We start from the raw sequence: 144,179 nt of genomic DNA on the forward strand, positions 1-144,179 counted from the left end.
TTTGTTTACGCCAGGAAAATCAATGCCTCACCACATAATGCTTCCCTGAACCGAGCAATGTGTTACGAATGCACACTAAGGGCATAGCTAAATAGTTCGACATACCCGTAATTAAAAATGCATAAAATGCCTGTCTGAAGCTTAAATATAGTTGGTACATATCTTTATATATACTGAGTATATATATATATATGTGCAGCTCAATGAAACGAAGACAAGAGAAGACTCATAAACGACATAGCCACTCTATGTCATTTATGTGTCTTCTCCTGTCTTCGTCTCATTGTGCTGCACATACTCAGTATATATCAACAAATACTCATGCGTCTCGGACTGTCCCTCGAGACAATTGTTCGTTCTAAAGCTGCTGTGAAGCCGTTAAAGTTTTCCCATTACTTATTTTTCATCAACCTGGTCGTGTGAAACGTGTACGTATCGGACCAGACAACACTTTGCGCCACTGAAGCAATCTGGCGATACTCTTTCCGGCAACTAATTGCAGCCACAGGTAGCAAGCTTCACAGCGTGGCATTTAGTTTTCGTCGCATTACACCCCTGTGTAGCGGTAAAACTTACAAAGCAATTCCTTCATTGTGGAGCGCAAAGAAATCTGTACTGCGCACGCCGCCCATATTTTGACTCGTACCCTGCTTGTTCACGCCATGCTTGCACTGTTCCTTGGATTCAATGCACTATATATTTACGTTATACATACGTGCTACAAGATGACAGGTTCACTATAGTCAGCTTTATGGCATTGCAGCTGTGTTATGCCACAAAGCATGTACTGTGCATCGACGATTGTTGTGCAGCGAAGCCCACCAGCAGAGAAATCGTAACTGCCACATACGTTACCTGATGCTTTATCTCCTTTAATTACAAAAAAAGGCGCCCACGCAGTATCCAGTCACCGTACGAGCACCCAAACGTCTAATAAATGCGCAAGTGCATAGCAAAGGTTTCTTCAATCCTTCTACCTGCCACGCAAACGAATTAGCCGCAACCCTCTACATTAGAGAACAGACCAAGCCACTTCTTGGAATAGCTTATAGTGTCATGGAGAAACTTAATTATGCCAACAGAGATTATTACAAGATACCAATGAATGAGGTGGCCGGAAGCGTAATCGCATAGTGAACTTGCTGCACAATTGCGACGAGACGCCGCTACGGACGTCTACTTCAAACGGCAGCTGCTATATTTCAGGTCAAATAATAAATGCGCAGATGATGGATTTCTTAGCTCTGCTGATAGTCTTAACAATCTGTATAAATTCAAGCGAACACTCGCGAGGTAACATAAAGCAGGGCATACACAAACATTTTAACGCAACGCACGCTCTCGAGTGCCTCAAGTTTCACCTCACTCGACGATCGTCGGACACATCGAATTCGAAGGGGATCGCGAAATTATTCGATATATCCATTATTACAAATGGAAAATACGCCTGCAAGCTTTAATATTCACACGTCTCGGACAGTCTCGTGAGATGACTGATTCCTTTAAGTTGCTTCGAAGCCGTAAATGTTTTATCAACCACTCTGCGGCAGCGAACCCTCCTCGGCGACGAAGAGCTTCACAGCGTGACGTTTAGTTTTCTTGGCATAACGCCACTGTGCAGCGGTGAAGCTTAACAAGGCAAATCCCTCATTCTGGAGCGCACTGAGTTATACCAGGCGCTTACATCGGAACACCACTGATACATCGAAGAGTGAACTTGTTGGCTAGTTGGTTCAACATAACTTAAGGGAGCAGCGCGAAAAACTGGGACAGAAAAGGCACACATACACCCTCACGTAGCGCAGTATGTGTGGTTGTATGTGTGCCTTTTCTGTCCCTGCCTTTCGCGCTTCATCCAAACTGACTGGTAGTCTTAGCAATCTCAGTCACTTCTAAGCGAACACTCGCGAGGTAACACAACAAAGCATGACACAGATACACAAAACCTTTAAAGAAGACACGCCATCAAGTGCCTCTTAACTTCAAGTTTCAACTCGGCCTCTCGTTGCTCTCATCAACTTGACTAGGGAATTTCTGGGTACACCACGGCGCTAGTTTTGCTCGGCAGCACAAGGTAGCCAACATGAAACATGCTTACACCGCTAACATTGGGCGATGTTTAGGTGGCTTTTTAGTCTCGTGCGTGTTAGACCGTGTTTTAGCTCACTTTAACCGTGTCCCTTACAGTATGGCGTCATTGAGTTACGTGTTAAAGCGCGCTCTTGACGAACAGATTATCAGTTATTTGCCAAGTATATGTGCGCCTCGCTGCGGTTAAACAGCGAGTAAACGCGTGGGAAAACAAGCAAGATTCCTATCTGCGTGGATGTGTACGGGGCAGAGTTGACGCCGCCGACAGCGCCAGAGTCTCTGCCGTCGGGCGCAGCAGCTGAGCAGCAGAACACGCAGCAGCTCAGCAGCAGCAGTCGTCGCGTGACGGAGAGTGATGGGGCTGTGGACGCGGCTCGTCAGCGCGCCCGGAAGCCTCGGCTCCGCCTGCAGGGTGAGCAGCATGTGATCGTTCGACATGTGAGCGCGGTTGTTGTCAAGAGCGCTGTGCCGTGTCGATCTCGGCTTCACCGGAGCCACCCGTTTGATTAGTGAGCTGCCTCGTGACGCCGGCTCTCGTTTCTGTCTACGTTGTCGGCTGGGTGTGAAATGCACGGTGTCATATCGACGAGGAAACTAGAAGGCAGCTGCGTTAACGCGTAACTACCAATCGCTGTCTGTGGACTTCCTTGTAGGAAAGTCGAGCAGGCAAAAATGTCGACGCATAAAAAAGATTGCGTGCCTGTAGCGTGACTACGAGATGATCTGGCACTTCTTGAAACGGTTCGCCCATTCGCCGAACACTAATTACAGACAGGGTTGCATCGAATGTTTCGGTAAGGTATCGTTTTAGCAACTTCTCCGTGGTTGGAGAAACCTTTCACGCAGAAATAAGTAAATACCAGATATTTCGTGCAGGTGAAAGGTCCATGGAAGAGCACATCATAAGGCTCGCACCCAGAAATAATTACCGAGGATCCTTTCGTAAGTCAACTCTGATGTCACTATGGGAGACACTGCAACAGTTCGAAAATGTTGCCCAAGTACTACGAGCAAAGTACTCGCACAGCCTGCACTGTTATGGCAGGGTGCATGCGGGACCTTGAAAGGCCAACAATTTCATGATCAGAAGCTGCCATCCGACTGGAAGCTAGCAAATGTTGTGCCAATACCGAAGATAATGCCTTTAACTACAGGCCAATTCCATTCACTAGCATGTGCTGTAGAACCCTTGAGCACATAATATGTAGCAGTATTATATATAAAGCACTTCGAAACGAATAATTTTTTCTGCACACTTCAGCATGGTGTTAGGTCTAGATTGTCATGTATTACACAACTGTGTGAATTTTCTCATGATGTTCTAAGTTGATACGATCAGGGTTATCAAGTTGATTCGGTATGTTTAGATTTTCAGAAGGCGTTTGACACTGTTCCATACACTCTCTCACTGCATGAATTATCCTTTTTAGGTCTGCCTGGTTGGTTGAACGATTATCTTTCTTGTAGAAAACAGTCTATTCTCATAAATGGTTCTTCCTTCTTCATACGTTGACGCCACAGGGTTCGGTGTTTGGTCCTTGACTCTTTCTGGTCTGTATTAATGATTTGTCGTCACAGATGCTGACATCAAACATGAGGCTGTACGCAGATGATTGCATGATATGGATGATATTTGTGTTTCACAATGTGGTCTTGACACTGTGGCGACATGGTGCGAAAAATGGAAAATGCATTTAGATGTAAATAAGTGTGTTGTTTCCTCAGATTTAACAGAAAACGCAAACCCTTCTATTCTTCTTATAGCTTGTCAAGAGCACAACTAGGCTGCATTGAACATTTTAAATACCTTGGTGTCTACTTGTCTGCTGATTTATCTTGGAATAAGCACATAGGTTATGTAACTGGCAAAGCCAATGGTGTGTTAAATTTCATTCAAGTCTGCCCCAAAAAGTCCTAAAGAAGCTTTGTATGGCTGTCACGACTCGGGGCCGAAGCACAAGCTTCTCCCAAGATGTGGCATGGGGTTTGGGCCTCTGGTGTATGGCTTGCGCCAATCGCCGGTATGAAAGAGTCAAGGGCCTTCTCTAATCAAAGAACACCAAGATTTAATAATGCGTTTAAACAAAGATAAAGATACTTCCACAATAACCGAACATTTATCTTGAACACAAAGGTGAATTATAGTCGGGTACAACTTTAGCAAAAAGGAGAGGCCCCGCCCATATGACCGAAGCGCGGCAGCCGATTGCCTCCGCGGCAAAGAAATAGTCCCGCTTCTTCTCCTTGAGCGGAGGCACTGGCCGTCCGGCTCGTGACGTCAGTCTAGAGCGCGCGCCCATTGGTGGAAGCGCGTGTGCATCCGCCTTTGAGGTGCAAATGCCGCTTTTTTCTAAAGTTGTACCCGACTATAGTTATACAGTCTACAATTATTCCGAATAAGGGTAGCATGCATGAAAGTTGAAATATGTAGCGACAATGAGCAATATCGGATGGAAGACCAAACAGCAAGAGCTTAACCAACAATTAGAGTTCGCAGTCCCCTAAGTCAAGCGATTGACATACGTAACCGGGCGCAGCAGAGTCCTTCAACACCGGCGCCGTTCATGAGCGACCGTCGAAGCTAGCGAGATGGGTCGGCGGCGGCTCGACGATGACCGGGGGTGATGGGTGGCTGCGTTGTGTCCCGGGAGTTGCCCAGCATGGATCTCTTCTCCGGCGCAGAGCAGACTGATGAAGCATCGGATGGGGCCGTATTTTATACGTTTCTCCGGCCCCCGGTCCCAGCTTCTAGTGTAGTGTCGATACATCCTTGAAACAGTCACGTAGGCACTGGTTGCTACCGGGCATGGTTCACACTTCACTTTCGGTGTCCTTCACGGGCGAACCAGTAGCTCACAGACAAAACACCAGTCACGCAGTCGCGTAGGCACACGGTCTAAGACGTAGCACGGATACAACGTCCCGTGATTCAGATTCCGCCGCCGGTGACGTTTACGGCAAGCGGTTTAACAATAGACAAAACAAAAGCACATGATCTGCAACGTGGCTCGGACACAACGTCGGGTGGTTCAGACATAACACAAACAAAAGCACATGATCTGACACGTAATTCGGATGCACGTCTTAAGGCTCCGGCTCTGCTGGCGGTGACCTTCACGGCAAGCAGTTCCATACTAGACAAAACAAAATCACCCACGTAGCTCAGATGTTCGCCTTACGGCTCATGCTCTGCTGGCAGTGGCCTTCACGGCAAGCAGTCAAAACAAAAATAGACAAAATAAAAATAGACAAAACAAAGACAGATGATCAGGAGCAGCTCGGATGCTCGTCTTACGGCCCACGCTAACACACACTAAGCGGTGCGCGTACGCTTACGGCACACTATTCTTAGCGAAGAATTAGAGCCCTTTCGCCTTGGGCGTAAGTGACAAAAAAAAAAAGAAACCCTTTTAATGGCGTACGTTAGGACATTATGCGCAGGCAATGTTAATCATATGCGACTTTTGTGACAATGGCACTAATGTATGACGTATCCTTGATATGCCTGTACAGTATGGGATCCTCGTGGTAAAACTCTTAATCTATAAACTTGCGTGCATACAGAATTGTGCTGCGCACTTTGTGAGTGGCAATGACAACTTTAAGTGTTACTTAGGTTGCAAACTTGCAATTAAAGTTTTTCTACAACACTTTTTGTGATGAAGCTCGTATTAACAAAAGTTTATGCAAGATGAGCCCATACTATGTATCACGTAGAAATGATCATTAAAAAACAAATCCGTGAAATAAGGTGTTGCACCGGTGTTTTTGCTCAATCCTTTTTTCCTATTCGTGAGTGGAATAAGTTGGATGCGTATGTGCTTCCCGCAGATGCATTTTATTCTTCACTACAAGACGTGTGCTTTGCATAGGCACAGCGGCGCGAGTGTACTTCATTGTTTTGGACTCCCCCCTACAATAATACCCGCTTGGGCGATGTCGGCTACACTAATAAATAAATAAATATATATGGCAGAGTTTCGTGACCAGAAAAGCTCTGAAAGACTCTGGTCAAAGCTGATAAAGCAACCGAAATGGCATGTGTCTGAGGTCGAGCCAATCATTGCAACGGGGTGCCTAAGTTAAAGTGAAGAAAACCCCTGAAACAGGTGGCAGCCCTTGCGGAATGAAAGAGAAATTCCTTAACATAAGGCTTTGTTAACCTGCAATGAAGCATCCGCAGTGAACATCATGCGAGCCAATTGTCATTGCTGCTCCCGAATGAGGTAGCATGCTTGGAGGAATAAACTGTCATCACAATATAAAACACTAGTGTTTCCATTCAGTGACTGCTTTCATTGTCTTACACGACGATGTCGCTGTTTCCTGGATGCAGCTTTGATGACCGCATTAAATAACTGCACATAGTGTTGTACAGTGTGTAATTTTCCTGTACATTATTTGCTATACAACAATTTTGCCTTTTCATCTCTGGTTGGGGAAAGAAAATATTTCTTGCAGAAGTCAATACAGGTACTGTTTTTATTTGAAAATATTTGAAAAACATTCGATTTGATTTCCAGTTGTATTTAATTTTTTTAATTAGTTTCTGAGTTGAAAATTTGATATTTGCACACCCCTGCTGAATATTTCCTTGTGTAGATAATTTCAGTGAACATTCATTGATTTAAATGATGTAGTGTCAGATGTTGCAGAAAATGTTGAGAAATTACTCATAATGTCACTTAATGTACTTTCACTTTTGTGTGGAGATTTGTTTTAATGAAAAAGGGTAACCTCTAAGATATTAATAATTTTTTAAAATATGCCGGCACCTAAGAGACAGCATTACTGTCAACTTGAACGTTGCAGATGGCGCATGCTGGCAACAAGGAGCCGCAATTTTTTATTTTTTTTTGCTATGTGTCGGTGCCCACTTTCACTTATTGTCCTGAAGTGCGATTTTCAACAGTCTGGAAAGGTGGAGTTGCACTTGCAGTGTTTCAGAAAGCAAATTGCTTATTTTTTTTTGCCCTGGTGCGATCGGACAGTGTCTCTTTCTCTGGTGAAAGCACAGTTCTAATCATGTGAGGCCGCGTACCGGTTTTGCACATGCAGACACAATGTACTGCATGAAGAGCCAGGGTAAGTTGGTTGCACGGAGCGAAAATTTTTCAGTGCGCTACTAGGAAACGAAAGACGTAGGTGGATGTATGTCTACTTTTGTTTCCTAGTGGCGCGCTGAAAATGTTCACTAGTTCATAATATTTGCATATGACATCACATCGGTGGCATAATTTACTTATCACTACCGTGGGCATGCATGTCACATGCAGGGGCGGATCCAGCCACTCATTTTAGGGGGGGCGGTCGCTTGAAGAAAACTGGAGAGGAGGAGGGGGGGCTCACTTTTGTTTTTAGTGTTACGATTATTAAAAGAACCCCATCACAGCATAAATACTGTTACCTTGTACTTAAAATGGTTCCACTCATTTGTCCTAATCAGTTTTCTAATTTAATAAATTGGAAGAATTACTACAAATTACGGGCTACCACACGTCAGATATATGCCCATTTTGCTGCGCTAAGCCTTTGTTAGAAATCGGGTTGCGTGGCCGGTGCGAACACGGGTCCGTGTCTTGCCGGGCAGTCATCAGGATAAGTTGATGGAAGGAGGAAAACTATAGAAGTAATTTACATTATCCAGATCACAGGGAACAGGCACGGTGCTCCAGCACCGGATTAAATTAGCAGATTGAGGTCCACCCCATTTTCCCTCTCTCCACGCTGTCACCACACCAGGATTCCACCAATCCTGGAACCTTCGTAGGGTCATAATATGATGAGCACACACCTGCACTTCAAAATTCAATGTCCCGTTGACCGCGCAAGACTTCAGAGGTTGAGGACCGCCATCTCTCATGATCCTTCCGGGGATTAGGAGGCTCGTTGACCTTGCGTTGTCAGCACTTGTACTCGGATTATTCGTTTGGACAAAAGTCATCCGTATGGCGCTGAACAGACGGCAGAGACGACACGGCAGGTGCACGGTGCGCTATTAGAGACTTTATCAAGTTGCAGAAACACGGTACACAAATAGGGTACGGGATTACGGTAGCGCTCCTTCTCGCTCGTCCGCTCCCAGTTCCAGTAAAGCACTAGTGCGTCTCCCGAACGATAGGTGGATCGCTAAGAATGCATGGGCTGACAGGCAATAATGAGGCGTGACACCACACAGTAAATTTCGACAAAAGCTTTTGTGGTGTTGGGGTGCCTTTACCACAATTAGCAGCGGCGAAAGCACAACGAGCGAGAAAGGAAGAGCGGTACCGCAATACCGTTGTTGTTCTCCCTCAATCCACTCCAGGTCGTTTTCAGTCGCTGAGAAGCGAGGTCAAACCTTTCAAGGCACGAGTGGCGGCTCTTAGAAGCCTTCTTGATAAAGAAACAAGGAGAGAAATGCGTGCGTGAACCGTCACTGGCTTTAACCGATAAAGAAATAGCGTTTCTGACAGCCGGACCAGGGGAGGCACGCGAGTGTAGGGAGGTGGTTTCGGAGCTGCGCATGTGCCGTTTGCAAATGAAACTATTTATTGTAGAGAGTGCTTCAAAATAAATAAAGCACTGCTCCACTTGCTCATCTCCACGCGTACGTCGCATCGTTTTAACAAGTAAAACGAAGACAGCAACGACAAAGCAGAACGGCAGCAGCATCACAGACGACGAAAATTAGCAAGTGCCACAGTGCTTACGCATATTTACGTAAGCCTTGCAAGTGACTTTCTGCACAATACCTTAAAAAAATAGCTGCGCACATTGTAACCGAAAGAATAAATCGCAATGTGCGTATTAACATTATATCGGGCTGAGCATGAGCAAGAGATGCTGAATATATGAGCGTGCGACATATCGCTTGTACTTTAGAAAATTTATCTCAGTCAGTGTGTCATTGCTTCAGTACCTTTGAAACTTCCGAACACAAAATCGTGGGCAGCGTTTATTTCATGCAAAAGAAACAATTCATGTTCATATTCCTTCACATATCTTGGAAAACATACCTTCAAGTTTTTTAACACGTGGAAAAAATATACTGAAGAAAAAAGTACTTAATTCAATCATAGTGTTATAGCGGATTCTGTAGGATATTCGTACATTCCTCGTAACTGCATTAGAAAGGCTGCAGAAAGATACACTGTAGTCAGTTTGCGGATTTCCTGGCTGCTCTGAACAGGTTAATAACGACAAATTGCAGGATATACTTGGCTGAATACTGGCGTGACTGGTATCTCCAATACTGCAGCTAGCAATGATATGCACGTTTCAAGTCTTCTTGAACTCAGAAACAAAAGAATCAACGGGGGACGATATCAAACCGAAAGTTCTAAATGCAAGCTATATATTTGTGCGTGACCTACGCTTACCTTGTGTCGCCGGGACGGGTCAAGTGGCCACCACAGTACCAGTCTCCAGATTCATACGACTCGGGCAGCAACGCGCGCGTCTAGACACTCGCAGGACGGTGGGTCAGTCACCAGCCGCCTGTGCCTTGTCAATGCGCACCGCTGTTTCCCGCCAAATTTGAGAGTGGAAATTCTTGTCGTAAACAAAGGCGATGCAGCCACTTTCCTTTCACTCCTACGCTGTAAGAAGCGCAGTGCAACGTCAAACCTACAGCATTAAGAATGCCATCCGAAAAACCTGCAGCTGCCTTGGACAGGCACGTAGGCACGTAGGAAACTCGTGCAGCCTCCTATATTCGCGGGCAACTTTTTGTTTCTTTTTGCCATGGAAAGACTTTCTTTCGAACAATTACGCCTTGACACCCCCCTGCCTCCCCCCCGAAAAAAATCCTGGCTACCTGCCTGACCGTGGAAGCTTTCCCATGCTTTTCGCCGAAAGAACAAAGAGAGAAAGGAGTGAAAGGTGAGACCACGCGTGAGACTATAACGTTTTAGCAAGATGCGGCAGTTCTAGTAACTTCGGCAGCCTAATACCTGCAGGTGCATCGTTTCAAGAACCCCTTACCTTTGAGTTCTTAGAGGGACAACTTCGTGCCAAGCGACAAGCTGCACTGGGAATGCCGGAAAAAACGGTGACGGGAAGAACACTGTTTCATCCCGTCGACGGGAACAATCCAAAGGTTCCTACAGGCTTTGTTTCGTTGTGATAAGCATCTCTGGTTCAGATATGTCAGCGATGTGTGCAATCCAGCGTCTTGCCTTACGCCGCAAGGACACTTTGTTAGAGGAGTACTGACACAAAATTTTGAAGGCGAGACAACTTGTGGGATAGATTTGGGTAGACACACACGCATCACCTACGAAATATCGATGGATAATATCGCCTAGAACATATTTAAAATCGATTTTAAAGTGCGTGTAGCGCCACTGCACGCGAAGCTCGCCTTTGGTTTTCGTGTAACCAATCAACCACCACCTGCGCAACGAGTTTGTGCTGGCTGTCACGATTCTTGCGAGCTCTCTCTCCTAGCAGACTTTTTGAACGGGAAGGGGGGGGCACACTTGCACGGGAGTGCAAATGCTGATGTCCTTGCCTCGGCAGTGCATTTTTGGGGGGTCACGCATACTTACAAAAGCCTTCGTTGAAAAGAGTGGACGACACGGTGCGCATGTGCACGCGGTTTTGTGTACTCACGTAGTCAACTATGTTTTAGGAAGTTGAAATTGCTCCAGCCACAGTTTGAAGAGAGCCCAACGTTTCGGGATCGATTCGGTCCCTTTCTCAGGGGGTGACTGCGTTGGTCTTGGAAGCATGGTCGCGTCTTGTTCTCTCACCACGGCTCCGGCTTTCCCTTTCCCTCACGTTTCGGAGGCCGTGAACGTATACTGGGGGCATTGTTCCTAGCGAGCGGTTCACATTTGCTGGTGTGTGCTGAATGTGCGGAGACTCGAGCAAGAGCCTCCTTCGCAGATTCCTCTCTGTTTCTAGAACAGAAACGCCGTGAAAGTCGATTTTATGGTCGTGCTTCTCACAGTGCTCTGCAAGAGCGCTGCGCTGCGCTTCCATCTTCCTGACGTCGTTCTTGTGTTGGCGTATTCTCTCCGGGCAACACTTGATGTAGCTGGCTGGACACTCAGAACACGACACCTTGTAGAATACGCCTTGGTGATGGTCGGTCTTTCGGCCTCGGTAGCAAGCGGTAGAGCGTCGATTCCGGTTTGTGAATTACTGTGACCCCCGCTTTTCCGAATACCCTGGAGAGCTGTTCACTGATGCCCAGCACATATGGAATGACGACGCGCTGGGCCGGCTTCTTCGATTCCATTGTAGCCGGTGGGGTGGCCAGGGAGGGAGGGTGGTCGCATAGTGTGTCTCTCGCTGTCTCTTTGCGGTACGGCGGCTGCCCTCTCGATACAAAATAACTATTTACATGATAACTATTCTGTGTTCACTCCGCGCTCTCTGAAACCGAAACTGCGGCTGGGCGCTATAAAACCATCTACAAATAATTAACCGTCGCGCGCTCCAGGAAACGAGCATTCCATCCGTAATAAGTGAGTCGTATAAAAAACAAGATCCAAACTTTTTGTGTCAATGCTCCTTTAAGCTGCCACCCCCTTTTGCTGAGGAAGCAAGGGGGTTGAGGAGATGAAATTCTTGGATAAAGAAGGAGAGAAACAGGATACTAACCGTCTCTAGTCGAGAAGAACATCTCAACCCTCCTGTCCAGGGGAGGCGGATTAAAATAGCAGAACAGAGGCTCCTCCTCGTTGGAAAACATGAAAAGGGGGTGAAAGAAGTTCGAGTAAAGACGAGGGCACCATCTAGGGTGCCCAGAACACAAACTGCCAGGCTGGGGCAACTCTTTAGAAAAACCGGCGGGTGTCCGGCGGCACTGGGAATCGAACCCGGTAGCTTCCGCATTGGAAACGGACGCTCTAGCCATTCGGCTTCCTCTGCGGTTTGGGCAGTGGTAGCCGGGGCAACCCGACAAAGGAGGTGGACGCAGGCACTAGAGGGAAGGGGGGGGGGGGCGTGTCACACAGTCTTTGGGGGGGGCGATCGCCCCTACCGCCCCCCCTCTGGATCCGCCACTGGTCACATGATGGTTTTCATGTTTATATTTTTTTGTTTTGTCACGTGGAAAGACAACATAGTCCTAGATTGTTTAAGTTACTGTTATTATTTTTCACTATCCTCCGCAACCTTTGCATTGCCACTATATTCAATGAGTATGTTAGGAAGAGTAATTCAGTGTGGGTATCAGCACTACAGCAAAAAAAGCACAAAATGAGCACATAGAATTCATGTTGAGCTGTCGCTCCATTCTCGAAATTTTCCTGGGTCTACTGACTCAAGTGAACAACACCTTTGCTTGGTATAGCTGTATTTAACTTGTTTGAGCTGCTCCGAAACATGTCTGTGGCTCCAAAATGGAGAATTCCTGCACCAGACCTGCTCCAAAACTCCAAAGCATGTTTGAATGCTTTTATCACCCACTAGTAGTAAAGGTTAATACCACGACTACTTTGAATTGTTATTTTTGCAAATGCTGCATTTGATCCACACTTCAGATACAATATTTGGCATAACCTAAATTATGTTTTCTATTTAATTTGGTGAGAATGCACAAGTTGTGCACTTGTAAATAGTGCATAACAATAGTGACTCCCAAATGATGTGTTTGAACCAGCATTTTATTTCGAGTCATTTTTTTAATCGGAAAAGTGTGGCTTTCTGAGCAGGCTGCCACTCTGAATTAGATGCAGTTTATCTGCTTCACATCTGGTCGAATACACTCAAGAGTATAAAATATTTAGAAACTACTAAGAGATGTTGCTTTGATTGGGGGACTGATATAAATAATCATTTAGTCATTTATTCAAATCGTTTGAATATTTAAATGGCCCTATTTCTCGTATGCCCACAGAATAGAAAATGGGGTCAGATTCTGGGTGCTTTACTCACATTAACAGCTTCTGTGTCAAATGTGGCTTTAAGCACAGTAGATGGCATGAATGGAGGAAGCTACAGCCATAAAAACTTGCCAAAACGTGCAGATTCTAGACACGACACTAGGGGTGCAAAAAGATTTGGTTGCAGTGTGTTCGTGCCGCATGATGAGAGCCTGGCTTGTTGCCATAGATTCCTCTTTTGACATCTGCAGTCCTTATCTTTCTTGCCTTTCTCTGTCGAGGACCTTATCACTTTCGGAACACATTTTGAGGACGAATATGCGATAAGTTAGTGCCCATAGCGATGAGCACTCGATGCCCTTCGGGGTGAGCAAAATTACACTAGTGCCCTTTACCTCGAGGGACATTTGCTTTGAGTTTCAAAGAGAGCATTGATGGGTTCCACATTGCACAATGTCCATTGCATGCCAAACTCATAATCACACACATCTTGATAAGCGCCTTGCTGCAAATTTCATCACTTCCTTGTCACAGGAATTTCAGCTATGATGCAACAAAATGGCCACGTGTCTTCACAGGGTGAGGTCAGTTTCGATGTTTCCATTTAAATTCGATATCTGAAATTATGGGCAACCTCCGGGATTTCTAAAAAAATGGGCATGCCATAAATTTTCACAGACTGCAACTTCGTAATATAAACTGCGTTAAAGTCAATAATTAAAATGTTAATTAATTAGCTCTTGTTAATTAGTATCTTCAATGCCACTTTGGCTGCAGCAAAGTATGTCTGCCTCGATGTAGAGTTTGTGTGCGGAAATGACAGGAGCCTGAGTGTCATGGGATTTTTTATAAAATTACACCATCTCCCGCTAAAGGGAACCATGTGTGGATGCGAAGCAGCGGGGAGGTGGTTCGCTTGAGCGGGAGATGGTGTAATTTTTTTTCTTGCATTCTCGAGCCTGTGCCTTCCTCTGGCATAGAATCAGCACTGTCTTCCAGTCTCCATCCAGCTCCCGCTGCGTGGAACTGCCGGCGTCTGAGGTATTCGACTCCCGCAAAGTCGCAAGATCATGTGCGTCTGCCTCTCTGCAGTCCATGCCATTGGTGTCGTGGGATTCTTCAGCGAGGGAAGGAGAGCACGAACGCCCCGCGTCTAGAGCTGGCCATTGGCCGTTTGTGCAGAGGCGGCGATTGGCCGTTTGTGCCACATCAAGACGCCGGAGGCATCGCTGCTGCCTACGTGTCGCAGCAGAGAATGAGGTGCGTGCGAGGAGGGGAGCGTAGGAGAGGAGAGAGAGGGGAGGGGACGCGCATGCGCTGGCGCATCACGTGGGCGGAGATGCTGTGCCGCGGCTGCAGTGCGGGATAGGAGAGGCGACCGAACACCTGCGTAAAGGAGAAGAGTGGGAGAGAGGGTTTGCGCATGCGCAGTAAGGGTGGTCACGCCGCACACTGGATTGAACTCCGCCATAAGCTGCTTCGCGTCCAAAAGATCTTTCTTGTCTAAATAAAAGATACTTTTATCCCACTGGGCATCCCAATGACCCAATAACAGCTGGCAAGGCAGAGTGTGATAAGCTTGTGATGGGCCGTACATATCAATCATGACACTGGCAACACAGACTTTCGAGGTACGAGGGCAGGCAGGATGGGGACCGAGACTTATTCAGCGATTTGTTTTGGTAATTGTGGCAGCCACAGATCATTGCACCCAGTATGTGTGATCAGTGCTGACACGTGGATGAGAGAATGCTAGAATAAAGACTTGTTCATGATTTTGTTGACTCATTAAATGGCTTTCCCTTTCCCACATGGATGTCTAATGAATGGTAGGTGTACAAATATTGCTGGGTTGTGCCCACGCTGTGATGTCTATGTATTTGCAGCACCCACAGCTAAGGCGAGCACACAAGTGGTTCAGGAGAGTGTTCTTCTGAACCTTTGCAAGATGCTGAACCAAGCACTCACTATTTTGGACCTTCACAGGTTGTGCGTGCAACCATTTCCTTGCAAAAGGCTCCTGCAAAGCTTTTTGTTTGAAGATGTTAGCCCCCATATGAGGTCTGTTAGAAAAGTATCCGACCTTATTTTTTTTTGCGAGCACCTGATGGATTTGAAACAAGCGCGCTTGCATCAGCGGACCTTGAACCTTCGTGCGCATGCGTAAATTTTTTCCCGCCTGCCAATAGCGTCAGTCGCTGGAACGCAGCGTTTGAGCGAGGTCGTGCGCAGTGCTCACGTTGGTTTTTCATTGCAAGGAAAATGACGGAGCGACTGGAGCAGCACTACTGCATCAAATTTTGCCAGAAACTGGGCGACAGCCAAGTGGAAACCATTGGGAAGATCAAGATGGCTTTCGGTGATGACGCTATGAGCCGCACACAGATTAAGGAGTGGTACAACCGGTTTAAAGACTGCCGCACATCAATGGAGAGCGAGCCACGCTCCGGTTGGCCATCAACATGCCGAAATGACCAGGTCATTGCCAAAGTGAACGCTGTGGTGATGCGGGACCGTTGTGTGACTACCTGGGAAATTGCGGAAGAGGCGGGCATCAGCACTTTCTCTGCACATTCCATTATGACCGAAGATTTGGCCATGAAGAGAGTTGCCGCGAAATTCGTGCTGGAACTGCTCGCGGTAGAGGTGTGCACGGGCTCCGGGTAGCCCGAGCCCGACCCGGCCCGCGGGCCGGGCTCGGGCGGGCCGACATACTTTCACCTCGGGCCCGGGCCGGGCTCGGACTACTTGGAGCTTTATCGGGCCGGGCTCGGGCCCGGCGGGAAGCCCGACTCAAGCCCGAAATATAGAGAATGAGCTGGAATTGCTTTCCAGCACGCATACAGCGCCTTTTCCGCGACCGCCCTTTACCGCTTTTCCTTTCCATTTGCTACGTTAAACAAAAGGGGAGCAGGTAAAGCCCTGCCTCTGTTGCACTCCAACAAACAGAGAAGTAGCACCACCTGAGCTAGTGACGGCGCCATGCGACTGTTCCGCGTTAGATTTAAGGCCAAATCCCATATGAGTGAAAATGCACGCGACAGCGACGAGCGACCCGACGTAGATCGCCTTCGTGCAAGCTGACGCTTGCATTGGCATAGGGAACCCAAGCTCAAGTCTGCGGCGCGACGACAGCGCCGCGCCAGCCGCGCTGCGGCTCTGTCGGAAAGCTCTGAACCTTCGCGCGGCCGACTCAGCCCCTTTCACGGTAGTGGTAGCGCACGTGCGCACGCGTTCTTCTCTCGGTGCGGGTAACTGGGAGGCCGTCAGCTGGGTACGTTGAACCGAGAGGCTTGCTGTGCGAAGCTGCGCATTTCCACGATGGCAGAAGCGACCCCGCGGAAGCGCAAGCGTGGTCCGAAGTATTGCGGTTTAGTGGCCAGCCACAACAGTGCAGACAAGGCACACGATTCACGTGTTAAACTGTATCGGTTCCCGGGCATGTCGCACGAGAAATAAAGGCGGCAAGCGTGGATAGCTGACAGCGCTGTCTCGCCTTCTATTTTGGCTGTCTGAGTTTATCGCTTTCGTTCGTTCCGACTACCTGAATTGGTAAGTAACGGGGCGCATGCACGCAGCGACTACAGTAATGATTACTCGCTGTCTTCTCGCATTGTTAAAGTCCAGTTACGGTTGTAGGTGAAGCAACTTTGTGTTTTGATTCCCCGTGCTCGTGAGACCTACCCGTCGTTGTTGAACGTTCACATTCGCGTTATACCGTTAGCGTTGCGCGGTTGGTTGAATTCAACTGAACTCCGCACATTGTCAGAAGTTCGGCGCCTGCATTTCACGCGTCGGGAAGGCTGCTTTATCACTGCCGGAACGGACGTCTGTGCATTTTCAGCAAGCTTTGACATCGTTCTGCAGGTTTGCTTTGTTTTTGTCACTTTATTGGGGCGATATATATTTAAGCTGCTAAATATAACTGGCACTTAATACATGCTTTGCAATTGCAACCTTGAAGTAACCACCTTCGGACTTTGTGCGATTTTCTATCCGCGTTCACGCAACAGGTTTTATACGCCTGTCAAGTCGATATCATAAAAAGAGACTGCAAGCATGACGCGAGAGCCGAAAAAACGAGGCGAGCAGTTCATCTTGCTTCACAGTGGTTAAAGCTCAGCTAGCTGCCTTCGCGTCTTAATCGGCGCGTGATTCTCCAGCGGCACGGAGGACTTGACTAACCTTCTCAGGAAGCAGTGCCATTTCCGTATAATCTTTTTTTCGCACGCCCCAAATGTTTGTTCACGAAAGTACACGGCTGCTACTGTAAGCATGCCATATCAAAACAACAATCATATGACATGTAGTCCACGCCGCAGAACATCGATATCGTGTACGGCTTCATTTCGGAGTGCATGTGGACCATTATTCATCTTTAACATGACAGAATGAGACTTACCTCGAGGTATACGTCCTACACGGTGTAATCGCGACTTGGGAAATGCATTTCGCTTTGAGTCGGGCGTGGTTGTCGTCGATCGTCTGCTCTTCACCGTTAACGTGATTGACGAGCCTTTCTCATACTATCAAGTTCGCTTTTCGGAAGTGCCAGTCAAGCTTGAAAATCCTTTTGAAGCCGCACTGCAAGCGGTACATTGAGAGGCGCCGAAAGTGCACCGCGAGAGCTCTGCACGTGCACAGAAGCGAGCAGCAACGTGGTGGAGAGAAGGGAAAACGCGCGCTGCTAACACCCCAGTTTCCGTTTTTCTGCCAGAGATGGCGCTGCCTGTCAAGAGCAGCAGGGCGATATTCACCCAGGTATGCGTGTGGGCACGAGTCTACATGAAGCCTTGGGTTTTAGGGACAACAATGGAAAGCTGAACACGTCCGCGATAGAAATAAGTAAGAGACGATTAGAGTATTGGTGGCAGAAAAGTAGAGATAAAGAACAAAATAAATAATGGGGGAAAAATAAGGTCATTCTGCCTTAAGAGGCAGAGAGATAGACCGTGAATTTATATTTTTTTGGTATAATAACATAGATTTAATCAATGTAGATAAGGTATTAGGCCAACATGGAACAAGGAAGCTCTTTTTTTTTTCTTCTTCGAGCCTGGTGGCAGACATGTCACCGCCCCGTTATAAAGGGGACGCTCATAGCATCCATCCATCCAGGAGCGCCGCTAAGCGTTGCTTGGGAAGCCTATACCCCATACACGTGACGGCTTTGGCGAGCGAACTCCATTGTTGCTGGCATGAGGCCGTCTACTTGTATAGCAAAAGTGCCGCGAACAGTCTCTATTAGAGACTGTTCGTCGTGTGTCGTTTTATCGTATTCGATATGCTCAATAAAATGCCAAATTACCGGAAAACGATGTTTTGTTTTCGCAGCGAACCTTCAAAAAGCCGGGCCGGGCCGGGCCCGGGATTGTGTTTTCATACGTCGGGCCGGGCCGGGCGGGCTCGCAGCCCTTTGCCGTCGGGCTCAGGCGGGCCTTCGACAAAGTCAGCGGGCCCGGGCCGGGCTCGGGCTCGGAAATACGGCCCGTGCACAGCTCTAGCTCACGGTGGAGCAAAAGCTAACTTCATGTTCAAGTCTCACAGGACATGCTGGATTTCACAAGCAGTGACCCTAACTTCATGAACACCATTATCACTGGTGACGAGTCTTGGGTGTACGGGTACTGACCCAAAAACCAAATCCCAGTCACAGTGGAAGCATTCCACGTCACCAAGACCAAAGAAGGCCCGCCAAGTGCGCAGCAACGTCAAAGTGATGCTGAGTGCTTTCTTTGACTCCCGCGGTGTGGTACACCACGAGTACGCACCACAGGGTCAATCATCAGAGTACTACAGGGATGTCCTCCGTTGCCTACGTGATGCTGTGCAGCGCAAGAGACCTGAGTTGTGGTCAACAGGAAACTGGCGCATCCATCTCGACAATGCTCCTGCACATTCCTCACACTTGGTTCAGACTTTTTTGGCGAAAAGTCAGACTCCTGTAGTTCAACAGGCTCCTTACTCTCCTGATATGGCCCCCTGCGACTTCTGGCTGTTTCCCAAACTCAAGAGAACATTGAAAGGAGAGCGATTTCAGACAAGGGAGGACATTATGGCTGCAACAACAGCTGAGCTAAACTCCATTCCGAAAGAGGCCATCTCAGAATGCTTCCAACAATGGCAGCACCGCTGGGAGTGTGTGGAGTCCCAAGGGGATTAGGTTTTCAATGCTCCAATTATGCCAGTTTTTTTTCTTCCACGAAAGGTCGGATACTTTTCTAACAGCCTTGTATTATTGCACTGCATGGAGTTGGGGATTTCAAATTTTGCGTTGGAGCCGAAAATAGCTTGGGAAACTGTGGAACGGGCGGGAATGACCACACAATGTGCAGAACTGACAAGGGCCCATTTTATTACCGTCTGCAGTAAAGCTCCTCAAGGTTCAGCATATACCTCGGTCACACTGGCAAATTGAGTGTCATTTTGAGCGAGTGCACTCACTGCCCCCGCAATCACTTTGGCTGCTACACGAGAGGTACACAACTGCACTTGAGAGATCATGGTAATGACGATGGGTAATTAAATAGCATAATAGATGTTTGTTCTTTCAGGCAATCTTTATTAAGTCATAATGTGTTGTAGCTGTAAGCAGCCCTCACAATAAACTGGCCAATGCACGGCATGTGCTGGGCATCCTGGGCGCCTCTCCTGAGCCACCTTGTAAATAAAGATGCTCTCTCTCAATTTGTTTCGAGTTAAATAAATGAAAAACTCTATGCCTTTGAACACCAAAAAAGTAGCTTATCTCAATCCATGGTTGTCCACTTAAGGGAAGCCTAGTCCACAGTTCAAAAGTTTACTACATTAAGGCGGTACTGCCTGGCTTCTTGAAAGCACATCAGAAAAATTTTGGGGGTATTTAAGTGGAAATAAGGGACCAGTCAATGAAATAACGGTCGACAGAACTACTATAAAAGAGATTAATGAAATCGCTCAACATTTTAACAACAGCTTTCACAGCGTTTTTTTGCCAGTCAAACGTAGGTGATTTGTTTCATCGTACTGTTTTTGAGGCTCATGCAGTGGACTTGATTTCATACAATGGTATTGTGACAGTGCTCTTAAATTTGAAAACAACGAAATTGTGTGGCCCAGATGATATCCCAAATACATCTCTCGAGCATTATGCGGAAGTTATCGGCAGAATGCCGGTCCCACCAGCGCGGAGTATGAAAGCTGCGAAAGTGGCAAAGAGCAGATGCTCAGGGCACTATACTCAGGGGACCCCATCGCAACCATGTCTGTGACTCACCGCGTCACGTACGCAAGCCTGTCGGAAAATGACAGCTGTGATTCGGATGCACATCGAGGCCAACTGAAATCGCCATTCCTTTCCGATGGAGTAGGACACACCTGCGTAGTTATTTGCTTGCCTGGTTGCGCATTCTACCATCAGATGTTGCCACCTGATGGGCAGCTCAAGTTTGGGGGGCCGCGATCGGGTAAAATGCTATTGCTGAGAAGTTTGCGGACTAACTAAAGCTTCTTAATATTGCTATGGGAAGAGTGCATGGCAATAGCGGCGTTTAATGTCGCGTTGGCAGGGCCAAACGAATTTAATATAAGCCCAGTACAAGCCGCCTTTCGCACGACGCGCTAGGTCCGGTCACAGTGCATACTGTATACGTTATGGAAAGTGTTTCCGTACGGTAATGTGCACGCTTAGCACATTACCGTAGTGTTCACGCATGTGCACTCTTCAGCCGGTACGATAATACCACAGTTTCCGTGCAGTAAACCGGCACTGCTAGCTAAAACACTAAGATCGAGACGAAGGGTAATCGTTAGCTGCAAGTATTTCATGACTGTTCCGGTAATTATACGGGGAATCGAATGCAACCACAATGCGAAACCACTTGCCATCTATCGCACGCAGGCCCACAACGAACTGAAATTCGCGCGTCGAACCAACGAAGCGTTGGCCAAACAACACACATGATCGTTGCCTTGTGGACAGCAGACGATGTAGTGGCACCTCTGTTCCCTCACTTCCGTCTCTTTGCTGCAAATGACGTCGCACACACAATGTTGCCAATAGTTGTGGGAATCCAGTTGGGAGAGTCAGGGCAATCTATAAAATTCATTTGGAAGGAATCTGTGTATATCTACAACCTGTAATTTGGCATAAATGATGGAAACGTGCAAAGAAGCGTGCCCAGCGAATTTTATTGAGATCCATTGACCTCTAAAAGTCGCCGGAGTTGGCCTTGAAACCCCATATATTAAAAAAATTATTTGCGTCTGTGGAAGAGGACGTGAACGGCAAGTTTACGAGCCGTCTCTTGGTGCCTCCAGATAGTGCGTGCGCTGTCGACCGTCGAGTGACGCAGCCTCCCCCCTCCCCTTGCGTCCCTTCATGCTCCTACGAAAGACGGACGGGGCGTTTCCTCACCGTTTGATAAGCAATCGATGGCAGCCCTCGCACACGTCGTGTTGTTATCGCATGCGCCCTCCACGCGAAGGAGACGGCCGGCTCGTTTTATATTGGCTTAAGCCGCGTTCGTCGCCAGCGCTCGCGAGATTTTACTCGCGGGTAGAACATGCGATGCGCGGGGTGATGTTGTCAGTTTTGACTTTATACGGAAAGTGACGGCAACGGCGACAGCAAAAACCCATTAGGAGTGTCCATATAATTGCTATCGCAATAAAAAAGATAAAACATTAGGAGCGATTTCACTCAGTGAGGTAGATGGCTAGCGAAGCTGGTTTAGCACGCGGCACAGAGGTGACAAAGTGGAGGCCAGTCTGGCATGTAAAGCCAGGTTGTTGACAACCAGGCTGTTAGCGTACAGTAGTAATTGTTTTTGGCACTGCTTCCTAGCGGTCACTAGGGGGTTTTTGGCATACAAACGTCTTGTCCTAGCCACATACAGCTGTTCTGTAAAAGGAAAACCAAGTTTGTTGTACCATGTAGTCCCCCGTTGAGCGCACTCTCGGACACTTTCGCGGAAGCTCGACTTGAAGTGGATCTTCATTCTTCAGGCGACCTGGTGCATGCGCAAACGACAGTCTGGAAGAACTGCGAGAATGCTCTTGCTTCAGCACAGAGAGGCCTCAGATGGAGTCCTCAGAGAGAGGGAAGGAAGTGTCGGAGTAAGTTGCCTTTTTGAGTCAATTTAAATGACGTCATGTTGCGCCCAGCAATACAACCGACCGAGAAGAAAAAGTACCTGGCTTTCGCCTTGGAGTCGTCTCAGAGGAATGCATTTGGGACAGTGTGACCTTAAGCGTTGAGACACTGTTGTACGTCGCGGGGTTTGTCTACCACGTCTGCTGACAACCGCATAGATGTACTTGTGCTGCTTCATAAAGCAAAATTTTATTGATCCAGTATTCTGTTTATTTGCTAGTGTCGAAAATAATTTCTCAAGACGTTATTTTCGAACACTTAAATGCATGACGCCCTTTTTTGTGCATTATCGAGTAAAATAAGGAGTGCTCCTGAGATAATTTTCTCCATGAGATTTGCAATGAATGGAAATATTTCTTGGTCTTCATGAGAGCCCCATAATACTTAAGGTGCTTGAATGTAAATGCAACTTGCTTCTCCAGTGTACTCCAGGATGTGAAATTAGCTGCTCCAGAGTGCTCCGTGATGCAAAATTACCTGCTCCAAAGTGCTCCAGGATGGAAATTTTGACTGCTCCAAAATGCTCCAAAATGAAAATTTTGCTGCTCCAAAAATTGCTCCAAATGATAAGTCCTCGGTAGCATCACTGCGTATGTACCTGGTAAACATTTGACTGTTGCAGACGCACTGTCTCACACGCCTGATCCAGCAGAGACAATCAAGACGTTGGATCAAGAGTATCAGGTCCTAGCCTGCACATTGGTGCAAGCTTCAACTCCAAAGCTAGCAGAGATAAGAAACTGCACAGCTGCCGATAGCACACTCCAATGTGTAGCCTCGTACGTCCAGGAAGGCTGACCCGACAAGATCTCAAAAGTTCCCACACCAGTAAAGCCCTACTACTCAATCAGCAGTGAACTGTATGCAGCTGATGGCTTTCTGTGCTATGGTGAACGACTTGTTGTGCCCACTGCATGTCAAAAAGAAGTGCTCTCAAGGCTCCACCTGACCCACCGAGGCATTGTCTCATGTAAGAATACAGCTCGCCAGAGTGTCTACTGACCTGGAATAAGCCAGGACATTGAGCAGATGATAGCTAACTGTGAGGTCTGCCAGCGCCATCAGCAGGCTAACCAGCGAGAGCCACTCCTTGACAGAGAACTACCAACACGACCTTGGGAAAAAGTGGCAGTGGATTTTTTTCACCGGTGTCACATATCTGCTTTTAGTGGACTACTATTCTGAGTACGTGGAGGTTAAGAAAATGCCTTCAACATCAGCCTCATCAGTCATCACGGTGCTTAAGGCTATCTATGCACGCTTTGGCATACCCTCAGAAGTCGTGAGGGATCAAAGCCCTCCATTTGATTCAGTCGACTTCAGAAACTTCAACAAGGAATGGGACATCGTCCACAAGCCCACATCACCTCTTTTTCCTCGCTTCAAATGGACAAGTGGAACGAACTGTTCAAACCATCAGAGCAACAATGACAAAAGCGCTGTCTGAAGGCAAGGAACTCGCACTGGTGCTAATGAACCACAGAGCAACTCCAATGAATGGCCTTCTTTCTCCAGCAGAAATGCTTATGGGAAGAAGGATAAGAATGTTTATTCCAGCCCATCTCAGCACTTTGTTACCGCACTACCCACATACGGTGCTCCAAAGAAACCTTCAGTCATGGCAGCAAGCACAGCATAAACGCAGACCAGCATGCTCGACAGCTGCTTCCGTTGACAAAGAATGTGCCAGTCTGGTTTTGGCGTGGAAAGAAATGGGAGAAAGCAGTCGTAACACAGGTAGGCCCAGAGCCACAGAGATATACTGTCACAGCAGCTAATGGTCAAGTGTACCGGCGCAACCGACACCACCTACGAGTGCGGCACCACCCAAGTGACCGCCAGTCAACACCTGAAGACTACTACCCTCTTCAGACATCTAAAGAAAATGAGCCGCACCACTCCTCACACCCAAGATCTCTGCCTGACCGTCCTTCAGATGCAAGAACGGTGCTACCGCAAGCACTCCCGAAAAGACACGCTCGGGAAGGCCAGTGAGAATCCTTTCAAGATTCCTCATGTGATGAAACTTTGTTTCTTTTTTTTTTTTTTTTGTCCGTACTTGTGTGGCGGCGTGTTCTGTAATCACTAGCGCCCCCTACCCCTCTAGTCACATGTACTTAATAAACGCCACTCCCAGCACGGAGCAGGCCAGTATACATTACGCTCAACATGGCGTCTGTTGTCTCTCGTCCCAATCTCGCCCCATCTTTATAATCGCAAGCCATCCAGATATAACTGACTTAACCACGGTTGAGCAGCAAAAGCATTCGTTCGCTCGTGCTGTCTCTATTCACCGGTGAAAAGCGGATTATTGCAGCGAGCTCGGACTTGCCGCGGCTGCAGCTAGGCCTGCCCATGTGCATCGGCAAACCTTACGAAAATTCTGAACAGTAGCGCAAAAAAATCACACAGACGACGACAGAGCAAGACGGGACACAGCGCTAAAATAACAACTCAGTATTTATTGCAGGTGATTGCATATATATGCACATGACACCGCACGAAAGGAAAAAGAAGGGGGCGAAGGAACACACAAGGCAGTCAACCAAGCATATCACACAAGCGGCTGACGCGACAAAAATAGCATTTCCTTTTCTGATAGACGGATTGAAGGGAAACTTACCACGCCTCTATGTTTTATCTCTGTCGCTTCAATAATTTCCCACGATAGTTGGTCTGAATTTCTAGCTAATGAATGCGCACAGTTCAATAGTGGCTTGCAACCACAACGCGCACAATGCGCAGCGAGGTGGCCTGACAAGGCGAGATTTCCCACATTGTACCTATGTTCCCGCAGACGATTTGCCGCACGTGAGCGGAACAGAATATACTACTCCCTCTACGCAGGAGACAAACTGTTCGTGGTGCTTCTTGTTGCATCCGCGTTGCTTGCGCACACCCACGTTCACTCTAGCGCACAAGCTCGACAGCTTCAAAGGAGCAGATAGCGCAACATCAACACCTACACGCTTTGCAAATTTTCATCAGATTGTGACTAATATTGGGAAGGTAGGGCAAGACAACAACCTTCTTTCTTTCATGCGTCCCCTGCTCAACGGTATTACAGTCAACTTCCTTGGCTTTTTTCAGCATGCTACCTGCTACAAGTACTGCATAATGGGCAAGTTGGTGCATTATGACAACGTATTGGTATAGCGCAGCTCAGTTTGAGCATAAAGAAAAGAGGCTTCAGCGAAGAAGGAAACACAGGCAACAGGATGAGCGCTAAACTTCCAACTTTTTGTTTATTGCATGACCCTACAGCACATTATATGGCTCACCTCACAGCACACGTGACGCCGCTACCTGACCAAAAACCAAAACATGTGGCGCAGCACACGTGACCAGAAAACGCAGTTTACACAAATATCACATTAACTACACCTCACTGCACACGCTCAAGAAAATCGATCTCTTTTTCAGATAAGGCTATAGATGGCGTACTCACACACAGCTTCACACATTTCGCAATAGAATTCGCCTCGATGATCTCACGTGTCAACTGATTACGACTGCGGCCCAAAACGACACAACGGTCAAACAATAGAGTGCATGCACACGTCTTACAATGCATAGCCAGGAAACTGCCTGAGGAAACCTTGTTTTTTACATTGCAACAATGTTCGCGTAGGCGGTCATTGATACACCTACCCGTCTGTCCTATGTAAACCGCATCGCACGACAGAGGGAACATATACACGACAGCTCAAACTGAGCTGCGCTATACCAATACGTTGTTACCTGCTACAGCGGTCAACACATGCAACGGGTAACCCGCGTCTGACAACTTGGTCACAAAAACTTTTGTGAATGAAGTGCGGGCAGGACTTCAGAAGGGCATTATTGAAACACAGTTTGATAATACCCCGCTTGACCAGCTTCGAATGAGCAGATGAATGTGGAAGGATGGGTTTTTTGCCTCTCGGCTCGTAACACTAACATACCTGATTATTAGCAAAGCTGAGGGTGAGATTGCCTGCCGACGTGACATGTGCTGTTCACTCTGTTTTTAATGAATGCCTCAGGCCTCTTGTTTTAACATTTGAAGCACCAGTTAACTGCTCTATCAGGTTTTTAGATCTCACCTCGTTAGTTAATCTCTCTTAGTTGATGAAAACTTTGCATTCAGAAAGAAAGGTTGATACTTTTAAAGTGCAATGCCCATTGTAACCTTCCTTAACGAGGTTACAATGCTTTCTTAACACTTCTGTGACAATCAAAAATCTGTTGTTTTTGGGTAGTCCAGGAGATATGTTTTGCCTGCCACAGAAATTGATGCTAAAATGTAAGGTATGAAATGATTGCGGAAGAATTGGTTTTTTCGACAGTATTAATTTCAAACAACGGACTTATTTCAAGTATAATAAAAAAATTATCAGAACAGAAAAGTGTAACAAAAAGAAAATTCATATAAACTTCAGTGCTATTTGCACAGGGTAAGAATAAAAAAAATCGAAATATATGTGTTGGACAGAAAGCTCTTGTAGAATAATACTGTAAGTATAACCTCTGTAAGTACAAAAGTTCATCATCATCAATCTCAGCCTGTCCACTGCAGGATGAAGGCCTCTCCCAGTATACCGCAGCCTGCCATATATCCTGTGTCATGATCCATTTTATCCCTGCCAGCTGTGTTTCCCATCGCTTGGTGGTAACCATGCTGTTGCTCTTGCTGTGCACCGTTTCTCCGCTGTATGCATGGCGCGGCCAGCCCAGGTCCATTTCTTTCGACCAGCATATCTGCTGCTCCTGACCCATACGGCCTACTCCTATCAATTTACGCTCCATTGCACACTGCGTGGTCCTCGGCTTTTCCTCTAGTTGTTTTGTTGTTCTCCATGTTCGAGCCTCATACGTTAGAACTGGCAGTATGCTGTGGTTGGATACTCTTCGCTTTTATGACAGTGGTTGGGAGTGCTTGCCGAATGTGCTCCAGCCCATTCGTATTCTTGGGTGCATTTCTCTTTTGTGATTACGTTCTCGTGTGAGTAGTTGTCCTAAGTATGCATATTCTTGTATACACTGCAATGTATAGTTTTCGATCCTAAACTCTTTCAGTTTCCCCAGGTTGTTTAGCATTAGCTTTGTCTTCACCATATTCATTTTGAGGCCCACTTTAATATTTTCTCGGTTTAATTTTTCAGTCATTTTGTTTGCAATTTGTTGCTATCGTTTTCACATACATACAAAGATATAAGCACTAGTGCCTATCGTGCCACCGTGCAAAGCAGTTTCTCGATGCGGTGAAGCAGAGGTTGGCTGCACATGCTTCCCAGAAAACATGTTTTTAACACGAAAGTGTTTTGTGCCACGATCCACCAAGACTTGCGTGACATACTTCCATCACAGAAGTACGTCAGCAAAATGAACGCCATCAGATGACAAATAAAAAAAAACTATAAGAAAAAGTTCCGTTGACGGGAGTCAAACCCATGACCTCTCGGTCCGCGACGATGGCTGGCGGGCATTTAGCCGACTGAGCTACTGCCACGCACATTACGGAGCCTACATGAACGTACCTTTTATCTTTCACCCTTTCCTCTTACAGTGCTCTTGGATTGATGGATGGATGCTATGAGCGTCCCCTTTATAATGAGGTGGTGACATCTGGGCCACCAGGCTCGAAAAAAGAAAATCACGCCCTTGCTACGACCGTCCCATTCGGCGCGTTTCCAATACAAGTTTAATTTCGTCAACGCTTAAAGGGCCAGTAAACAACCCCGATGTCCAAAAATTGTAATGAAAAGAAATATGCGCACTTTTGCTATGTGAACATGCTGCCGCAAGAATTTTGCGAGTACGTGCTATAATAAGGAAGTTACAGGGGTTAGAACATCCGTTTCAGCTGGTTTCAAATTTTCGCGCGGCCTCGCCACCCTTCTCCGCCACATGGAGGAAAAGGCGTAGCCCGTCGTCGTGACTCCGCCCACTTCGACAACGTGACAGGACGTCAACAATTGACGTCATGGGCGAGCTCGATCAGTCGCAATGCACTTCCGCTTGCTGCGGCTCCTGGTTGTTTATTGTTTATATTGCCGCACGTGCTCCGTAACTTGACGGGCAGTTTTCGGCTCTTCACTATTTTAAAACCTTTGTGACAGTTCACAATGCAGCAGGAATGCGTGCTTGCTTTCTGAGACGTCGAAGGGGCGCGAGAGAAAAGCCTGGAGAACCCCGCTTGCCGCGCGAGCAAGCGCGACCCGTCCGAGCTGTCCGAGCTACAGGAGGTTCCCCTCTCCCCGCTCGATTTGCAGCCGGCAACTGGACAACGCTTCGCCTCATGTCGAAGATGGGCGCTGAGCCGTGCCCCCACGACGGGAGGCAGAAAATAGCGCCCCTTTTCATTTCTTTCACGAATCACTCTCTCTCTCTCGAAGGCGAAGTGCGTGCAGGTGCTATGGCCGAAACCAACGTTTATAGAACCAGGTCAGTTGCAAAACTGAGCGATGTTGCGCGGCGCCGCCGCCATCAGCGACAGATGTGGCGCTGCTGTCGCAACAGGGTTCACTCGCTCCGCTCTCTTCAGCCGGCGTTGCGGCGCGTCGCGTCAGTATCCGTGGAGGCTGCTTTCTGCGCGAACAGCTTGGCGTTTTCTGTTGTGCTTCGGATATGCTGCGTGTCTTCACCATGCCGACATGTTCTGTTCCGAGACACCCCGACATTTCTTTTGTGCCTAGGGTTACCAACTCTTCAATGAAGGGAGTCGGGGGGGGGGGGGGTCTATTGTTTCGGCCTCTTCAGCTGGCTACGTGCTGCTCGCAACACTTCCTCTTGCTGGAGAATCTATCGTAAAAGTTGTCGCGCTTCGCACAGAAGTTCAGACAAAGTAACTGAAGCCCTTCGCAGCCACCGCTAGCCACCGCAACATTGCTTCGTGCGTGCTATTCGTGAGAACTTTGTGTTCTGGAGCGTGACGCGTGTTGTCGGGCGTGCGTTGGATCACATAAAAAGTTCTAACTGGACGGTACGGAATAAATCCGGGACATATAGCTGTCCCGACAGGGACGGCTCTCAACGCTGTATAAAAAGTCGGGACAGTCCCGCGAAATACGAGACGGTTGGTAACCTATTTTTGCCCCGCGTTACCTTGACCAGGGAGTGACGTGGGATCGCGCCATTCCTCGTATGGACAAGAAACTGTCCGATATATCACTTGTATGTGATATGCACATTCATGAAGCGGGGGACAGACGGGTCCGATTTTCCATGCGATCCGACGGCCGACGCCGCGGTGGGGGAGAGGGAATGGTGGCTGTACGATGCTATGAAAGGTCACCATTCCGGTTTCCCCTCCGCCGTGTCGGACGCCGAATCGCATGAAAAATCGTACCGTCTGTCTCGCCCTTGAGGAAGACATCCTGAAGACTTTCACTCACACGGTCAACGATAAGAATTAAGGTTGAAATCGCCAGCGGAAAGGAGCCTCGTCGAAGATTGCGTCCCAAAGATATTCCCGAACTTGCCTTGATTTGAGTGATTCTAAAAATTGTGCTGTAAATAATTTTTTGCAGTTAATTAGAGCTGTCTTGATAAGGTTTAATGCCTGAGACTGTAAATAAGTTGTGCCGTTTGTGTGCATCACGCCATACATGCAAAAATTGGGGGACCCTTAAGCTTCGCCTTTAAGAGTTGAACGCGATAGCGAAATCCGGCCCCTAGTGCGCACTTCAACCACTAAGTGCATACTTATTAATGTGTATTGTTACACTCACACACGCACGCACACGCGCGCGGATTTTACAGGCTTTCGATCTAAAGCGAGTGTCGCATGGCCTCCAAGATATACGCCGCGTGCCGGCCCTCTCGGATGCCATGAAAAGTCGAGACATATTTCTCACAATGCCTCACAGATGGCAGCACATTATCTAGCGTTTGCTGCGTTTGCTTGATATGTTTTCCTCTAGATGGACATAGTTGTCCATTTTTAGAGCTGTTTGAAAGTTCGTGTGTGTATTTAGCGGCGATGGCTGCACTATCCCGGCGTTTTTCGACGTAGTTTGATGGCCTCGCGAATGCGCCTACCGTATGGGCTCGTTTTCGTCGTGACACCTGCCGAACAAAATGCGTTAAGGAGACTCCTTCTACTACATGGCATTTATGTAGTGTTTTTGTCCGAAGCAGCTGCAAGCAACATCGTGGCTTTGTGGTAAGACACCTGCTTGCCACGCGAACGGCCTGGGTTCGATCCTCATTGGGACCGAAGATTTTATCGTTTATTTTATTTGCTACTTTCTCGATTTTTCGCTCACGGATGATTTTTCGCTCACAACCAACGGTGCCGACGCCGACAGCGGAATTTCTGCGACACGAGCTCTCTAACGCTACCGCGTTAATATCTAAAAAATTGTTTCTTTGCATTGCGTCCGAAAAATAAATACAATTTTTCTTTCTGTAGCAGGACTGAAATTGTGGCGTGCAGTACACACACGGCCATTTTACCACTCAATAATTACAAGTAACGACAGCCGCGGTACAGAGTGAAAACTCCTCACTTCAAAACTATGAAAGTGAAGAATTATCGAAAAAAAATAGCGCGAAAAACTACGGAGCACCAGAAAGAGGATTACACAAACAACTGCAGCGCTGACTTACAACAAAGATTTATTCGTTACCACCACGCAATACTTGCACAGTCCAAAACGAAAAGATATAAGTACCAACACGCCCAAGCATCCGCTTTACGCTACGAGAATGCGCCATAAAGTTAATTTCTTATAGGGTAATGGACAGACTCGTATGCTATGCTATCAAGCGTCAGTTATCTTGGACAGTCTTGAAAGCCATAGCTTTTACTGACTTTGCCTTACCGCTGCTAAATATTACTCAGTTTTACATTGCAGCGGCAGCGCGAGTAAACAACCGAGCCCTTTCTGAACGGCTGCCCCGGCGTTTGCCACGCAGACTACACGTTTTCGTCTGCTAGCGGAAGCTTGTTGCGCCGCCAGCGCCACCAAACCGGAAGCTGTCCCGGCGCCGCGCGACGGATTGGCTGACGCGGGGAGTTTTGCTACAATATTCTAGTTCACTGTAGTTTTGCAACTTACCTGGTTCTATTAGCCTGGTGTGCGACCGATGGCGGCGCTGCGAACGGCGCCTGTATGACGTCAGAGCGGGGATTCGCGCGCTTTCGTCTGCTACGTAAGCCCAGCGCCGTGTTGAAACCACCGTTGTGGTAAATCTCAACAAAAAAGCAGTTCAATTGGTTATCTTGCGTATGGTGGCTACTGACGCTGTTCGAACAACCGTGGCACTGCTTTTAACGTTCATTTAGAACTACAACTCTTTGTTTTTTAGAACTGTGGCCGCTTGTCGCCGCGGCGAGTGTTGCGCAATGGTGAAGTACTGCTCTGTGCCTCAGTGTACTTCGTCCGCTCGTGAAAAAGGCGTTAGCTTTCACAACTACCCTAAGGAACCAAAGCTGAAGAAGTGCATCGCAAGCTCAGAATGGGAAAGCGCCCCACGCCTTCATCGACCGTGTGCAGCAAGCACTTCGCGGACAGTGACTTATGCTACCCACCGTACGCGCGACTCTTAGGTAAGCTTGTGACCGTGTTTAAGCGCCTCGCCAATACTTAAGGCGTTTATTGCACGCAGGCTGTAAGCATAGGCAACTTACACCAGGTGCGGTGCCGTCCCACAACCTGCCGCGAAGGCCCCTAGACAAGGAGCCGACGACGCGGCCTCCGAATCGCCTTGCTGGAAATGCGCGCCTCGTGAGCTCAGTTGAGCGGCGCAGGATATCCGAGACTACGGCTGCATTTGGATGGCGTACATACGTATTTTACTTACGAAGGCAAGCGCACGCCTAGCGGACTGCTTATGATAAAGTCATGAGCGAAACTTGTTGCCGCTGTTTAGTGCACATTCTCTAAAAGTTTTCACCTGAGGCAGTGCAGACGCTTTTATTGCGATAGCAATTATATGGACAGTCTCGGCTGGTTTTTGCCGTCGCCGCCGTCATGCTGCGTATAAGTATGTATATATACATCAATATCCCAAAGAAAAATAAATCAGAAAAATGCTTCCGAAGCGCGGAATCAAACCAGCGACCTCTCAATTCGCAGCGCGGTGCGCTAAGCACTACTCCACAAAGCGTAGATCTCTCACGTAGCTAACGACGAGCGTTATATACACACCCTTTACCGTTTGCAGTCCTCCGAGACGGAGGCGCTTATAAGCGTTTCTTCATGACCAGCGAGATGGCGCTAGGAGCGCGAAGACGGGCGCACTTAAAGGCGTCGGCCAGCTCTCTCGCTTCTTATATTTGCGCAGGGCGAACCTTGCCCTTCCGCTGTCTGCTCGCGCGGGCGCTCGAACAAGCTACCGCAGTGTTCATGATTCTCAGCAGGTGGAGCTACGTGGTAGATCTCACCGCGCGTCGCGTACGTGTAGCTAAAAGCGTTTCAGATGTTGTGCACGTAACGTACGTGTACTTTTCACGTTCGCGTACGAGAGGTCCCTACGTACGTGAAATTAAAACTGTCTAGTAGCTACCGGGTAGTGATGGACGCACGGTAGTTGCAGCGCGTCCATCACGGGCCGCTTTTCTTGCTATCGCATTCATTGCTTCGCCCTTGCGGCGAAACTGTGACTTTTTTTAAAAGCGGAGCTCTTTAAGCTTTTCGTTAGGCTGTATGGCGTGAAACTGGACCCAGCTTGCCTTTGCCACATTAATTTCTGTGGCCCTGTGCGTGGTATAATCAGCGATTAACTATTTGTTATATTCTAATACCCATGCGACGGCCCTGTGCGGTAATAATAGGAACTACGACGTAATATCGTTCTCAGTGAACCAACATTACGGGACAAACTGCGATCATGTGCATCGGCAGGGGGGTGTGCAACAAGGCGGCACTTGCGCACTTGTTTGCAGGACGAAAGCAGCGGCGGTGATGCGATCTCTGTTGACGGCCTCGACCGCGCATTCAACAACGTGGTCTGCGTCGTACACCGCCTCGCCCTCGCTGAGGCACCGCTACCTTTCACAAGCTTTATCTACATACTTGTAGATGCTGGTGAACGGCACGCTTACTGAAATATCGAAAGCACCACCCAAACTAATAAGTATCGTACGGCGGAAACAAGATAACGAGCGAGAACACTCACACATAGTTTCACTTTCTTACCAGCAATGCGGTCGGTGACATCGCTGCACTCGTCGGCCATCCGGGGGATTTCTTGGCCCTGCCGATTGGGCCGCAACTAAAACAAGTTCAAGATTACACTCGAAAACATTCGATGCAGGCGTTAGTTGACCGTCGCGAGGCTGTTCGTTCGACAAAGTTCCCGCCTGAAGCAGACGATCCGCATACAGGAGCAGCGGCTGCTGCAGCGCGGTTGAGAGCGGAGTCCCCGCTCTGACGTCGGGCACGCGAGAGGGCGCCACTCCAAGATCTCGAGGCCAATAAACGTTGGCCGAAACCGCATCACCGCAGGGCCAAAAAACAAGGCGCAGTTTCGTAGCGGTGGGTGGGAACAGGAACTGACGTTAACTTGACAATTGTTTGTTGAGACCTGGTTTAGACCAATCGACGAGCTCAGTGCTACGTCAACTCGGCGATCGCCGAGTTGACGTCACTGCGCGTACGAGGAGGATTGGTCAGGCGTAGGAAAGAAGCGCGGGAATTGTTTTTCGAAATGAAGGGTCTGCGCGGCGCGCAGCGCTGTAATATTCGGAAAACGTGATCGCCGCGGTCTACTGTACGGATTAGCGAGCTTGTTTGGCGGGTGTAAAAAAAAAGTCGCAGCCTGTTTACGGGCCCTTTAACACACCGTGAGGTGGCAGCTTTAGCCGAAGCCTCGCTCATAGCATCCATCCATATCGAAAAATAGCTCTCCGACGCTCGCCTGGCTGTCGCACCGCATGCCCCGCGTGCCAGGGGCGGATCCAGGGACCTTCTTTGGGAAGGGGGGGGGTGCCTTAATTTGGTTGGGGGGGGGGGGGGTTATTGTTAGTGATTCTTTATTCTTTTAGTATAGGGGTAAGAAAGAGTAAATGGGGGGAAAATGGGGGAAGAGTGCTCGACAACTGTCTCTATATAGGACACCTCAACCAAAATACTCGTGGGGGGGGGATGAAGGCGGTAGAAAGAGAGAAGAGGGTGAGGTAGTGATTGGAGCGGAGGCGGGAGAGAGGAGTCTGGTTAACCATGTCGAGCGGCTTAGGAAAGCTGCTCGATCAGGTTCGCGTGTTGAAGGAAGGAGATCAGGGCCACAAGAGCGCCACGGAGGCGATCCTCGCAGCCGGTGGGGAACAGGGAGTCCAGTAGGGTTGCACAGGGCAGGCCGTGGCGGCGGTACTCAGTTTTGAGCCGCTTCCGGGCGTCGACAAGGGCGGGACACTCACAGAGGAGATGTGCAACTGTTTCTACCGCGCCGCACTCGATGCAGTTCGGTGCAGGCGCACCGCGGAGACGATGTTTACGTTCCGCGGGCCAGGCCAAACCGGTCCTCAGGGTGAGGAGGGGCGTGCGATCGTGGCGGGAGAAGCCAGTTGCAGGAAGGGGAGGTGTGGCATGTCGAGCAACGATCTGCGCGTTGGGATGCTCTCACATCAACTCACGGCGAAAGTTGAAGGGAAGGGGGCGAGAAGGCGAAAACACATTTCTTCGCATTAGGTCTGCATTTTTAAAGTTATTGCAGCCTCCTTCTCTCATATTGCATGCGGCGCGATGAAGTGCTTGCGTGAAACTCGACAGAAAGGAATGAGTGTTCTTTAAAAAGGACTGCGGTCAAAAGTATTTGCACATGCAGTAAATGTTTGGAAATGGGAAAATAATACACTAAACATTTTGCTCTAGTTGCTCTTGCTGGTTTCAAGTACCCGACCCAATACGAGCGAGCTAGAAAGAGCGCGCTTTCGTTGTTATCAAAACCGTCCGAGAAAACGGAGTGGATGTCACGTTGATTTTTGTTTCGTTGAACTTAAACATCTGTATCAAGTAATATCAAGCCTCAGCTTAATCTAAAAGACTTCGGAAATCATGTGCACACGAAACCAATTCACTAATGACCGACTTAGGTTGCAAAGCCTCCCTCGGTGGCAAAGTTCTTCCTCCCGATACGATGCAGCCATCTCCCTCCGTTTGATGTTTTATTTTCCTCGTGGAACAACAAGGAAACTTCGACAGTTTATGTACATACGGTAGTACTGCTGCTGATTTGTAGTCTTCTTGTTCGAACTTCCTTTTATTCAAAAGATCCAGATATTTTACCAAGTTTATTGGCTTTTCTGTGCACGTAGCTAGCACGTGTGTAGGGTACCCAGAACTTTTGAGCCTCTTAATCTGTGCTGTGAAGCTGTGCTCAATTCCGTGCGCACAAGACTCGGTTACAGCTGATCTTAAGGCTAAGTAAGCAATTCCATCTTTTACTACCTTTGAATGATTCGAGGAAAAAGGTAGGACTGGTTTCTGAGACCTCGGAAGGTAGCGCCAACACGCAGGATTAGCCTGAAACGATAGGTTTAAATCCAAGAACTGTAAATTGTTTTCGTTCATAAGTTCAAGCGTGAACTTCAGGCCATTCCCATATTCTCTAAAAACTTTCAATATGCCACTTTCCCTCGTGTTATAGTTACTACATGGAAAAAACACAAGATAATTGTCGACATAACAAAACAGCTCCCTGCTAAATCCTTGAGATGGCATTGGAGTTTTCTATTAACGCGGCTTAAGCACATGTCACTCGGAGCAGGAGCTACTCGGGAACTTTACACACTCCACTTTTCTGTGTAAACACAGCATCCTTACACATCACAGAAGTATTGATCAGACTGAATGTTAACGATTCAAGGAAAGACTTCACTGACATACCACATCTTTGCATAAACTTGAAGTCATCATTGTGTTCAGTTGCCGTTTCTCTTGCACAGCGTAGCAATTCGGCTTGTTCAAGCAAATAGAACAGATCTTCTACGTCAATACTGATGGCTTTTTGAGTATCTGGGTTATCTAGACAAAAACTGGACTATCTGCTCGGAATTCTTTACCAGGAACGGATCATTGAGGTTAAGTGGGGCGAGCATATTCTGTAGAAAATAAGACACCTTGTACGGCCAAGTCCCTTTCTCAGAGATTATGGAGCAATGTCGGCCACATGTATGGGGTAAAATCAGTGTTCCCAGCTCCCGGGAAACTTTCTGGAATTTGCCCACTGGTTCGGAGGAAAATGGAGCGAAATGACAATGACAGAAGTGACTGTGGAATTGAGCATGTTTCTTCGAGCCCTGCAAGAGCGGTATTGTGTATCAGATCCCACTTACATGGGGGCGGTCATACGTGAGCCAGAGCGGCCAATGCATTAATGTGTGCTTAAGAGAGCACAAAAATTCGCTAAAAGATCCTAATGCTTTGCATCTGGCATCGCATTGCAGCACGTGTGGCTGCACACCTGTCTTTGCCAAAGCAAAGATATTGTCAAAACATAGTTCCCAGACCACTAGAGGAGTGATAGAGACATTCCATATTGACCGAATGGGTGACGCATGTGTAAGTGAGGCATCATTGTCTCTTACGGACAAGTAGTTCGCCTATCTTTTCAGCACGGGTGCCGCTAGGGAATACACTATGTTACTCTTTCCATTTTGTTTCTCACACTTCTGCACAATGTTGATATTATTTCTTTTTTTTTCTTTTTTTTGCTTTTACGTTTATGTGTTCTTAAAGTAAATCTTGTCAGTTGCGAGCGAGCGCTCGTCTGTGTTCTTTTCGTCTTCGTCAATCCTTGCGCCGTACACAAACATGCTTTCTTTGTAGCATAATTTGCAGTTCTGGTATTTTTCAAGCTCTTGCGGTTGGTGCGGGGCATTCTGAGGCGCACTCTGGTGTTTCGGGGCGGTTTGACGCACAATCGCCGTCCGTACTGAACTCTGACGAATCGAAGCCGTGTTCCGTGTCTGTGCTGCTGCCATCATCCAGAGATGGGCGCTCACACTCATCCTAATCTGTCGAAATTCGCTCTGTCTTTGGAGCACCCGCAAGTGACGTCAACGCCAGGTCTGAAGCCACAAGCTCTCACCTCCCCAACTGCAAAGGAACATTAAAAATCTCCCGCTGTGGAAAAAAGAAACTCAAAAGTGAAAATGATAAAAGGTACGGCCTCTTTTACCCTTTCAATAGTGCTAGCTGTCCAGAAGCGCCAAAATTTGACCTTGAAGTCATCGATAACGTACTATCGATGGGAATAGGCATGGTCACGGAAGTGTTGACCTGTCATTCATGCAGTGGCCTGTATCCCTGATGCACTGCTTACTGCAGCAAAGAGGTATCTGTTAAACAACAGCGGCAGGAAGAAGGCCTTTCCCAACGATATTCAGTTCACTCCATCTTGTGCAATCTGTTGCATGTTATCATCACAAGTTTCGTGATTTTGTTACTCCATCTCAGGAGACTAATGAGAGACGCTCTCATGTTGGTTTGATAAAGAAAGCGATGCCAAAACTGTCATCAAGAAAGACTAGACTGTTTGTATTGGAGCGAGAAGCGGTCAATATATTTGCAAAACATAAAGAGATGAGAAAGGAGCACCCATCGTGCAGAAAAACAGAAACAAACACAGGAGAAGGCTACAAAACGTTCCTAGTGCAAATGCGAGGGGTTTAGATGAAATGAGCCACCGTTTGCCATGTAAGGCAGGGACACAGCAGGGAATGGGCGTAGGCCACAATGGCTGGTGGGGCGCTAGAGTCACTCGGCCATCAGTGGTAGACACAAAGGGCAGGGCTTGTGGAGGTCAGGTGCCCTTTCGGTCCAGGCTTCAATCTGGTGCTGCGATTGCCAATGCCAGGCAGTGGCTTGACGAGTTGCGTCCAGCCTGCATCGACTTCAGCCGGATATTCCCACAACCTTCTCGTCATTCCTTTTTTCAAACCAGGATTGGTTGTCTGACCTCCATTTTTTCCTTCCATCGCTCTCACCGGTTCTTCTGCTGCCCCTTTCATCCTCATGACGAAGGCAGTCATGTGCAGGCCGGGCCGCTAGTGAATGGTCTGTGGGCCGCATGTTTGAGAGCTCCCTTGTTTGGATGTGCTAGCCTGATCGGTAATGCACTGGCAAGAAAGAAACACTTTGCATGTTTCGTGCTTCAGGGCACAAACTGTACTTTCCATGACAAGATAAATCCGATTCTTTCTTGCAAGACACGAGGTTCTTGTGAAAATACGGGCTGAAGAACACTCGGCTAGTCAAGGTGCCAATGATGGCGCGCTGTGTACACATTTCAGCTCTGCCAAGTTTTCTGTAGCAACATAGGTCGGTTCTTTTCAGTTTCTTTTTCTGCTGAAACTCGCGCTTTTTTACTTGTGCATAGCATCCGTCGGTGTTATTGTAGTGCATGAAAACCATAGCACTGTACGTGGGAAGTCGCATGAACTGGCGATGTCCTCTTTTATAAATGAACACTAACAGGAGCTTTGTAACAATTTGTGATACATTAAAATAAAACACTTCATCAGAAGAGTGCTTTTATGAATCGTGTGAGCGACCACTCAGTCATTCGGGGCTGCCTTCGCCCCACTGCACAATATTGTGAACTACGACCAAGTACAGGCAGCATCGTGTGGTCAATGCTGTTCTCAGCAGCCACATTGTGATGGAGATGATTGACAGATGGAATCCCTGCATATCCACGTTAACGGACCTCATCTGTCCAAATCTGATTGGTAGTGCTGCTCTGCTCGTTCATTATCTGTGCGTTGCATTCACATCCAGCAGCCAATCTCGAAATCACTTGGTTTTGCACTTTGTTGATAGGTGGCAGCACAAGCGGTTTTCTTGTTGTTTGGGCTTGTCACTAGGTGAAGATATTTGCCCAGTTTTGAGAGCGAAATGTTCTCCGAGCCCAGACATGTTTCTCTCGTTGCAAACATGGTGACGTAGAGAAGTCGAGGCTCTCAGTAGGGGAAATTGTTCAGAGTGCTTTTAACAGTGTAGTGAAAGCAACCATCTTGACAGCGAGGATCTTTCACGGGACATAGAAGGCTGTGAAAGCACCGACAGCGACGGTGATGCTGCAAACTCACAACGAGCGAGTTGCACTTCACGTCCCCTCGTGCTTTAAGGTTTTTCACATTGGTCGGTCAGTTTGAGTGTATTTTCGTACAATAATGTTGAGATCAAAATAAAAGCACAATCTTTCTGATGCGATGCATATAGTGTAACTTATTTTGTATTTTATGGAGTGCCGCATGCAGCCAACAGGCTCGACGAGCGGAAGCGAAAAAAATGACGAAATTTGCAGTCGCTGCCACGATCCACACCACAGTGTTGCCAAATGAGCATCACCTGTACCATCCAAACAGCGTTGCGGTTCGACGATGCAAAAAGCATGCGTGTGCATTCTTTTCGACATTATGTTTCGAGCTCCAGATTGAAGCTGCAAAATCCGAGTGAAGTGCACTGTGCATGTCTAGAGTCGGGGCGTGACTGCTTATTACATGAATGTGAGCCAAGCACTACTGAGGGCAATGCTGAATGCCACAAATATATGGTTGCATTCCGTTGAAGCAACTCCGCATTCCTGGCCGCGCAAGCAATGATCACGGCGTCAGCGTTTCTAGTTCCAAAAAGGTTTGACAGCGCAACACATTTAGAAGTCATCACTTTAAACATGCAGTCCCGTGCAGCGACGATGGCGCTACTCGCCAGCGATCTAATATTGCGGCTAATCGGTCAGGCAGGCTCGGTACGTACCTCGTAGTGCTGTTCATTTCATACGTCAATTCTAGTTCACGTGGTTTCCGTAGCACACACAGGATTTGGCAACACATCGCTGATGCATGGTGGTGGAGCTGAAATATAACCTTTCACACGGTGGCAAAAAATGAGGTGTATTTCGCATTTCCGATGATTTGGGGAAGTAGTTTTGTCTGATGTACGTTTCATTTCGTGCGCCCCGGTGAAAGTGGCACGGGTACAGTGCGCCCGTGCTGCTTTCACAGCTTGAGAGACGCACGGCGCTCCTTTTATAGTTTGCAGGCATTGCGAATAAGAACGTCTTAAATTTTGGATGCTGAAACTCCTTGAAGTCTCATTTTCTCAAGTTTTTGCAACTTTTGTTGCGTATCTGAAACTGCAATAACTGAAGCCACCACCACGTTGATCATCTCTAGAACTAGCGCTGTCGCAATTCCATACATTTGCAGCTGTAACAGATTTTAGAGATCAGCTTTGCCGCAGTGCCAAAACGCTATGCAAGGAATAAATCCGAAGGGGCATGGGTCAACACCCCCTTGGCAGGGAGCAGAGTATCCTATTCAAGTTTGAGAGATGGAAGGTGTGCATGGGCTGGTGAACAGGGCTGGGCAAGAATACTTCGAAATTGTATCGCGATACTATACAAGATACTCAGGCAAGAAATATTTTAGATATGAGATACAAGATACTTCCAGAATTATTGTATCTAATACGATACTTCCTTATTGTATCTTCAGATACTTCGTTAATTTACAAGTTTGCTATTATAGATCGATATAATGAAGCAGCAAAGACTTATGTACAAAAATGTTTACTCGAAAACTTCCTAATTGCGATCAAATTTGTTTAATTTCAACGAAACATCTGTTTGTATACCAAGATTTATTTCTTTCTCGCTCAAGGAATATTAGTTTCAGTTTGAAACAACTCATCGGGATATGTTTAGCTGCTTCATATGACAACTCTTTATACGCTGTGCTGTCGGTGGTTTTTACTTGACACTTTTGTCATTCATGTGTGTCGCTGCTCTACTTGCCGACCAGCTAACGGGTTGCCAACTACTTTCAAGAACGTCAATAAGAAGCCTCCGCAAAATGGCACAAATATCGACGTGTAGTCCTACCATGTCCGTATGCGTATCACCGTTCTCGCAATACCTGATCACCCAACATGTGTAGAGCAGCAACAATGCTGGTGGCGATATTTTTCGTGACGCACCGTGTTTACATTGAGGGCATAAAACTGCAATTATTTTTATATACTACTTATCTGCTGGTGTAAAGTGTCTGTTAGCAACATATTTACTAACATGCAATCTTTTAACAATTCTTTTTAGAATGGATACTTACCAACTAGCTCAGCTCTCTGTTATTTTAACAATTCTTCTCTGAGAAAACTAGTGTCGCCCAGAAACGACTCGGGCGTATTGTTATGGTGCAAAGCGTTGCAGGATACCACTGCCATTCGCACTGTTGCTACCTATCGCTCCGATTACCTGGTGACTTGTAACGTCAAAAAACTTTACAGCGACCTAAAAAAAGGAAGACGAATATATCCAAGTCAAATAGCAAGGCAATTCAGTATCAGACAATCACAGCGAATAAGTGTACAGGGTGTGTAACATAACTCGAACCAAATTTTTTTTTTAAATGTGGTTAACGGCGACGGAATGAAATAAATGGCATATGTTTTACTACCATGTGGTACTCGTTATAGTAATTTTTATATTGCGCCTAATTTCTTGATTAACTAAAGCCACTGATGCAACAGTTTTTCTGTTGGCTTTAGGGCCAAGTGCATGTCGTCACGAAGTGGAGGGCATTTGAAAATGACCGATCCAATTTTTTGTGGCAAAGCAACCTTTCAGCAAAGATACCCAGGCGCTAGAATTCATTGTTATAACCGATAATGCGGCCTGGGGCATTGTTGTAAGTGGGCTATCTCACCACAGAAGAAAACATGCAAAAGTTGACAGTGCAGCCCCACAGGGGTGTCTGCGCTAGCGGGCGTTTGGTGAGCAACGTCACCACGGACCCGAGCCGACGGGGACGCTTCTAGCCCCTCCCACACCTAGCCGTGCGTGGCTCAGTTGTGTCCGGGGAAGAGGTGATCCTGGAAGTTGAGCCGACACCGGGTGATTGGACGCTTCACGTAGACCTGGGCCGACCCACCCAGGGAGTCGCCTTCTCTTTGTCTCCCACTTTTGATCTTTCCTGTCTGCTGCTCTCTTCTATTTACTTGTTTCCTGGCGGCAAAGGTTAACCTGGTGTAGCTATCCAACCTTGGCGAGTTAGATGAGGGGATAGTGACAGGCGTCTGGCAGGCTTGTTGACAAGTCCAGCCTCTGTGGTCGGCACTGTTGCCGGACTCGTTTATCTTTTTATGCAAGCTTCTGTCCTCTTTCATCATTATCGAAAAAGAGGCCGAGGCAAGTTCTGATTTCACCATGCAGACCAAGGTAACATTTCCTAAGTACTGGGCCATCCGCAGTGAAATCACACCAGTAAGAAAGCTATCCCCTTTTTTTGGTGGCTCAGTGCGTTAAAGAAAAAATTGCACTCACATACAAAGCTTACAAAATGTCAAGTGGAGATCTCCTCCTGGAACTAGCGGAACAAGTCCAAGTACCTAGGCTATCCCAGCTAACCGGTATTGGTGAAACTGCAGTTGCACTTTCAGCCCACCAATCCCTAAACACCAGCAGGGGAGTAATATTTAAGTGATGAAGAGCTCTCCGCGAAGGGTTTCAAGATCGAGATGTCATAAACGTGTAAAGAATAGACCAAATACGCAATACTAACCTATGGAATGAGTGAAATGCCCACCTGTCTTGAGGCTGGGTGTGTGAAAATCAATGTGAGACCCTACATCCCCAACCCCAGATGTTGTTTCAAATGCCAAAGATTCGGTCACGCATCTCACTCACGAAGAGGCATGCAGTGCAAACGACCACACTTGTGAAAACTGCACTTCATCGTCACTTTGGGTCAACTGTCAGGGGGATCACCCAGCGTATTCCCGGTCATGCCCATTCTGGAAAAAAGAAGGGATAGCTCTGGCAATGAAAGAAAAAATGTCATTTCATGAGGCACGGAAGCGTTCGGCCTGCCTCTTCCGCAGAAGTTATGCCAGTGTGGTGCAGCTTCACAGAGGCCCACTGCAACCGCGCACAGTGGTCTCCACCTGCCCCCTTGACGGTGGCAGCCAGTGCGGCCCCATGGTCTTCTAAAGGCACGCAGACAGCAATCCCGCTGGGCCCCAAAATCAATCGCACCTCAAGGCCTGACAATTGTGTCTTAGGGCCTAGTTTTCAATCATCCGGGGCCTCTGAGAGGACGATGGAGGTCGACCCGAGAACCTTGGTGTCATCGACACCGAAGGACAAGCACTCCCTGGAGTTCACGAAGCGGGACAAGGCCCCAGTAACCATGCTAAGCAAACGATAACCATAATGGTTATTGCATTTGTCTGCAGTTGAAGTTGTAGATAATGTCACCTATCATCTTTTAAATTAACCAAACAATCCACAAACGTATATTTGTTCAATTTTAATCCATGATGGCTTTTATCATTCACTGGAACTGTACATACACTGGAACTGTACATTCACTGGAACTGTACTACATAATTTAGGTGACATAAAAGGCATTATAAACAAATTCTCACCAGTGGCATTCTGCTTTTAAAGAAACTAACCTAGGTGCAAAACATGAACAAGTCCTTAAAGGTGTACTGACACGAACATTTTCAGTCAAATGAAAGGTCAAGCCCTCAAGAGCCCGGAAAAGGTGGTGCTAAGCGCGAGTGCAGCCTGAAAAAGTAATTACAGTATGTTTTTAAAAACTAGTTTCGGTTCCTACTGTACCCTGACCTCACGACACGGTACGAGTTTCTCCACACGTGCTCGCACAATAGATAGCGACGTTTCCACGGCCGCTCCTCACCGCGAGTCCGTGACTCCATTGGTGATGCACAAGCGACCATTTTGAACGTTTTGGTGACGCACAAACAGCCATCTTGGAAGTTTTGGCACCTAACGTCATCACAACTAGCCAGACTGCTGCATGAAGTCACCAGAATTTGTACTGTGGCCTGACGTCAAGCTAGTGTCGATGTCGGTAGGTGTTCCATGGAAAAATTGACTTTAATATCAAAATAAAATATCAGCATTTTCTAAGCTTCACACTTGCTCAGAGCCATCTCAGCATACAGGAGATTTATATGGCAGAGTAAACTCGCCTTTGAAAAAAGGTGTCGGTACCCCTTTAAGGGCTTTACAGTTGCCCGAAAGGACCGCAAATGCTGTAGCAGTCTGTCGGGAGGAGTGGCCATAGTCATGCAGGGCAGCACTCCTACTCAAGATGTCAAACTGAACACTCCCTTCGAGGTTGCCACCGTTCTAGCCCAGTTATCCGTTCTCGTAAGCACTGAAACCTCTAGTACATTTGAAATCCGAGTGTGAACCCTTAATTGGCAACATTTTAAATATTATTGTTCTAAATAGCGAAGGAGTTTCCATTCGTTTCTGCTGGCTCCCAAACCATGTTGGGATACCTGGCAATGAAAAAGCAGATAAATATGCTTCCTTAGCAGCTCACAAAAGTCACTAAAATGAAAATTACTTTTAAAGACAGCCAGCAAACAATTCGTGCAGCTTTGTTTGATAAATGGCTGTAGCAATGGCACTCGTGCACAAGTAATAAGCTTCATGTAGTGAAACCCATACTTGGAGAATGGAAGTCACCAAGAACGGTTTGTTGGGGCCAATTTATGCCGACTCCGAATTGGGGTTACACGCCTGACACAACTTTTAGATGCGAAGCATCTTACGGCGGAGTTCATCCGGTGCTGGTGGGCGGCATGACCACCCTTACTGCGCATGCACAAACCCTCTCCACACACCTCTCCACTCCCACTCTCCCCCTCTTGTGCGCATCATTCTTTCCTGTGCAACGCTGCAATGAGTGCCAGCACATGCGTGTCCCCTCCCCCTCTCTCTCCTCTCCTACGCTCCCCCCTCTCGTGCGCCTGTCGACCACGTTGCCCGCTTGCCCTGTGAGAATTAACGGCCAGGCTAGAGGGAAGACACGATGCGTGTAGCGTTCATCTTCGCGTTCCACGACGCGAGGTCGGTAGCATGCCCGAGCTCGGTAGCATGGCCAACAAACGCCAACGGAACACGATCGCGCAACTGCTCCGGCTTCGCATCGCCTCATGGTCCCCTTTAGCGGGAAATGGTGTAATTTCTTTACTTACAAATGAGGAACAACCGATGTGTGAAAACTGTCAGCAACCCTTAACAGTCACACAGATCCTAACCGCATGTCCCCATACTGCTATGTAGAGACGAAAATATTTCGGCCAACTATGCAAACAGCACATGCCTATCCACGTCACTGCTCTACTTCTTGGAGATGATCCTCCTGTACGCTTGTCTGCTGTGCTTGACTTTTTAAGAGAATGTGACTTTTTAAAGAAGCTAAATGACATCATTTCACCATTCATTACCTATCACCTTGTACCTGGCACAGCATAGCTGCAAGTGCTTTTTGCGCCATTGAAATCTGAATTAACTGACAGTGCAGCAGCAGCTTCTCATTGTTATAACTAGAGGCCGGACTTTTAGGCATTAAAAAAAGCATTTTAGGCTCCAAAAACAGGCAGCCAAACAACGTCGTACATATAAGCACAATAAATTTTTGCATAAGTGCAAATAATGTCAAGCGAAGATGTGCGCGACCTGCATGTACGACAGGAAAACAAACAATGTTATTGTTTGTGATGGCACCCGACAGTTGAACAGGGCCGTGCAATTATCCCATAAGACTGCTGGACTAATGTGGATCAGTTGACTTTCAACAAGTACACTGCTCACATTCATGTTCAGTGGTCATTGTTGCTTGTTTCTTGGCCTTAGCTAGGTGATGCTAGCTTGTTTCTAGGTTGGTTCTCAGTGCAGAGAGGTTCGAATTTAACCACAGTCAGGACACGGATGTCCAGAGACAGAAACTCGCGCTGAAGCCAGCGTTCGCACCTCTAATATATCTACGGGCACGTCGTACTTGGTGTAGGCCTTCCATCGCTTCGGGGTCTTCTCGGTGCCACCGTTGCCTTTCCCGTTAGCTAGCATTCTCTCGTTGTACCTACTTCGGCCACTCGGTGGTCTTCGCAGCCATTTGTTGGGCTAACTCTTGCCTTTTTCCTTTTCAGTGGAAGTTGTTTGTAATGGGACTTACCCAATTTCTATGGCACGTACCTGTTTATGATGATATAATAGTTTTTTGGTATGGGGGGAACAATGAACAATTTGCTAGACAGCTTTGTTGTTAAAAGCGCTACTTTATGTCTGGCTGGCGCAATCAAATTAAGACACAACAAACACAGACATAAATAAATGCAAAAGAGATGACAGTTCATTTAGAAATTAACGTGTTCTTACATTAGGACTGTTAGGTGCAACTCTGGCAATTTTCACATATACAGTGACATTATCCGAATTGTACAGGCAAGGCGTCACAACACTACCAAGCACACTTTCGCCCATTTGAAAGGCACACGTTTGAAAGAGGAACATAGTCTAGCAACCACTCCAAAAATTGTGGAAACAATAGCAAAGTAACATCATTTCCAGATTCCAAATTGTACCTCCTGTCATTGAGAATAAGCTCGTAAGCTGAGAAGGAGCGCTCGACGTCAACAGATGTTATTGGAGTGTAGTTGTACTCGGGAGCATTTGCTGGCTGAACCTTAGACAGTGCTCACGAGCAAGAACTCCTGAAGACAGAAAAACCCTTCTTCTTGTACGAGACCTGTTTTAACTTCGCACGTGCCTCTTTGGCTACTGGTCCTTCAGGAATGGCGGCGATTCTTTTATGTACATTGAGATTTAGCTCAATGTTCGCAATTAGATTTCTCCTGATAGTGTTTGGGAGGAATGTGATGTTGGCGCACAAGTAGGCTCCTATCCACAGGGAGGACAGCTTGAGCCTTCCTGATTGTAGCACTCTCATCACCTGAAAAGCCGCTAATCTCCAACTTGATGTACAAAAAGTACCACTCAACAGCTTCTTGCCATGTTCGCCAATGTGTGACCATGGGCTCTGGCAGAATGGGTATGTACGGCAACTTGTCCTTGAACAAGCACACGCGAGAGGGTGCCTTCAGGAACACAGTCTTGGCTTTCACTTTTTGGGAGCTTGTTCACCAAGAGGAGTAGGTTGAAACCTATAGAGTTCCAAACAGTCAATGCTGCCTGGTAACATGAATAACGGTCTCAAACTGCACTTGAGAGCGAAACTTAAGGCTAAATAGTGTTCATATGGTCGCCAATTATGATAGAGGCATTTATAGGCCTCTATCAACACCCACAATGGGCATTTATAGGCACTCTAAGAACACTATAAAAGCTCTTCTTAACCTCTAACTCATGCCCATACATCAAAGCGGCATGCGCAGTGAACAAAATAGGCATTTGCGTAATGTCCGGTCTCAAGTTATAACTGATGTATTGCTAAAACCAGTATCATTATAAGTGGGTTCGACTGTATATTTGGTCTTTGCTTCAATTTTAAAAGTCGTCACTCTGTGTGTGTTTCTTGGTCTGTCCTTGTTTCTTGGACTGTTTGTATATTTGTTATGACCTACCAACATGCCCAAGCAATGACCCTTCATATTGCCATGTGCATTTCTTATTATCACTTTTGCTGTATTCGGTTTTCGCCCACAAAGACTGTCAGCAATGCTCAGTAGAGCTGTGCACGGCCCGCATTTCCGAGCCCGAGTTCGGCCCGGGCCCGCTGACTTTGTCGAAGGCCCGCCCGAGCCCGACGGCAAAAGGCTGCGAGCCCGCCTGGCCCGGCCTGACGTACGAAAACACAATCCCGGGCCCGGCCCGGCCCGGCTTTTTGAAGGTTCGCCGCGAAAGGAAAACATCGTTTTCCGGTAATTTGGCATTTTATTGAGCATATGAAATATGATCAAACGACACACGACGAACGGTCTTTATTGCACAGATTACAAATTACAAGTAGACGGCCTCATGCCAGCAATAATGGAGTTCGCTCGCCAAAGCCGTCACGTTTATGGGGTGTGCCCATGCAAGCTTGCACGAAGGCGATCTACGTCGGGTCACTCGTCGCTGTCGCGTGCATTTTCACTCATATAAGATTTGGCCTCAAATCTAACGCGAACAGTCACGTGGCGCCGTCACTAGCTCAGGTGGTGTTACTTCTCTGTTCGTCGGAGTGCAACACAGGCAGTGCTTTACCTGCTCCCCTTTTGATTAAAGCAGCGAATGGAAAGGAAAAGCGGTAAAGGGCGGTCGCGGAAAAGGCGCTGTATGCGTGCTCGAAAACAATTCCTGCTCATTCTCTATATTTCGGGCTTGAGTTGGGCTTTGCGCCGGGCCCGAGCCCGGCCCGATAAAACTCCAAGTAGCCCGAGCCCGGCCCGGGCCCGAGGCGAAAATACGTCGGCCCGCCCGAGCCCGGCCCGCGGGCCGGGTCGGGCTCGGGCTTTCGGGCTACCCGGAGCCCATGCACACCTCTAATGCTCAGCACAAACCGCGCCTCATTGTTCGAGAAGCTTAGTAATTATTGTAGATCATTTTGTTAAGATTGCGCGCAAGTCACAAACACTCGAGCTTATTCTAGAGCTTTCGCGACAGCCAGCGATAACGCTGGAATATTCGACGGCACATGTATAAATGCCGACACGCTTCACCGCTTGCCAGATTATCGACGGCCGACACTCTGTTCGCCGCTATCAGTGTACAGTGTGTATTGCTGTAGGTTGACTTTCCGTTTCACGGCCACAAGTTCGGCCAAATAAAGACTTTCATTTTGGACACGCTGCCTGCTTCCTTCGTCAGCATCACGACCACGTGACAATATAAGCTCTTAAGTATAAGAATTAGTGATCTACAGGGCAAATCAATGAATATATTGTTTTTCCAGATTTCATTTGGTAATGTCAAGAAACAAAAGTGATGACGTTTTAGGGGAAATTATTGCTTGAAACAAGCTACCAGCATTTAACACAAACGACGTCTGCCAATGGATTGCCATTGAATCGGAAATGTTGGGCCAGAATGTAAACTCAACATCGGAGTCAGCCTTGCAACTTAATCGGGACGCTTGTGTGAGCACTGTTTCGTTTCATGAATAGGCCTTGCTTCACGAGTACGAACTGACCCCTGCAACTTTGTTTTTCGTGCAGTCCTGTGGCCATTTTGCAGTCCTTTGGACATTTCCTTAATATATTAAATGGGGATGTTGTCTGGGCCAAGCAAGGCTTTCCGAAGTTCTTTTTTGTCTTCTGCGAGGTGCTTTCTTTGGACGTTGATGACTGCATTATCTCTAGGCTCAAACACAACACATAAATCCGGCCTTTGTTGAGAGTGAGACGTGTGTTTGTGCAGGTGCTGGTACCGTGCCTGTCACTGCAGAGCATGAGCACGGCGGTGCGCACAGAGACACTGAACCAGAACATGCAATTGCGGCTGTCCCACAAGCCACCTCCGACAGCTGGGGCGCCCCTGGTGGGCGGCGGTGGCGGAAGCCCCGGCGTGGCATGCCCCGTGCTCACCACGTCCTCGGCCTCGGCACGTCCGGACGAAGCGATGGGCCATCGAGGGGTGAGCAGCAGCAGCAGCAACAGCGCACTGCGCGAGAACCCGCTTACCGTGCTGCTGGCCTGGATGAATGCAAGGGACTCGCACCTGCAGCACTACCACGACTTCTACCTGCAGCTGGGCTTCGACGTCCTGACGGTGCGCACCCTACCTCTGCAGCTGGCATTCCCCGCATCGGGGGCGCAGGTGAGCCCAGGGCAGCTACTGGTCAGCTAGTGTTTCGCTTCTGTCTGATCGGTGGGGACAGGAGGGCGCTCACTGTCGTCCACAGTACCCAACACTTCGCAGCACTGGCATCAGTCCAAGCCCTCCCAGGCCACGCTGCAGAGCATTTGGGTTAAGCCTGCTGATGGCTGTTTGTTGAGCTTACATTCGACATAGCCACTTTCACATTTACCGTACTGCAAATACCAGCATCAGACATGTTCGCTGTGACAATACAAAAGAAATGGCCATTGCAAGTTTTACTCTTCCAGCAGCCTCGAGGCACAGAAGAAGCGGGCGGCCGCATCTGTATTGTGAGTCAATGTGCGTGCAGTAGTGGTGCTGTACTTGGATGCCTCCCATCTTGCAGTCCTGTCAAAGTGCCCCATTGTTTGGACTGATGAAGCAGGGGGGCACCTAATGAGTGCCTTGTTTCTTCAGCTGAGCATCTTGAGGAGAAGGCTTCGTCTCAGAAAGAGCGCATGGATGAAGGAAGACCAATGGGACGGCTACTGCCTTGCATTTAGCAAATTTATCGTGAAGACATTCTTGTATTAATAATCATGTCACATGCACTCCGAAACTGCTAACATGGTTGATAACCAAACGTGAGCAAGATTACGCTGCCTGGCCGTCAACAACAATAGCATAAGCACAGTCCGTTTCCTGAATAAAATTCAGCTAGCTCAGTGATAGCGACGGGTGGCTAATGCACTTATCTCTTTCTTTACAAATAGGATACACTTGAACAATTTTCTTCATGAGCTTGACGGTGAATGATGGTGCATTGCTTAAAGCAAGGTTCACGGCTGCAGGCACCATGACAGTGATCAGTTGTGCTGACTGCCCTTGAAGACGCATGCTGGTGCAGTGGCCTGTCTGACCTGTGCGTGTCATTCTGCAAGAGAACGCCAAATGACATTCAGGCGGTGCAATCTTGCTCATGTTAGGTTATCAACCTTGCTTTTCTATAAGAATTTCTAAGTGCACATGACATTATCGTGTGTAAAAGAATCTGTTATTTTTAATATACTTACTTGTGAGGCAACAGCCATCCTATTTGTATTCATTCGTTGTTTTTCCTGTTTTTAAGATGCTATTAACACATATTTGCCCCGCCCACGATGGTCTAGGGGTTATGGCACACGACCGCTAACTCGAAGGTCGCGGGATCGAATCCCGGCCGCGGCGGCTGCATTTTTGATGGAGGCGAAAATGTTTGAGGCCCGTGTACTTAGATTTAGGTGCACGTTAAAGAACCCCAGGCGGTCGAAATTTTCGGAGCCCTCCACTACGGCGTCTCTGATAATCATATCGTGGTTTTGGGACATTAACACTTTCGTGACTGCGGAAAAATCGATTGTTTTTGGCTAGTTCAGGAAATACTTTTTTTCTGCCATAGAAATGAGTTGATGCTAAAGTGTAGGGTATCAAATGATAGAGAAAGAATTGGTCCTTCCAACAGTATTATTCCCAACAACAGATTTATTTCGAATATAATAAAAAATTATCAAACAAAGAAAAATGCATCAAAAAGAAAAAAAAGATTAATAAAAACATCAATGCCACTCTGCAAAGGGTAAACATTAAAAAAAAATCGAAATATACGTTTTGAACACAAAGCCCTCGTAGAATAATAGTGGAAATATAAGCTCTGCAAGTACAAAGATTATTTACATAAATACAAGAATATAGGCACTATTGCCTATCATGTCACCGGGCGATGCAGTTTCTCGACGCGTTGAAACAAAGGCTGGCTGCACATGTTTCAGGGAAAAAAAAGTTTTTTTTATGTTTAACTTTCCTAGAATAGTTTGCAGTTCTGGTATTTTTCAATTTTCTTGTGTATTCGTTGAAATGGACAGTGTAGTGTGTTCCAAATCTGCAAAAATCCATAAGTGTACCCTCATTTGACCTCTTTCTCCCTTATATACTGCCGAATACCACACCGACCTTCAGATTTCACCATTTTCTTATCCACTGAAAGGTTCCGACGGGGTTAACAAATAGCGTAGAAGAATCGTTCATGAGTTGCAATAGAGAAGACACGTGGTGAAGCTTCTTGTGGGATGCGACAGTCGTCTTCTTCAGGTCAGAGACACTCAAGAAGCCTTGAACCTTTTCCATGGCATCACTGACTGGGGGACGGAGGCCTGGAAATAGGTGTCGTCGACACCAACACCAATGCAAGCGCGGGACTTCAACAATTACCATGTACACATGGAGTGCGACGAACTTGCTCGTCTTCTCTTCAGTAACCTCCCTCTATGGATCCATCCCTCTCACTGTACGTTGGCTTTTCGAAAGTATGCATCCACGCATACTTATCTGTGTGGTTGCATATCTCTCTGACGACTTCTGCGGTGAGAAACAACACGAAGATGCCGCCGCGCAGCACACTGGAGCGTTGGGTCAAAGTCCACTCCGCGCCGTCTTCGCAGAGAGAGCTGCGCTCTTTCTGCTGCCGGCGCCAAATGCTCCCGCCCGAATGAAGTTAACACCTTGCAGATAAGAGCTGTTATTTTTAGAACGCACCGGATACGTTCACATCGACATGCGGCAGCGATAAAACGACCCAAGGAGAAGACGAAACTTACCGGCGGATAGCTGCTGATGTTCCGGGGAGCTTTGACGCACTTTCGCCGTCCGTACTGAAGCCTGGCGAATCGAAGTCGTGTTCCATGTCTGTGCTGCTACCATCATCCATAGATTCCCGCTCAGATTAATCGGAATCCGTCGAAATTCGCCGTTTCTGTGGAGCACCCGCGAGCGACGTCGACGCGTAGTCTGAAACAACAAGCGCTCACCTACCCGACTGCGAACGAGCTTTAAAAAATCTCCCCGCGGTGGAAAAAAAAAAACTCGCGAACAAAACTGTTTATATAAAAGACATGTTATTTTACCCTTTGTATTGCGTTAGCGGTCCAGAACCGCTCAGAGAGTGCCAAAACTTGAACTTGAAGTCATTGATAACATACTATCGATGGGAATAGGTGCAGTCACGAAAGTGTTAAACCCCAGACATTATTATTATTATTATTATTATTATTATTATTATTATTATTATTATTATTAACAGATCTTTGAGGCGCATGCGAGTTAAAAGTTGACAGGGTGTGAATAAGGTGTCTACTGCTACACAAGGCAGTGCAAACTTTGTGAAACATGGTGCATGAGGCAAGGTAGTATACTCCACCTGTTTCAGTAGATGTCATCCTGAACAGGAAAAGAAAGGGCTGCGAGTGTAAAAGGCTGATTTTCCTCCCCGGTTATTTTTTTCTCTACTGCCCAATTTTTTAACCTTCTTGAAAAAAAAATTGGTTGAAAAATTCATTGATCTTGTCATTTTAAATAATTAAGTGATTAATATCTCAGTCAGCAGACTTACCCGACTGCATTCTCAGACGTGACTCAACTCGAAGTTCATCCTTCACTTGACCGAGTTGAGCACAGCTCCCCACTTGGCTGAAAATGACGGCGTGTTTTTTAAGAATTGCTACAGATTCTATGTCTTGACTTGTTCTGCTTGGAGTCGGTGCTCCCATTGACTTTCTCAAGTCGAGGTGGAGCGTTGAGTGAAGGGACGTTCCAGAATAAGGGTGTTATAGTAGACGTCCCGATGACATGCCAATTGGGTGGTGTATTGCAGTGTTTATGGATTAATTGCAACCTTTCAAAATGTTACGCATAATTCCATGCACAAGCGATGTTCACTCTTGCTAAGCAGCATGGACCAGAATGAAAAGCACAGCTGTCTTGTCACCACACTGTGAGCAGAGCTTGGCTGGGTCTAAGAAGCTCAACTCTGCTTTGGGTTTGCATGGCAGAGTAGGTCCGCCATGTTGGGTGGAAGATGCCTCAAGGCTGTTGTGACATTCAGTGCGAGTTGGTGATACATTCTTGGTAAATGTAGACACCCTTGATAAACTACTGCCTTGCTATACAGTAGAATCTCGTTACAGCGAACCTTGCGGGACCGTCGAATTTAATTCGTTATTCTGAAATATCGTAGTACTGAAAAATGATGTCGGTAATGTAACACAACAGCGAAAATAATGTACCTTTGCAGGAGGTGCACGTGTTGGGGCGTAAACAATGAACGAAAACACTGGGCACCGAGTGGAAACAATTTACTGCTTAAAAAAGTCGGTTATCTTCTTCTGGCGAGTAGAAAGCAGGCGCTGGTGCATGTCTGCCTCCATGTCCGCAACCTTCCTAAGCATGTCATCGGGTACATCCTTGCAGCACCCGAGGTACGATCGGGTCTTCTCAAGGAACACCACAACATCCGAGCTGGAAATAGTCTCTTCCGTTGTCCCACACTGCATCTCCATACCTGCCAAGTCTCCCGGATTACCCGGGAGACTTCCGGATTTTGAACGTTTCTCCCGGTTGTACGGGTCATAGAAAAATCTCCCGGAAATCCAGTTTTGCTCCGCGCGTCCAGTGCTTTGTCTGGCCACATGAGCAAAGTTGTCTGGCCACGTAGTAGAAAGGATTCTTCTTGTTTTTTTTTTTTAACGATGGTAGAAAGGTTCAACTCAGTTTCATTGCGCATGAAGTAGCTGTGCACTTTGCGCCGCAGTGCTGCCAACGCAAACGTGTCATAGCACTGCAGCCGCGTCCTGCCGGTGATGCGCTTTTTAGTATGGCCCGAGGAATTCAATTTCTTGCGCTTCGGGGAGGCAAGTGGGGCCCGCAGAGCTTCAGCCTTGATACGCTTAACTGTTCGCTCGCTCACTCTTGCCCGACGAAATAACTGGTAAGCAAGCGACAACAGGCCTCGCACGCGGAGCGATGTTATCGCATGTGCCCTTCGCGCGACGGGGACGGCCGGGTCGTTTCATCCTGCTTCAACCGCGTTCGTCTCTAGCGCTAACGCGCTTTTACTCGCACATGAAACAGACGATGCGTAAGCGATGTTATCGGTTTGGACTCTGTACAGATCAGCGGTGACCGCAAAATCCCGCTGACAGTGTCCATATTATTGCTATCGCAGTACCCCCCCCCCCCCCCCGTTGAGTACATCTCCCGGATTCCGTTTCTCCAAACTTGGCAGGTATGCATCTCCAGCGTCGTCTTCGTCACTGCTACAGCAATCTTGCTCACGTACTTGACTCACAATTTCTTTGCAGGTGAGCTCTGCGGACGTAGCCGCTGCGCAGTCACTGTCTACGTAATCCTCGAAGGTTACCGCAGCGTCTACCGGGAGCTTCTCGGTAAGCCGATTCCAAAGCTCTGGGTCGAGCTTCGCTTTGTCATCGCAGTCTCGTGGCGTAGGCTCGCAGTCTTGCGGCGTAAGCAAAGTCTCAAGAAGACCTGCCTTTTGCCAGCAGTTTCTAATGGTGCTTGCCTTGACGTTCCACCACGAGCCTGTAAGCATTTCTGCGGCTCGACGGATGTTGACCTCTGTGGGCAGCTTCAGTCGTATGTTAATGAGAAGGCGCTGCACAAGTCGCTTCCGAAATTCGGCCTTCACGCATCTTATTATGCCCTGGTCTAAAGGTTGTAACAAAGAAGTACAATTCGGGGGCAGAAATTCAAGCTGCACATTGCTCAACCGCACGTTCACCACATGTACCCAACAGTTATCGACGATTAGAAGAACCTTCCTTTGTTTCTTGTTCATTGTGTTGTCGAACTGCAGCAGCCACTGCATGAACAGTTCCCGCGTCATCCACGCTTTCTTATTTGCCCGATAGTCGCAAGGCAATGAGGCAACATTTTTCAAGCAGCGAGGCTTGGCGGACTTGCCAATAACAAGAGGCTTGAGTTTTTCCGTGCCTGTGGCATTGCAGCAGAAGAGCACTGACACGCGAAGACGTCATTTTTTTCTGCCCTTGCATTTTTCACCTTTAAAGTTCATTGTCTTATGAGGTAACAGCTGATAAAAGCACGCCATTTCGATGGTGTTGAAAACATCGTCAGGACTGAATGACTCGACGATTTCCTGAAAGCGCTCATTCCGCCAGGCAATCGCACTTTCGGCATCGGCCGCCTTTTCTTCCCCGCACGCGACTTGCCACATGATGCCATTCCCTTGCCGGAACCAATAGAGCCATCCAGCACTTGCGTCGAAGCCGGAGGTGCCCAAAGTGACCGTGAACTGTCGCGCCTTTTCTTGAATAATAGGTCCTGACAAGGGCACACTGTGTTGTCTGGCATCCTTAAACCATGTGAGGGCGGCGTCGTTGACGGTTTGGTAGTTGCCCAGCCGCAAGCATTTTCTTGAGGGAGCCAGCTGTGATTCTCGATGTAATTTCACGATCTTCTCCCGATCGCTCAGTATTGTTGCCACTGCTGACGGCGCGATATCACGCTCCCTGCATATGTCCCCTTGCTTTTTTCCAGCATTCGGCTCCGTCAGAATGTCCACTTTTTCGTTGAGCGAAAACTGGCGTCGCTTCTTTTTATTTTAACCCTGGGGCCAGGAGAACTCATTGCCAGAAAAGCGACCGCACAACACGATCTCAACTTCGCTGCTCCAAATGACAGCAACTGGAAACGTGAGAACAGCGGCAACAGCGGGACTAAGCCTACGATGTTGTTTGATTTGGTTTGACCAGTTTGACTGGTTGGTGACGCTCGTGTTGATGTCGACGCTGATGGGGCTGCACCCGTTGAAGCGGGTTTCCCGGCGCATATCTGCTACAGATGATGACAGGTGTAAGCTTCAGTGATTTCCGTGCCGAAACATTCACGGAACTTCGTAATAACGAAGCATCTTGTTGATTTCGGGGTTAAATTACATACGTTAATCTGAAATATTCGGTATTCTGAAATTCGTAGTACTGAAAGTTTTTTACATTGGGCAATATAGGCATATTGGCGGGGATATCAGAAGAATTCGTTAATCTGAAAATTTCGTTAATCTGATGTTCGTAGTAACGCGATTTTACTGTATGGGGTTGCACGTACAAATCTCCCCTTAAGTCCGTGCTAACTATACAGAAAAGAGCTTTTGCATAATAGTGCCTAATAATATTGATATAAGAGGCGATGATTTGTTTAAGGCATTTAATGTTTACCTTTAAAAAGTGTGAAAAAACCACGACAGACAGGTTGGAAGGAGACAGGATGATGCACTTCTAGCAACTGAAGCTTTAATGAAAAGCGAAGAAAGATATACACACACATTACAAAAAACAAGATAAAGAAACAGACCACCGCGGAATGAATATGCATATAAACGAGAAAACACCAGGCACGTTTCTTATCACCAGCTTAAGTTATATCGAGGTAATCTACCTCTCGGCTTGATAGCGCTACGGACGGACAACTTATACAAGAAACACCCGATTTAGAAATATAGGCGGCTTCAAGAATTTCACAAGTCTTCTGAACTCGGTTCGAAAACAAAATAGATGTTTCTTTAAACAAAGGATGACACCCACAGGCATGACAATGCGCAGATAGAGCGAAAGCTTGTCAGTCTTCAAAGACCTTTCATGTTCACGCAGGCGTATGTTGACACACTGCCCAGCTTGTCCAATGTATGATCGTTTTCAAGTGGTAGGTATGTTATATACTACGCCAACGTGCAGGGCACATAGGTATTCACATGTTTTACACGGCAACGTCCATATTCAGAGCGTCTCCTATCGGCCATCCTTTCCACAGCGGGGCAAACACGCGAGAGCTTGTTAGGCGCACTGAAATCTTTCTTCGCTTTTGATTAAACCTTCAGTAGCTAGAAGGGTGTTGTCCTGTCTCCTTCCTAGCTGTCTGTTGTGGGTTTTTGCGGTTTTTAAAGATGAACTTAACCAACTCGCCCAACTGTCTCTGCTAATTCTTTTAATGTTTATTAAATGTCCACGATCTAGTTACTTACAATATGGCTTCTCTAATATACAGAATATTTCATGGTGATCTCTACTTACTGTCAGTGTCCCTTCGTCGGTCACCTCGAGTTAATGAGTCTTTTTCACGCTACCGACTTTTACTACCTAAAATAAATACTAATTACGGTCATCAAACTTTGGAATTTATAGGAACTATAATTTGGAATAGCCTTACTACTAATCTAAAGACAGCCCCGTCCCTTCACTCTTTCCTAGCACAACTAAAAAATTCATTCCATATCACTGCATCCCGCCATAATAATTATAATAATTTGTAGTCATTATTTTCTCACATATTCAGATTTGCACTTGTACAAATCACGTAATGAAATCCTTCTGTTTTAATAACATCAAATTATTGCGTAATTTGTTTTCATTTCATAACAGTAAGCATTTGCTATCAAACTATATTAGGTGTTAATAACTCTGTGTACTTGTGCTTTTGATAATAATTCTTAATTATTCTCTTCCCATGTTGCTGCCATTTAGTGTTTTTGATGTTTTAATGCCGTTAGGGACCCTTTAATAATTTGGTTGGGTCCCTCAAAAAAGACGAGAATAAACTTCAACTTCAAGGTGAACTTGGACACCTCAACAAGCCACACAAGGACGAGACATGCAGAGAGGACGGGTGTCAGGCATCAGCTGGAGGTTTACCAGAGACCAGCAAAAAGAAAGAGCAGAGATGCCACTTCACAGAGCCAGGGCATGTGTACCCTCGCATATATATCTCACTCCAAGCTATATCCTGCGAAGCATTGCTACCCAGGAGCCATCTCCTCCTTTCTGTAGCTTTTTGCACCTATATTTTTGTTTGAGGAAAAGAGAAAACTCCGGCCAACATTTTGAAACGCCTGACCGGCGTCTTCCTCAGGGGTGAGAAGGCCCGAGATGCACAGCACTTATAATATATGCCTCCTTGCCGTGCGTGCGAGATTTGTCGAGACTTGTTGCAAGCCTTGGCAGTAGACGGAGGGCAGTGTCCCTGTTGCACGGTTTCCCACGGTCTGCTTTGTGTGCCAAGATTCCAGGAGGAGCCACCTGGCGAAGGTTGCTTGCTTCCTCCAAGAAAAGTGGACTTTTAGTCCACTTTTCTCTCTCACATTTACGTTACATTTACTACTAATAACATCCCCTATACTTTCTTTGGCACTATTGTCTGTTAGTGCTCATTAATATTGTGTATAACAAAGAAAAACTAGCCCTTAAAATTTCCACTTTTTTCCTTCATTCATAGCGAGGGTCTCGTTCTGACAGACTTGATGCTTTCAGGTAGTACGCGAGGGATTATCGGTCAGCTGCCAGCTCGCAATAAGTTCACGTGCTACGTGACGCCAACAGGTAGAAAAAAGAGTGTTCCACATTCGCCGTCATGGCTACTGGCGGCGCTGACTGACGCTCCCACGTTTAAATACACATATGTACCCCATAAAGCGGATGGGGGGGATGGCCGCCACGGTAGCTCAGTTGGTAGAGCATCGGGCGCATTATTCGAAGGTTGCAGGTTCGGTCCCTGCTCACGGCAAGCTATCTTTGCATCCACTTTTCTTTCTTCACATTTCGTCATTGTCATCGTCGTCGTCATCAGCCTGTCTACGCCCACTGCAGGGCAAAGGCCTCTCCCATGTTCCACCAATCAACCCGGTCCTGTGCTTTCTGCTGCCACGTTATACCTACAAACTTCTTAATCTCATCTACCCACCTAGTTTTCTGTCTCCCCCTCACGCGTTTGCCATCTCTTGGAATCCAGTCAGTTACCCTTAATGATCACTGGTTATCCTGTCGACGTGCTACGTGCCCGGCCCATATCCATTTCTTCTTCTTTATTTCAACTATGATATCCTTAACCCCCGTTTGTTCCCTGACCCACTCTGCTCTCTTCCTGTCTCAAGGTTACACCTTTCATTTTCCTTTCCATCGCTCGCTGCGTCTTCCTCAATTTAAGTTGAACCCTCTTTGTAATTGTCTCCAGGTTTCTGCTCCGTAGGTAAGTACCGGTAAGATGCAGCTGTTATATACCTTCCTCTTGAGAGATAGTGGTAGACTACCATTCATGATTTGATAATGCTTGCCGAATGAGCCCCATCCCATCTTTATTCTTCTAGTTAATTTCACTCTCATGGTTCGGCTCCGCGGTTACTACCTGTCCTAAGTAGACGTACTCCTTTATAACTTCCAGTGTCTCGCCACCTATCGCAAAGCGCTGTTCTCTGCCAAGAATGTTCCACATTACTTTAGTTTTATGCATATTAATTTTCAGACCTACTCTTCTACTTTCCGTATCCAGTTCAGTAATCATGAGCTGTAATTCGTCTTCCTCGTTGCTCATCAATGCAATGTCATCAGCGAATCGCAGGTTACTGAGATACTCTCCATTAACTCTTATCCCTAATTCTTCCCAAACTAGGGCCCGGAAAACCTCCTGTAAACATGCGGTGAATAGCATTGGAGAGATCGTGTCTCCCTGCCGTACGCCCTTCTTTATTGGGATTCTGTCGCTTTCTTTATGGCCCCGCCACGGTGGTCTAGTGGTTATGGCACTCTTCACATTTACATTACATTTACTACTAAAAACATCCCCTATACTTTCCTTGGTATTATTGTCTGTTAGTGCTCATTTCTATCTGAGAAGTGAGAGTGACTTCCAATGAATCCCATAGTGGGCAAGCATACTATAATATCGGTCTTGCACTCGTGGTAAACGCGTTCCGTTTTAATTCAGACTTTTGACACCTTAGGCTTCGTTGGACAAAGTTCAGCACCCTTCCCGCTTTACCAACACCGATATGTGTGTTCCACGAACAATCAGCAGAAACCACGATGCCTAAGTACTTAAAGGGACTATCACCGTCCTTCATCGCTTTTCTCTTTTGTACCGTAATAGAAAGCGTACCTTTAAAGTCTCCAACCTTGCAGCGGTTTCTCTGAAAAGTGAGCAGAAATTTTTAAAACAGAATTTTTTTATCTGCATTCGGTCTTCTTCCATTGGCGTGACACATGCCCACAGCATTGGTTGGTCGACGCGATGATGATTGTAGTGCCGGTAAAAATTAAAACCGAAACCACGTGTGATTTCTGTAGGATTACTTCATTTTCGCTGAACACTAATGTAATGAATGTAACAGTTTTCAACCTGCTAGCGGTTAAATGAAGCCTTATTATACGATTACAGAACACTTGTTTTGCTGTAATCGCAGTCTATGCGTTTATTTTAGCACTGCTGCCGCAATCCAAGCCAGGTTGATTCGTCAAAAAGAGATCGTAAATGCATGCCTTCGCAGCGCAGCACATCTGAGACATCCTAACAACAATACAGCGGCACAGTACGACCAGCGTGGAGAGCCGCATGGCATAGTGCATGAGTTGAAGGAGTCGAAATCACAGACGGCGCCGTAAGCAGTGCCACCGCGTGCCTTTTTGGATGCGCGAGAAAAAAAAAAGCAGAAAATTACTCTCTTACGCAACCGAAAGCTGCCTCAAGTGTGTAAAATGCAATTTCAAGTTATACATGTTTATTTTTAAACAAAATGAGTCTACCTGCGAGGATTTCTTGTCCTACCAGTAGATTGAACCACATCGCTGTTTGGTGATGCTAGCGGTCATTCTTTCGTGATTTTCAGCATCAAATTAAAAATTTAATTCCTCTTTTGTGGGGCAAAAGCATGCTCATTGCCGCTGATGTGACAAACAATCTTCTCATTTTCACCACAATCAGAAAAATTTTTCCAAGTGGTAGACAGTCCCTTTAAAAACATCAACTGTGGTAATAAAGTAGTTATGCATCAGTGGTTTTTGTTTTTTAGTAAAACAGATATGAATGAACTTTTTAGCGTTTAAACACATGTTCCATTGTTTACACCGATTGTGTATTCTGCTCAAGTCTCTCTGAAGTGCCTGTCGCATCCTGATCACGAGATATTTTTCGGTACACCATGCAATCATCTGCAAATAGTCGTAAGGATGATGTAATGCCTAAATTAATGTCATTAATATATATAAAATGTAATATAGGTCTCAATACAGAGCCCTGTGGGACTCCTAGAGGTAACGTTTACGTAACTCGATTTTTTACCATTAATAACAACTCACTGGCTGCGCTCAGGCAAGAAATTCTCAATCCATTTGATAACATCCTTATGTATACCTAACTGCTGAAGTTTGTTAATAAGAAGTCAGTTGGTAACCGTGTCGAAGTCTTTTCCTCGCTCTGCGGATAGAATTCAGCAGCACAGGAACGGTCTCCGTCAGTTAAGCATTGACCGGAGCACAGTGGCCGAGCATTATGAGCAGCTTGACCACCGCGTTGGTCTTGACGGTCTTGGAGAAAGAAAGCAACCTTCACTGATGGCTCCTCCTGGAATCCTGGCACATGCAACAGACAGCAGGAAACCTTACAACAAGGACACTGCCCTCTGTCTGCTGCCAAGGCTTACGACAAGTTTCGACAAGATGGCCTATACTACAAGCGCTGTGCCCCTGAGAAAGAAGCCAGCCAGTCTTCAAAACTTCAGGCATTTCAAAATAAATCTTGCTTGGAGTTTTCTCTTTTCCTCAAGTTTCTGTTCCCCAACCAGGCCTTGCATTTGTTTTCATCGGTAGACCTGAATTCGATGTCTCCTCTACATGTGTATTGCTTTGCGCTTGTGAAGGTGTTCCACTGTGACGGCGTCCAAGCATGGCAAGGCACCTTGATTGCCAAAACATGTACTAGGCAATAGACAGCACTGGCAATGATTCTGAGGCCTGGTTTGAGCCTTTTGAAATATTGGCACCTGCCAAAGATGCCACCGCCTTAGGAAATACAGGACGGGCCCTGCCACTACGCAAACCAGACACAAATGAAGTTTTATATGTACAACTTGGCTCAGCCTGTTCACAAAGCAGGTCCAGTCTTGCTGTCGAGATGAAGGCCTTTCAAGTAGCAATAACTGAATTGTTTATTGGCACGTGCTGTTGCTAGCAAGTACTTTAAATGAGAACACCAAACTAAGAAGAAATACTGGCTCAGGTTCCACATGCTCTCCAATTCAAATATCTGAACCGCTTTGACACAGTGAACTTCCACACATTGCACAGTGCTATTGACTGAAATGTGCTAGGCTCAAACACTCCAGCCAGCATTGCTCCTGTGAGGTCACCAGGACTTTTATTTCCTTTCATTTAGAATGGTGCATGGTGATATAACATAGATGGTCACATGCATGTGCAGAAGAACATGCTGCTCCGGCTGCCTGGCCAGGGCATAAAATCCAAGACAGCAGCCTTTTCTATGAGCATTCATTGTTCTCATGAAGTGTCCTGTTCTTTGCGCTTTCTGAACACACTACAGTGGCGATGGGATTCTGCTTGATCTCGACCCCCTGCCTTGGACGATGCTGTGAGTAGCTGGAGCACGTATTGTGTCCGGTTGGAAACCTGCCCTGAGGGCAACGAGGTTACCGACGCAGCCAAATGTCCGTCCCTGCTGGTTTTCAGTGTGGAGCGGCAGTGTCATTCGGATTTTGCAAGGGCACCAGCCAGCAGTCCCCATGAATTCCCGGACGTTTGACGACATTGTGAAATGCCTGAAAGAACACTTAGGCAGCAAGCTACTCCTTCTTTATGGGAAAACAAGAAGAGCAAGAAAGCGTCTGGGAATACATTGCTGAACATCTCGCCGTAAATTGCAATTTTGTGACCGTATTTTTCGGACGAGGAAGTGTGCCGGTGCTTGCTGGGCCGCACAAAGTTGACTTGTGAAGAAGCCAAAGAATTCGCTTTGGAGGTGAGGTTCCTTCAGCGCTAAACCATGCCCATGTTTGCATAGCTTTGTTTCACTTTGCATTTGATGGCTTCTCCTCAGCTCTGCAGTACATTGGCCTTTACGACGTTAAGCCAGTTAAAGCCACGCATGATTTTTTTCCTGGCGGGAAAGCTTTCCTGCCACCTTCATGAATTGTGTTGACATTCAGGGAAAATGCCCCCCTCCACTTTGCCGGTAATTTCGACCTAGGGGGAGGGCATGATGTTCTCCGACAGTGTCAGTTCACCTGTTTGTGTAACCAGTTGCTGTTCCTGGTGTATCGTGGTACAGTGAAATAGAAGAGGGGTAGTGGGCTCACTGGCATAGAACGCATGGCAACGTCTCCTTGGCCACTGAGGAATACAACAGTGCACACGAATGCCAACGAGCGATGGACACTACCAGACACCTAATTCCAGGATTAGGGCCTCATCGAAAATGTTGGTTAGGCTGACGCTTTCTTTCTGGGAAAACCTCTGTCTGTCACGTGCCACATCCCATTGCAATACACATCTTGTGCGCTGAGCCTGCTCAGGTGCAGATAGGTTGAGTGGGCAGGAGAAAGTGCCTCAGACAGGCTGACCAACGTTTTGATAGGAGGACCTATTGCCGCGCGTCTTATTTTTCATGAGTAGAAGCTTCACCCACAAAGACTGTGGGCAACGCACTGCGCAGGCCGCGCCGCAATGTGTAAGAAGCTTCGCGATTGTTTTAGAACGTTCCGTTAAGATTGCGCGTCGCACGCGAATGTTCCAGCTTTGTCGAGAGGTAACGCCGCCGCCAGCGATATCGCTGGAAAGTTCGATAGCGCCTGTATAAAAGCCGACGCGCTTGACCGCTTGTCAGTTGATCGACGGTTGATGCTCTGTTCGCCGCTATCAGTGTATTGCTGTAGTTTGGCATTCAGTTTCGCGGCCAGAAGTTCGGTGAAATAAAGCGTTTCATCTTGAACACATCGCCTGCTGTCTTCGTCAACGTCACGACCCCGTGACATCTGGTGGAGGTGCTGCTTCTTTCAGGTACCGGACGCCTCCATCAGGCCGTGAACCCAGCCCACATCGCGAAGAAGACACCGACGCCATCAGCGACAGTAGAGCCAGCCGCATACTGTAAGGACTTCCCCCTCAGTTTGGACTCCTACCAGACAAGCCAAGAGCCACGGCGACGAAGACAACAGCGACGATGACAGCCACTGTGCCGCCTGAACCAATTCTGCTTCGCCAACCCAGGGAGCCGCCAACGTTCCGCGGTTCATCATTCGAGGACCCGGAAACCTGGATTGAAACGTACACCTTTAACAATTGGAGCACCGAAGACAAGCTGCACCACGTCCATTTCTACCTGGAAGACGCGGCAAGAACCTGGTTTGAGAATCAGGAGTCCTCACTTCAAACCTGGGACCTATTCCGCAGCGCATTCCTGCACACGTTCACAAGCGTTGTCGGCAAAGAGAGGGCCGTTTCCTTGCTGGAGACCCAGGTGCAGCTACCAAATGAAAACGTCACCATCTTCATGGAAGAGATGACTCGACTTTTCCGCCAAGTCGACGCTGCGATGCCTGAAGACGAAAAAGTTCGCCTGCTTATGCGAGGTGTAAAACAAGAACTGTTCGCGGGACTTGTTTGCCATCGGACCACGATGGTCGCCGAATTCCTCGCCGAGGCTTTGACAATCGAGGAAACGCTTCAGCTGCAAACATGGCAATACAACCGCAGCTTCTCGGCCACAAGCTACGCCGACGTTCAAGCACTAGGATCCGCCGACCTGCGTGACACGATCCGAGCAATCGTGCAAGAAGAGCTGCAAAAAATTCTACTTTCATCGCAACCTCGAGTAGGTTCCATCGGCGACGTCGTGCGCCAGGAGATCCAGCAGTCACTGGTCGCGCCTAAGCTAGTAGAGCTGCAGCCGCAAGCTATGAGCTATGCTGCTGCAGCCCGCCATCATTCTCCTCCGCCACGACCACGCCAAGATGCCACATCGCCGCAGTACCGTCACCAGACGCCGCCGCCGTCACAGACGCCCTACTGTCCGCTTGTCGGCCAGCGCTACATGCCAAGGAAGACCGACATTTGGCGTGCCCCTGACAACCGCCCGCTCTGCTACCACTGCGGGGACGCCGGCCACAAGTACCACCGCTGCCAGTACTGACAGATGGGGCTACGCGGATTCGCCGTCAATGCGCCGCGCCCGCAGCCAGGCGAACAGCCTTGCGACATCGACGACTTCCTCACCGGACCACAGTGGCAAGAACGACGACCTTAACGCTCGCCGTCGCCCGGCCGCTACATGTCACCACACCGCCGGCAGTACACTGGCCCAAACCGGGGCTGGTCGTCTAGCCCGTATCCGGGAAACTAAGGGCAGCAACCGATGGAGGTGCGATTGCGGTACGACAAAATGCCGAAGATCCTCCGTGGCCGCCGACAACAACAACGCAACGAGGCCTGCAGAACACGACGCGAAGCAGACGAAGCCCCGCCCACGACACCTCGCGGACCGAAGAAGACCCAACCACGCAACATGGAAGCAGCGGAACGAACCGACACAGCCGTCACCCGACGCCGTGACCCAACCACAACGCAAGAGGGCGGACTAGCAACCTCGACATACTATTCGACAGACACAACGTTACCGGTCTCGTCGACACTGGGGCCGACTATTCCGTCGTCAGTGGGTCATTCGCCGCGAAGTCGAGAAAGTTAAGACTGCTTGGGAAGGACCTGAAATCTGCACTGCTGGAGGTCATTTGATAACGCCGGCTGGAGTCTGCACAGCAAGAGTCACCATCAGTGACCGAACTTATCCTGCGAGCTTTCTTATGCTGCAGCACTCTTCCAGGGACGTGATACTTGCGATGAACTTCCTAAATGAACACGGGGCTGTAATAGACCAGAGATCTGAGTCCATAACGCTATCCTCAGAAGAAGCTCTGCCACCCCCCCACGCCTTAAGCATGCTCGATGAGCAGGTCACTGTACCACCTCTCTCCAGCATCATTATTTCCGTCTGCACCGAAGAGCCGCCGACTTGGAAGGCGTCATCGAAGGGTAACCAGCACCTGTGGGTCAGTCAAGACATTTGCATTGCAAGAGGAATAGCCGAGCTTCGTGGAGGAAAAACAAAGGTGATGCTCATGAATTTTGGCTAAGAATACAAGCACTTGAACAAGGGTATGACAGTCGCCTTCATTGAAGAAATTGTGGAAGCCAGCAATGCGCTCACCCTCACAGATTTAACCGAAGCTTCCGCGAAAACGCCAGGGCCGGAACCTGCTTTTGACGTGAACCCAAGTCTTCCCCAGCACAAGCAAGAACAGATCAAATCGCTGCTCTAACGATACAAGGACTGCTTCTCGTTGTCATCACGAATTCGACAAAGTCCGGTGGCGAAACACTGAATTATAACGGCAGGAAAGTGCGAGGCCCCTCCGTCAGAGCCCCTACAGAGTTTCGACTCGAGAGCGCGACGCGATAAAGAAACATGTCGACGAGATGGTACGCGACATCATCCAGCCGTCCAAGAGTTCGTGTGTGTCACCCGTGGTGTTAGTGAAGAAGAAGGACGGGACACTGCGCTTCTGCGTTGATTATCGGCGCCTGAACGAAATCACGAAGAAGGACGTGTACCCCCTCCCACGGATAGACGACAACCTGGATCGACTTCACAACGCAACGTACTTTTTGTCGATGGACCTCAAAACCGGCTATTGGCAGATCGAAGTAGACGAAAGAGGCCGAGAAAAGACCGCTTTTATAGCACCCGACGGCCTCCTTGAGTTCAAGGTCATGCCTTTTGGTCTTTGCCTGGCACCTGGAACGTTCCAGCGCGTCATGAACACCGTGCTGGCCGGATTGAAGTGGCAAACGTGCCTTGTGTATTTGGACGACGTCGTCTTGTTTTCCTCGATCTTCAACGAGCATCTCCGGCGGCTCGAGGCAGTCCTTCAAGCAATCAAGACTTCTGGACTGACCCTGAAGCCAGAAAAGTGCCGATTCATGTACGACGAGCTATGTCAGTTTTGAAGGCAGGCGCTTCAAAGTTGTCAGTGACCATCACGCCTTATGTTGGCTAGCTAACTTGAAGGACCCTTCAGGTCATCTTGCACGATGGAGTCTGAGGCTTCAAGAATTCGACATTACCGTTGTGTACAAGTCTGGACGAAAACACTCTGATGCTGACTGCCTGTCTCGTGCTCCCGTCGCCGCGCCGCCGCAAGACAACAATAACGACTGCTTCCTCGGAACTATGAGTGCGGACGACTTCACCAAAAGGCAACAAGCCGACGCAGAACTGGGGGGCCTTATGGAGTATCTCGAGTGTAAGACCGTCGTTGTTCCGAAGGTATTCAAGCGAGGATTGCCGTCATTTTTCTTACGGAACGGCGTTCTCCTGAACAACTTCTCGCCACTTCAAACCGGCTACCTTCTTGTCGTGCCTTCATCATTGCGACCAGAAGTCCTCCAGGCCCTACACAACAACCCGACGGCTGGACACCTCGATTTCACGCATGCTCGTCAGAATACAGGAAAAATACTACTGGCCACACCTTGCTGCCGACGTCGCCCACTACATTACGACTTGCCGAGATTGCCAGCGACGGAAGAGACCGCAGACTAGGCCAGCGGGAATCAGGATGGACCTACTGGGGCCGTTCCCGACGTCGACTTCCGGCAGTAAGTGGATCGTCGTAGCAACTGACTACCTTACCCGCTATGCCGAGACAAAGGCCTTGCCCAAAGGCAGTGCCGCTGAAGTAGCCAAGTTCTTCGTGGAGAACATCGTCTTGCGTCATGGCGCCCCAGAGGTCCTCATCACAGGCAGAGGTACCGCCTTTACTGCGGACCTCACTCAGGCGATCTTCAAATACAGCAAGACGAGCCACTGTCGCACCACCACCTACCACCCGCAGACCAATGGCCTCACCGAGCGTCTAAATAACACCATCGCCGACATGCTGGCCATGTACGTCGACGTTGAGCACAAGACGTGGGACGCCGTCCTTCCGTACGTGACCTTCGCTTACAACACGGTCGTCCAAGAAACGACGCAGATGACGTCGTACAAGTTGGTCTACGGAAGGAGCCCGGCGACGACGCTCGACGCCATGCTACCGAACGTCAGCGACGAAGATAATCTCGACGCCGCCGCTTACTTACAACGTGCCGAAGAAGCTCGACTGCTCGCCCGCCTGCGCATCAAGACCCAGCAGTACACCGACAGCCGTCGCTACAATCTTCGACGACGCTTCATGGAATACCAGCCCGGTGACCGTGTTTGGGTTTGGACGCCGATACGACGACACGGACTGAGCGAGAAGCTTCTTCGACGATACTTTGGACCGTACAGGGTACTTCGACGTCTCGGCGCACTCGACTACGAGGTTGTCCCCCACGGCATCACGAAATCTCAGAGGCGCCGAGCTCGACCCGAGGTCGTGCATGTGGTGCGCCTTAAACCGTACTATGCTCGTTAACGCACCTGAGGACTCTAATGTTTGCTTGCTTTATTAGTTTTCTTTAGTATTGCATGTATTCATGTTCTGTTTTTAAGCATCGGGACGATGCTTTTTCAGAGGGGATGTCACGCATCTCGGGAACGCTTGCAATGCGGAGTGGAGTGGGAGAGAGAGAGAGTCGGGAGACATTGTGGTGTTACTGCAAACCCAGTTTATGTCACACACCACGGCAAACAACGTTAACACACTCGAAATTTACAATCAAAATCAACAAGTGCAGAAATTCAAAGTTAATGCGCACTCACTAACATTACACAACATTCGAGCTATGCTTAGCTCCTCCTGACATGAAAGTCTGGCCACTGTGGCCTCTGGGTCAGTCGCGCCATAGAGTTTCCTAAAATTAACTAGAGGGGACTCTGGCGCTGCGATCGTTCAGCTACCATGGGAATGATGGGTAGTACACAAATTTGCCTAGTCTTCGTGCTTGCGGCTTCAAACGTATTGTGGCTTTGTTTATTGCTATGTTTTAGTTTTCTTTCGGATAAAAGAATGGATCGTTGTGAACTTCGTGACCAGATTTGAATTGCTGAGCCTATAGAAGTTAAAGTGGCGAAGTGAAACTGCTGACTTTTGCTGAACTTCGTTTTTCGACAAAGCGGATGCAGCCGACGCGGAGCCAAACGGAGCCGAAAGTACGAAGTTTAGACAAATTTGTGTACTATACTCGCGGACAACTTTTCTTGGCAATGAAGGAAAGGCGACTGGGTCGGACTACTGCACATGTACTGCTCCGCGAAGTAGTCCAGTTCGGCGCGCGTTTCGAATTTAGTTTTGGTTTGTGAACCTTCCGTACCTCCTGTGACGGCCATTTGATTATTTGAGCGGCCGTCACAGGCTTACACAGCCATTTGTTAGTAAAATTCGCCACAAGCTCCCTCGGCGAGTCATCTGAAAAGCTGGAGAGTGACGAGCGCTCACCTGAAAACTACGACGCCATTTTGACTATGAGGTGCACGTAAAAGGTGCGACGTTTTCACAGGTGCAAAAACGCGAAATGACACTGCATAAAGCAAAAACAAATAGAAATTTCTCCTCGGTGTGTGCTGACCCTCTTTTCAAACAGCGCCCCGTAGAAAATAATGTTTTTTTTATTCTGACGCAGAAAACACGGACGCAATTGTAGGACTACAATCTTCAGCGGTAGCACATGCGTAGTTCGGCTCTCTAGCCTTCCCTCCATTGCCAAGAAAAGTTGTCCGCGAGTATACCCATCATTCCCATGCTAGCTGAAGCGTCGTGCGTTGCAGCTCCCATAGACAGCTAGCACCAGAGTTCCCTCTAGTACGTATTGTAGGAAACTCTACCGAGTCGCGCTACGCATCAAACGTTCTTACTTCGTTCTTGGAGTCCGCTGACTCTGTTCGTTGCCCAAGTCAACGCCCAGTCCCGTCGTCGAAGCTCCTGTCGACGTCTCAAGGCCGTCGTCGGTGATCAGATGCCTCGCTGGTCATCTTCGTTGCCGACGCCTCATTCTCCGTCGAGAACACCGGTCCCTCCCAGCTAGGCCTAACTGTCGGCCTCTCCTCAGTGCCACGGGGTCCAACTACCGACGTGGCTCCGTGATTGTCGATGGGTTGCCGTCTCGCGAGCTGGGGTAGTGCCGCAGGTGCCACGAGAACTGCGTGATGAGGCTGCCGCAAGCCCGGGAAGCCTCGCTCGGTAGATGCCAAGGTCGACGGCCACCCTTCCGGGACATACGCAACGCTGCCTCCAGAACTCGGCTCTGCTGTTCCCGTCGCGGGCGCGACACTGGCTTGCACCACCTTGCTCCTCGACAACTCCACCGAACAATGCCTGCTTGTTCCTCTGGGGTTCCACACCTCAGTTCGGGTCGCGTGGCACGCGCCTTTATCCGGCCAATGGCTTGCGTCGACGTGGCGGGGGTGCACACCATCGGGTACTTTTCCATTCCCCGCACACCACCGACGCATTGCGCTGTCCGGCACGCGCCCCGTGCCCCTTTACTCATGACATTGGGCCCCCCTTTTAAGAGTTTTTTCTTAAAAAAAAACTGCTTCTTCTCATTGTCTTAAATTTCTCATAACCTTCTTCTGTAACTTTTCCTTTCGTTCTCTTGTCTTGTGTACATCTTTACTTTCTTTGCACACTTTGCTTCACCCCGCACTTTCACGAACACCTCACACATTACACAGAACCGTTCACAATATCCTCGAGTTCATCGTTCATAAAACACAATACCGCCTTCTCTACACTCGCAGAGATAACTACCCACAATACACAACACTCACTCTTCTAAAATATACACAAATTCAATTACTCTAAAGCTGTACTCAAAAGTCATCCATTAATATTCTCAAAACCTATTCACTGCACAGGATTTATATTTCACAAGATCAGCCACCAGTGTGATACACGATGCTTCAATCTGTGCTTTTTCACATTGCGCATCTTCTTTCAGTTTTCTCCTGTGCCTATTCGCTACCCATCGTCTCGAACGCTTACCCCAGCTGACGCCTCTGTTTCCGCTCACCAGACACCCCTTCCAAACAACTTTTCTATGCTGCGTCCTACATTTATGTCTGACCCTGGTTACTTGCACGACCCTGTCTGCATCCAAACAATTACAGCCTACATGACGCGTTTTCGCAGCGTTCTTTCTCCTTCGTCTTACGCGTCTACTGTTCACAGCTCGGGCAAATTTTCTTGCGTCCTGATACTTGAAACCACTTTTCACTACCCTTGGAGCTGTCTGCGTCCCCTTCACTTTTACGCACTTACCACCCTGCCTATGAGACGCTCCATTCATCCCACTCCTCTCTGGTGTTTTCTCTCGTGCTTGCGACACTCTTTTACTTTGAATGTGCATGCTCATCAACGAAGAGCTATACTCTGCTTCCCTGCTGTATGGAGGCGTCGCGTTCTCTACCTCCGTGCCCTCTTCAACAACACTACTGGCATGCAGCTCACTACTCGTTTTACTCTCTCTATATGCAACATCTGGGCCCTTTGTCTTCTGCTCATTCCTAACCAAACTGTTCTCACTTGCACAACTAGTGTGCTCACTGCCCTTTTGCTCATCGGAGAGAAACCTCTGAAAATCAGGCGCACTGACTTGTCCCAATGAAACCTCTATCGGCCTTCTCTCATCCTGTCCAATGCACCCTTTGGCTTTGGCTTCTGCCAATCGCAGTTTGAACTCGAGTTCCTGTTTTTCTCGAGCATATGCTTCTAACGCTACCACGCGTTCTGCCTCGAACTCTTGTCGACGGCGTTCTCTCTCTTCTTCAATAAACTGTAGCCCTTGCTCCTTATTGAGCTTTCTCTCCCGAATGACTCTTAAAATGTTCTCTCAATCCATCCTTGCAACCCCCGACGATACGTGACTGGGCCCAAACACTGGAAAAATCCTGGCACAGGCTCGCCACTTATTGTGTCACGTATCTCGGGAGCGCTTGCAATGCGGAGTGGAGTGGGAGAGAGAGAGAGTTGGGAGACACCGTGGTGGCACTGCAAACCCACTTTATGTCACACACCACGGCAGACAACGTTAACACACTCGAAATTTACAATCAAAATCAACAAGTGCACAAATGCAAAGTTAATCCGCACTCACTAACATTACACAACATTCGAGCTATGCTTAGCTCCTCCTGACATGAAAGTTGTTGTGTCGTGCGACCCCTGGTGACATGCTGAGACATCAGTGCTGTTGTGCTCTCTATTCATGCTACTGGGGGGAGCTGGGTCTCTGCCATGCCTCGTTGCTACCACCAATCCGGCGTGGTCATGCCGGTCATGTGACCCGTGCCCCGCTGACCAATAGCCTTTCTTCTTCCTCCTTAAAACCGCCTGCAATAAACGCGGGAGAGCAGTCTTCCGTCAGTCTCGCTGAAGCTTGGTCTCTGCGTCGTCACTCCGCGCGCCCTCCCGTCGTTTGGCCTCTCCGTCGGCCCGCCGCGGGTTACGCCGCGCTCCTGCCCTACACAACAAAAGTCTGGCCACTGTGGCCTCTGGGTCAGTCCAACTACAGTGTTCTAGAAGTTTGTAGTGCGCTCACTGAGCGGCGGAGCGTGACGCATTTCATGTCACCGCCGAGAGGCGGCGCAGCTCGCAGCATCACCTGAAACTTTCCGGCGGGTTGCAGGGCGGGGCTAGCGCGCGTTGCTGTTTTGTGCCCAAGAAAAGTCAAAGTTACAGTGCGCAACTCACGGAAGTTCTTTTGATGCAAGTTTTCTGTGTGTTGTGAAATAAGTTACTGTCGTTGTGACTGATTTACGAAGGGCGGGCGATGTTTTAAGTGGCTATTGCATAGATGAATGCTCCTCCACAGCAGCCGCTGCAATAACGGTGTGTAGTTGGGGACGTTAGTTTTTTTTTGTCCTACTGATCGATACTATTTTCAATGCACTTTCGCCTTTCGAGCCCCACTATGCCGAATATAAAAAACGCCTCATTTTTAATTTTTGTTTCGCATATATATGAGCTGGTCTGTGTAACTAACCCACTTAATATTAATGAGCACTAACAGACAATAATGCCAAGGAAAGTATAGGGGATATTATTACTAGTAAATGTAAGGTTACATTTACTAGTAATAATATCCCCTATACTTTCCTTGGCATTATTGTCTCTTAGAGCTCATTAATATTGTGTATAACAAAGAAAAACGAGCCCTTAATGGGGTACTGACACAAAAATTTTGGCCTCGCGTTTTTTTGCTGCAATGTGTTGCTGGGGGCCTGTTAGTCGTAACACGGCACATCGTTTGCTGCAGCGCGCGACAGATAATTAATTACAGGCTCCTCATTACCGACCAGTGTCAGTTTCGGTTTCAAAAACTACAAGCCTCCGGGTGCAACCATCACCACCTAGCGGCCGCAGCGCTCGATCACGTCAGCACACAGAAGTGTGACGCACTTCCGCGCTGTTCGCGTCGTCTCCTCGCATTCGCACGCTTGCCGCACATGCTGCGCGATGTCGTCGCCATCATCGTCCTCGTTGTCGTCGTCCTCCTCCTCATCGTCGTCTGTTGGCGACGATTTCCTTGAGACACCAACAGCGCAGCGGCGAGCGCGTCAAAATAAAAATGGCGGCTACGACGTCATCACAACTTGTTGTACCGGCTACAACGGTTACGTAGGGGAAGTAGGGGGGTCACCTCGGGTCACCTCCGAGGGTGTCAATGCAATAGGTGCGCCCTATAATGCTGGATCGCGCACGCGAACTTCAATACTCATATAAAATACCTTCCAAGCTTTATTCGCTGTCGATAGTTTCGCAGATGGTACACGCACGTACACGGAAATCGATCCAGCAGGCTATCTCGGCCGCGAAATTTTGTGTCAGTACCCCTTTAAGAATTCCACTTCTTTCCTTAACCCACTTAACGTTCTTTTTTTTTTTCGCAGATAAATAATGGGCGGAATCACTCGGCTTCATAATAAATGTATCCGCACTGTACTCTTAAAAAAATTTTTATTTGCAGATGTAGATCGTTACAAGGCTACCAAAACTGCAGTTGGACTCGTATGCCCAGTGAAAAAAAAAAAAAAAACTCATACATAGTTATTATGAGTACATAACAAGTAACATGCATCACGTGCGTACACATATTTTTATTGCTCCAGTTCTTCAGCAGCGTGGATAAAACAGGACACGTAGAAAAACTTGACAGCGTCGCGCTGACAAACTGATTTTATTTACACAAAACCCTGCCTATGTATGCGCAAATGTTTGCCATATCACAATATGGATTAACAATGCAGAAATTGTCACTCGTGGTCGAACAATAAACAGATGCCACAAACGTGTATGAACATCTGCTAATCGACTACGAAAATGAAAAATAAAGGACAGCAAGAAACGCCAATGAAGCTTGCAGTCGACAGCCGACGACAACGTCAATCTACCAGGCACTGGGGCATCCCAAGGAGAGCTTAATCCCTTTGGACCTCCCCCGCTTCCTAATGAGAGAGCTACTTCAGCCCCCCTCTACATCTCCTTTTTCAGTATGTTTCTATCCAGCCCGTTTCATCCATCAGTATAGTTCTGTGCTTAGGACTTTGATAGCGAAACAAGCAGCGACATACCAGCGTTCTATTATTTTTTAGAAGTACCCCTGACCCCCCCGCCTCCCATTTTACCAAAGCACGAGTATAGTTTTGTTGTCACTGCCCTCGCGCGTTTTCTTGCTTTTATTGTTGTCGCACTTCACTCTGCGGTCACTCCTAGCTTCGCTGGGTCCAGCTTTTTTTTTGTTGTCAAACGCTGCCCCAGAAATTTCTCTGCACGTACGCTGCATGCTCTATGTGCACGACCGCCTGAGTCTGTAAAAAAGCGTGCGTCCCTCTCGTCAAGATGCAGCGGCGGGGGCCGTCTTTGAGACAGTTGCGATTTGCGGATAGACACAGATGCCGATCCTTCAGAAAACCAAGCATATATAAGTGCAGTAAAGCGACACGCCTGGTGCCGACAAAGGTCCTTCAAACGAATGAACGGCGTGAACATGCGCTGCCGGGCACACACAAATGGAAACAGTAGCTTCAACTACTTGGGTCAGTTTAAAAAAAAAAAAAAATGCTCGACCCCTCTCCTTCTCTTTTTTGTGATCTCTTCCTGTGTCATTGTGGTGGCCCTCTCCCCGCCTCCAATCCCGTGTTTGCTGATCCCCCCGCAACTACAGTGTAACCAGCCTAACCCCTACCGACCAAGGGGTTAGGCTTCACACCCTGCAAGTTTTCAGGAGAAACTGGCGGCAGCGCCCCTGGCTGGCGCTCAGGCTGTCGACGCGGAGAGGGCCGCGGCGGCGCGGCGCAGGGATACGGCAGTGAGCCCACTGCCCCATTCTAGTACACTGTAGTCCAACGTCTCCTAGAAAAACTATGCCTGGAGCGTGAGCCGCGAACGTGCTGCCCTACCCTCTGATTTTACCCTCCCCCTTCGGTACGGAGGCGAGCACCTCTGCTGGTCGCTCCTTGTAAACATGCCGACGCGCGGCCGCCGGGCGCCGAGCGGCTGGCTTGTTGCGAGCAGACGACACCTTACCGACCGTGCGCTGTTACCGCTGCTATATGCAAACGACAACACTCAAGTGGTTTCTTTATCGCTGTCGTGAGATAGCAAACTGGTAAATGAAATAAAGTCCACTCTCTTGAAAGTCATTTTTTTACTGGAAACAAAGCTTCACACGAATGGCGGTAATTTCGTCTGCTTATCGCAGCAGCTTTGCATTGCTTTGCGTGATGTTTTTCGCCGTTTGTTATTGCGGAGCCAGCGCTACTTCATTTGAGCAGCAATGCGGTGCTGTTGTGTACCCGGCTACTCGACCCGGCTGCTCTTCGAGTAGCCGACGGAAGCAACCGGGGGTGTCCTTTCATGAAGTACCAGCCGAGACCTCCTTGCGTGATAAGTGGCTGCACGCAATATTAGGAGACGCCTTTTCCAGCACTACAATCAAGGAGCACTCTGTTGTATGCAGCCTTCACTTTCATGCCAGTGACTTCGAGAAGGACTTCACCAGGCGCTTACTCAAGCCCGGTGCAGTACCTAGTGTGTTCAGCGAACTGGTGCCGAGCCTTGCGCGAAACGTCGAAAGTACGACAGCGGCCAGTGTGTCCACAAGCACGACAGTGCCAACAGTACACGGCGAACTGTTTCCGTGCCTTACTCAACCGAAGAACACGACACCGACAAATGTATCCGCAAGTCCGCCAGTCGAAATCGGTGAACTGCTGACTCCACAACCTGAAAGCACGACCCAAGGCACAACACAAAAGCGTAAGCGTACTCCTTCAAGCGCTTCGTTGTCGCACGAACAACCAGAAGACTCAAATGAAGGGCCAGCTAAATCTCTAGACAATGACGACAGCAATGAAGGAAGCGAGCTGGCAAAGAATCTCGTCCAAACTAAGCAAGTAGAGGCGGATCTGGCAGCCGAGAGTGCCGGTACGTTCAATGCGACACCAACCGGAATGGTGTACGCTAAACGTTCGCTCAAGACACAAACACCATTTAGGCTCTACCCCTCGATGTACTTCGTCCAGCGCAAGCGATGGCACGAGAAAGAGCGAGCACTGAGAGCGAAAAATGAGGGACTGGGAGCCGAACAGTGGATGCCTACAAAGAAGAACTGCTGAAGCTTAAAGAAGCCGCGCACGTCAGTGCATTTATAGAAGTGACGTCAGACACGGAGAATGGCAATTCAAAGGCACTCCTTATTGTTGACCAGGTCAAAAATTACAAATTGTTGACCAGGTCAAAAATTACAAAAGGAAAAAGCCGCAGTGGTCAGAAACCATGCTGAGGCACAGCATTATACTCAGAAATTTGTCGACGAAGGCGTATGAGTATTTGCGCTCAGAAGACCTGCTGAGATTGCCCTGCAACAAGACCCTCCAAAACTATATAGACGCGGTTTCAGGGGAAATTGGCTTTACTAATCTAGTTCGTTGCCGCCTTGAAACCGAAATATTGGCTCTTGAAACACCACAGTCAAAAGTTTGTTCGTTGATAATTGATGAAATGAGAATACGCCAGAAGTTACAGTACCATAAGCAACGGGACGCATTCGTTGGCAACGTCGACATGGGCGCTGAGCTGCAACGCCTTATCGACAGCTCTCAGAGTGATTGCCTGGCAAACTCTGTCCTGTGCTTCTTGCTATGTGGTCTCCACGGTCGATACAAAATACCTGTAGGGTATTTTTTCACAAAGGGGTGCACAGGGGAGCAGTTAGCAAAAGTCACACGACATGTGATACAGAAAACGTCGGAGATCGGCTTTGATGTCGTCCGTGTGGTGACGGCCAATCACACGATTAACGTGAGAGCCATGGAAGTTCTGTGTGACGGGGCGCTCCACGTACGCGCGCCGCACCCCGCGGATGTCACGAAGAACGGCTTCTTTGCTTTCAATCAGAGCCATATAATCAAAAATGTTAGATCACAGTTTCTGGCATAAGACATTTTTCTCCACCGATGTGGTGGAGAAAAAGAAATATCACCAGTGTACCTAAAGAAGATCTACAAAATGCAGAAGAACTCAACAGTAAAGCCAATTAGGTTCCTCACAAGAAAGCACCTCTACCCTTCAAATATTGAAAAGATGAGCGTTAAAGCAGCCGTGCAGTTGTTATCAGCCGCGGTAGTTGGAGCCTTAAAATATTTTAAAAAGCAGGCAGGACACACTTCAGACATAGAATTCGCATCGGCAGGTCCTACGATCCAATTCCTTGAAATGATGCAAAGATGGTTTACTTTAATGGAACTGTCAACAGTACGTTCATTGCAACAATATTGATTGCCGCCCATTCACTGATGTAGACGACGAAAGGCTCGATTGGCTGGAGCACGCTTTCATCGCTTATGTAGAAGATCTGAGGGATGCAAGCAAAGCTGAAAACTTCTTCAGCAAGGAAACGTGCCACGCCCTACTCTTCACAACACAATCAAATGTTGCCTGCATACGACACCTGCTGACTGATAAGAAATTTAAGTTTGTTCTGACCCGAAAGGTGTCGAGTGACCCTATAGAAGCCATGTTCGGATTCTTGCGGCGGACTGCAGGATGTGACGATGCCTTGGACGTCAGGAGCACAATTTGCGGTCTCGAAAAAATGCTCAAAACAGGAATTATAGCCGCTTCCAGTGGCAGCAATGTACAGAGTTCGGCGACATTCACGTCAACGCAGCTTCTCCCAATTCAGCAGGTCCGCTGTATGAGCACACCCACCGCAGCTCACCTTATTTTGAACACAGCAGCAATGCGTCTAAGGGAACACTTGTTGTCAAATAAGCCGATTCTCTCGAGCCCCGACATCGCCAGCCTGGCAATGATCGGAGGTCTCATTGTTCGCGCTGTAAGCGAGCGCACTGCCTGTGCTGAGTGCATCGCAATACTTCAAGCACCAAATAGCAGTGCTCCAAATCATGGCCTCATAACGCACCAAGATCGCGGCGGCCTTTACTACCCGACGCAAGAACTAGTCAAAGTTCTTGTAGGCCTGCGGAGATTTGCGGACTGCGTACTCTCGCAACGACGGTCAGTCAAGAAGCCTCTTGAAGTATGCGTCCAGAGGTCAGTACAAGAGCTCATGAGCCTGCCCGTGTTGAGCTGCGGCATTACCGATTCGGACCACCGCAAGGCTCTGCTGGAGCTCATCGCACGAAAGCTCATCAAGCCACTTTTTTCAAACTATGCGCAAGGGAAAGCAGATACAAACGCTACTGTGAAGTTTCTTGAGAAAAAGCCCCTGTCAAGAAAAATCTTGAAATTGTAGGTGTAGTAGTCCCAGCAATACTCGAGGTGTCGTGCAGTAGCACCGACTCCTTCTGCACGAAAGTGCGTGGTATAATATCTCGAGGTGGGCCGTGTCTCAACAGCGTATGCGATACATGTGGACAATGCGAAGTTAGCGCTGAACCATTCCAAGAACAATTCTATTAGACTGTGGACTTTGAGTCTCGTGGCCATCATCATGTGTACCTATTAATTTTGTTGTTCTTGTGTTTCGTTTGTTCACTTTATCCCCAATTAAAATTAGCAGTGTATATGTTTTTACATCTGCGCATTTCTTTCTTCTTCTTCTCGAGCTGAGTTGCGCCAGTAACCTAATAATTATATTTTCTTACGCGTTAGTAAGGCGGAGAAACACAAAACACATATGTGCGCTTACACACAAACAGTTAAGTCCCTTTCTACCAGAAATGTAACACTCGTATTTTCCTTACACTCTTTATATTGTCAATAGACATGCAGTGAGCTCACCTTCCTTGCAATAAGCTAATCCTGCATGTTCGTCAAAAATTCCATGGCTTACACCGTTGTGCGGGAAGCTGCATGTATGCCGCATTATTTCCCATTCAGGCTTTAAGAGGCGAAATTGGGGCTGGGGGGGGGGGGGGATGGTTTATTTCGAGAGTGACCTCGCCAGCACATTTCAACATTAGCAAACTTATTGGCACGCTTATATTTAACAGTTAGTAAACATGCGTATGTCCACGGCCGCTGGTATGTCTTATGCCACGCCAATTTTGGTGTGTACCAAACAAGGTAAACGAAACGTCTACGACAGCATCAATACGCGGGGCGAGACCAAGATAGGCCCAGTCAAAGTGTCTTCGGCTCGCCGAGAGTTGACGAATGTTTCACGACTGCTTGTAGAAGGGTCGAAGGGTTCTTGCGCGATCGCACGCACATACGCACAAAGTACCCCAGGAAAAGAAAACCACTACTGTGCTTAGTGCATGGATACCTGCGTCATGTGAGTCACCTGACGGGGCTTTTTTTGCTGCAGGTTTTTGGGTGTAGCGCCGCGTACGAATTGGTAAGAAAGAAGATGACAGGAAAGAGGCGCACTCGCAACTGAACTTTATTTTGCGTCGATTGCAAATATAAAGCTATGAAAAGCACCACGTGTTACCTCTAACACTGCCACATAGTAAAACCAGATAAAACCAGATAAAATGGCCTACCGCACTAATCATCGAGATAGTCTATTTCACATGAAAATAGGTCAAGAGACGGCTTGCTGATGCATCTGCTGCCCAACTTGTTGATGACATATGCTTCAAATAACTCACGCTCTTGTTTTCTTCCATATCTTTTAAGTGCTCGCGTCTTCTCCAGCTCAGGTGCGCAGTGGGCTGACGCGCACTGTTTTATGCAATGAAGTGCCAAGTTGCTTCCCGTACCACTCTTTAACGTGCCCTTATGTTCCCTTAGACGTTCGTTGAGGCACTGCCCCGTTTGACCGACGTACACCAGTCCGCACGTCAGGGGGATCTCGTACACGACGTTCCTTTGGCATTCGACGAAGGACGTGACGTGTTTCTTGGTGCAAGTCGGCGTCCTGTGTTCACGAGAATTCACTTGGCGGCACATGGCTCCGAGCTTGTTTTGGGCGCTGAAGACAACACGAACACCTACGCGTCCCGCGTTCTTTTTGATGCGATGTGAGACGCCGTGAATATAAGGGATTACCGCAGTCTTTGGGCGTGTCTCCTGTACTTTGTCTTTTTCTGCAGCATCGGTGCGTTTCTTGCACAAAAGCATTGTCGCCAATTCACATAGCATGTGAGAGGGAAACCCGGCAGCATTCAACCTCTCCGTTTGGGTAACAAAGCTGTCCTGGATCTTGTGGTGGCAAGATCGCTGCAATGCGTTCCTCAATGCCGATACCGCGATGCCCCGCTTGACTAGCTTGGAGTGGCCAGAGGTAAACGGGAGCAAGGCCTTCTTGGAGCGGGGAGAGTACGCCCAACAGACGTGTTCCCTTGCGAATGTGAGTTCTAAGTCCAGGAACCTCAAACGTTGCTGAGTTGGCAGCTCAGCAACGTTTGAGGTTCCAAACGAAGTAAAAGAAGGCACAGGACAGGCAGCGCCTGTCCTGTGCCTTCTTTTACTTCGTCGTCGTCTAGTGAGCGCTGTTTCAACAAAGATGAACGCATACCAACTCGCTCAAGCTTCCATTCTTATGCATTTTCAGCGCAGCTTAAGAAACTAGGGTCCTTAAAATTACGTATGTATGCATTTTCTATTAAAGGAACACTCCACCTAATACTTACCTAGTGATGTTGCACCTCAGATATGCATGATATTTACTTTTTGATCGACAATGTTCACAAGTATGAACAGCCGTACCAATTCAAGACGGCTGGCCCTTGGGCAAGTGGTTCAACTTTGGCCGAGTGGCTGAATCGAGGGACGTGCCGACAAACAGAAAGACAGACAGACAGAAAGACCAAAATTTCTGCGTTTAAGTTCCCCAAGAAAGACTATCGTCTTTAAAATCTGAACCGAGGTATTGCTTCACTGCTCATGCAACGTGGCGAAGCATTTCCTGGTTTTCGTCAGACACAGATGGACTCGTGCACTTTTTGCATAAAATCTTCATTTTGTTTTTTATTACAATAGCCTGCTTGTGTTCCAATATAGATGGAGGCCCGCAATGTGAACAACACTCATATAAATCAGATGTGCAATGAACTTCACCAGTTCGTCCGTCGTCACCTCTTTGTGTGAGCCACCTCTCTCTGCATAGGTTGGCGTTCCAAAATGTGCATCCAAGCATATTTATTCGTATTTTTGCAGATAGTATAGAAAAAAAAAAAACAGGAACGCAATCACGCGCTGTCCTAAAACGTCTCGCGCTGCTCTGTAGTGTGGTCCCGAGATCTGCTCCGGCGGCCTTCTTGTCGTGAGGAGAAGCTTTGCAGCCGGCGCCAGCACATCGCGCCCCAGCGACGTGTGGACCTCGCACGTAACCAGAGTAGATCTAAGATTGTGCACAAAGGTCAGTAGCTACGTACATGCGGCGGAGGAGACCACTTGGGGCCGCATACGAAACCAACCCCTGAATGACTACGGATGTCCCAGGCTGACGCAAAACTTCGTTGCCATCAGAGTATGAAGCTGAGGTGCTGTCATCTTCGGACTCGGAGCTCGTTGTCACTAATTTCAGGTGCGGTTGCTATATAGTTTAGAGCGGTGTGCGTTTCCTGCGGCGCAGGTGCACACCCATGCGTGCTTGACGACGACACCATAGGAGCAAAATGGCAACTTGGGCAAGTTGGTATTCGTCCATACTTCAGATTAACAGCACACTCACAAAACGAGCACACTAAAGGGAGAGGAAACGACACACGCAACAAGCGCTGACTCGCAACTGAAAGGTTTATTCTGCATCACACACACACATATATGTATACATCACATGCAGAACGCGTGACATGGATTGCCGCCGCTGGCTTGTCTACGTAAGATGAGTAAAATGAACTTGTGGAAACACCTGCCGCAGAAAATCAAATTCTAGTCACACCGATCAACTGACGCCTGGCCTACACAATTATCTTTTTTCTTAACAATGTGATATGACTCTGCCACCTCCCGGTTTATCTGCTGCCAGTGGTCATAAACAATCTTCGTTTCTGTGAAAACGGGGGAGCATCCACACGGAACGACAGTGCAAGGCCAGATTAGAATTCGCCACTGTCTTCAAAGAAGCATCGTGTTCCTTAAGTTTCGTGTTTATACAGCGTCCCGTCTGTCCATAATGCGTTCTACCACAAGAAAACGGAATCCTGTACACGACGCCACCCTCACACGGCACAAGTTTGTGGGCGGGCGTGATTTCACATTTGTTCTTGTGACGAGCTTCCTGGTTGACCATGGGGCACATCCTGCTAAGCTTGTTTTTGGCAGAGAACACAATGTTGACGCCAAACCTGTTCCCGACATTCTGCAGCTCGTGGCCCAACTTGTGCTTGTACGGAATGACCGCATATCTTGTAGGTTTTTCTCGATCGGCTGTACCATGGGATCCTTTCTTCACCTGCCGCAACAGTTTCTCGCACACTGAAGACGCAACGGGAAGAGGGAACATTGCGTCCTGCAATCTTCGCACTTGATTAAAAAAGCTCTCTTGAACTCGGGTGTTCACATGACTTCTTCAGAGCTGATCCTAGCCTCGAAGCAGCAATGCCTCGCTTCACTGTCTTGGAATGTCCCGATTTAAAATTCAAAATGGGTTTTGTAGACCTTGGGTTGTAAAACCAGCAGGTATGATGTCCTTGAAAGTCAAGCTGTAAATCCAGAAACCAAATCTGGTTGTCTGAGGGCATTTCTTTGGTGAAGCATAGTCCCATGCCTTCTTCCTAAAGTGTGCTCATGACTTCAGCGATGCGTTTGAGTCCATCTGCTTTTGGCAGAAAAATTAATAATAATCATCGATGTATCAAGAAACGCCTTTCACCGTATCAGCCAGTCTGACTTGAAGTTCCGTGTCGACTTTCCCGCTTGTTGTGCGTGTCGTTTCCTCTCCTTTTAGTGTGCTCGTTCTGTTGGTGTGCTGTTAATTTGAAGCCATAGGAGCGACTAGTGACGCAGGATGCAGCCCTGTGTCTGATATAACAATAGAAGCGAAACCGAAGCTGCTGGAAACTGGCTGAAAAGGTCACGTCTACACCTTATACATGTGGCGGACTTTCGATCGGAAATAATTTTTGGTAGAATAAATCTTCCTCTACTCCAAACAACAGCTCTCTAGTGAATAGCTGGCATAAATTTCAGGCAATTGTTACCGCTGAACACTGTCAGATTGCGAAGCTGACACCATAATTTGATATTTGACTTGCAAAAGTTCATTTGATTACAGAACTTTGATGTCACTGGAGCATAACGACAAATGGCGTGCATTTTTCTCAAGTTGGCCAGCCAAGTGCATTTTCCCAACAACACACGCACATTGGTTCGCGCAAAGGTCTGTAAAGAATCACTATATTGCCAAAACGGCCAAATGAAAACTTATTCCGAAAGCTCAGTGGCCGGACTAACTAGTAGGACGTGATAGGTGCACGAGAAACAAATTCAACATGCCAAAATCGACGATTCAAAGCATCGATCAGCGGTGATCAATTTGAATAGGCGTGGTAACAAAAGAGTTAAAAAGATGTCTAATATTGAAGCCCATTGTCAATGGGTGTCTCACACATAAAGCTAAGCCCCTGTGTCCAATGAACTCGTTTAAAACAACAGACACTCGCTGTTGCAATGAAACACCAGGTTCTTTTGCTAAGACGATCAAACAATCATCCACATACCTAAAGGTACGTAAAACCTTGGCCCCCTGCATTGCCTTGTCTAAACATTTTTTTTATTTATTATTGACAGGTACTGCGATCACCATTTGGTGATTTTAGCAGGGTGGTACATGAAGTTAGTCATGAACAAATGGCATGTACATGGACGTATAATATATAGAGGTTATGCAATGTGTATAGGGCAAGTACAATCTTCCACGGGCAAGAAGATACAATAAAAAAGTAGGAGATTGCATTTATACAAGCATATACAAGCATGCATGTAATATGATTCAACTGGTAAGTGCACTTTCTAATTCCGACGAAAGATTTTGTTTAACACCAGTGCTACTACACATGACCCTATGCATATTTCTTGCTTCTGCAAAAACAACTCTTCTCAAAGGAGACTACAGTGACACTACTAAGATAGAACTCTAAATAGACCTAAGAGGTTGTCTAGTCCTTTCGGCCCACAACATTTCCTCTCGCAGCTTGGAAATTAAACCAAAACTGCTCATTCTTGGGGGAATAATTCTTCAGTGATCCCCACTGCGATTGACACCAAAGTTTGGGCATGTTTGCGGAGATGGGAGCTACAAAGAAGAAGAAGCAGCTGGGTGCAAGTGCTGGTTGACGCCGAGGCGCGTAAGCGCCATTTTCGGGACGACGTACCGAAGCTGTTTTAAGGAGTATCACACTGACAAATAAGTCGTTGGTTCACTTTTTGTGTACTCTAGCGATTAGCAGGAATAAAGAAGCCATTTTTCTCATTTCACAACCACTGAGCCCTGATGACCTAATCGATAACTACTTGAACCATTGGCTCAATTTTTCATTCGTGGTCTCCTCAGGTCTTAACTATTAGGAAAACACGCATAAAAAAGGTCTCCGACCAAAATAAAAAATCCAGGGCTGAAAGGGCTAGGCTAATGCCGCACCGATTCTGAAAAGCCAAGACCCCATTTTTCACAATGCACGACCACGCTGCCCTGAAAAGCTCTTTGTGGGGAATCGAATAAAACAGATATTCCACATCTATGGAAAATACGCCGCCTCTTGATTGGCCATCCTCGAGAAACGTTATTATTTCAGTTGTTTATGCGAAGCTGGATCATCCAGTTCCAAAGTACCTAGCTGCCTCTGAAGGATTGAACTGCCATGACTCATTCTCACTTACTGTGCATAGACAGTGAGAATGCATAGTCAGTGAGTTCTAATTACTGTTGTGTCTAGCAAAGAAAAACGAGCCCTTAAAAATGGCCCTTCTTTCGTTCATTCATAGCAAGGGTCTTGTTCTGGCAGACTGAATGCCTTCAGGTAGTATACGAGGGTCAGTTGCCAGCTCGTAAAAAGGTCGCCTGCTTCGTGACACCAGCAGGCAGAAAAGAAAGAGTGTTCTGCACTCGTCGTCATGTCTACTAACAGCGGTGCTGACTAAAACCCCCATTCTAAAAAGACAGGGCGTGCAAACAAGGACACAAGAAAGAAGTCAGGACACCACAAACGCCCAACACTCCCAAGTTTAAATATGCACATATAGTATAGTGGACAGGGAGATAACTCAGTTGGTAGAGCATCGGACGTGTTATTCGAACATCGCACCTTGCCGACGGATCTTTTCATCGACTTCACTTTCTTCACATTTACATCCTAATTACTGCAGAATAACATCCCCTGTACTTTCCTTGGCTTTCTTGTCTGTTAGTTATAATTACTGTCGTGTTATAGCTAGAGAGTGTCTGTGCCTGACATGTCAATGTTGTAATGACCTTTGATTAGTTGAAAAAGAATTTTAGACGACATACACGATTTCGGTGAGTTATTGCTGGTAGGCCGCTTTGAGACATGAGGTTAGTGATCCAAGTGCAGCCATACGTATTGTGGACGAATCTAACCACCTTTTTTTTGTAAGCTTTCCAGTTTTCCAATGTCAGTGTTAGTGAATTACAGCATATTCTAAGATGCCAACAGACTGATTGTTGGTGTGGATGATTTCAATAGGCGTCTTAAAAAGAACAACTTACGGCGGCAGTGTGCTCAGTCAAGGCGCTTTGACCATGAAAGATAGCTTGTTATGTAAAGGCCTAAGTACTTGTAATGCTTACCTTCTGACAAAAGAACATCTTCTGTGCCATAGCAATGTATTAGTGGCTTCTTTTTTAATGTTATCCGCTTATGTACTACTGTGTTTTCAAAATTAATGCACATTTCCCATTGCTTACAGCCATCAACTACGGTACCTTATTAAAGTCCCCGTTTAACCTAAGCTGGTCTTCTTCGGTTGTTATTTCTTGATAAAAGACGCAGTCATCAGCGTAAAGCCTGACTTTTACGTATAGGTTAGCGACGATATCATTAATATATGACAAAAAGAAAAGGGGCCCCAAAGGCTGATCCTTGTGGGACGCCGTACTTGACAGGAGCTACATCTGAAACTGTTTTATTTACATCAACAAATTGATGGCGGTCAGTAAGGTAGCCTTTAATCCATGCTATCATTTTGTCATGTTTTAACACGGCACCTAGCTTATGAACCAGTTTACCATGCAAGACCTTATCGAATGCTTTGCTGAAATCCATAAGTATGGCATGCGTTTGTTTCCCTCTGTTTATAGTGCCAGCAAAGTCATGCACGATCTCAACAAGCCGAGTGGTTGTCGAGCGGCCTTTTCTAAAACCATGCTGCATATCTGTTAACATTCATAGAGAACGCTATGTGTTTGTGAACGATATGCTCTAAGAGCTTGCGAGATTTTGAAGGTAATGAAATTGGCCTGTAATTTTTTATGCAAGCTTTGTCCCCTGATTTATGTAAAGGTTATGAAACCGTTAAGCGCACAAAGACGGGAACAAGAAGACGACACACAGAGCGCTTGTGTCGTCTTCTTGCGCGCAGCAGGCTCCACCAGGAAGACACCTTCGAAGGTTTTCCCAGGAGATGCGCACGGTGACACAGGCAACGGAATTTTTTTGGAAATTGACCCTTGCCACTCTTCCCAAGAAGCGAAAAGCCGAATCGAGTGAACCATGTGTCAAGAAGATAGGTGATGTCAAAAAAGCGCTCTGTGTGTCGTCTTCTTGTTCCCGTCTTTGTGCGCTTAACGGTTTCATAATGTCAGTGTACCAACTAGCTCGGACCCAGCCTCTTATTCAGTATATTTATGTAAAGGTTTCATCCGAGCAACTTTGCAGTCTTCCCGTAGTGTTCTTCATTAATAGACGATGTATTTCGCACACCATTCTGCTAGCACTTTAAAAAAACAGTTTGAAATACCATCAGGTTCTGGAGCTTTCTTAATATCAAGCTTCAACAGTAAAGTTAGAATGCCATGCTCTGAAATAACAAGGTCAGGAAGGGAAGGCAGTTTTGCTTGGTAGACAACTGTCATCACTTGTGAACATGCTCTTAAAAAGATCATTACCAGCAGCACACACGAATTTCTCTTACCATTTACAAAAAAGCTGTCAGAAGATGAAGAGATTAAAGTCTGGCAGTAATGTCTTGTGAGCTTACCATATCTTTGACAATTTTTTCTTCAACTGTTGCAGACAGCTTCCTGCAGTTGTTCATCATTGTTAATTTTTAACCGCTCAAGCTTCTGCCTCATCTGTAAGGTCTCCCGTGTAATCCATGGATTACGACGCTCAGACTTCTTCACTCTTTTAGGAACAAAACGTTCCTCACAATAAAAAAACCAGGGCTTTCAAAGAATGCCAGAGGTCATCCACGCCACAAGTAAGGCCCACAACGTGATCGTAATTGAAAGCCAGCATATCTCTTATACACTCATCCTGAGCCCGTGAAAAATTGGGAAAGGATTGAGGCCCATTACTCTGGTTGGTTAAGACATTGTTAAGCGGGGGGTCAGGACAACCGCTTTATGGTCAGAAATACCTGCGGTCACTGAACATGAAATACTGTCTTTTATGCTGCCACTAACAAGAAACAGATAAAGAGTGGACCTTGAATCATTTTGAATTCTTGTAAATTCTTTAACGACTTGTAGGAAATCAAAGTTAAAAGCTAAGTCAGCGATAACATTTTCAGCACTTTTCACCGAATACGAGGAAAAAGTGTGCCCATTGATATTTGGCAGGTTGAAGTCCCCAGTCAGGACTAACTTGTCATCTTGTTTTACGTATGAATTCATATAAGTTTATAAGCGCTCCAGGTAATCAACAGCAGAGTGCGGAGGTCTGTAGGCAGTTCCAAGTATACCTTGTTCACGTATAGTTTACAAAAGATGCTTTCTACATGTGGAACATCAGGCATTCTCTGTAGTATTATTGATGATTTGTGCAGTGCAGCAATACCCACCCCCCCTCTTCTGTCATGATCCCTACGCAACACCTTATAATTAGTTGGTGCAAATTCACTGTCAAATGTATCATCACTTAACCAAGTTTCGGCTGCTATGGCTACTCAAAAAAAGCATGCTCCCCAGTTGCACTGTTTTATTGACGACACTGTGGCAATTCATGTTACGAATAATGTTGAGGGGCCTACTGTTGCTACTGTGAAGTCACTTCTTGTTAGAAATTTTAAAACGCTTCCCTTCAGCTTTGCCCCGTCCAAACATTACGCTGTCTATGCTTAGCTTATCAAAAACCAGCTTAGCCTTAGCATTGTTTTCTTTTTTCTTTTTTGCACTTTGCCAGAATTTTTTCCTGATTTGGCGTACTTTGAATGAAATGTTTTCCGTTACAGAAAGCTTTGTTCTCTTTAACTTTGACCACGCTTTAAGAATGACAAGTTTCTCACGATAATCTAAGAATTTTATTATCACTGGCCAGCTCCTTCCAGTCTTTCTGCCTAGCCTGTGGCATCTCTTCATGCCATTAAAGCTTGAGTCCTTGGCTTGTCTGTGAATAGGTCATTTTGCCGTATTTTTGTTAGGCTGTCCGATGTTTGAGTGTCGTCCTCCTGTATCCCGTAAACAGTCAAGTTATTCCGTCTAACTTATTCTGGAAAAATGACGCTTGTGTTTCCAAAGCAGCACCAGTTGCATCATCATCTTAAGTTCCGGTGCTAAGGACTCTAAACCGCCTAGTCTTTTCTTCATATCTGCTATGTGTGATTCCATTCTATTTTGATTCGATAACGGGTTACTTGTGGTAGTCGTCATGTTATTCTGCCCTTCAAGCAATTTCATCAAAGGTTCCCTCTCAGTAGGGCCTGGGATTGCCTCAGTATTGTCACGTGACATTGAAGTATAGCAGTCGGCAGGTTCAAGATGAAACATATTATTTGGGCAAACCTGTGCCCGGGAAACGAAAAGTCAAGCTACTGCAATACATGCTGTACACTGATAGCGGTGGACAGAGTGTCGGCCGTCGATAAACTGATCTCCAGTAAAACGTGTTGGCATTTAAACACGCGGCATTGAACATTTGAGCCTTATCGCTGGTGGACACATTAGTTCCAGTATAATCTCCACTGTTCATGTTTGCGCGCCTATAAGAAGGTTCTAAAATTATCTGGAAGGTTTCCGGACATTAGGGTGCGGCTTGCACAAGGCAGTGGCTACGTGTGCAGTGCACTAGTTACATAAAAATAACGAAGGCACCGCGCGTGGCAATATCGCTGCATGACAACAGACGTAAAAGGAAGCGCATCAGGCAGTGCACAAGTACTAAAACCGATTGGGCGGGGCAGCAGCACCAAGAAATGGCTGTCACTACGATAGCACTTTGCAGGCAAGAACTAACCTGCACCAAGAAGCAGAGCGGATTTTGAAGCATCATTCCCAAAGCGCTGCTGCCGAGCGCACTGAAGGAAACTTGCGGTGCAACTCATTTTTAAGTCCCACGTGATGCGACGTCACAGTAGAAGGCGTAAGCGCAGACACCAAGCTGAAAGGCACGGTGTTGTTAACCAACCGCTGAAACCCCGATGACTATAGGTCGGCAAACTCACTCATGAGTCGACTCACTCAGATCGAGCCCCGAGTCTGAGTGAGTCCCGGTGAGTAATATTTTGGTGAGCTTGAGTCCGAGTGAGTCCGGTTGAGAAAAATCTTAGTGAGTCTGAGTCCGATGGAGGAAAATTTTGGTGAGTCTGAGTCCGAGTGAGTCCTAAGCGCAAAATATATTTCTTAAGTGAGTCTGAGTGAGCTCCACACTTTTTTGCTGACCTATGGTTCTTTCTACACAACTTCAGCATTACTATCAGCCTTATGTCAGCTCACGTTTGTACTCCCGTCGACTCACACATACTTCAAAGCACTAGCGTTCATACGCCCGTTCAATATTTAATAATAAGTGCGTGAGTTATGGAGAGGGGGGGTGGAGCAGACTGACCTCTTCCCCGCAAACTCTTTCACAGGAAGTTCTTGATGAAAATATCTCGTGTGAGGCACATCTTTCACTAAAAAAAAAAAACGTCCTTACTGGATTGCAGCCACTGATAACCCATATCTGAAGGTGCAAGGTCAAAAGGTGCCAGGTAGAGGACCAGTTATGCAAGATATTGGTATTAAAGAGCATTGACACCATGGTCGAAAAAGCCAATTATACGCTATCGTACTCATGAGTCGACTCACTCAGACTCAGATAGAGCCGTGAGTCTTGAGTCTGAGCGAGTCCAAGTGAATATTATTTTGGTGAATTTGAGTCCGAGCGAGTCCATCTGAGAAAAATTGCAGCGAGTCTGAGCCCGAGTGAGTCCGGTTGAGGAAAATTTTGGTGAGTCTGAGTCCGAGTGAGCTCTAAGGACGAAATATATTTCATGAGCGAGTCTGAGTAAGCTCCACATTTTTTGCCAACCTATGTACGTTTTCACCAAGATTGGGACCACAGAATCCATCATGTTGGCATACAAAGGGCCTCTTGCTTGTCGTGGGCAGAGTCCACTTCTTGGGAGGGGCATCCAGCTTACCTCTGACCAGGCTTCCAGCAGTTCGGACATGCATCAGGGCTGCCCTTGTAGTACTTGGTGCAAAGGTGAACCACACACACGTGCTTGATGGTGTGGGGTACGGGACCAGATACAAAGGTTATCGAAATAGAGGTTGATTTTTCCGTGCATCTGGCAGCCATGATGTTGGCATTTGGATTGCGATAGTGCAATTCGTTTAGAATCTGCTCTGGTGTCTCATTCCAGTAGGCTCTTGAAATCGCACCCCTGACTGCCACAGGAGGGGCTGCGAGGTATTGCTTCCCATCTGTAGCGACATTGAGCCGTAGATAGCGGTATCAAAAGAAGTGGGGAAGAAAGCAAAGGACGAAGTGTTGGCAAAAGAGGAGAACCCGCGCTTTGTATGCAGCTTGGAACGTACCGTATTTACTCGATTCTACCGCGCCCTCGATTGTAACGCGCACCCGTTTTCCGCGACCAAAAAAAAAAAAAAAAGTAATACATCGATTGTAACGCGCACCCATTTTTCGTGAGAGAAAAGAACAAAAAAGTCCGTAGGAGTCAAACTTCACACATTCAGAAGAACAAGTATTTGGGTTTTAAAGAACTAAAGTTTCAAAAAGTAAAACACTAAGTCAAAAAGCGGGCCTCGCCGCTAAAACTGTCACCACTACGGCGGCGATACGAGTCGCGTAATGGATCAGTCCTCGTCGCTGTCAACACTCTTCGATTTCGGGAAACCGGCCCTGCTTTTGTCCACAGAAACTTTTTCGCGAAGCTTTGCTGTAAAAAATCTTCTGCTTCTGTTTGCGCCAGTCTCGCACGCACGTTTCGGGAACTCCGAACGACCGCGATGCGGCCCGATTTACGTCCGTCTCTTTGCACATGTAATAACTATTCTTTTAAATGCGGCATCGTGGTACACTAGTCGAGTATTTGGAGTCGGCACTTCCATGCCGTCGATGCGAACGCAGAACGGGATGACAATCTCCTCAGCACACGTACCAACTGAAAAAATGGCCAGAAATGGCCAAGGCGCGTAGGAGGCGGCCATTTTGAAATGTCGATGGCAATACGATAACAGAGTTTCTTTTTCGATTCTAACGCGCATGCGATTTTTGGACTCGTTTTCCCGGAAAAAAGGTGCGCGTTAGATTCGAGTAAATACTATACCTGAAATGGGCGTGGTGTTGCCTCTTGTAGTTATTAAACCGTTTTCTGCTGGCGAAAACACCCTTGTCCCACATCTTAAGGTGCCAAGAAAACCGGGACTCCGCGATCCAAGCGACCCGACAAAATTCCAGCAACAAAAATGGAGCGGATAACATGCAAGCGAATGACCCAGCGAGCTCTGCACACGCGCCCACAAAATGAGGCAAGACAATCGAACCAATTCACCTCATCGGATCTCGGTGTTGCGTACGACAAGCTAAAGGCATGCTACGATGGTCTGCGGGCGCTCGGTGTAGTGGCTCGAAGGTCACCTCACGGATGATCAAGTTGCAGAAGATTACGTGTCCGTGGCAGCATATAAAGAAATTACTGCTGCTGCACTGTCGTTGCTGTGTCACCACATACATGGAGGCGTCAGTGATTCACGACAGTGCTGCAACTAATGACGTCGCGAATTAAGGTACCGCTACGGCAGGAAGTCGTGCCCTCGGGGATCAGATGAGACACGGGCTCGTAGGCTCTCGTCTTCCGAAACTTGAAGCCCCCTTTGAGCTCTCCTCGACATCAAGGGTGAAAAAAGTGCTCCTGAGGCAAAAACCAGTCAAAAAAAGACGCCGGACAAGGGGAAGAAGTGACACACACAACGACCAGTTGTTGTGTGTGTCACTTCTTCCCCTTGTCCGGCGTCTTTTTTGACTGGTTTTTGCCTCAGCGTCATGTGCCAACTGACCCAGACTTCGACGTAAGTGCTCCTCCCTGGACATTGTGCCATGCTCACTCACCCGTCTCAGAAAGCGGTGGAGGCCCTGCTGCATAACGCGACATGGGAGATTAGCAAAATGCCTGTGCACTAGAAGAGAATAATGCCATTTCTAAAAGCTCGAAAGGAAAAACAGGGACACACACTCGCAACTGAATTTTATTATTCTGTTGCTTCGCTTCGTAAACCCTCAAGCATGCGCACAATACCACAAGAAAAGAGCTTACAAGATACGCCAATCATATTCTACAAGCTAGAAGAGCATACTGATTTTCACGAGGAGACCATGAGGGACGCTAATACATTGTTCTCTTTGGAAGAACAAGTTATGAACGATTGGTTTTATGGACAGACTATGTAATGCCCCTTGACATCAATGGGGTACTTCTTGCGGGTGGAAAAACTGTTCCTGGCCTGGAACAATGTATCATTGTATCAACATTGCCTCATTGTCCCTTTTTGAAAATGAGTATGCTTTTCTAGGTGATAGGATATGATTAGGCATTGATCATATCTTTTAAGCTCTCTTGCTGTTTTACACGAGAATTGTGATTTCACACAAAATTGCTTTGACATCGTAACTTTCAGCTACCTTTTTCATTCTGCATGAAAGCCATAAGGGAATGAGCCCGTCTATTTCTGTGAAGCTTTTGTTTTATATCAGCCTGCCGTATGAAGCCTGCATCAGAGCTAGCGGGTACCCAGGCTCTCGCAAACGAGCCATTTGTTCATGAAACGCACTATTTAGAGTGTTGAAACAGGACAAGTCTGATTGGAAAGAGTTTCGTACTATGCCATTCATTACAAGCTCCCAGCCATCCGGGGCGAGAAGGACTAGAAAGCGCTCGTCCTTGTGTTACTCTTCTTTTCTCTTGTCAAGATGGCACCACAGTGTGTTTGGAACGGTGGAGAGCTTTTCTCTCTGCTGCAGAGCATGTAATGGCGTTAAGCTGCTCTGTGGTTTGTACATTGGGGCTGACGAGTTATTTGCCTTGGCATTTCTCGTCAAGTACAGTTACTGACTATGAAATCGAGGCTTCGACAGACATCCGTTTATAGAGTCCCCGTTGCTTCACACAGTGTTGCTTCCAGTTCGATGCTCTTTCTGCCGTGACCAGCCATCGATGGTGGCCTGTCAACTTGACTGCGTGTGATGCAAACCTGTACTGTCTGCGCAGGTGGTGGCCAAGCGACTCCTTGACTTCTTGGTGAGCCATCCCAACTACAGCCGCCTGGTGGTGCATGGCTTTAGCGTGGGTGGCTACCAGTTTGGCGAGGTGCTGGTCAAGATTCGCAAGGAAGGAGGCGATTACAGTGCGGTTGTGCCTCGCTTCAAGGCACAGGTGAGTCGAACGAGGATGTCAGCCTTTAACATGAATGCATACCAACTAGCTCAGCTCTCCCTTATTATAAGCGCAGATGAATGCAATGTAGTATCGCTAACTAGCCCAATCGACCAGGTTGTGCAATGCACCTGAGAAGGCTAGTTGGTTTATGCCATTGCATTTACTTTCTTGTAAACTCAAAAGTAATGGTGTAGAGACCCACAGTAGTCCTATTCAGCCGCTTAATTGACGAAATTTTATTAAAACCAGGCACGCAGCCACGATATCAACCCCTATTTGTGTTATGCCTGTGTGTTGGTATGTGTACATGTACACCCGTGAGCAAAAGCATACGGACTTTGCATGGCCAACAGCTTCTCCGAGACGTTTCCGCTACGTCAGCGCAACCTCGAAGACTCATCCCTCTGTTAATCGATGGCCTGTCTATTTTCTCACTGCGCACAAATATTTTTTTTATCTTTCTTCTTTGTAACACGACATTCTTTTTTGCAGTCATAGCTTCTGTCTCAGAAGCAGTATATCAGTCATCAGTCACAACCCATTGCCCAAGCTGATACCTACCATACCTACACCACTTGAGGCGTGCCATGATTGCTGTGATGGAGCTACAAAAGTAGGAGTGTTCAACATAGACCTGAGGTGTTATTTACAGATGGCTGAATAGAAAGGCGGCCACGGTAGCGCCACGGTAACACTTTACATTGTCATCTACCACTGTATTCGTCCCGCAAAACAAGAGTTCCAACCGCCGCCTATCTGCATGGACGACTAGAAGTGAATTCACGACTAAACATCCCTGGCTTAGAGGATGATAACTTTTTTTTTTTAAACCCACACTTGCGTTAAAAACAGGGTGTCGGAACGAAATGTTTTTCGTTTCGGTTTTAGGTTCGTTCCACCGCGAAAAGTTCCGTTCCGTTTCTGTTCCGGAACGAAAAAAAAAAAACGTTCCATAACGGTTTGTAACGTTTTTTTTTTCTTTTGTATGAAAATAAAGTGTGAAAAAGGTAAGGCAATCATAAAAAAAAACATTGGATATGTGATGTATTTACTTGCCCTCCTCTTAAGAAAGTGGGACAAGGGTATAACACGTTCATCAGAGGTGCGGAAGTAACTGTACCACGTATTCCTACCAACCAGCACAAACCAGTATTCATTTCAAAGTCATAGTATTTCTTTCTCACAAGACAAATACGAATTTTTTTTGTTGGCTTAATGCTTTGTGTCAAGGGAGTGAGCACGATCTCATAAGCGGCACGTCATTGAGTGTACTCTCTTATGTGCGAGACCGCTGTTCTGATAAAACGATTGCCAAGCCTGCGTGAAACATGCAGCACAGTCACAGCAAAAGCTAGAAGAGCGGACTTTGTAGAGCCCGTTGTAATCTCTTGGGGCAACTAATACAAGTACACATGCAAGGTACCCACCACGTCATAAATCATCGCTATTTTTCTGAAGTAGCGAAGTTCCCACTATGCCATTTTTCGTCATTCTTCGGAGAATCGTGGTACCCGCTAGACACCTGTAAGGCATTATCTGCAATTTTTGCTGTGGCTGATAATGAAGAATTATGGCTGAGCACTTTGCAGTGGGTGGGAAGCAGTGTTGCGGAATGGGCGCCCCCATTCCATTTCAATTCCATTCCAGAGAATTAGAACTTGCCGCAATTCCATTCCTTTCAAGTCCTCGGAAAGAAAAAAACTTAGCCCATTCCAGCTCCGGGAATGGCCTGGCAGTTCGATTCCATTCCTGTATATCCTCAACATAGGAAAGGCATCTTGATAGCTTTATCGAATTAAGAATGAACGCCCCGTAAAGCTGATGTCATCAGATGCATTAAGAACTGCAAAAGTACGCAAAACACGTTACCAAGGTCGAGGGATAGTAGCATGGTGACATATCTCGTGCAGTACAACCACCCTACTAATTTCTATAGGGGCAGTTCTCCCGCTACCTATAGTATTTGCGTGGTCAACATATGTTTGAACGAATCGGTGGTGTTTCAATATTGTTCAAGCTTAAATCTGTTAATGCTAAAATGACGACATAGCGTATTTTTATGCTGACAAAAGCGCCTTTGCACCGGAATACGGAACACTGGGCCGCACTGCCCGTCAGCATTCACGCTTGTCAAGTGCGCCTCGCAAGCATGGATTGGGTGAGGAGAACTTTCTGTGTTCGCCTGTGCGCAGGTATGCAATGTCTTCTTTGTCGCAAAGGTTATTTACGTGTGTCAGGTACTAAACTGCTCGTGAGATAAAGATCAGGCTGTGCATAAAGTATTCGCCACTTTCGGGTGGGGGTATCAATGGGAACCAACATGCAGGGGTAATTTGTTTCTCCCTTCGGTATCTGCTGGGATAATGCATTTGTTTTTACACTAACTTATGCCTCTGTTTGTAGTACGCCCGTTGCTTATAAATGTACTGTGCTTGTAATCAGCCAAGCTATTTTAAAAATACTGCTTTAGTGTTAATTTGCGAGGCTCTGACTCACTAACGTTTGAAGTTTGAAAAGATCACGTAGACGAAAACGTTCTCTATTTTCGGAAAAAGACGTATTTCCTTTCCCATTCCATTCGGTGCAAAAGGCGCTTAATTCCATTCCCATTCCACTTCTCTGAGAGTTGTCCCCATTCCATTCCGGGGTCACGAAAATGTGGAATGATTCCGGAGTCATTCAAATTCAGGAGTGGCAACTCCGCAACACTGGTTGGAAGCATTAAACCACACACTCATTGCGCTATTAGCATTGTGTGATGACTGGTTGTTATTTTACTCTTCTTCCACGCTATCTTACATATGTTAACAAGATTCCTTGCCCGACATGACGGCTGTATAGAGTATTTTTGCGATAGAGTTATAAGCACCAGCGTGACACTGTAGTGGAAGACCGACTGCCACGCAGAGGGCGCGGATCCTGGAAATTTGTTTCTCATTAAATTTTTTCTTATATCACGCGATAGCGGTCACATACACCGGCAGCGGCGGACAACTATGGTGCCAAAATCGGCTGTTGTGATCTCATAACAGCTTTCGCTGTAACAAACTTCAGCGCCGAGAATGCCCTCTCCACTTTGGCCTGATTTACAGGCGCGCAAAAGTCCACTTGCGTTAATATAAGCATCTCGCGTTGCCAGTGTTTTCGTTTTTCTCACAATTTCAACATATCTTTGCTCTGGAATTCCTGTCTGAGGTACGCGCTAATACTATACCCTGAGATATGCTTACATTGCATGCGCTCAGTTGTTCCGGATTGCGAAATTTTCTCGTGAACCGAAAAACGATCGAAAAAATTTCGGTTTCACTCCGGAACGAAATAATAAATAAAGTTTCGGTTACGTTTTCGTTCCGGTCAAAAATATCGTTTTTTTGTTTTTCGTTTTCGGTTTTCGTTCCGTTCCGACACTCTGGTTAAAAATGTTGCGCCTGCCCATCGAACATAACATAAGCGTCTTCAAAGCGGTACACGAAGCAACGTCCTGGAGCCCAACAAGATGTGTAACCGTTAGTGACAACGTACTTTAAAGGAGCCGTGAGCTCATGGAACAAGTTCATAGTAGGATTTGCAGAAGGTTATCCAGTGGCAATGACCAGCTTCATTGCTGTTGCCAGACTGACATGTCTGGAGCACTGCCAAATTTGAAGGAGTGCGCCCAAGAGCTACGGAAGAATTTTCAATGAAGCATGCTTGTCCGGTAGCTGCTACCTTGATGTCTACGTCGAACAGATCAACCACGGCATTTTGAATCGCCACTTGCGCAGGAATCATGACATGATGCTTAACCAACTCACTCAAATGACAGTTGTGAATGTCACTCCTGCTGAGTCATGTTCAAGGCTGATGGGTCACTAATATTCTGATTTCTGCTTAGTCATTCTCTTATTTGCTGAATTGTTCTTGACAAAACACTGAATGAAGTTGATTCATACTGATGTTTCTCTAAGAACACAGTAACATAATATAACCATTGAAAAAGAAAAGTTGAGAATACATATTTTCATGTCAAAGCATTTTGTCATGTAAACCTGTAGTTTGTTCTTATTTTTGTGCGACAATTATGTAGACACTGCAGACTCATTTTTGCCGCCACCGCTGTTATTTTCGGTATCAAGTCCAAAACACCGCCCCACGCCTCGTGTTATGTGTGCGTGTGAACACTGCCGAAGATTGCAGCTCTAGCAGAGAGGAAACGACGAGGGTGGCGAGGCGGGCTTGTTGGTTGGTCATACTTGAATGAGTTGAGCGCATACGAGGACATGCCAGTGTGTGTACGTCTCTTCCTTCTGTCCATGTCCTCGTATGCGCTTAACTCATTCAAGAGAGGAAACGAGCCGGGGGTCTCTCTTGCACACATAGAGGGGTGCCAGAGGGGGGCTCCGAAAGCAAGTGCGTACTTTGAGCATGCGCTGTATCAGCCAACGGTTGATACCTTTTGCGTGTTGTGTTCTCATTGCAAAGTTTCGTGGAAGCCATACACAGCACGAAGGTTGCGCTGCACCGGCTGCATTTACTTAAGCCAGTATTTTGCTGGAGTTTCGTCAGGTCTTGTGCTAAAGCAGTAATCTGGTAGTATTACTTCGTAGTACAGTAGACTCTCGATAATTCAAACTTGAGGGGACCTCAGGATTTTATTTGAATTATCAGAAGTTCTCATAAATATAACTCGGCAACACACCAACTAAGTAAGACTTGTTGCTGGCATACCTGCCAAGTCTCCCGGATTTTGAATGTTTCTCCCAGTTGTACGGGTCATAGGAAAATCTCCCGGAAATCCAGTTTTGCCGCGCGCATCCAGTGCTTTGTCTGGTCACATGAGCAAAGTTGTCTGGCCACGTAGTAGAAAGGATTCTTTTTTTTTTACGATGGTAGAAAGGTTCAACTCAGTTTCATTGCGCATGAAGTAGCTGTGCACTTTGCGCCACAGTCCAGCACTTAAAAGGGTAGCCGTTACCGATGCCTGTCGCGATAGCGCGTTTGCCAGCGCTCGCGACCGTCCCCATCTCAACAGCGCCCCTTATGGTCCCTTGCTCGACGAAATAACTGGTAAGCAAGCGACGACAGGCCTCGCACGCGGAGCGATGTTATCGCATGTGCCCTTCGCGCGACGGTGACGGCCGGGTCGTTTCATCTCTGCTTCAACCGCGTTCGTCCCTAGTGCTAGCGCGCTTTCACTCGCACGTGAAACAGACGATGTGTGAGCGATGTTATCGGTTTGGACTCTGTACAGATCAGCGGCGACTGCAAAATCCCGCTGACAGTGTTCATATATTTGCAATCGCAGTCTCCCCCCCCCTCCCCCCCCGTTGAGTAGATCTCCCGGATTCCGTTTTTCCAAACTTGGCAGGTATGTGCTGGGCAAGTTGGTTGAAATCTATAGGGTACATTTTAGCGCAAACTATGAAAGAAAGCACGGGAAAAGAGTAGGACAGATTGTAGAGTAGGGCATGCTCTTTACACATGAATCCCCTTTCTGTAACACTCTCCAGTTTTTAGATCTGTTATTAACCTTTGACAAAAACCATGTTTGTTGGCAGTACAGCCCACGTGCACAGAAAGAGATGCTCCCGTACGATTCTGCCCACTCAAAGTTAGTAAAGAGAGCTATCGCTACCAACTGCCTTGAGTCCGCCCTTATGAAGTCGTGTCCTCACACCATGCAGGTTAGTTTTGAGAACCAAATGGCAAGGCTATATGCAGCCGGCTTCCCGAGTTTGGTCGTAGTGGCCGTTTCGAAAACCCTTCTTCAGAAGGTGAAGGGCATAAAAAGGAAAACGTCTAGCCCTGTCCAAAAAGGAGGCCAGCCCGCAGTGGTCACGTACATCCACCAACTTTCCCACAACCTCAAGAAGGTTGCCAATAGATACGGTGTGCCCGTAGTCTTCTCGGCTCCACGCAAATTGGCTGGACTGTGTCCGCGAATTAGCCGCGTTGACAGAAAGTTCGGTTGCCAGAAGAAGCACACCAGACCTTATATGAAATGCACGACGGGCGTTGTATATGAGATACCGCTGTTGTGCGGGAAGACGTACGTGGGCCAAACTGGGCGATGTGTCAACGACCGAGCACGGGAGCATGAATTATCCTTACAGAGTAAAGGAAACGTGCACTTACCTGCGCATTGCGTAGCCTGCAGTTGTGAGCCGCTTCTTTGTGAGATCCAGATAATAGGCAGGAGCAGTGACACATTAGCGCGAGAGTTATTGGAGGCGTTCCACATTAAGAAGAGAGGCACGAGTTGTATCAGTGATACGTCTGTTTGTCTGTTCCAAAACGAGATGCAACTATTTGATAACTGGCGCACGCATGCGCACATGATTATTTGTTGTTGGCTTCACCTTTCGAATAAACAGTTGAAGCGCTCGACCTTTCTGCTTTCCTCTTCTCTTTTCCTGTGTTTTCTTTCATAGTTTGCGCTAAAATGTACCCGGGTGTGTCCAGATAAGATCGAACACGAGGTCCCGGTCACCATTCCCGATTTTGATGAAATTTGCTCTAGGTCTAGGCATTACACCCAGAACAATGGTTTCGAAGTTAGTCTTGCGAAAAAAAAGTTTGCTTGCCTGAAAAAAAAAATATACATATTTTGGCCGCAAAAAACACTTTTCCGCCAATTTCGCGATTTCTGAATTTTGAGCGCACATGCGGAAAAAACGGTGCACTTTTTGGTCACAATATTTGTTCCCCTCAAAGAACAAGTGAAATACAATCTTATGAATATATTATTTTCCTTGCCTGTCGAAGCACTTTTGAATAAACAAATCACAAACTTGGCAAATCGCACAAAGTACCTGTATTTGAGGAATTTATTGCTGCAGACAAGTTAAAGTGAGGATAATAAAAATCGGGGCACATTAACTTTCATACTTTCCCTCTCTTTTAAAATAATTTTCGTGGTTTTATCACGCTCCATTTTACTTGATAATTGGGCTGAAACGTAAGTGATTTACCAAAAACGCCGAAATTTGAAAACAGTTTTCCCAAAAAGGCCATTTTTAATTTTTTTTAGATCCCTCTGAGTGAAGTCAAGGATGTCAGCTATCATTCTGCATAAAAAAACGTTGCATTATTTTGGTTGCTAACAAGTTATAATGCGTCAAATGTGACCAAGTCAGCCTAGCGGCCGTGTCGTTCGTTATGTGCTAAAACTCGGATATCAGTTGTTCAAAATACTTGTACGTGACATAATCACAAATCAGTAGCTCCACACCAACAAATGCGCAGCCAGGTGTCGTGGTTCAGCAAGCTTTGTCATGCGATCAGCCGCTTCACAAACCCGCAGCAGCAGCCGCTCGATGCTGTGGGTGCTCACATTACATGAGTGCCACTTCGACTGCGGATGAGCTCCGCTTGCGCGGCAAACTACGCTCAGAGGACGAACGAGAGAATGAATGTATCACTGTGAAAGTTTGTGGCTGTTAAGTGCCAACAAATGTCATAATATGCAACGAAAACTCTGCCGGTAACTTTGCAGTGAGCACCTCCAGTAATTTTCCAGTGACTCTACCCCCCGCACACTCCTAGCGCCGCCGCGCGGCAGCTACAGTGACATAGCAAGCTCTCCCACGGCCGGGCTAGACTGCAGGCGTGCGCGCGCGTGCGTGCTGTCTAGCTCGGCCGTGGCACAACTTTCAGCAACTATAGGGGGCGCCACAAGAAATTCAATATGGCTGTCGATCCGGTGATCACCCGCACGCACGGAGTCATCACCGCATGTGTTTGTCGCTGGTTGCTGCCGCTTGCCGGCTAGGATAATTTTCCACCGCATTCAACTGCGATGCAGGAAGTAGCTCACGCTTGAGCGCATAAACTGTGAGACACACGGCACAATTTTACATCTGATTTGACGTCCTACTTGCTGAATGGTGATGGAATGATGATGTTTCGTCGTACTGGGTCGCCGCATCGGGCGTCCGGCGTGCATCAAACTCCGCAGGTTTTTGTTATCCGCCCGGTCTGGCGATCGCATGGCCGTACAGCCATAGTGGTAAGCAGCACGGGAGATGGGCAACGTCGTGCCGCTGGTCGGTTCCTTACCGCTCCCATCATCATGTCCGAGGATGCTGAGGTATTTGTCAGTATCGCCGCTATCAGTGGCATGAAAAAGATGTGCTACAGTTATTTTATCATTCAAACCAATTCCTAATTCAATAATGCGGCGCTTCCATTGTGGCACTCATCTAAAAAAGCGCCGGCGTCCAAGCCACTCGCGAGATCGGGAACCACGATGGGAAGGCACCTGCGATGGGATCGCAGATAAACAGTGACACTGCAGGCCATCTCACCCAACCGGCTTGCTTCGCTTCCACCTTTGCTCTTCATATTGAGGGTGTCGAGAAAGCTGATTGCCTATGTGGACGCCTGACATAAGAGTACAATCTCAATCATGTTGCCAAAATTGGAGCACTCTACGGCATGCTCGCGCTCGATCGCGGACGGCAGCGGCATCTGCCCAGCTGCCGCTCGCTGGTGTCAGTTGCGGCAGGCTGTTGCGATGTGCTTTTCTCTCGCGAAGGCATAGTTTTATTGACCGTCGTCTTGTAAATGAAGAAAAAAAAGTGCACTCGCCTGCTGGTAGCACAGCACGTAAGGTGTCTCGATGTCTGTTGAGGCGGGTTCGTTTCGGCCGGCCACGGCGGCCGCATTTCAATGGAGTAAAGGTGCAAAAGAACACCTGCGTGCTTAGATTTAGGAGCACACTAAAGCATCCCAGGTGGTCGAAATTAATGAGGAGCTCCTCCCTGCAGCGTGTGCCATAATCATATCGTGGTATTGGCACGTGAAACCCGAGCACTTCAGTTGCGTCCCAGAAGTCAGCCGACGTTGAAATGCGTGATGCACGCCATCATTTTCTGTGGGACAAGCTTCCCGACGCGCACGTGGATATCCCATTCACTTTTCTGCCGCTGGTTCAAGGGAAAACTAACCACGTTTACGACGCCTTTCATGGTATACGGTTTGAGCATTTTGGCGCACAGTGCGCGCGATATCGCTTGTACTATTTACCCGTAACTGAACCGCAAAGGTTCCACGATGTTGCACCAACAAAATCCATCATAATTCACGGGCCACACGCACAACAAGTTGCAGGAAATACCGACGACGAAGCACAGCCCACTACGTTGTCGCCAGGCAAGTTTTCGTTCAGCCACCGGATCCTGACTTTCACCGGTTGCCGCGTGGCGGCGCCACCGTAGCTGAAAGTTGCGAATAGCATTACGGAGGAGTTTTGTGACCAGAAAAGCATTGAAGGAGTCTGATACAACCAATACGATAGCGTCGTAGGCATAGGCCTATCTACCGGGGGGGGCAAGAGGGACGCTAGCCCCCCCCCCCCACTGAGATATGTTGGGGGCGCGGAGCCCCCAACTTTCGACAGTGGTTATTCTCGGCTGCAGACTGGGAAACTAACAAGTAAGGCAAAGTTTTACTTGAACGCAGCAATAACGTAATTTTATAATAAAGTTTGTCCTACGATTCTGCTGTGACGACTGTTCTCAGTGTGTCATGACCACGCACTGTAGGCTACCTGCGGTGCGGGCTGCCTATTTCACGCTTGTGCGTCTTGGGCTCTAGCATTACAGAGGAAGCTATCGCTCAGCAGGGGCTCTAAAACAACACACCAATCTGTCATGATTTTATATTGTTCTGCCTGGCCTGAAATTTAGGTAATCCGCGACGCATATATGGGCGGGAACCAGCAAACGTTTTATAGCCCGATCAAACGCTCTCCTTTTTCAAGAAATTCAGTTTCTTTGAAAACGAATAGCATTGCCACTGCTCCATATTCAAGCTGCTGTGAGTTGATGAGTGTGCAGAAGTGTCCAGTATTTTAGTTGTGCCTAGCCAGGACAGCTAAAATAGATTCCCACTTTAGTCTCCGATTAGCCTGCTTCACTTTGCTTATCATGTGGTAGCCTGCAGCAATCGCGGCGGCTTGTAACAAGGCAGTGGACTCGAGCACATTCAAAAATTTAGCTTTCAAGTTTGCCCCGTTAATTGATCTACCTCACCAGGGAGATGATCAGCGTCCACGGTTTTCTGGAATAAGGCTGCTTACCTGTAAAGGATTGTGTCTGTTCCTAATACAGTCTACTCTCGTTACAACGGACCATCATAATCCGGCAAAATGAGTCCGTTTTATCCGAAGTCCGTAATATCCAAACTTCGCGGGGGGGGATTGCGTTACCGTGTGACGATCGCTCCGATTTCGCTCAGCAGCAGGCTAGTTCTGCTGGTGAACGCTGAGTGCATTCGCCAGCATGTTTACAAAAGACTTAATCACTAGCAACGGTTATTAACAAAATTACAGCGCAGTGCCGTTACAGTAGATGCAGGGACGCCATGTGGCTCCTGCTCAGCAACGAAGCTTAGCCCGATAATAAAACGTTTCTAGTAGGCTTTTTCATACGCTCCTTTTGATCGGCTTCGAATAAATTCTTATTTGTGAGGACGGGAAGGCATATCTGCTGAAGTGGGGACGCCTATTGCCGGGAGCGCAGCCCCCCCCCCCTTCCCCCTCCGTTCCAAGGATCGCCGGACGGCCCCAAGTTCATCTGAGAGTTCTGAACTGAGCAGCACCAAGGCACCTCTCGCATTAAAATTCTAATTTGACAGCAGAACTCACCTGCTCGGAGCACCGGAACGTCTTGCTTTCAAAACATAGGTCGCGATGTCTAACAACGTTACTGCAATGAGTGACGAACATCTAATACAAAACACAGAAACTTTTTATTTACAGTTACTTTGAAAAGAAATTAGTGATCAGCGATTGGCGAGCACCCTTAACGATGCTGTTATCACTTTGCGCCGCATTTCACTCAGCTGCAACACTTCGACACTGCGATGTCCGCCTGCTTCTCACCGTGAGCGACCGCGTTTACTATCTTGAGCTTGTCGGTCATCGATATTTGCTTCCGCTTTCTGGAGGCCATTACCTGCAAAATTTGCGAACAGACAGAACAGTCGAGCACGGGAACACAATGACAAAATAGCGTCAACTAGCTACGTCCGTGCATAACCAAAGCCGCCAACGTGCTCTCAGACTGGCTTGGCTGGAGGCTTGGCTTGGCCGGAAGCCACCAATGTTGCCAGCTGCCATTAAAAATTACCGTTGTTTTAGCTCGCAGAGAGCGGCGTGGTGAAGTCTGTTATCAGCCCGCGTCAACATGGCAAAAGTCCGCTTTATGCGCCCAATTGCGACAAAAAGTGCCGGTAATTTCGTCCACTGTAACCGATAGTCCGTTGTATCGCGGTCCGTTAAAACCGAACTTCGCTCCATTAATTTAATACACAGACCAAACTTAGGCTGAATAATGGTCCGTTGTATCCGAAAGTCCGTTGAATGCGGGTCCGTTATAACGAGCGTAGACTGTAATGTTTATTTCTCTCTCTACCTCTTTGTCAGCAACGATGAGTTCACAGAGAGTTTTAAACGCGCAAAAACTGAAGGATCGGGAGAAGATCATGGAATTACATCGAGAATCGCAGCTGCGGCTCCCCCACGAAAATGCTTGCGGCTGGGCAACTTCCAAATCGTCGACGACGCTGTCCTCACATGGTTGAGGATGCCTGCAGACAACACGGTGTGCCCTTGTCTGGCCCTATTATTCAAGAAAAGGTGGAACAGTTCGCTTTGGGCACCTCCGGCTTTGACGCATGTGCCGGATCTGGCAAAGTCGCATGCAGGGAAGAGATGCCGAAAGTGCCTGGTGGAACAAGCGCTTTCAGGAGATCATTCAGTCCAGATGACGTTTTCAATGCTGACAAAACGATGTGTTTTTATCAGCTGTTACCTGAAAAAACAATCAACTTTAAAGGTGAAAAATGCAAGGGCAGAAAGAAATCGCGTCTTCGCGTGTCAAGGCTCTTCTGCTGCAACGCCATGGGTACGGAAACACTCAAGCCTCTTGTTATTGGCAAGTTTGCCGAGCCTCGCTGTTTGAAGAACATTGTCTGGTTGCCTTGCGACTACCGGGCAAATAAGAAAGCGTGGATGACGCGACAACTGTTCACGCAGTGGCTGCTGCAGCTCCACGACACAATGAACAAGAAACAAAGGAAGGTTCTTCTAATCGTCGATAACTGTTGGGTACATGTGGTGAACGTGCGGTTGAGCAATGTGCAGCGTGAATTTCTGCCTCCAAATTGTACTTCTTTGTTACAACCTTTAGACCAGGGCATCATCAGATGCGTGAAGGCCGAATTTCGGAAGCGACTTGTGCAGCGCCTTCTCATTAACATACGACTGAAGCTGCCCACGGAGGTCAACATCCGTCGAGCCGCAGAAATGCTTACAGGCTCGTGGTGGAACGTCAAGGCAAGCACCATTAGAAACTGCTGGCGAAAGGCAGGTCTTCTCGAGACTTTGCTTACGCCGCAAGACTGCGATGACGAAGCGAAGCTCGACCCAGAGCTTTGGAATCGGCTTACCGAGAAGCTCCCGGTAGACGCTGCGGTAACCTTCGAGGATTACGTAGACAGTGACTGCGCAGCGGCTACGTCCGCAGAGCTCACCTGCAAAGAAATCATGAGTCAAGTACGTGAGCAAGATTGCTGTAGCAGTGACGAAGACGACGCTGGAGATGCAGTGTGGGACAACGGAAGAGACTATTTCCAGCTCGGATGTTGTGGTGTTCCTTGAGAAGACCCGATCGTACCTCGGGTGCTGCAAGGATGTACCCGATGACATGCTTAGGAAGGTTGCGGACATGGAGGCAGACATGCACCAGCGCCTGCTTTCTACTCGCCAGAAGAAGATAACAGACTTTTTTAAGCAGTAAATTGTTTCCACTCGGTGCCCAGTGTTTTAGTTCATTGTTTACGCCCCAACACGTGCACCTCCTGCAAAGGTACGTTATTTTCGCTGTTGTGTTACATTACCGACATCATTTTTCAGTACTACGATATTTCAGAATAAGCGAATTAAATTCGCCGGTTCCGCGAAGTTTGTTGTAGCGAGATTCTGCTGTGCTATCTGTGGTCGATCGTATTGTACTGTACATTTGAAATATTATCCATATGTACTATACTTTTCGATGAAACCATAGGCGGAGAGTTTTCATTTTTCCAGAGGGGGCGGGGCCCCGACTTGCTCTTCCACATTTCTCTTTAACTCTCCTCACACACACACACACACAAAATATATGTGTGTGTGTGTGTGTGTGTGTGTGTGTGTGTGTGTGTGTATATATATATATATATATATATATATATATATATATATATATAGTGAAGAAGATCCTCCGTGAGAACAGTAACAACGCAAGTTTTTATTTCGACACTTTCGGCCAGAGGCTGGCCTTCATCAGGAATAGGGGACATGTTGCTTGCACTCTTATTTATATTACAGTCTTATACGAAATACGAGAGAGGAAGGAAGCGAAAGAGGGGAAAAAAGGAGAAAAAGAAGACCATGAGGTGGAGAAATTTCCAGGGGTCACTGCGCTATGCAAATGGCGTCGTCAATGCTTATATCTTTGGAAGCATTGCGTTCGGTGTGTGTGCGGGTGGCGGTATCTTTAATGTAGAGGGCGTGTACGAGTGGCCGGCAACGGGAAGGGCTGGTGTGTGCGGAAGTGCACGTCCAACGACCTACTCGCTTACCAAGTGTTCGTCTCGACCCCCTCCTTTTTTACCGACAGTCACCATTCATGTGTCGGCGGCCTTGACTGGGCGACTGTGGTGGGCAATCGGTCGGGGTCTTTCCTCTATCCTTCCCTCTCTCCGCATATTGTTCCTCAACAGGACGGCGCCCCACGGCAACGGCGGGACGGCGCGGGCAGAAAAGGAGTTGAGATATTAACTCATTACTACGGCGACGTCTCGCTTCGAGGGGGACACCGCGCATTGCCGCAAGGAGAAGCAAACGGGCGTTTAATGTTGATACTAGTTTGTTCTGGAATTCTGCGTTCGGGGGCTCTTGGTTGTGTATGCGGTGGCTGTTAGACATGTCCCTGTTATCCTGAATGAACATGTTATCCTGAATAGACATGTCAAGCTTAAAACCATTGGTCGGTTAATAAGATAGAGGTGGAAAAAGACAACAGTAGTACTTCAGAGAGAATAGTGACAATAAAAGATATTTCGAACTGTCCAGTCACCGTCACAGTTACAGTGCCACGAAAACTTCAGTTATGTTTATTATTATTTTGTGTTATGTTTATTATTATTTTATAGTGCTTTAATTGCTGCAAGTGTACCCGGGTTCTCATTTATGCCTCTTTCAAGGGTGTTAAACCGATGTATGAGGTATGACTCGCATTGTTGACGTTCCCGGTTTGATTTAAATCCTGTTTCTAAGACTGCAACTGATAATTTGTCGAAGGAATGGCCGGGAAGGTTAAGATGTTTCGATAGAGGTAGATTTGGGGCTGATTTAGCGTGGGCTCTGATTATTAAAAGGGATCCTAAATGGTGTTTCTGTTTGTCCCATGTATTGCATGCTGCACACGTTGCATTCGAGTAGATATACCCCACTAGAGGAATCGCATGTTAGATTTCCTCGTATGTTAATTGAAAACTTGGATTGTGTGCTGGTTACCTTGTTTGTCTCTCGCATCGCCTTACATACAAGACATCGAGGCTTTAGACAGGGTCGGCATGAATTATTGGGAGTTCACAAGTGTGTCTTTGAGGTTGCGTGATCGTCGATAAACGATGCCAGGGGCAGATATAAATGCGCGTTTCAGACGTGCGCTTTGTTCCAGCATGTTGTAATGTCGTTTAAGGATCCTGTTTACATTGGGGAAGTTCGTGCTGTAAGTTAAACACAGGTTTGTCTGTTGCAGGTTGTGTTGTGGTGGCCTCTTCGTAAGAAGGTCATCACGCTTCAGTTTTCTAGCTTTTTGAACAGCGTCATCGATTACATGTGGAGGGTATTTCTGTTTATCGAGCATAACTTTTAGCCCTTGTGAGCTCGTGTCAAAATCAGCGTCTCTTGAGAAAATTTGCTTAAAACGGTGGGCCTGGCTGTATGGAATGCTGTTTTTACAGTGGCGCGGGTGGTCACTTTGGTAAGGGAGGTGCTGTTGTCGATCTGTTGGTTTGTGGTAGAGGGTTGTGGTAGAGGGTTGTGGAGAGTTTGTCATCTTGTATCGTTATGGTAACGTCAAGAAAATTTCCGGTTACTTGCGAGTAGGTGTGTGTGAAGTGTATGTTTGGATTCACAGCATTGTATGTGTTGATAAAGCTTAGCAGGTCGTCCTCGCCGTGGGTCCAAATGAAAAAAATGTCGTCAATGTATCTTCTGTATAACAATGGTTTCAAGGAGGTTTGGGACAGAAATTCGGATTCTAGCTTTCCCACAAAATGTTAGCATAATTTGGTGCCAGTTTAGTACCCATAGCGGTTCCGCTAACTTGTCGAAAGTACTCCTGGTTGAATTCAAATGAGTTCAATTCCAAGACCATCCTCGTCAAACTTGCGATGGCAGGGAAATCTGGGGTGTCAGGTTGTCTATGGTGTGTGTACAAGTTTTTTAATGCCGCTATGCCATCATCGTGAGGGATATTTGTATACAATGAGGATACATCAAGGGTAACTAAGAACGACCCTTTCGGCACGCACAGATCTGCAATATCTCGAAGGAGATACTTCCCCTCAAGGTCGACCTTGCCGCAGTTTTCCCACATTGCCAGATTTTGGAGGGAGGACAGTGAAGAACTCAGGGCGGACTGTGGCCGTCATGTGTCCTTGCTGCCTTGTTCTTTACGCTACTCGTCCAAGTTCCCATGGTGTGCACTATGACTACGATCTTAAGCGTCGGGCCGCTACCGCGTGCCTCTCTCGCAGCTCATATATTCAGGATGTGTTGATGCGGCGTGTGATAGCTCCGTTAAATCAAAAAGGCAAGGCGCATTTTCATTTCTAAATCAATAAATTAGGTATAACTAGAGCAGGTCGCACTCGTTATGACTGTTTGCGGAACCCCGAAAATGCCCTTCGGAGAAGTCAGTTTGGGAAATGAAAGAGCGTTAGTGGTACACGTTCGGCAAGAAAAATAAAAATTGACGCAATATTTTGTGTTTTCTTATTCTATCCCACTATTCTCCTTGATAAGTATATGAGCCTAAACACACCCAGTAAGGATATACTCTGTCTGTGCAGGTTTACGACAGCCTGGTGGACTACCAGGGCATCCCCAAGGGCTTCCCAACGGCACTCACCCGCAACCAGGTCCTGCGCAAGGTGCTCGAGTTGATGATTCGGCTGCAGCGGCTCGTGCTGTATCCAGTGTCCACGGTGCATTGGAAGGCGTCGTCACGTGCCTTTCACGATAACCTGCTCACGTGCCCAGCGCTGATGATCAACTCGAAGCGTGACCAGGTGGCCTCTATAGAGGACAACTTGCGTGTGGCCAATGGGTGGCGCCAGAAGGGCACTGACGTCACGTTCTGCACGTTTGACGACTCCAAGCACGTGCAGCACATGGGCCGCTACCCGGACCTCTACTGCAGCGAGGTGCTACGCCTGTTTCGTAAAGCCCAGCTGATAGCCTGAAGTGAAATAAAAACACCGGCTCTTCTCCTCAGCACGCATGTAGCCGAGCTTAAATCGAGGCAGCTTCATGGAGAACAAAATATTGCGCTGCGCAAGGCAACTTTCACCACGGCTCACACTTGAGCCCCGGCAGTTAGAAAAATGTCAACTGTTGAAGTGCTGCACTAACTTTGATGAAAAATTCTGGGATCTTCTTCATATTGGGATATATTACAAATTCCACAAAAAACAACGCATTTCTGTAAAATGCCATTGCTCTAAAAACGAAGATTTTTTTTTTCTTGTGGCTGCATGTCAGTATAGTCATTTTTTTTTTGTTTTACGAGCTACTTAGTGATCTGTAAAGTACCTTATCTTGTTCCTGACAAAATTTCAGTGCAGGAACAACCGTGTAAGCAGCTTTTGGCGAAGCGGTTCGGAAATGACAGTTTTGCTCAGAGGCCCGTTCCCCGCCAAAAATGCGAACTGGAAAAAAAAAACGTTTTGAAAGATTTCACAACATGCTATTTATTTCGATGGATGGATGGATGAATAAACTTTATTTCGGTCCCTCGGAACGCACGTGGGTCGCTCCCATGTCTGAACAGAAAGACCAAGTCTCTCTGCTGTGTCGCGGGCCCGTTGGACTGCCCATAGTTGTGCTTCGAGTCCGGAGCTGGTAATAGCATCTTCCCATTTTGACGGCGTGCTGACTTCGCCGCCGTGTAACGCGGGACACCGCCAGAGCATATTGTTACGCCCACAGTAGGGGTTTGGGGTTTATTGACAGAAGGCTTGGATGTCAAGACCGCACAGGACGAAGCTACCGACAGATCTTCTTCTTTTCAACCTCCACACACTTCTTCCTCTTCTTAGTCCGGCACATACACGGCGTAATGTTTCCCCTTCGCAGACGAAGCGCACCGCGCGTTTTAGGCATCGTCCTGCCGACTAAAAGGTTTCAGGCGAGCCACATGAGTGACCTCAGTCTTTGTAGATCGTCTCCCACTAGCTGTCAGTCGTGTTATTCTATAGTCCACTGCACTGAGGTGCTCAAGGACAACGAATGGGCCGGCGTAGTTGGCGAGAAGTTTAGCCACGGCGCGCATGCGCCTTATATCTTTCACACACTCTCTTTCGCGGCGGGCGGAGCGGGGCGGTGCCGCCGTCTGTGAGAGGTCAAAAGAAGTAATGCTTCACGATCGACACTTACTAGCGCTTACTCCGAGATTGCACGCGATATCGGAGGTCATGGTTAAAGCGTCTCGATACCAGAGAGGTAGACTGGCCGCGCTGGTGTCGCCGAGGCACCGTTGACGCAGTTATATTCTTTGCCTTTGGCTTCGGGTTAGCGTGCGTCGGCTCATCGGAGTAGTGCAGATTCCACGTGCACGAACGGGATTTCTCCGCCGCCGACTGCTTCAATTGCGAGAGCACCGACTAACAAAACTGCTGCAATATGCGTTGTAGAAAGGACGCGATTTCGACGGGCGAATGTCGTGCCTTGGTGGAGCGAGAGCAGCGCCTGCGAGACAGAGGCCAGCGGGAAGCACGCGTTTGCGGCTCAGGCTACGAACCTCTACCTCCCGTGTTATTGCCACAAGCCACGCTTGCGCAAAGGCTTCCATACGAGCACAAGGTCTCTCGGTTCATAAGTGACGTGCCGGTGCTTGCTATCATAGCGGAGTTTTGATCGGTCTTGTGATGCTATGGTACTCAGGCGGGCAAGACGGCGAGCTTCTTCAGTGAGACAGAGAGTTGCGGCTAAAGAACAATCGTCATTATCAGAGAACGAAAAGATAGTATCGAGGGTATAACGAGGAGGTCGAACATAAAGAAGAAAGAAAGGGCGGTAGCTGGTGGTCTCGTGTTGGGCAGTATTGAAGGCATACGTGACGAACGGTAAAACGTCGTCCCAGTTCTTATGGTTGGACGCCACGTACAGTGACAACATATTCACCAGTGTCCGGTTTGTTCGTTCGGTAAGGCCATTCGTCTGTGGATGGTAAGGCGTCGAATGTCGAAGTTCTGTGCCACACATACGGAGGAGTTCCTCGACAACGTCTGCCGTAAACTGACGTCTGCGGTCACTTATGACGCGAGGAGGTCCATGGCGCAGTATAATCGAGTGCAGAAGGAAGGTGGAGACTTGCCCAGCAGTCGCAGATGGCAGGGCGGCCGTCTCGCAGTAGCGGGTAAGATAATCGGCACACACTACAATCCATCTGTTGCCCTTCGATGAGCGTGGAAAAGAGCCCGCGAGGTCAATGCCAACTTGCTCAAATGGAGCACTGGGAGGCGTCACAGGCTGTAGGAGTCCGGCTGGAGCTGTCGTGACTGATTTGTGCGCCTGGCATTGGGTACAACCGGCCACGTACTGCTCAACTGACTGGCGCATGCGTGGCCAGTAAAAGCGCTCCTGTGTACGATGGAGTGTTCGGGTCATTCCCAGGTGACCCGAAGTTGCGTCGTCGTGCATGGCGCACAGAACAGAAGAACGTAGCGTATCCGGAACCACCAGCAGGAGGCGGGAGCCCGTGGCCGAGAAGGTCTTCTTATAAAGCAGTCCTTCACGAACGCAAAAGCGGCCTTCCGAAGTGGATGCTCGAGCGTCAGCAAATAACGGCTCCAAACTTACGTCCTTCCGCTGCTCAACTTCAAAGGTGGCCTTGTCCGGGAACATTGTTGTCACTGACGCAATGAGGTGATCGAAACTGTCGGCATTGCAAACTGTCATATCAAGCGGCATTCGCGAAAGGCAATCAGCGTCAGCGTGTTTTCTGCCGCTCTTGTACGATACTGTAAAGTCGTACTCTTGCAAGCGTAGGGCGCAGCGTGCAAGACGGTCGGATGGATTGCGACGGCTTACAAGCCAGCACAAGGAATGATGATCCGTGACCACTTGGAAGGGACGACCGTACAGGTATGAGCGGAATCGCTGAACAGCGAAGACGAGTGCTAGACATTCTTGCTCAGTCACTGTGTAATTGCGTTCCGGCTTGCTTAAAGTTCTACTGGCATATGCAATGACGTGTTCCTTTTCATTGCAGCGCTATACTAGAACTGCACCTATGCCAATTCCGCTGGCGTCAGTATGAACTTCAGTCGTCGCAGAAGGATCAAAGTCCGGAGAATAGGCTGCGACGTGTGTAGGAACTTCAGTTGGTTGAAGGAAGTCTCGCAATCGTGTGTCCATTCAAAACTAGCACCTTGACGAAGCAGACTGCTCAATGGGAAGGCAACGTCAGCAAAGGCACGAATAAATCTGCAAAAATATGAGCACAGGCCTAAGAAGCTACAAAGCTCCTTTGTTGAGCGAGGTGGTTTAAACGCTTTTACGTCCACTGTCTTGTTTGGATCAGGCCTGATGCCATCTTTGTTGATGAGGTGTCCAAGCACCAAGGTTTGTCGCTTGCCGAAACGACACTTCCTTCGCATTAAGAACCAGGCCAGCATTTCCAATGCATTCCAGAACGTCCACTCGTTCGTTATGTTCGCTAAATGTGCGCCTGAAAATCACAATGTCATCGAGATAACACATATAGATCATGTTCCATTTTAGGCCATGCAGAATAGTATCGCTGAACCATTCGAACGTTATAGAATAGTTATAGTTATAGACCAATGACTATTCTCAGTACAGTGAACACCCTATTCAAAAAACTCATTGCGTTACAACTAAATGCATTTTTTGAAAACAACAACATTATCTGCCCGCAGCAGCATGGTTTCATTGCAGGTAGATCTACTGCAATCACTGTTTCAACACTTTCACAATTCATTAACACCGCTCTAAACAAGCAGGACATTGCAGTGTCAATATTTCTTGATGTAAGAAAGGCGTTCGACACAATCTGTCATGCTAGACTATTTTAAAAGTTAGAGACTTACGGAGTCGTTGGAAACGCGCTTCAATTCATCCAGAGCTATTTCCACGCACGTGGGCAAGTAGTAATCAACAAACATTGCTGAACTTTTGCTGATGTCACATGCAGAGTACCACAGGGATCGGTTTTGGGTCCCATTCTCTTCTCTTTATACGTCAATGATCTACCGCTAGCTCTTAAGATTGCAAAAGTCTTAATGTATGCTGATGACACAGCGTTACTTTACTCAAGTAACTCACTTCCTTCACTGCAAGACGTTATATCGAAAGAAATGGCAATAATAAATAAGTGGTTTACAGAAAACAGGCTAGCCATAAATACTGAGAAAACTCAATGCGTCGTATTACACTCAAGCAGGAAGATAGTGAACTGCAGCAGCCTTAATATTTCTCTGGCCAACCAAACTCTGAATAGGGTCGACTCATTCAACTACTTAGAAATTCTTTTTTGACCATCACTTGCACTGGAGAGACCAGATCAATGCTGTGTGTAGAAAACTAGCTTTTAGCTGTTATGCACTGGTCGGTCCCCGCCAATATTTTCCTCGTTCTCTACTTCGTTGCATATACTTTTCTCTGTTTCATTCACACCTCGGCTACTGCTGTGAGGCCTGGGGCCTAACATACAAAACTTATTTAAGACCTATACTCCAGTTACAGAAACGTGCTTTAAGAATAATAACATTCTCCCCCTTTCATTACCCCAGTGGCATCCTATTCAATGATCTTCATATTCTCTCATTTACGGCGCTAAGAAATTATAAGGTAACTTGCCTAATTCACAAAATACTGTACACAGACTTTCCACTACCCAACACCATATTCAACTTCCTGCGTGCAAACACCAGACAAACAAGTCAGTTAAATTTAAATCTTCCTCCCTGCAACAACGTTTATGGCAAACGATTGTTAGAATTATTCAGAGCTGTAACCTGGAACACTGTGCCTCTGGAAATAAAAACTACGCGTAACTTCAACCTTTCCTGTAAACGCTTTTTCTTGTCTAATGAATTGTAATCACCTTTCCATACGTAGGTTGTACATCACTGAACCTTCCATATGTATAAAAGCAATCATTTTCATGGCCAATCATGTGCGTTGTTAACTTTTATGTATTTTTTCTATTGGACCAGCTACTAGCAATGTATGCATATTTTGTATACACGTCTTCATAAACTCATTTTGATTGATTGATTGAAAAAAAAAAATGTGGCGGGAGCGTTACATAACCCAAACGGCATCACGTTAAATTCATACAGTCCGTCGGGGGTTATGAAAGCAGTTTTTTCCTTGTCCATTGGATGCATAGGAATCTGCCAGTAACCTGAGCGTAAATCTATAGACGAAAAGTAGGACGCCGAATGTAGACAGTCCAAGGCGTCATCAATTCGTGGGAGAGGGTAAACATCTTTCTTGGCGACGGTATTCAAACGGCAATAGTCGACACAATCTCCAGGTACCGTCCTTCTTTTTCACAAGAATCACTGGAGCTGCCCAAGGACTCGATGATTCTTGGATGACGCCCTTCTTTAGCATTCCACGCACTTGATCATCTATTATCTTGCGCTCGGACGGCGATACTCGGTACGGTTTTTGTCGGATTGGCTGTGCTGTTCCTGTATCCTGTGGCGGGTACGAGACGCGGGGATCGAAGGCGCATGGTCACTCTGTGAAAAATCGAAAACCGGCAAGTACTTTAGCAGAACGTCTAGAAGTATGCGGCGCTTGTCGGGAGCCAGTGACGGTGAAATTTTCGAATCTGAGCAAGCGTTCACTTGGTTACAGTGTACTAGAAGGGGGCAGTGGGACGAACGAAGCGGCCGCGCCGCATCTCGGGTGATGCTGCGACTAAAGCCCCTCCATGCGTTTTCGGCAGTAGACGTGATGGAGGGGCTATGGTGGCTAGAGGGGGAAGTGTGACGGGCGCTGCATGCCCGCCGTGGGAGAGGGATGCGCGGAATGCAATGAAAGTTCTGGCCGCCGCAAGGGGCGCTGGTGTAGTAGTAGGTGCTCGCCGCGCTTGCTTAGGCTCGTTCGCGTCGTTCGTTCTCTCTGTGCTGTGCCGTCACCTTGTTCGGATGCCTCGCCTTCGCTGTCGTCGTTTGTTTACCCACGTGTTCTGCGAACCATGCCGTCAAATCACGCAAGTACATGCTTCGTCCCTGGCTGTAAAGGCGGATGTAGATCGTGCTCCGAGAAGCTTTCGGTCTTTAAAGCCCCGTAGGATCTCTCGACGCGAGAGCAACGAGCTCGAAATATTAAGCGGACTGTCAAAGAGCTGACGAGGGACAGTGTTGTTTGCGAGCGGCACTTCAACGTGAGTTTCATCGAAAGGATATACCAGTACATTATAAACGGTGATGTTGTTGAGATACCCCGCGTTTGTCAGAAGACGCTGTGCCTACGGTGTTCCCGGACGCACCGAAGTACTTTACCAACAAAAAAAAAAAAGAAAAGCAGACAGGAGTGTCCAAAGGGAGCGCCAAAACCACTTGAAGTTGAGGAGGGTCAAGTAATTTGACCTCTTGACGTGATGGGGAAGTATGTGATAAAAAATGTCTGACATAAGTATGGGATGACAAATGTGTGATAAATAAACATGTTTTACCATTTCCCTTGCGTGTATTTAGTATGCATCTAAAGCCGTAAGTTAACAGAAATCATTGGCCCTTGTATAGATACAACTATTGCTGAAATAATAAGATAAAATGTTCAGTATCAAAGAGCCTCCAGCTGCAGCATTCCGATCCCCACTTCAAGTTTCTCAAGGAAAGGAGCCGGAAAATATCAATGCTTTGAACATTTCGCGCTCAAGAGAACCCCCTACAATGCAGAGGAAATGAGGGGGGGGGGGGTGCGGACTAAGAGAGAAAAAAAAAACCGCACTACATTGCAGCCAATATACACGCTATGAACGATTGTAAACAGTTTACATTTCACCAAGAGGAAAGAACACTTTAAAGTCAGCTGAGCTATGCAGCCGAACAAGTGGTTTAGTTCAAAAAAGCAGTGAAAAAGGAACACGATAATAGCAACGACACAGGACCAGCGCTGAACAGTTCAGCGCCTGTCCTGTGTCGTTCTTCTTCTCGTGTTGCCGTCTTTCTGCGCTGCTTTTACCATCAAAATCAACCAACTAGCCCAGTTTTTGCACACTGTTGCAGATTAAACATGTCAAAGCAAACCGATATTAAGAAACATTTAAATATGAAAACCTGGAGGCACGCCAGTTCGGTCTGATTTAAAAGCATTCTTGGTTTTCTTTTTTTTTCCCCTCTTGCTTAACACCGCTAAGATCTTGCAACACATGCATCTTAGCGAAACAAACACGTAGTGCCTTTAACAGCACGGGCGCGGGGTATAAGCGATTATTAGAAACAAGTGAAACTAACGTCTAGCGGCCATACGCAAAGCAGGCAAATGCTGCCACAAGCACCTACGGCGCAGGTAGCGCCACCTGGTGTGACCGCCATCTTTCATTGGGAATTCGTACAGCCCTCCGCTCTCGCCCGTCACACTTCCCCCTCTAGCCACCATAGAGGGGCTTTAGCTGCGACGGGCGATCGTAGCGGGCGGCGCTGTCGTCACTTTGTACTGAAACACGGCCGGGCTAGACTGCACGCGCGCGCTCGCTTCTTACGGCCTTCGCATCGGGTGTAGTACATGCCTCTCGCCGCTGCTTTGAGGGGGGCGCTGCGACCCTGGCCCTCAGGTATTTGTATAGAAAAAGCGTTGACACGCAGTGGAGAAAAAGAACTAGGAGGCTCACCAGTAAATATACGGCTGGCAGTGCGGGCGATATGGCAACAAGGAGCATTAAGCGGAAGGTCAGAGAGGCGGAGAGGACTTATTGGATGACAGCGATGGAAAAGAAGCCGGCTCTGAGTAACTACCGAATAGGAAAAAACGAAATAAGGAGGGAAAGGTTTTATGATAATTCAAGGGGAAGCGCTTTACTGTTTGAAGCAAGGTCGGGCTGCCTTAGAACGCGTAGTTATAAAGCGAGATTTAGTAACGAAGAAGAACAATGTACATGCTGCGGGGGAACTAAGAAAACGATGGAACATGTACTGATTGAATGTGGCGATATTCACCCAGGTATACGTGTGGGCACGAGTCTACATGAAGCCTTGGGTTTTAGGGACAACAATGGAAAGCTGAACACGACCGCGATAGAAATAAGTAAGAGACGGTTAGAGTATTGGTGGCAGAAAAGTAGAGATAAAGAACAAAAATAAATAATGGGGGAAAAATAAGGTCATTCTGCCTTAAGAGGCAGAGAGATGGACCGTGAATTTATATTTTTTGGTATAATAACATAGATTTAATCAATGTAGATAAGGTATTAGGCCAACATGAAACAAGGAAGTTTTTTTTTTTTTTTTTCTTCTTCTTCGAGCCTGGTGGCAGACATGTCACCGCCCCGTTTTAAAGGGGACGCTCATAGCATCCATCCATCCATCCATCCTTCGCCGCTCCGTGCAGCGCGCGCAACGCCGGCACATGAGTTCGGGCGCGCTTCTTCACTCACCGCGCGTTTAAAAACAAGTTACCTAATCGTTGAAGACGCACAAATGGTTTATTTTGACTTCTTATATGCGCAACGTGCATCGAGCTTAAGCTTATCGAAAAACGTATAAATGCAAGAGCCGGGAGTACAGCTCTCCGCCATCAAACGTGTAGACATTCTGAGGTTTAGAAATAAATATTTATTGCTCGGTAAGCACTCGCAAATAGTTGAACCCTTTGAAGTGAAAACTTTGCCGGACTTCACAAATGTCTCGTTCACAACCTAAAATGCTTCCTAGTCGGCTTGTGTGCGTAGGGGGAAGGTTTGTCGTTTGCGTCAGTCAGTTGGTTTAAAGGGGTGGTGCCATCAAATTTCGAGGCTATAACAAGCCTGTTATGGGTTTCCTCTGTATGCAAGGACATTCCATACGAAGGGTCGGACACAGAAAACGTTTAGAATATATTTTAATTCGCTGCCAAAGAGTACCTAAATGCCCATTCTCCCGATCGAAACCCATCGCTAGCGCGCCAACATTGACGTAGATCTGTAGGATAGGCAACGAAAGTTGTAGTGACGTCACGCCAAATCTACTGTATTAACGTGAGTGACCTCCGGACCTCCGTCACTTCCGCGTCGTACGTCTGTAGTGAACTAGAATACATTCTAGTTCACTATAGTACCGGCAAAGCATCGGTTGCTACATCACGCGTCGAGTTTCGATCGCTTCCTGGCTATGTGCGTCACAGCCTTGTGTGGTCACGTGACCACGCATCCTACACTTCTACGTCACTGCCCAACCTCGGCGCCCAGAAACCGAAACCGAAAGTTGTCCACATCAAAACGCGATATTAAATTATTTAGCGAGAATACATGAATCTTGGTGCGTGCATCATGCTTCCCGGAGCTATAGGAAACACCTACAGCAAAGAACGCGCAAGCCACAAATTTGGTGGCACCACCCCTTTAAGTGGTTGACGAGGAAAAATCTTAGGAATTTTTCGGCTATGAGATCTGCGGACCGTCGGGAGTGGCTGTCGTCAATGCCTTCAGGGCAGCTTAAGATGGGAGCGCGTTGCAAGTAGGGCTGGACTGCTATTTCCAAAACTTCTAGCACATTCCTGCGTGGCAGGTGTTCAGAGGCCTTATCGAAAAAAGACCACTGTCTTGACCAAAAGAGCTTGAAACTCAGGCCTCGGGTAGTGTAGTTCGTTCCCGTCTTGTGCTCGCAGTAGCTTGTACAGCTGATGCTGCCTGTTGTTGGTCGTCAGCAGCTCAGCGCAAGAGTCACATCCGAGGTCTGTAATAATAATAAGCGACGAGGAGAGTCTGAACAGTGCGAGCGATTTGAGCGGTTGTGCGTTTGAGCGGTGCGATTAGAGCGGTTGTGCGTTGTTAGTAGTGCGATTTGAGCGAATATGCGTATGCGACTTTGTGTTATGAGTTTTGCGTTGTAACCAAGTTGTTGAGAATTAAATGTAAACTTCTTTTTCCCTTTTAACTGTGTGTCGTGCGTTGCGTTTTCTATTGTGTCTTATTTTACGGCCCAGCCATCCTGACGCTAGCAAAAGGAACGCGAAAGAGCTCGGGGTCCTCGGAATTAATGTTTCCAGGTGGTGTTAACACCTCCACAATGCACACCACCACTCTCGGGGCGTGCCGTCCGAAGGGGTTATTCAGCAGCAAGAGTCCTCTCTTGTTTTTTTTTTTTACTTTCTTTCTCCCTATACGCAGTTATTTTCAACAATTAGAGATACAACTCACGTACGTGTTTCAAAGAGCTGTCAAGCTGCAGACCGCAGCTTTTAGCCCTGAAAACCACTCCAAATATATTTGGAAAAGTAAAGAAATAGAAAATAGCTAGCAAGGGGAAGGCGTGCTCGTCATTTATGTAAGCGACCTCTCTTGCGGCCTCGTTGTCCAACGAGACCAAGGGCCAAAGGTATTTGGTGCTCTCTGCTTGCAGAACAGGTGCAGCGTTGTTTATCTCTCTCTCTGATCGTTGCCAGTGCTTCATGCCTCCTCCGTTATGCCTCATGATGGTTAGCGCAAACGCAACACGGACGTAAAGAAGAAAAATCGACGACACAAGCGCTATCTAACAACTGAATGTTTATTGGAAAAATCATATATGTCTAAGAAAGAGAACTGCGTGAGCTGCCCTTCTATCGCTTTGATTGATGAGGAAGTGTCTTTCCTGGAAAGGGCGTAGTTTTGTTAGCATACACGTTTTTATCTGTCAATAATCTTTGGCGCTTGTGCGGGTTTGTTGTTTTTTCTCTTTCTTTTACATATATATTTGTGATTTTTCCAATAAACATTCAGTTGTTAGATAGCGCTTGTGTCGTCGTTTTTTCTTTTCGTCCGTGTTGCGTTTGCGCTAAACATCATGAGCAATTTCCAACTCGCCCAATTCGCTACCCTCCTGCATTATGCCTCGTTAGCCGATTCTTGCACAGTTTTACTGAGTTTAAGCTTGTATTATCCATGGGCACATGCCGTGCCCGTGGATACATTATGCGGCGAGCCGTCTGATAACATTAGCTTTTTTTTTTTTAAAGAGGCGATCCCCCCTCTACCCCCGACTTCCTGAATAATCCCCCTCCCCCCTCTCCGTTGAGAACCCCCATTCCGCGGTTTCACATCGAGCAACGCTTTTGTGCCGTGTGCGCGGCGCAGGAGATGCACGGTTACTCTAGCACGGTCTAGGGAGCCTACATGAACGGATATAGGCTCCCTAGCACGGTCAGGGTCGCAGCGCCCCTACCGCCGACGGGCGGCGAAACATACTGAGAAACTCTCCCATTGCTTTCGCGGCGGGTGAGAAGGCCCTAAGAAAAGAAGCGCGCGTGCGGTCTAGTCCGGCCGTGACTGAAGTTGTGGAGAGCGTCTGCATTTGGCGCGCGCGCGTCGCAGCCTACGAAAGCGTGTAATTGCGTGTTTTGAGCGTGTTTAATGCATTACTCAGCTTTAATCGGTGTCTCAACGCGTGCTACGCGCCATGGTGCACGAGTGAATATGCAGACGTGCCAAAATTGCGCCGAGTTATTCCATGTTTTTGGAGCCTGCCGACCCCCAAAGAAGGCTACAATGAGGTTTTGCGCACATGCACCTAGCTGCTCACTGATTGCTGTGCGGTTTGCAAGCAACACTTCGAGCCGCGCTACACAATAAGTGACTGCGAACACCGACTACGAAGAAATAACAAACCAGGGGCGAAAGCCTACAATTCTTCTGCCGGCAGTCTCTAATATATCCAGAGCCCCAGGTAGCACAAAACGGATAATTGACGTTTTATAAACGTTTATCCGAGACGACAAAAACGTTTAGAAAACGTAACGGAAAAGAAGCTAAAGGTCTAGAAAACGTTTTATATCTCGTCTAATGTCCGGCTAGAATCCGTTTTTAAGACCATCTAGAAAACGTTTTTAAGACAATCTAAAAAATATTTTTAGGACGATCTAGAAAACGTTTTAAAAACGTTTTAGAAACGTCGCAAAAAATCCCATTTTTAAAACAGATAAAAATATCCATTGCACCGTCTTTCAAAAGACGTTTTCTAAACGTTTTTAAGACGATCTAGAAAACGTTCTAAAAACGTCGCAAAAAATCCCATTTTCAAAATAAAAATATCCCATTGCATCGTCTTTGAAAAGACGTTTTCTAAACGTTTTTAAGACGTCATGCAGGATCTCTTTTCTTTTAGCTGTTTTATTTTTGCGCATGCAATTATAATAGTGCACGTTTTTAGGAAGCCCTCTCAGTTATAGTAATTACAGTTACTTTATTCTGTAATTACTATTAGAGAGTGAGAGCTCAGTAGATTCACAGACAAAAGTGGTCATGTCATAATTTATTATGTAAAACAGCAACGATTCCTGTACAGCATAGAAACGTAAAAACCACGAAATGAGATATAGCATGCGACTTATAACATTATTCAGAAGCGGCAAAAGAACGCAAAATATCGCGGTAATTAAAGTGCAGCTATATAGTATCCAACCTTCAAGAACACTTTTTGTTGCACGACTCATCATTCGCAAAATTGTTGTCAAACAACTAACAGTGCAATATCACAAAATTTAGGATCTGGCACAGCCATTCTGCAATATGTAAGCGTCGTCTCATCAGCTTTACTTAATCAAACGCAAGGATGAAGTGAAGAGAAATTGTCGAAAAGGGAATGTCGCTGAAGCCAACGACTCGACAAGGGGACTAGTTTCCGTCAGGCAGGGGCGTAGCCAGAAATTTTTTTCGAGGGGGGGGGGGTTTCAACCACACTTTATGTATGTTCGTGCGTGCGTTTGTAAATTTTCGGGGGGGGGTTGAACCCCCCCAACCTCCCCCCTTGGCTACGCCCCTGCCGTCAGGGCCCTGACGAAGACAAGCATTCATGATGAAACGTTTCCTCAACGCTTCATCTTCAGCTGAACTTTTTTCTTGTAGGAAGGAGAGAGAGAGAAGGAACAGACAGGGGTGAGACGGCTGAAATCGATTTGGGAGCACTTTTGGGAGCAGCAAAATTTCAATTTAGGAGCAGGAGAACCTTGTTTGGGAGCAGTTAGTGGCATTTATTATGTCGTTTTTGGAGCTTGAAAAAAAAACACATTTGTAGCAACTTGGAGGAAGAAACGCACATTTTAATCGGCTTAGAATACACATAACGTTCAAAGAGCCTTTGGAGAAAGCTTTTCTTTAACAGATTATTGCCAGGTATGAACTACACTACCTTTTTACAAACTACGCAATTTATATAACCCGGGTAACAACATATGAAATAGATGAAAAAGAGTTTTTTAACTAGGTTCACTTTACATTTGAAAATAAAAAAAGAAAAACATCACATTTCTCAAATAATAAAAAAAACTGATTGCACAAGAATTGTAGTCACATGGCAGTAGGTCTCTGAACGGTCAATGAACGATTCTTACTAGCGCGCGATTGCGGCGACGCCTTCACGTGTAACATCAGGAAAGAACAAAAGCGGTATGGCGGCCACCGATGAACGCATGGGGGGGGGGGGGGTCACATATAAGTCAACTGCCGATTTTTCGGACGCCCGATTTTCCGGACATGCTCGAAAATTCAGACACTATCGCGGCACCGTCACCAGCCCCATAGACGTCAATGTATAAGAACGTCCGAAATTTCGGACGCTGAAACTCTTCGGTGTCCGATTTTTCGGACTTTCTGCCCGAATTGTGGGTCCGAAAGGCATTAATTGGAGCCCTCACCTCTGCCGCGTCAATCATCTCTTAGGTTTGAACCAGCGCGTACGCGAGTCGATCTGTGTGCGACAGTAGCAGAGTCCGAAAGTCAGCTTTGCCGCAATGCCGAAGCGTTATGGGGTGAAGCAGACCAGAAATTCAAAGGGGCCGCTATCGCGGCGCCGTGCGGCGATGTTACGGATAAGCAACGGAAATGCACGGAGGCGTGATGGCGGCAGCTGGCAAACGCGCCGGTACGACTTAATCGCTGACAACCCTTACGATAAGCATCTTCAGTTAACTGCTCGGTAGTGCACGTGGCCTAGCGCAGTTGCATGCGTACTGCACGCATTTAATAGGCGAGAGCCCAAATGCGCCGCGACGCCATTCCTGCTGCCTCTTTGTGCGAGACCGCTAAGTGCGCCGCATAGACGCGTTGCCTTCGCGGACGAAACCAGCTCGCGATTGCCGCGCCCGTGTGCGGTCAAGAACTAAGTGCGCATCACGAACCCTTTCATGATAAATGCGTGCGTACGATACAGCAACAGTAAAGTGACGGCGTCAGTTTAGTTGGCGATGTACTGCACACAACTAGAAACGATCGGCTTGATACGGCAGCAAATGCTGCGTATCAGCGGCGATGTGTGTGCGCATATGCGCACACGCATCGGGGAATGCCGGACGAGTCGTCCGCTCTTCCGCCACAGTCTTTGTGTTCCGCGTCATCGTTTAGAAACGCTTCATGCGAGATAGCCGTAATCTACTCCGCGCTTTGCTGTTATCAGCGGCGCTCATCACGAGATGTAAAAGTGGCGGTTGGCACGTACGTAGTTAAGCGGGGTTCGCGGCAGGTACCGAATGTATTTGCGAGAGCCTGGGCGCGCACCAAAATGCCTGATAATTGTACTGGGAGGCATTAAAGCTATTTCGGACGTGGCTGTGGCGATTTGACCGCTTAAGCGGAATAAAAAAGCATGAATTTGTTTTTTCGGACTGCCCGATTTTTCGGACGATTTCGCGGTCCCTAGGGAGTCCGAAAAATCGGCAGTTGACTGTATTTACAACCACTCAGAGGCGATTACCACAGCACTATGGAAGCCTCCATTACAAAGGCGCGTAGAAGGACACGCTTGGGCGCGTTAACATGTTCTGCGAACGTATCCCTGGCGCTGCTTCTAAAGTTACGTTTTCCCATGCTGAAACTGATGCAGGCTTGAAAATTCTTGCTTGCGGGGTCGTTTCGGCGCAGTTCGGCGCAGTTCGGCGCAATTTTTGCAATTTTTATGCTTTCGGAGCAGCTTGGCGCAGGAAAACGGAATCGTATCAAAAATGCGCAATATGCGCAGCTGTCTCACCCCTGAACAGAGGATAGGCAGGGAGGTTATAACTAGCGTCCAGTTTGCTACCCTACTTATGGGAGGAGAATGAGGGAGTATAAATAGAGAGAAAGAGACATTTCACGCACACGCACAGAGGAGTGTATCACAGTTGGTCACTCAACATTGTTGCCTTGAAGTGCTGCAGGAGGGCTCGTGTGGTTTTCTGGGCTGATGTGCTATGAAGACAGACTTCCAAGATCTTTCCTTCGGGAAAAGGCCGACCGTCAAGTCTCCTGAAGGCACACTGGCACACTGGAGAGTCCGACGATGTGTTTGAAATAGCATACAGCGGCACAAATGATGATCGATAGTCTCTACACAGTTGCTGTTATCGCACATTGATGAACCTGCTGTGCCAATCCGATAGGTGAATGAGTTAGAAGATGCTACACCGAGCCACAGCCAACACAGCAACACAACAAAAACACGTGGACAGTAGAAGTGGACAGGACAGCGCTTACTCCTGTCCACTTCTACTGTCGACGTTTTTTTTTTTTCAGTGTACTGCAACCTAATTTTCCAAACATGAACGTAAACCAACAGGCCCAACTCGCCATCTTGCTCCAACACAGCATTCTAAACAGGAAAGGAGGCATGAATCAAGCACCTGGTGCAGTGGCGGATCCAGAGGGGGGGCGGTAGGGGCGATCGCCCCCCCCCCCCAAAGACTGTGTGACACGCCCCCCCCCCCCTTCCCTCTAGTGCCTGCGTCCACCTCCTTTGTCAGGTTGCCCCGGCTACCACTGCCCAAACCGCAGAGGAAGCCGAATGGCTAGAGCGTCCGTTTCCAATGCGGAAGCTACCGGGTTCGATTCCCAGTGCCGCCGGACACCCGCCGGTTTTTCTAAAGAGTTGCCCCAGCCTGGCAGTTTGTGTTCTGGGCACCCTAGATGGTGCCCTCGTCTTTACTCGAACTTCTTTCACCCCCTTTTCATGTTTTCCAACGAGGAGGAGCCTCTGTTCTGCTATTTTAATCCGCCTCCCCTGGACAGGAGGGTTGAGATGTTCTTCTCGACTAGAGACGGTTAGTATCCTGTTTCTCTCCTTCTTTATCCAAGAATTTCATCTCCTCAACCCCCTTGCTTCCTCAGCAAAAGGGGGTGGCAGCTTAAAGGAGCATTGACACAAAGTTTGGATCTTGTTTTTTATACGACTCACTTATTACGGATGGAATGCTCGTTTCCTGGAGCGCGCGACGGTTAATTATTTGTAGATGGTTTTATAGCGCCCAGCCGCAGTTTCGGTTTCAGAGAGCGCGGAGTGAACACAGAATAGTTATCATGTAATAGTTATTTTGTATCGAGAGGGCAGCCGCCGTACCGCAAAGAGACAGCGAGAGACACACTATGCGACCACCCTCCCTCCCTGGCCACCCCACCGGCTACAATGGAATCGAAGAAGCCGGCCCAGCGCGTCGTCATTCCATATGTGCTGGGCATCAGTGAACAGCTCTCCAGGGTATTCGGAAAAGCGGGGGTCACAGTAATTCACAAACCGGAATCGACGCTCTACCGCTTGCTACCGAGGCCGAAAGACCGACCATCACCAAGGCGTATTCTACAAGGTGTCGTGTTCTGAGTGTCCAGCCAGCTACATCAAGTGTTGCCCGGAGAGAATACGCCAACACAAGAACGACGTCAGGAAGATGGAAGCGCAGCGCAGCGCTCTTGCAGAGCACTGTGAGAAGCACGACCATAAAATCGACTTTCACGGCGTTTCTGTTCTAGAAACAGAAAGGAATCTGCGAAGGAGGCTCTTGCTCGAGTCTCCGCACATTCAGCACACACCAGCAAATGTGAACCGCTCGCTAGGAACAATGCCCCCAGTATACGTTCACGGCCTCCGAAACGTGAGGGAAAGGGAAAGCCGGAGCCGTGGTGAGAGAACAAGACGCGACCATGCTTCCAAGACCAACGCAGTCACCCCCTGAGAAAGGGACCGAATCGATCCCGAAACGTTGGGCTCTCTTCAAACTGTGGCTGGAGCAATTTCAACTTCCTAAAACATAGTTGACTACGTGAGTACACAAAACCGCGTGCACATGCGCACCGTGTCGTCCACTCTTTTCAACGAAGGCTTTTGTAAGTATGCGTGACCCCCCAAAAATGCACTGCCGAGGCAAGGACATCAGCATTTGCACTCCCGTGCAAGTGTGCCCCCCCTTCCCGTTCAAAAAGTCTGCTAGGAGAGAGAGCTCGCAAGAATCGTGACAGCCAGCACAAACTCGTTGCGCAGGTGGTGGTTGATTGGTTACACGAAAACCAAAGGCGAGCTTCGCGTGCAGTGGCGCTACACGCACTTTAAAATCGATTTTAAATATGTTCTAGGCGATATTATCCATCGATATTTCGTAGGTGATGCGTGTGTGTCCACCCAAATCTATCCCACAAGTTGTCTCGCCTTCAAAATTTTGTGTCAGTACTCCTCTAACAAAGTGTCCTCGCGGCGTAAGGCAAGACGCTGGATTGCACACATCGCTGACATATCTGAACCAGAGATGCTTATCACAACGAAACAAAGCCTGTAGGAACCTTTGGATTGTTCCCGTCGACGGGATGAAACAGTGTTCTTCCCGTCACCGTTTTTTCCGGCATTCCCAGTGCAGCTTGTCGCTTGGCACGAAGTTGTCCCTCTAAGAACTCAAAGGTAAGGGGTTCTTGAAACGATGCACCTGCAGGTATTAGGCTGCCGAAGTTACTAGAACTGCCGCATCTTGCTAAAACGTTATAGTCTCACGCGTGGTCTCACCTTTCACTCCTTTCTCTCTTTGTTCTTTCGGCGAAAAGCATGGGAAAGCTTCCACGGTCAGGCAGGTAGCCAGGATTTTTTTCGGGGGGGAGGCAGGGGGGTGTCAAGGCGTAATTGTTCGAAAGAAAGTCTTTCCATGGCAAAAAGAAACAAAAAGTTGCCCGCGAATATAGGAGGCTGCACGAGTTTCCTACGTGCCTACGTGCCTGTCCAAGGCAGCTGCAGGTTTTTCGGATGGCATTCTTAATGCTGTAGGTTTGACGTTGCACTGCGCTTCTTACAGCGTAGGAGTGAAAGGAAAGTGGCTGCATCGCCTTTGTTTACGACAAGAATTTCCACTCTCAAATTTGGCGGGAAACAGCGGTGCGCATTGACAAGGCACAGGCGGCTGGTGACTGACCCACCGTCCTGCGAGTGTCTAGACGCGCGCGTTGCTGCCCGAGTCGTATGAATCTGGAGACTGGTACTGTGGTGGCCACTTGACCCGTCCCGGCGACACAAGGTAAGCGTAGGTCACGCACAAATATATAGCTTGCATTTAGAACTTTCGGTTTGATATCGTCCCCCGTTGATTCTTTTGTTTCTGAGTTCAAGAAGACTTGAAACGTGCATATCATTGCTAGCTGCAGTATTGGAGATACCAGTCACGCCAGTATTCAGCCAAGTATATCCTGCAATTTGTCGTTATTAACCTGTTCAGAGCAGCCAGGAAATCCGCAAACTGACTACAGTGTATCTTTCTGCAGCCTTTCTAATGCAGTTACGAGGAATGTACGAATATCCTACAGAATCCGCTATAACACTATGATTGAATTAAGTACTTTTTTCTTCAGTATATTTTTTCCACGTGTTAAAAAACTTGAAGGTATGTTTTCCAAGATATGTGAAGGAATATGAACATGAATTGTTTTCTTTTGCATGAAATAAACGCTGCCCACGATTTTGTGTTCGGAAGTTTCAAAGGTACTGAAGCAATGACACACTGACTGAGATAAATTTTCTAAAGTACAAGCGATATGTCGCACGCTCATATATTCAGCATCTCTTGCTCATGCTCAGCCCGATATAATGTTAATACGCACATTGCGATTTATTCTTTCGGTTACAATGTGCGCAGCTATTTTTTTAAGGTATTGTGCAGAAAGTCACTTGCAAGGCTTACGTAAATATGCGTAAGCACTGTGGCACTTGCTAATTTTCGTCGTCTGTGATGCTGCTGCCGTTCTGCTTTGTCGTTGCTGTCTTCGTTTTACTTGTTAAAACGATGCGACGTACGCGTGGAGATGAGCAAGTGGAGCAGTGCTTTATTTATTTTGAAGCACTCTCTAAAATAAATAGTTTCATTTGCAAACGGCACATGCGCAGCTCCGAAACCACCTCCCTACACTCGCGTGCCTCCCCTGGTCCGGCTGTCAGAAACGCTATTTCTTTATCGGTTAAAGCCAGTGACGGTTCACGCACGCATTTCTCTCCTTGTTTCTTTATCAAGAAGGCTTCTAAGAGCCGCCACTCGTGCCTTGAAAGGTTTGACCTCGCTTCTCAGCGACTGAAAACGACCTGGAGTGGATTGAGGGAGAACAACAACGGTATTGCGGTACCGCTCTTCCTTTCTCGCTCGTTGTGCTTTCGCCGCTGCTAATTGTGGTAAAGGCACCCCAACACCACAAAAGCTTTTGTCGAAATTTACTGTGTGGTGTCACGCCTCATTACTGCCTGTCAGCCCATGCATTCTTAGCGATCCACCTATCGTTCGGGAGACGCACTAGTGCTTTACTGGAACTGGGAGCGGACGAGCGAGAAGGAGCGCTACCGTAATCCCGTACCCTATTTGTGTACCGTGTTTCTGCAACTTGATAAAAGTCTCTAATAGCGCACCGTGCACCTGCCGTGTCGTCTCTGCCGTCTGTTCAGCGCCATACGGATGACTTTTGTCCAAACGAATAATCCGAGTACAAGTGCTGACAACGCAAGGTCAACGAGCCTCCTAATCCCCGGAAGGATCATGAGAGATGGCGGTCCTCAACCTCTGAAGTCTTGCGCGGTCAACGGGACATTGAATTTTGAAGTGCAGGTGTGTGCTCATCATATTATGACCCTACGAAGGTTCCAGGATTGGTGGAATCCTGGTGTGGTGACAGCGTGGAGAGAGGGAAAATGGGGTGGACCTCAATCTGCTAATTTAATCCGGTGCTGGAGCACCGTGCCTGTTCCCTGTGATCTGGATAATGTAAATTACTTCTATAGTTTTCCTCCTTCCATCAACTTATCCTGATGACTGCCCGGCAAGACACGGACCCGTGTTCGCACCGGCCACGCAACCCGATTTCTAACAAAGGCTTAGCGCAGCAAAATGGGCATATATCTGACGTGTGGTAGCCCGTAATTTGTAGTAATTCTTCCAATTTATTAAATTAGAAAACTGATTAGGACAAATGAGTGGAACCATTTTAAGTACAAGGTAACAGTATTTATGCTGTGATGGGGTTCTTTTAATAATCGTAACACTAAAAACAAAAGTGAGCCCCCCCTCCTCCTCTCCAGTTTTCTTCAAGCGACCGCCCCCCCTAAAATGAGTGGCTGGATCCGCCCCTGGTGTAGACTAGCATGGACTGCTGCGACACGGAGGGAAAGCGAACGCCTGGGAAGCCTGCGGAATTTGCTCTCGTATGTATGTACACAGGCGCCCACTGTTAAAGGGAACATCGGAGCATGTGGCGGCAGCTCGGCGCCACCGCCGGCCAGCGGATGCAACGAGTTTCGCGCAGGCGCAGTGCGCGCTGTGAGTCGTGCTCTTTCGTCGTCTGATTCCGCGCTGCGAATCGTCGCGAAGCGAACCGCTGACGCGACGAAAGAGCACCGGGCACGGTGCTCACTGCGTCTGCGCGAAACTAGTTGCAGCCGACGGCCGGCGGTGGCGCCGAGCTGCCGCCACACGCTCCGATGTTCCCTTTAACAGTGGGCGCCTGTGTGCTCGTCAAATGAAACCCGAACAGCGGCAAGAGTGGTATAGTGCGCGCCGTCCAGTTATCACCATTGACAAGCGCGCGCATCCGGTTTGACCGCACTGCGCTTATGCGCGCCTGTCCATGGTGATAACTGGACGGCGCGCACTCACCACTGCGAAGGCTTGCCGCTGTTGACGAGCACCGTACGTACATACATGATCCGTTTCTGATGCAAGCAATGTACCTATTTTCTGGCTCCCAGAGCGTTGAATGCAATGCTTGTGAGGAAAGTCGTTTCCGATGCAAAGTCAAACAGTGCACATAGCGAGAAAAAACACGCGTGTCAACCAAAAAGCACGGAAGCAGAGAGCGAGAAAAGTGTGTTACGCGTCAACCGAAGAACGCGGAGCCGCGTACAGAGTGCGCATGCACTAGTAGGACTATTGTTATCTTCTGGCTCTGAGGACGAGTTAATGCCATGCCAACAAGGGAGCCGTTTTTGAAGAACACTCGAACAATGCAGTGAGCGCGGAAAAGCGCGCGCAAATACCAAAAACAGCGGGCCGGCGGGGCCGCGGGCGTGGCCCCGCCGGTGGAAACTGCGCATGCGCCACTGAATCAGCTGATTACCGCAGCTAAAACTAAAAGCTAAAACTAAAAGGACAAGTGGGCGTGGCATTGCCCCTCTCTGAAAAAGCATCGTCCCGATGCTTGTGAAAAAACAAAGAAGTGAGAAAAAAAAACAAGTGCATACATAAATAAATTACAATAACAAATGAAGAGTAGAGTCCCCAGGTTCGCTAACGCGCGGAAAACGGCTTAAGGCGCACTGGCATGGACGACTTCAGGTCGTGCGCGGCGTCGCTGAGAGTTCGTAATGCCGTCCGGGATGACCTCGTAGTCAAGAGCGCCGAGGCGTCGAAGAACCTTGTATGGCCCGAAGTATCGCCGAAGGAGTTTTTCGCTAAGCCCACGTCGGCGTATCGGCGTCCAGACCCAGACACGGTCGCCGAGCTGGTACTCGACGAAGCATCGTCGAAGATTGTAGCGACGGCTGTCGGTGTGCTGCTGGGTCTTGATGCGCAGGCGGGCCAGCTGTCGAGCTTCTTCGGCACGTTGTAAGTAAGCGGCGGCGTCGACATTTTCTTCGTCGGTGACGTTGGGTAACATGGCGTCGAGCGTCGTCGCCGGGCTCCTTCCGTAGACCAACTTGTACGGCGTCATCTGTGTTGTTTCTTGCACGGCAGTGTTGTAGGCGAAGGTCACGTACGGAAGGACGGCGTCCCACGTCTTGTGCTCAACGTCGACGTACATGGCCAGCATGTCGGCGATGGTCTTATTTAGACGTTCGGTGAGGCCATTGGTCTGCGGGTGGTAGGCGGTGGTGCGGCGGTGGCTCGTCTCGCTGTGTTTGAAGATCGCCTGAGTTAAGTCCGCAGTAAAGGCGGTACCTCTGTCTGTGATGAGGACCTCTGGGGCGCCATGACGCAAGACGTTGTTCTCCACGAAGAACTTGGCTACCTCGGCGGCGCTGCCTTTGGGCAAGGCCTTTGTCTCGGCGTAGCGGGTGAGGTAGGTCAGTCGCTACGATGATCCACTTGTTGCCGGAAGTCGACGTCGGGAACGGCCCCAGTAGGTCCATCCCGATTTGCTGGAACGGCCGGTGAGGTGGTTCGATTGTCTGCAGAAGTCCCGCTCGCCTAGTCGGCGGTGTCTTCCGTCGCTGGCAATCTCGGCAAGTCTTAACGTAGTGGGCGACGTCGGCAGCGAGGCGTGGCCAGTAGTATTTTCCCTGTATTCTGGCGAGCGTGCGGGAAACACCGAGGTGTCCAGCCGTCGGGTCGTCGTGTAGGGCCTGGAGGACTTCTGGTCGCAATGATGAGGGCACGACGAGAAGGTAGTCGGTTCGAAGTGGCGAGTTCTTCTTCAGAAGAACGCCGTTCCGTAAGCAAAACGACGGCAGCCCTCGCTTGAATACCTTCGGGACAACGGCGGTCTTGCACTCGAGGTACTCAATAAGGCCCCCCAGTTCCGCGTCGGCCCGTTGCCTTTCGGCGAAGTCGTCGGCACTTCTAGTTCCGAGGAAGCAGTCATCGTCGTCGTCTTGCGGCGGCGCGTCGACGGGGGCACGAGACAGGCAGTCGGCGTCAGAGTGTTTTCGTCCGGACTTGTACACGACGGTAATATCGAATTCTTGAAGCCTGAGACTCCATCGTGCGAGACGACCTGAAGGGTCCTTCAAGTTAGCTAGCCAACATAAGGCGTGATGGTCACTGACAACTTTGAATGGCCTGCCATAGAGATAGGGGCGAAACTTTGACGTAGCCCAGAGAATGGCAAGGCATTCCTTTTCTGCTATGGAATAGTTGGCTTCCGCCTTGGATAGTGACCGGCTAGCATAACTGATAACCCTTTCAAGCCCGTCAGTCTTTTGCACAAGGACGGCACCGAGTCCTACGCTGCTTGCGTCGGTGTGTATTTTCGTATCGGCGCAATCGTCGAAATGCGCAAGTATGGGTGGCGTCTGCAGGCGTCGTTTAAGTTCTTGAAAGGCTTGCACTTGCGCCGTTTCCCACCTGAATTCCACGTTATTCTTCGTGAGAAGCGTCAGTGGTTCGGCGATCCGTGAAAAGTTTTTGACGAAGCGTCGGTAATAGGCACATAAGCCGAGAAATCGGCGCACGGCCTTCTTGTCGGTGTGTGGTGCAAAGTCGGTGATGGCAGCTGTTTTCCGCGGGTCTGGGCGCACTCCAGACTTGCTGATCACATGACCCAGAAACAAGAGCTCGTCATACGCGAATCTGCACTTTTCTGGCTTCAGGGTCAGTCCAGAGGCCTTGATTGCTTGAAGTACTGCCTCAAGCCGCCGGAGATGCTCGTCGAAGGCCGAGGAAAACACGACGACGTCGTCCAAATACACAAGGCACGTCTGCCACTTCAATCCGGCCAGTACGGTGTCCATGACACGCTGTAACGTCGCAGGTGCCGAGCAAAGACCGAAAGGCATGACCTTGAACTCAAAGAGGCCGTCGGGTGTTATAAAGGCAGTGTTTTCTCGGTCTCTCTCGTCGACTTCGATTTGCCAGTAGCCGGTCTTGAGGTCCATCGACGAAAAGTACGTCGCGTTGTGAAGTCGATCCAGGGTGTCGTCTATTCGTGGGAGGAGGTACACGTCCTTCTTCGTGATTTTGTTCAGGCGCCGATAATCAACGCAGAAGCGCAGTGTCCCGTCCTTCTTCTTCACTAACACCACGGGTGACGCCCACGGACTCTTGGAGGGCTGGATGATGTTGTCGCGTAGCATCTCGTCGACTTGTTTCTTTATCGCGTCGCGCTCTCGAGTAGAAACTCTGTAGGGCCTCTGACGGAGTGGTCGAGAATTTTCTTCTGTTATAATGCGGTGCTTCGCAAGGGGCGTTTGACGGACCCGCGATGACGACGAGAAACAGTCCTTGTATTGCAAGAGCAGGGTTTTGAGCTGGTCTTGCTTGGCCTTCGGAAGGCTCGGGTTGACGTCAAAATCCGGTTCGGGACCTCTATTCGTCGAAGCAGGTTCGGCAGCATCGAAGAGGGCGAAAGCATCGCTGGCGGCTACACATTCGTCGATGTAGGCAACCGTCGTACCAAAGTTGAGGTGCCTATATTCGTGGCTGAAGTTTGTCAGCACTACTTTTGCTTTACCGTCACGCAGCTCGGCTATACCTCGTGCGACGCAAATTTGACGGTTCAGGAGTAGGTGCTGATCACCCTCGATGACGCCTTCAAGGATCGCAGGTTTTTCGGTGCCGACGGAAATAATGACGCTGGAGCGCGGCGGAATGGTCACCTGCTCTTCTATCACATTCAATGCATGGTTGCCTGGCATCGCGTGGGGCGGGAGCGCTTTGTCTGAGTTCAGTGTTATCGACTCAGACCTCAGGTCGATGACGGCGCCGTGGTCACTAGGAAGTCCATTCCAAGTATCACATCCCTGGAGCAGTGTTGTAGGATTACAAAGCTCGCAGGATAAGTCCGGTTACTGATGGTGACTCTCGCCGTGAAGACACCAACCGGCGTTATCAGGTGGCCTCCAGCTGTCCGGATTTCGGGTCCACTCCAAGCGGTCTTTACTTTCTTCAGCTTGGTGGCGAACGGTCCACTGAAGACAGAATAGTCGGCTCCGGTGTCGACGAGAGCTGTGACGCTGTGGCCGTCGATAAAAACGTCGAGGTCGCTAGTTCGTCGTCTCGCGTTGCAGTTAGGTCGTGGCGTGGGGTCACGGCTGCGTCGGTGTGTTCCGCTCCTTCCATTTTGCGTCGTCGGGTCTTCGTCAGTCCGCGAGATTTCGTCGTCAGGGGTCTGTCTGGTTCGCGTCGTGTTCTGAAGGTTTCGTCGCGGCGTCGTCGTCTACGGCGGAGGATCTTCGGTAGTTCGTCGTACAGCAACCGCACCTCCATCGGTTGCTGCCCTTAGTTTTCCGGATACGGGCTAGGCGACCGGCCCCGGTTTGGGCCAGTGTACGGCCGGCGGTGCGGTGACATGTAGCGGCAGGGCGACGGCGAGCGGGAAGGTCGTCGTTCTTGCCACTGTGTTCCGGTGAGGTAGTCGTCGATGTCGCGCGGCCGTTCGCCTGGCTACGGGCGCGGCGCGTTGATTGCGAATCCGCGTAGTCCCATCTGTCGGTACTGGCAGCGGCGGTACGTGTGGCCGGCCTCTCCGCAGTGGTAGCAGAGCGGGCGGTTGTCGGGGGCACGCCAGACATCGGTCTTCCTCGGGGTGTTGCGCTGGCCGACAGGTGGTCGGTAGGGTGGCGGCGGCGGCGTCTGGCGACGGTACTGCGGCGGTGTGGCGTCTTGGCGGGGGCGTGGAGGAGGAGCATGGCGGCGGGCTGCAGCAGCATAGCTAATAGCTTGCGGCTGCGGCTCTGCTAGCTGAGGCGCGCCGAGTGAATGCTGGATCTCCTGGCGCACGACGTCGGCGATGGACTCTACTTGAGGTTGCGACGAAGGTAGAATTTTTCGCAACTCCTCTTGCACGATTGCTCGAATCGTCTCACGCAGGTCGGCGGGTCCTAGGGCTTGAACGTCGGCGTAGCTTGTAGCCAAGAACCTGCGGTTGTATTGCCGCGTTCGCATCTCGAGCGTTTTCTCGATCGTGGAAGCCTCCGATGCAAATTCAGCGACCGGCTTCGGCGGGTTCCTTATCAATCCAGCGAAGAGTTCCTGTTTGACACCCCGCATGAGGAACCTCAGCTTTCTTCTCTTCGGGCATACTTGGGTCGGCGTGTCGAAACAGGCGATTCATCTCTTCCGTGTAGATGGCAATATTTTCATTGGGCAGCTGCACACGGGTCTCCAGCACAGCCGCGGCCCGTTCCTTGCGGACCACGCTCGTGAACGTGCTTAGGAACGTCGTCCGAAAGAGATCCCATGTTTGTAGGGCGGATTCTCGGTTCTCGAACCACGTCCTCGCGGCGTCTTCTAGGTAGAAGTATACGTGGCGCAGCTTCTCTTCAGTGTCCCAGTGGTTGAAGGTGGCGACTCGCTCGTACGTCTCCAGCCAGCTCTCCGGGTCTTCAAACGACGATCCACGGAAAGTCGGTGGCTCCCTTGGCTGTTGCATCACTACCGCGGGCGGTGGCGCAGTGTCTGTCATCGTTGCCGCAGTCGTGGTCCTGGCCTTTCTCATGACACAGGTTGAAAGCGCAAAAAGACGAAGACAGAGAAGAGGCTTGACACACACAGCGCTCGTGTGTGCCAAGCCTCTTCTCTGTCTTCGTCTTTTTGCGCTTTCAACCTGTGTCATGCCAAACCAACAAGCCCAAACAGCTACCCTAGTGTACTGGCCTTTCTGTTCCAAGTGTTTTCGGGTAGAGGCCCGTACTCCGGTGCTAGGCCTTGTTGCCTACGGCTAGCTCGCTGGTCGTGGTTGGCGTCGATGTCTTCTCGGCGCTGGGGGCTGGGTTCACGGCTTGACGGGGGCGTCCGGATCATGAAGGAACAGCACCTCCACCAGTTGTCACGTGGTCGTGACGTCGACGAAGGCAGCAGTCAGCACGTCCGAGATGAAACTCTTTATTAGGCCGAACTTGTGGCCGGGAAAATGAAGCTCCAGCTACAGCAATAAACTGATAGCGGCGAACAGAGCGTCGACCGTCGATCAACTGACGAGCGGTCAAGCGCGTCGGCCTTTATACAGGCGCTATCGAATTTTCCAGCAATATCGCTGGTGGCGGAATTATCTCTCGACAAAGCTAGAACATTCACGGGCGGCGCGCAATCTTAACAAAACGATCTACTACAATCGAGAAGCTTCTCGAACACTGCTTTGCGGACAGCGTCGATCGTTGATAAACGTCCTAGCTGGTCAAACCCGAATAACTCAAACGAAAAGGAGAAGTGGGCGTGGCAATATTATGTTTTTATATATATGTGCATATATATTTACACGCAAAAATACGGACAGTAAAGTCTCACCTCCCCACCCAGCGCCAATAATAATATCCGTGCAACGCCCCTGAGGACGACCGATTATTTCTACCGGTCGAGTTACCTTTGACTTCCAATACCTTTGAGCCCTCGCAATGCCGAAAAAGTCAATTTACACAGCGCAGGGCTGGGCAAAGATACTTTGAAATAGTACCGCGATACGATACAAGATACTCAGGCAAGAAGTATTGGAGATACAGATACAAGATACTACCGCAATAATTGTATCCGATACGATACTTTCCAATTGTATCTTAAGATACTTCGATACATTCGCAATTTAGTTATTATAGACTCCCATAACATAGCGACCGCTTATGCACGAAAAGGTTTGCTTTAAAATGTCTTTAATGTGACCAATTCGGTTTCATTTTAATGAAATGTCTGTTAGTATCTCAAAACTTTTGTCCTTCTTGCTCAAAGTGCATCAGTTTACTTCCGACAGAACTTATTGGGGTTTGCTTTGGCTGCTTAACAGGACAGCTCTTCATTGACAGCGGCTCTTGCTTGCCATTTTTGTAATTGATGGGGAGACGCTGCTCAGCTTGCCGACCAGCTAGCGGGTCGCCATCTAATCACAAGAACTTCAATAAGAAGCCTTCACACGATGGCGCAAATACCGGTGTAGAGTTTTACACCGTTTAAGCAATACCGAATCACAGCGGTGTACAGCAGCAACGACGGTGCTAGCGACATTTTTTGTGACGCATTGTGTATACTTGAAGCTTATAAAACTGCAGTGAATTTTTATATTCTACTTATCTGCTGGCGTAAAGCGTTCGTTATCAATATACTCACTAACGTGCAATCTTTTAACAATTTTTCTTCAGCGAGAGAACATGTGCACATCTAATACCTATTGTATTGTCACGTGGTGGTGACGATGTAGGAGGCGGCAGTCACTCTGGTAGAGACGAGGCTGCGCACTGGGCAAGCGTGTGCCCAGAAAACTAAGTAACTCGTGGCAATAAAAGTCGTGGGCCTTCGGTGTTCTAATCATCGGCGGAAAGCGTGGTCTTTTATACATTAGCGATCAAACCTTCCAGCGTTACCGCTGGTGCTTCCGTAAGCTCACCAATGAACTAGAGTGCTCGTGCCCAGCGCATAATTTTAATAATAATTGTTGCGGTTTTGCATAAAAAAACCACGATATGATTATGATGTACGCCGTAGTGGAGGGCTCCGGAAATTTCGACCACCTGGGGTTCTTTAACGTGCACCTAAACCTAAGTACACCGGCATCTAGCATTTCGCCTCCATCGAAATATGGCCGCCGCGGCTGGGATTCGCGCGTAATCTTAACGGAACAATCTCAAACAATCGCGAAGATTTCGAAACATCGCGGCGCGGCTTGAGCCGAGCGCTGCTAATATTTCTTTTGTGGTTTAAACCCGATCATACGAAAATAAAGAAATAAGAGTGCGTGGCAGTGTACTTGCACAAATCGTCGCAGGACACCGCTGCTATTCACGCTATTGCCACCTACAGCTCCGATTACCTGGCGATTAGTAATAGTAAAAAAAATTAGAGAGACCTCAAAAAGAAAAACAAATAGACGTAAGTAAAATAGAAAAGCCGTTCTGTATCAAACATTCATCGTGAATAAGTATTGAAACACGATACAGGCGGCACCCCTAATAGCTATGACAATTAAGCATGAAGTATCGTCAACTTCCTTCTTAATGTAAGACAATAAAAAGACTTAGTGCCTTTGCAAAATTCACTGAAACGGCTCCTTGGGAGGCTCAAACGGATCATTTAGCATAGCAATGTTTCTCAAATACCTTTCCTAACAACTTTAAGATGGTTCCTAATATTTCCATTATTATAGTGCAAACTCAATTTCGCCGTTTTAATAAGCATTAAGCAGGTACTGTATACTCAGTGCGCGCCCACATAATTACATATTTATTTTAAAAATCGCCTTGGCAGACAGTAAACGCAAGTGAAATATAAATGTGTAAACAGTAGCAGAAATAAAGCAGACAGTTCAAAGTAAGAATAAAGCAGAGAGCTTATTTTGGCAGCACGTTACAAGCGACATAATGCTGTGACCAGACCGAAAAAAAAAAAAAAACAGTTCAAAGCCCTAGGTAATGTACGGGATGTAAGAGAAGGACAACTAAGAAAGCATTTGTGCTAACAATCAAATTATTATTTCAAAAAATCTTTCAAGAAAGATAGCAGGAAGATAATAATAATAATTGTTAGTGTTTAACTTCCCAAAACCACGATGCGATTATGAGGGACGCCGTTGTGGAGGGCTCCGGAAATTTCGGCCACCTGGGGCTCTTTAACGTGCACCTAATTCGAAGTACATGGGCCTCAAGTATTTTCGCCTCCATCGAAAATGCGACCGCCGCGGCCGGGACTCGATCGACAGCAGGAAGAAAAAGTTGTGGTGCACGAAGATATCTTCTGTTAGGTAAACGCTTGCTCTATTAGATCTAGCATCGATACTAGTGGTGCTATAGTTAGGATCCTATTTTCACATAAGTCAATCGCATGTAACTCTAAGTTACATCCACAAAATCCTTTAAATCGCTGATGTGTAAACGACACGAGACGCAAAGCCACCCTATGCTTCAGATTTCGTAACGAAGCACCAAGCAGGACAGCGGCATTAGAATATGCGCGATAATCACCGCATGCGTTGTGGTACGCGGCGCTGTACAGTGGATCAGGGTAAGTGTCATGGCATTGGCACAGGTAAAAGGAAAAAATAATCGCGAAAAAATCGAGGGCGTGAGCTAAGCATAGACGTTCGCGCGCTTGTTCTGTCGAGACTGCGCGAGCGTTGTCATGTTACTCTGCTCAACCAAAACGGATGCGCACGCCTCATCGCCTGCCCTCACTGGTGGACTCTGCCAGAAAGATAGATTTATGTCACTGCCCTTAGTTTTATTCAGGCGGTTTAGTGGCACCCAGTACCAACTTGAGAAGCGGAATTGAGCCAGCGATTATTGTTTCGTACGGTGGTGTTCCTATAGGAGTATCTTGTATCTTAAGATACACGATACATTATTGAATGTATCGGAAATACAGATACAGATACTCATCTTGCGAGACGTATCGCGATATAGATACAAGATACCCAAAGTGTATCTAAGATAGTATCTAAGATACATGTATCTTCGATACTGCCCAGCACTGACACAGCGCATTTGTAAAAATACGCACCGTACACACAGCTTCCCCAAAGCGCGGTAAATGTTCGGCGTGCTTTCGGCAGGATATCAGCACAGAGCTTTCTGAGCACAGGTAAATTCCAATAGAGGAGCTCAGTTACGCTGAATAAACTAGACGCCCAATCACCGTAAGAAGAAAGACAGAAGAAATCAGAATAAGGCACGCCCTTTCTGTTTCCTCTGTCTCTTTCTTCCGGCGGTCGTTCGGAGTCTAGTTAATTGAGTGTGATGTACTAACTAGCCCAACAATGAGTTCGGCTCAATTACGCCGAGATCGTGAATCTTGACGGTCGGTATTAGCCCGTTTTCATTTTTATATTTTGCGTACCTTCCAGCAGTCACTTCGGCTACAAGAACTAATTTACAGTATCTCTCAAAGGCATATATGAAGCAAGCATTCATTAGGAGCTTTGAAGTTTCGTCCATCAAGGCTTGCGACGACAAGTCCTATGCTTAATAATGATAGACACGCAACGAAAGCCGCATCAATAATATTGCCGATTAGCCAGGTGCCGCCGACGCGCCCAGCAGTTCTCGCGCGCCGCAGCGCGCCTTCAGTACCGAGCGACTGCGGCGCCGCCGCTACGGTCGACGCGGAAGGCATCAGGCGGCGAGGCGCGTTCACGCCACTCGACACTTCTAGTACACTCTAACTTGGTCATCACGTCGAACGTTACTAAGGACAGCTACTGTCATCGGCGAGTATTTGAATGAAGCGAGCTTAAGTCCTCCTGGTAGTAGCACCGGTTCATTTGAACAATTTATGGTCCAAAGTTCCGTACACCCTTTCCTCGCTGAGACTATGCAATGGGTTACCAACATGTTCTTAATGCAACCTAAATGGAAAGGTTCCACCATTGCGTCGAAGCTGGTATCGTTGTCGTAAATAGGCGAAGGAACAACGGGAACGCATACAGCACAGAATGCCGGGACAACGGTATCTTCGTAGACTCGTAGTGCACCATGTTCCCTGCCCGCGTTCTCCATAAGTCCATCAGGAACAGCGTCACTTATGAACATCTCACCGTTTCTACAATCAACAGTGCCCCACACATTCGCAGGAAATCAATGGCCAGAATTGTGTCGTGCGTGCTCCGTGGAAGAATCGTGAATTCTGTCGCAAACACTTGATGACCCAGCGACACTGCCGCGGTACAAACACCAATCGGACACAGCGAGTTTCCACCCACGCCACAGAATGTTGTCGCTTTCTCCCGCAAAAACATCACTTTGCGTCCCAAACGACCTTTGAATGCAGCACTCATGATCGACACGGTCGCACCAGTGTCCACCAAGGCCATTGTATCTACACCACCACACTTCGGTCGGAGGCAGGAGAACGGTTGCGAAAGGGTCCCTGCCAAAAGCTGCTCTTGGGTCGTGGTTGGGTGGTCCAGCGTTCCTCAGAAGGAGGGACACCAGGCTGCTGCGTCCAGGGTGGCGGCCGTTCATAGCGTGGTATTCGCAAGCGATCGCAGTACCTTGATATGTGACCGGTCACACCACAGTTGTAGCACACGGGAGCTGGGCGCAGTCGTCGCTGCCCTTCGACGTGTTCCGGCACGTTGGCATGATCATTTGCGTAAGTGCGACGCTCAACATAATCGTTCGTTGGTCGGCGGCATGGGCGTTCGGTGCGGAAGCGCTGAGGGTACAGTGATCTCTGGTAGTAAGTCGTGCTTGAGCGATGGATAGGCCGGGTTTCCGCAATCTGCGCTGCGTTGACGGACGGATTCTCGAAATCCTCAAGCTGCGGGAAATAGCATCGAGAGGTGCCGGCCACTTCACGCGTCATGCTTTCATGTTTGCATAGCTCTTCCCGAACGATCTGACGAACGGTTGTAGCGAGGTCAACAGTTGGTGTAGTTTCTACGCTGGCCACCCTGGTGACATTGGCCAGACGACCAAACTTCGGCGTTATCCTGCGCTGCTCCAATGTCTCAAACGTCCGACAGTGGCGAATGACATCTGACGCTGGAGTTAGGCTTTCTTTGCTTATGAGAAAGTTATAAACATCCTCTGCAATGCCTTTCAATAAATGTCCCACCTTGTCTTCTTCGGACATGCTGGCACCTGCTCAAACTCTCCTCTGTATACATTGTACATGTCTCTCCGGGTAACTGAGCCCTTTGTGCAAGAGTCTGCTCAGCAAGATTCTTTTTCCCAGCTGTGTTACTGAAACAGTTCATGATCTCTTCAACAAAGCGTTCCCATGACGTCCATAGGTCTTCATGGTTCTCGTACCAGACGAGTGCAACGTCGGTAAGGTAAAAACCCACGTGAGATAGCTGGGAGGCAGCATACCATTTGTTGTAGTGGCTTACCCGCTTGTAGTGCTTGAGCCATGCGTCCACGTCTTCGTTAGCCTTCCCGGAGAAGGGTCGTGGCTCTTTGTGATGCGGCCAAGAACTGCTGGGGGCTGGTTCCCGAGTGTGTGTCGTCAGGCATGATGGGCAAGGAGGCAGGCCGGCGAGGCGACGACTTCGTTGAAGTCCGAAGGGTAGAGGTTCCGTCGTTGGTTGTCTTACCCAGCACCTCCACCGTTCTGTTACGCCCACAGTAGGGGTTTGGGGTTTATTGACAGAAGGTTTGGACGACAAGACCGCAGAGGACGAAGCTGATGATGATGATGTGCCTCTACACATGACCCACTGCCGCGAGATCTTCTTCTTTTCAACCTCCACACACTTCTTCCTCTTCTTAGCCCGGCACATACACGGCGTAATAATATGTTCGAGATTAGCGATATCTGCGCATAATGAACATTCATTAGTTGGCTGAATCTTGTGCAATAGCGCGGGGTTAGGGTACGCCCCGACCTGAAGCAGCCTGTGGTCTGCTTAATTTTCTGTGTGGTGGACTGTACTGTCTCCGCCTCAGGTAGAAATGCTTGGTGATTTCTTTATACGACGTGGGAGGGTCCCGATTCTCCAAAACCTCAGCGCGCCCTCCGGTAGCCACGCGGTCTACTAGTTCTCGCGCAGCT

The 144,179-nt window shown here is 47.9% G+C and overlaps 1 protein-coding gene across 3 annotated transcripts; it reads left to right on the top strand.

Annotated features, from left to right (window-relative positions):
* Positions 1-2,285: 2,285 nt before the first annotated feature.
* Positions 2,286-110,897, top strand: LOC119384154 (transmembrane protein 53). Of its 3 annotated transcripts, none has more exons than XM_037652445.2 (5): positions 2,405-2,503; positions 2,968-3,033; positions 49,153-49,551; positions 94,220-94,384; positions 110,495-110,897. In XM_037652445.2, the coding sequence occupies exons 3-5, from the start codon at positions 49,183-49,185 to the stop codon at positions 110,885-110,887; spliced, it is 927 nt and encodes a 308-aa protein (XP_037508373.1). In that variant the 5' UTR covers positions 2,405-2,503; positions 2,968-3,033; positions 49,153-49,182; the 3' UTR covers positions 110,888-110,897. The 3 variants fall into 3 exon arrangements, with proteins under 3 accessions (XP_037508371.1, XP_037508373.1, XP_037508372.1); XM_037652444.2 differs by lacking the exon at positions 2,405-2,503 and adding an exon at positions 2,752-2,885; XM_037652443.2 differs by lacking the exon at positions 2,968-3,033 and having other exon boundaries at positions 2,286-2,503.
* Positions 110,898-144,179: the final 33,282 nt, after the last annotated feature.

The sequence above is a fragment of the Rhipicephalus sanguineus genome, chromosome 2 (assembly GCF_013339695.2).
Source record: "Rhipicephalus sanguineus isolate Rsan-2018 chromosome 2, BIME_Rsan_1.4, whole genome shotgun sequence".
NCBI lineage: Eukaryota > Metazoa > Arthropoda > Arachnida > Ixodida > Ixodidae > Rhipicephalus > Rhipicephalus sanguineus.

Coding starts and splice junctions, on each gene's coding strand:
- LOC119384154 (XM_037652443.2), top strand. CDS start 2,447: ATGGGGCTGTGGACGCGGCTCGTCAGCGCGCCCGGAAGCCTCGGCTCC. Junction 2,504..49,152: donor GCCTCGGCTCCGCCTGCAGG/GTGAGCAGCATG, acceptor GTGTTTGTGCAG/GTGCTGGTACCGTGCCTGTC. Junction 94,385..110,494: donor TGCCTCGCTTCAAGGCACAG/GTGAGTCGAACG, acceptor CTGTCTGTGCAG/GTTTACGACAGCCTGGTGGA.